Source organism: Podarcis filfolensis (assembly GCF_964270895.1).
Source record: "Podarcis filfolensis genome assembly, chromosome: 13".
Classification (NCBI taxonomy): Eukaryota; Metazoa; Chordata; class Lepidosauria; order Squamata; family Lacertidae; genus Podarcis; species Podarcis filfolensis.
The window spans coordinates 44,461,074-44,582,969 of NC_139615.1; the positions used below are offsets into that span (position 1 = coordinate 44,461,074).

A 121,896-nucleotide genomic window follows, 5' to 3' on the forward strand; every position below is an offset into this window, starting at 1 on the left:
AACATGGGCAGGATTTGAGATGTGAGGAACAGTAGAAAGACATTCAGGCTAATAGCTCATGATGTATACATGGAGTGTTGTAAGTTAAAATATTCAGCATTAAAAGATAAACATAGAACAGTGGGGGTGGAATGGGAAGTCAATGGATAAATTAAATGTAATGTTGATGGTAAAGTATGTAAATTTTGGAAAACTAAATAAACGTTGAAAGAAAGAAAGAAAGAAAGAAAGAAAGAAAGAAAGAAAGAAAGAAAGAAAGAAGTCTACTGTATAAAGATAAATTTAGGGAAGTTTTTAATGTTTGATTTTTTTTGCTTTTTTATTACATTATGGCTCAGAGTGGTTGGGGAAACCCAGCCAGATGGGGGGGTTATAAATATTAAATAATTATTATTACATTATTATTACAAATTTAAAAATTATTACTCCATCCACTTTTGTTCCCGGCCCTGCTCTCCACAGGGCTGTGGCCCTCAAAACACTACCCAGAATAGAATGTGAACTTCAGGCTGAGAAGGATTCTGCACCCATATGGTAGGAAATTGATATACTGTATATTTCCTCAAACTGATGCAGGCTTGTCGACTTGTATGAGCACGATATTTCGTGGCTGAGGAGATTCCCCTTTCCCGACAGTCGGTGTGTCTCTTCCAACTTTCACAGTCGCCTAGTGCAAAGCTCCCACGACGCTCCTAGCAAAGGACAGTCATCCCCACCACATGACAGTGTGTAATTTTAGAGAAATGTCTCCCTTCCTTTCAGTTCCTTTGGTGCCCCACCTTTCATTGTCACATTCTGTCAGCGCTTACTCAATTCCCTCCCCTCCAAGGCTCAGTGCACATCATGCATCTCCCCCTCTCCCCTACCAAAAAGAGAGAGGGGGGAAATAATTGTGTGGTCTGTAGTTTAGCCTGTTAACGGAGAAATCCGAGGGCTCCCTTGGACAATAACAAAGACACCAACCAGGATAACTTGGAGCAAAACAGCAGCCTGTAGGCTTGGCCTTTATGGGATACTGTCGCGACAGGACTCCCACCTGCAACAAGATGAAGCAAAATGGAAGCCCAGGACAAAAGAAGACCCCAACTTTTATTAGTTACTAATCCCCCAAACTACACCCCTAAGACTACATCACAAAAAGGAGGGGTTGAGGGAGGAGTTGTGGAGGTAACCCGAGTATCTTGTCACCTGGCTGGTTCCTCCTTTCCCCCCTCCCCATGATTACTTTCCAGGTGACAAAGGGGAGTTTGCAGTTTCCTGCCCCCAGAGGGAAGAGCTGACCATTGTCCTTTGTTCCAGTTAGTGCTGAATCCACTCCTATATGCAAGTTCTTTGTGACCTTGATGGTCTTCTGTCTAGGACCACCAGGGTTGGCATAGCAACTGGGCAGGGCTCCTGTGGATGTGCTGGTATGTTCAAGGGATTATGGCTGCCCTGTATCAAACCTTCCCCATTTTGTAATCCTTCCTTCATGGAGTAAAATAAAAGTGGAACGGTGCAGATCCGATGTATGGTTGATTTTCTATGAATTTATAACAGAAGCGTAGCATATGTAGTGTGTGAGTGTGAGTGAGTGAGTGAGTGAGTGAGTGAGTGAGTGTGTGTGTCAAGTTTGTACAAACTGAATGATTGGGGGGGGGGAGTTTCCTGTGACAAGCCCTCACAGAACTACAATTCCCATCACATTTAACAAGCTACAGTTCCCAGGAAGGATGCTTTAAATGTACGGTGTTTCTGTTTGCACTTTCAGGGTGCTCTTGGGAGGGAGATGAATCATGACCCGTCTCTTCTCCTCTCTCCACGGTGGTGTTTTGTTTTCTTTTTCTCGCACGGCTGATTGTGCAATTTCCCTCGGCATCCATACTGCTGGGGCGGGCAGTGAAACAAGCCAATATGATTCCATGCCCCAGCGAGGAAGGAAGGAAGGGAAACACCACCCATCCGCTGGAAAAATGAAAGACAAAGGGAGCAGAGAGCCAGAGAAGGCAGCTTCAGTGTGTGCGTTCCTCCCTCCTATTATGCACACACTGAGAGGAGCATATGAACATGGAGGCCCTGAGTGGAAACATTTGCAATATAGCTAGTGGTGATGAAGGGAGAAAACTTCCTGGTTTACTTTGTCAACTTTGTGTGTGTGTGTGTACAGATAGACAGACAGACAGATGGACACAAAGAGAGACAGACAGACAGACAGACAGACAGACAGACAGACAGACAGGTGATAAATAGAGTCCACAACATACACATATTTAATGTGTACATTCAGTTGTACACACTTGACAAAAAATAAAAAATAAAAAGAGGGTGGGCATCATGGGGAAAAAAGACTTAAGCCATCCCACCTGCCATTGAATCCAATGTGTTGTGACGATATGCGGTTTTGTGGCTTGACTTCTGCATGAAATAAGAATATCTCACAAAACCAATACAGTGGTACCTCGGGTTAAGTACTTAATTCGTTCTGGAGGTCCATTCTTAACCTGAAACTGTTCTTAACCTGAAGCACCAATTTAGCTAATGGGGCCTCCCGCTGCTGCTGCGGCTCCGGAGCACAATTTCTGTTCTTATCCTGAAGCAAAGTTCCTAACCCGAGGTACTATTTCTGGGTTAGTGGAGTCTGTAACCTGAAACGTATGTAACCTGAAGTGTATGTAACCTGAGGTACCACTGTACAACTGAAATAACTGAGGAGAGATAAAGGAAAGTGCGCAGTCGAAAATGGAATTTAGGAACCACAATGGGGTGATTGGAAGTCATGTTGGAATTAGTTATGTATGAATCTAAATCTTCTTTTTTTGTAATATGGATCGATTTCGGATTGTTTTTGTTGACTTGTTTTGTTTTTAAAATCAATAAAGCATAAAAAAGACTGTATGTGATTTTGGCTTTAGGCGCGCAAAGGCAAATTTATGGGAGCGCGACTGGTTTGGTCGCACTGAGCACAGAGCCTTGCGGCTGCCGTAGTAATGCTGCAACAGTGTCGATCTAATAAATAAGGGAGGGAGAAGAAGGACCCTGAACCCATATCTTGTATGTAAATACACAGCTTTATTGGTTTATGGCATCAATAGAAACTTCATTCACTTCGAGAGCAGCAGAGAGGGGAGGAGGCTGTATGGAGCTTTGCTACGTGAAAGGAGGAGGCCTAACTTGGTCTGCTCACATCTATTGTATAATCTTTTAACTGTCATGGTTTATCACAGAATTGTAGAGTTGGGACCCCAAGGGTCATCTAGTCCAACCCCCTGAAATGCAGAATCACAGCTAAATGGAAATCTCAGGACATACCAACAAAGGAAGAGTGGATTTGTAAATTAAGTGAGTACGGTATATAGAATTGGCAAAATTAACTTCAATTATAAGATATCAATCAAATCAGACGATAAGAATGGAGTGGAAGTATTTCGGAGATTATATGTCAAAATAGTGTTCTAAAAATGACGTGTTAATAGGCTTAGAATAAAAAATGTAAGCAATAACAAAACAAAGAAAGAAAGAAGGGGAAATCAGAATTTAACAAAAATAATTTATTACAGAATGCAAGGAAAAAAAGGTAGAAAGAAATATAAAGAAGTCGAATTGCTGTTGGGGGAAGAAGAGGGTGGGTGGGTGGTGTATAATTATGCAGCTGTTGTAATTTAGATATTATATTTTATGTGAGGGAATCATTGGGGATTTTGGTTATTATGTATATATGTTAAGTTTCAATAAAGATCTAAAGAAAAAAGGGAAAAAAAGCTGCTTAAGTTGGGCGTTTGCTTCAATGACAAAAGGTTCAGGGGTTTGCCTTTCTGTGCCTCCTCCCTTTAGTAACAACTCGTAAAACGCCCCAATACTTTCCCTGTTCAAAGTCTTCAGATTCAGCCTCCGGCACAGTGGCTCATCCCAGGGTGTGGTGTCAGAGTAGAAGGGCCCAATCCCATGGGAAGAAAGAGAGGAGGATGTGATGGCGTTGCAAGCCGCTGGACCACGTGGACCCCGGCTACTCGAAGGCCGGGGACTCAGAATTTCATTTCGCCATCCTTGCTCTTCAGAACAACCAGGGTTACCAAGAAAGGGATGAGACAGATCGGGGTGATGATCAGAGGCAGCAAAATGTCATCCGGGGGGTCCTGCAGGGCGTTGCGCACGCTGCAGTTGAGGAAGTACATCCTGTGGCCATACGTGATGTAGTTGTGAGCCAAGGTGTTGGGGTAACCGTACTTCAGGCGTTCGGCCCATTTTTCCAGGCACTCCCGCAATTCATTGTATGGCCTGTGGAGTTGATCAACAGAGGGAGAAATTCAGGATTTGGAGCATTAGATACAGTAGAAACTGGGGGAAGCTGTGCTCTTAACCCTCAGGAAGAAACCTTGCACTATAACCTTTCTAAAGGGTGGTGCTGTGGGTTAAACCACAGAGCCTAGGACTTGCCGATCAGAAGGTCAGTGGTTCAAATCCCCGCGACAGAGTGAGCTCCCGTTGCTCGGTCCCTGCTCCTGCCAACCTAGCAGTTCGAAAGCACGTCCAAGTGCAAGTAGATAAATAGGTACTGCTCCGGCGGGAAGGTAAACGGCGTTTCCTGCGCTGCTCTGGTTCGCCAGAAGCGGCTTAGTCCTGCTGGCCACATGACCCGGAAGCTGTACGCCGTCTCCCTCGGCCAGTAAAGCGAGATGAGCACCGCAACCCCAGAGTTGGTCACGACTGGACCTAATGGTCAGGGGTCCCTTTACCTTTTTATTCCATCATCATCATCATCATCATCATCATCATCATTTTATTGTTTATACCCTGCCCACCTGACTGTGCTGCCCCAACCACTCTGGGTGCCTTCCAACATATATAAAAACATAATAAAACATTAAATGTTGAAAAAACCTTTGCTATAAAAGGCTGCCTTCAGATGTCTTCTAAAGGTTGTATAGCAGGGTTGTATACCTAATGGTCAGGGGTCCCTTTACCTTTACAACCTTTCTAAGTGGCTATTAAAATGTCTACCTTCACAGGTGGAAGGACCCTGTGTGAAAGGCGGGGAAGGGGAGACCTCACAGGTGAGAGGCTGTGAGGAGGAGAACGGTCCCAGGTGAGAGCTAGGAGGGCTCACCTGTTTATGCATGGGATAAAAGTTAAGATGCCGCAGTGAGAGAGGACTGGTGTAGTTTTCTTTCTCTTTTCTTCTTCATTTAGTTCCCTTTCTATTATTTCTTGTAGATTAGTTTGTTTTTCTCTTATTCTGTCGTGAAGATCTCAATAAAAGTATACCTGAAGGAGCGTCTCCACCCCCATCGTTCAGCCCGGACACTGAGGTCCAGCTCCGAGGGCCTTCTGGCGGTTCCCTCACTGCGAGAAGCCAAGTTACAGGGCAGAGGGCCTTCTCCGTGGTGGCGCCCGCCCTGTGGAACGCCTTCCCACCAGATGTCAAAGAGAAAAACAAACTACCAAACTTTTAGAAGATATCTGAAGGCAGCCCTGTTTAAGTAAGTTTTTAATGCTTGGTGTTGTTGCTTTTTTATTACTGTTACTGGTGTTCTGTTGGGAGCCACCCAGAGTGGCTGGGGAAATACAGCCAGATGGGTGGGGTAGAAATATTAATAATAATAATAATAATAATAATAATAATAATAATAATAATTGTTAAAAACTTCATAGTAAAATGTCTGCCCACATTTCTCACCAGCTTCCCTGCTGTAGAAACCTTGCGCATTGCAGAAGGATTTTGAGCCACATTCTGCATTTGGGGTGGTCATGTGTCTGACTTTACAGGGGTCAGTCATCTATTGCCCTCTGTTTGAATGAGTTCTTTTGCTGAAGAGCTGTCATATGGCCAGCATGACTAAACCGCTTTTGGCGCAACGGGACACCGTGACGGAAACCAGAGCGCACGGAAAAGCCGTTTACCTTCCCGCCAAAGCGGTACCTATTTATCTACTTGCACTGGTGTGCTTTCGAACTCCTAGGTTGGCAGGAGCTGGGGCAGAGCAATGGGAGCTCACCCGGTTGCAGGGATTTGAACCGCCAACCTTCTGATCTGCAAGCCCAAGAGGCTCAGTGGTTTAGACTACAGTCTAAATAGCATCATCATCATCATCATCATTATTATTGCTGTTCAGATAAACAGCATGTAACATTTGATTTTGGCCTTAAGACTGTTATCGATACATCTCAAAATTTCTTTATGAATTGTGGCAGAGTCAACATCTGAGCGTCGTAACTCCAGAATTTCATATTCCTTATTTGACCCCCAAAAGAAACTGGCACAACTTTTGTTTACCATTCTCAACCACCCCTTACCCAGTGGAAAAGCTCCGTTCTTCATTACCTTCTAATGACCATCCACTCACACCAGTGCTCCTCTGTGATGTTGGCCATCTGCTTCTCAAAGTCTCTCCAGCAATCTGCCACGAGGATACTGTAAACTAGAGGGGGGGAAGCAAAGCATAATGAGTGTGTGTGACGCAGCATGGTAAGGGTAGCGGTGGAGGAAGCAGGGGTCTGGCTGTGTCGTGTGATACTGAAACCCAGCGGTGGAAAGGAGGAATTGTGAAGAAATCTGCACATGGGCCAACGAGTGAGAATATAACTAACATTCTGCCTTCTGAGGTACATGCCACAGGCAAGGAGGACACCCCCATCTCAGATCTGACCTCAAAAAAAACAGGCAGTCATTTGTTTATCTATCAAATCAAATAAAAGTAAAGGTAAAGGTAAAGGGACCCCTGACCATTAGGTCCAGTCGTGACCGGCTCTGGAGTTGCAGCGCTCATCTCGCTTTATTGGCCGAGGGAGCCGGCGTACAGCTTCTGGGCCATGTGGCCAGCATGACCAAGCTGCTTCTGGCGAACCAGAGCAGCGCACGGAAATACCGTTTACCTTCCCGCCGGAGCGGTACCTATTTATCTACTTGCACTTTGACGTGCTTTCGAACTGCTAGGTTGGCAGGAGCAGGGTCTGAGCAACGGGAGCTCACCCCGTCGCAGGGATTCGAACCGCCGACCTTCTGATCGGCAAGTCCTAGGCTCTGTGGTTTAACCCACAGCGCCACCCGCGTCCTCATCAAATCAAATAGCACAGCAATTATTCAGGACAGCACTGAGTCAACATTTTCACTTGTCTCTTCTCAAAGTGGCTCGCAATGGCAGGTGTATGGAAACAGTTATGGCTGCAGGGTTTCCCAAAGCGAATCGCAGGTTCTGAATAAAATATTTGGGGGGGGGCAGATAAGCCACACCCCGCATAATAAGTCACAAGATGCACCACGCACACACCATTTGAATGGTAATGCCCACTGACTTGGGGTCGCCCAGCCCCCTCAAATATTTTATGGGGGGGCAAAGGGACCTCAGTCTCTAGTATTTGGCTGCTATGCACAGGTTCGTTCAATGGGAACCACTGGGAAAAAAGGTGAGGTTCCAATTTTTTTACTGCAGCCTGGGACAGTTGCTTCAGGTTGGAGTAGTTCTGGGGAATGTAGGGGCCGTGAGAAAGAGTGGATCAGGGCCGGCCCAAGACATTTTTAGGCGCCTGAGGTGAACGCAAATGCCATCTCCCTCCCTGCCATGGAATCAGAGGTGAGTGAACATATGCATTAGGAGCAAAGGGGGAATAAAGATCTACATTGGGGTGTGCCGACACTGTGAATCCTGCCGCCTGAGGCGGTTGCCTCATCTTGTCTCATGTGTGGGCTGGCCCTGTTTTGGTGCACCAAACAATGTTTTCTGTTTTGAGATGCAAACGGCCAGGTTTGTATACTGGGGATACTTTTGGATTGGTGCTGAAAGCAGAGGTGACCTCAGGAGCTCATTTTCAAACTTAGGCCAGAAGTGGGGAACCTGTGGCCTTCCAGATGTTGTTAGACGCCAGTTCCTACAAGCCCCAGTTTCCCACAAGCCCCTTCAACTAGAGGGTTGGTGATGGTCATGCACCTCAGGAAAGGCCTTTCTCAGACAAGAGGACTCAAGGAGCCAATGTTCTGACCCAAAGCGTCCCCATAACAAAGTGCATGTCACGATGTGTCTAGAGGGAAGAAAAGGCGGTCTGTACATACTCAGAGGCATCAGAATTTCTGGGCTTTGCTATCATCTCACCATCGTCCAGGCTCAGCTTCATTTCGGGGCCCAGAAATGTAGCATTTGGTCTTCCTTCGAGAGAGACGCTGGCGTTGCCAGGAGCTTCTGTGGTCCCATTATGAGCATCGAGCCTGATGGCCACTGCAGGTGAGAAAGAGAGAGCAGAAGGAATGCAAGAAGAGTGGGGACAAGTGGATATTTTGGAACAGTCCCTCTGGAACATAGCTGTCAACCGTCCCTTATTTGGCGGGAAAGTCCCTTATCCCAGCGCCATGTCCCACTGCTGTCCCTTATTGATGATGTTCCTTAAATTTCCCGGGCTTCAAAGGAAGCAGCTCCTCTCCCTCCCTCCCTGCCGGCCAGGGAGGAGGGAGGCTCCAACTGTGTTGCTTGGCTGCGTTGCTCACCCAATAAGGAGTCTAACAACGACTGGGGGGGTGGAGCTTGCATGCCTTGTGCCAATCAAATCGGCCGCGTTGCCTGGGGACTCGCCTTTGCTCAGCGCTTCTTAGCGGAGAGGTGACGGTGGTTTTCCTTGCTGCATCCCCTTTGCTAGGTTGCTGCACTGTGGGAACCACCGCTTGAGGCTTCGTTTGGCTGCTGGCTGGGCTTTCTGCCTTTGGCTTGGAGGGGCTCAGAAGTTGAACATACCTGTGCTCTGAAAATCCCTTATTTTGGCTGCTGATCCCTTATTTTCAAATCTGTAAGTTGACAGCTATGCTCTGGAACCATTGAGGGAACGGAATTGGGTTCAGGACAAACATGTCTGGTATTCCAGCAAACAGGCTAGACATTTGGAGCACAGCATTGGCAAGGTGGGAAAGAGTTAAGCACTCCTTCCTGCCTTCTAAATGTCCCTTTCCTGAAGCTCTCCCCCCCCCCCCCCAATAAGCATGTACTTAGCCAATGCTTTGTAGCCTGCTAGAACAGGAAGGTTTCCTCCTTCACTTACTTCCTCTGGAGTTTAAGAAGCTGCTACAGCCAGGGACAGGGCATCGTGTACAAAAATCAATGTGAACTGTGGTGACTCTGTAAATGAGTTGTGTTTACACTGAGCCATGTCTACCGCTCTGAGATTTTTGAAATATCAATATATAGTTGTGAGTTTGGTTTTTTTGCAGGAGGTGGGTGTTAGGCTATATTTCTGAGTCCCTCAAAATTCCTGGATCCAGCAACAGAGACTCTTTATTTATATATATATATATATATATATATATATATATATATATATATATATGTAATAATCATAAATAAATGAGAATAAAAATGCGCACCCCACCACCGAGGCCATTCCATTGTAACTATCCAAACTCCCAAAATTTTAACACCTCTTGCGATGGTTTGACCCCTTTCCATTTTAACAGTACAGATTCTACAAACACCTTCCATATCTCCTCGAAATCATTTGTCCTGTATATTCCCCGTCTTACCTTAATGGCACGTGTTAATTTGTCATTAATAGCTATCTCCAACACCTCTTTATACCATTCTTCCATTTTATATTCTGCTTGCCCCTTCCACTTCCTGGCTATAATAATTCGTGCAGCTGTCAGTAAATTTGTGAGCAAGTCCTTCATAGCCTGCAAACCTTCCACTCCATCGTAAATTGTTAATAATGCAACCTCTGGACAAGAGGGGCTATTCTTACAGTTGTTGGTTCAAACCCCACGTTGGGCAAAATATTCCTGCATTGCAGGCAGTTGGACATAGATCAGGGATGTCCAACAGGTCGATCGCGATCTACTGGTAGATCCCCGCAAGGTTTTGGTAGATCGCAGCTGATCTCTGGCTCCCCTTCCTTCGCTTTGCTAAAACTGACTCCTACCCCGTCCCCTCGCCCTGCTCTCCATTGTTGTTTGATCTTTGAAAGGGAAGAAAAAGTTTTCTCTGTGCTGCTGTTTTCATCCACAGCAATCTTTTTGTGAGTGACTTTACCCCTTTGCCCCTTGCCTTTAACACCCCCAAAACGGGGTTCTCCCCTCCCTAAAAAAAGCGCAACAACCTTGAGCTGCCCCCTCCCAAAAGGGGCTTTTCTCCTCCCTAAAAAAAGTTCAACAACCGAGCTGAACCCCCCAAAACTCCCCCCCCCCACTGCCAGTTTTTAATTCTGATGGTAGATCGCAGCCTCCTGGGAGGAGGATGCGGGATAATATGAGATTGGTGATAGATGCCATAGAATATCTAGACATGAACCCAGGCAGCCTTCGTCTTAATTGATGCCAAAAAGGCTTTTGATAATGTCTCATGGAGATTTCTGGGAGTTGGCCACCCCTGACATAGATGATCCTTGTGGCCCCTTCCAACTCTACAATTCTATAATTACTTTTGATTCCATTGTTGAAGTTGCCAGGCCAGCTTCTTGGTAATGTCCCTAAGTCATTGGTATAAGAAAGGAAACTGCTCTGTGCCAGAGGGCAAATGGGTGGGCCCCCTCTTTCACCCGGCTGGTAGTGAGAAGAATAAAGGCCAGACCAGGGATGGAAGCAGGCTTCTGGCAGAAGCCGGAGAGTGAGAGCCAGGCCTGATTTCTGCTTGAATCCAAGGCTGTGGCTAAGGGGGAAGCAAGACCCTCTGGGGTGTTCATGCTGTGAGCCTATCCATCATAGGCTCAGGTTGTACAGATGTGCAAATAAACCATATATCAGAAAGACACTGCAGTCTCCGCTGTCCCTCATTCCAAGGAATCCGAGACCTGGGTAAGTGCTTCGAACCCCTGGGGTCTTGCACCTATTGGGCTGATATGCAACAATATAAATGCTTTTAAATAAACGAATTTCTAGCTGCCACATTTGAGACTGTAGCTGTGTACACACAATATCTTTATTGTGCATTCAAAGCACCTTTTTTGCCCCTTGAGGAATTCTGGGCCCTGTAGTTTGTTCAGGGGTTTCTGGGAAATGCAGCTCAGGGATTACAGTGCCCAGAATTCTTTGAGGGAAAGACTGTGGTTTGAATGCCCTTTAAAGGCATAGTACGTACGCAGCCTGGGGCGACATTTTCTTGACCGGGTTCTGTTTGGGCTGTGAGCCTACTTGCGTTTCCTTGTGGCGTATAGCTGGAATCACTTTCTTGTGCCATTCCGGGCAGATTTGCTCGATAGTCACTTTTTCTGCAAAGCACCTCTTTCTGTATTCCACCTGCTCTTGTGGCACGCTGTAGTTTAGATCATGTGAGTTGATCTCTGAGAGAAATCGGGTGGGCAGCCATACCTGGCAACAGAAGGGATCTGGCCCCTTCAGCGCTGTAATTCTAGGAATGTTCAGTGCCCACCTGAAGCTGAACTGGCTTGCAGCAGGCAGGCGAAACCCCCGTCAGGAATGCCCTCATGAAGGCACTTGAAGGAAGGCTGCATGGTGTAGTGGTTAGAGCTGTTGATTAAGGACTGGGAAAATCCAGGTCTCCACTCAATCATAATATGCACTGGGTGGCACTGGGCCACTCACAATGTTTCAGTCTAATCTACCTCACACGGTTGTTATGAGTTGGGCTGGGCGATAATCTGGTTTTCAACATCGCGATAGATCACCAGCTAAACTGCGTGATACAGTGGTACCTATGGTTAAGTACTTAATTCGTTCTGGAGGTCCATTCTTAACCTGAAACCGTTCTTAACCTGAGGTACCACTTTAGCTAATGGGGCCTCCTGCCACCGCCACACGATTTTTGTTCTCATCCTGAGGTAAAGTTCTTAACCCGAGGTACTACTTCCGGGTTTGCAGAGTCTCTAACCCAAAGTGTTCGTAACCTGAGAGGTTTGTAACCTGAGGTACCACAGTATACAGTCATACCTCATGTTACGTTTGCTTCAGGTTGCGCGTTTTCAGGTTGCATCCCACGGCGACCCAGAAGTACCGGAAAGGGTTACTTCCGGGTTTTGCCGCTCGTGCATGCGCAGACGCGCAAAATGACATCACGCGCATGCGCAGAAGTGGTGAATCGCGACCTGTGCATGCGCAGACATGGGTTGCATTCATTTCAGGTTGTGAATGGGCCTCCAGAACGGATCCCGTTCGCAACCAGAGGTACCACTGTACTGTTATATTACAATGTCTAAAATAAGGGTGGAGCTATGTAGAGGCATTGGCTGGTTTCGGGGTTTCCCCCGCATTGTGACATTTGCATGGTGCGTGCACACACACATACACACACACAAAATCATGATTCACAATATATTGCCTGGCCAAAAATTATGAAGCCAATATCATGATGTGGACTTGAAACCGATTTGGGGCGATATATCAATATATTCCCCAGTCCTAGTTATCAATATATTGGGACGCGGGTGGCGCTGTGGGTAAAACCTCAGTGCCTAGGACTTGCCTATTGTCAGGTCGGCGGTTCGAATCCCCGCGGCGGGGTGCGCTCTGTTGCGCCCCGTTGCTCGGTCCCAACCTAGCAGTTCGAAAGCACCCCCGGGTGCAAGTAGATAAATAGGGACCGCTTACTAGCGGGAAGGTAAATGGCGTTTCCGTGTGCTGCGCTGGCTCGCCACATGCAGCTTGTCATGCTGGCCACGTGACCCGGAAGTGTCTTCGGACAGCGCTGGCCCCCGGCCTCTTAAGCGAGATGGGCGCGCAACCCCCGAGTCGGACACGACTGGCCCGTACGGGCAGGGGTACCTTTACCTTTACTTTACCTTATCAATATATCCCCAAGTCCTAGTTATGAGGCTGAGATACAGGGAGAGAGGACAACCATGCACATTGCCTTCAGCTTCTTGGAGGAAAGGCAAGATATAAATGTAAGAAATGATAAATCCGTAGAGGTGAGATAGCCCTGCAAAAACAGTTCACCACAGGAGTGCTGTTTCCCTAGAGAAGTCGCTGTAAGCCTCAACTTGGAAAACGGAGGAAGTCGCCCAAATATTTAATAACACAGAAAGAAATTGCCTCTTGCCTCTTGCCTCAGAGAAGATCAGAGGGGCAAATTCTCCCAAAGCTCCTGTACCTGAAAGTGGCTGGGCTGAGTATTTGGGGAGTCAGAAATGCCAGCAAAGCTGGAGTGAGAGGGGAAGAAAATGACAGTGGGGGTTATGTAGACCCAGTGCTTTTTTTTCTTCTTTAAAAAAAATGTTTAGGGGTACTCTTATTTTCCTACTCATATTGAAATACTGCCCCTCAATGAGGCCAAACTTAGATTTACAAAATGTTTAGGGGTATGTGTACCCCTGCGTCTCCCCCAGAAAAAAAGCGCTGCCTAGATCTCTGGGACATAATATTACTTTTGACTAGCCCTACTGAGACTGCGATGAACCTGGCCAGAAAAAGCACTGGAAGACAGCATGAAAGCAGGACAAATCATGCCTGAGAAACAAGGGTGAGTCTGTGTCTACGCAGAGAGTCCAGAAGCTACCTCAGAGCCAGGACAAGAGCTAAGAAATCAAATTCAGACAAAAAGCAGGATCTGAGACAAAGACTCTGAGAACTCTAGCTGACCTGCGGAGACTCTCAGAAGGGATACCCATCTCTCTACGGCAGACAACCTGTTGAGGATGGAGATTATCTCTGTTCTCCACAGCTCTGAGAACCCAAGCCCCTCTCGGCTGCTGAGCAGAAGCTTTCTGCTTCCCACCCGACGGCCACCCTGAAGTGCTACTCACCTGTAAAGACCACCAGAAGCAGCAGCAAGGGCAGACACCGGCCATCCATCTTGGTACACCCTGCCACTCTCAGCACAGCTGCCTGTTTCCTCCTGACCAGCTTGAGATTTGAATCGAAATAACAGGAAGCGCCTCCTTTCCTCCGACAGGGCTGGTGGTTGAGAGTGCGGCCGACATGTGAAAAATGAGATCCAGGAGCAAGCCTGGCTCCCAGGGGCTTTGCTTCAGTGAGGCTCAGTTCTCCTCCCTTGCTCCCACACCCATTTGGAGGCACCGGGACCCTGTAACCTCGGGGCAGCCACCTCGGGTCACCCTGCCTGGCAGCAGAGGAACGTTCTCCTCCGCAGCCCTTCCAACTTTTACAAGGCCCAGCCGGCCTTTGGATTGGCAATTTCCGAGTCGTTTCTGTCTGCCGGGTTGTGAAATCAAAGAGGCAGCTTGAAATGGGTAGCCAGGGCAGAGGGAAGAGAGGGGAACGCCTCTGGAAGCGAGACACTGGCTCTCTCTGTGTGTCTCCCGCGTGCAAAATCAGACAGGGGACAAGCAGCCCCGGGGGCATCTCTGCACATCTGTGCAACTCATCTGACTCACGCTTGGAGGAGGGTTTGCAAGATGACAGGAACCAACGCAATGCACAAAGTTGCTTCAAAGTATAGCGACAGGGAAGATTATGGAAAAGGGAAAAGGGATACTGCAAGTTTATTTTTTTATTAAATGCTTTATTGGTTTTAAAAACAAAACAAATGCAAAACAATACACAACAATCAACAAAAGGCCATCCAATATCAACACTCGTTACAAAAAGGAGAAACGATTGAGTTCACACGCCACGAATTCTAACATAACTTCCAATCCCCCCATTGTGATTTCTAAATTACATAACAACTGCGTTCTAAGCTTTATCTCTCCTAGGTTGTTCGATTGCGTTGTTTTTGTAAAGTTATCTTATTTCATGCAGAAATCAATCCAGGCCTGCCAAAGAATTTAGATCATTACAATGTTCTTTTAAATATTCTCTGTAAATATTCCACACTCTATTAAATATTTGATCTGTGTGGTCTCGGAATCTTGTTGTCAATCTTGCTAGCTCTGCATATTCTAACATTGTATTCTGCCAGTCTAATTTTGAGGGAGTAGAATCTCCTTTCCATACCTTTGCAATTAAAATCCTTGCTGCTGCTATTGCGTACATTAAAATTTTCCTTACCCTTTTTGGAATTCCATTGCTCATTATGCCCAGCAGGAAGGCTTCAGACTTCTTAGGGAAAGAACATTTAAACATTTTTTAAAGTTCATTATATATTGTTTCCTGAAAATCCCTGATTTTTTTGCAGTTCTGCCACACGTGGCTCATAGTGCCGTCTCCAACAGATGTTTTATAGATGTATACATTTTGGCCAGTTTTATAGGTGTTAAATACCATGTGGTAAAGTAATTATGTTTGGAAGTCAGAAAGAGGGACGGGGGGAGGTCGATGATCAGTTAGAGCAATGCTTGGGCCCTGGTGGCTTTCACGGTGTTCCGTGTACACAATAGAGTAACTAGTTTGTGCGGTGTGGATGTTAATGCTCATAGACTTCACATTCATAACTTACATTTAGGGAGGTGTTTGTGACACTCATCATAGGGACTGAACTATTTTATAGATGCTGTGGTGCCACCCTTAACAAACTGCAGATGTCAAGCGCCAGTGGCCTCTCTTGGCCAACTGATTTCCCTCTCTTTGTTCACTCAGCCCAGGGGTGGAAGGTTAAGGGACACCTCACGGATGTGTAGGGAGTGGTCATCCGCTGTGGAAAGAAAAATACAGACTGCATTTAAGGGAGTCCTTTGCCGCTCACTCTGTGTCTCTGCTTTCTTTGTGCTAATATTGCCCTTATGACAACTTTGTGGGACTGGTCATGTTGTGTGTGTGCCCGATTATCGTCTTCCAAAGCAACTACTCTATTCCGAACTTAAAAATGGAAAGCGTAATGCTGGTGGTCACCAAAGAGGTTTAAAGACTCTCTCAAGGCTAATCTAAAAATATGTAGTATAAACACCAACAACTGGGAAACAGTGGCCTGCGAGTGCCCCAGTGGGAGAACAGCCTTTACCAAAGGTGCCATGGGCTTTGAAATATACTCGGAGTCGAGAGTGGATTTCATGGTCTTTATTCAGCTCCTAGTGGTGAGGAGGAATGGAAGTTCCCCCAGAATGTCTGCTTTATATACATTATTTACACAATGGGCCCCACGGGATTGGCTAATTCCGGGATTCACCTGTAGGCCAATCAGGTTGCGGATTCCCTTCCACCTGAAGCTGGATTGGGTGGCTCCTGTGGACCAGTCAGACTGCTGCATTTTGGACCCTATTGTTCTAGGACCAATCAGACTGCTGCATTCTGAATCCTATCGTTCTAGGACCAATCAGACTGCTGCATTCTGAATCCTATTGTTCTAGGACCAATCAGATTGCTGCCTTTTGGATCCTATTCAACTCAGTACATAACAGGCTGTAAAGACGCTCGAACTCAGGGTGAAAGGGAGAAACAAGCTAAGAGGAAGGCACGTTTGGCAAACCCTCACTGTGATCAACTCCTGCCCAGAAACCTATGTCCCCACTGTGGGAGGACGTATGGATCCAGAATTGGCCTCCACAGTCACTTACGAACTCTCTGTTAAAACCGTGTTTATGGAAGGCAATCTTACTCAGCTAAGAGTGATCGCCAAAGAAGAAGATTAAAAATTAGGCGTCTCTCTCAGTCCATCTAAACTTGCCTTGTGCAAACATCAGGCAGACACCAAATGCTGTCACTGTGTGACCTTATGTGACTCAAAGCACTTACACACTCTGTGCTCTCATCCCTCCTGGATCACCACATAGGGGAAGAGATTGTCCACAGAGGTTGCCTGTGTTCTGAAAGCGCACAGAATGTGGTTTGCACACTCTCAGCTTTTTACTCCTCCCCAAATCCTTGCTAGGGCAGCCCTCTGGATGCCACATTTGGACATGACGGACATGATATTTTTACAAGCGTGAAATGATGTCAGTTGCAGAAATCACTGGCGGTCCTACATCCACAATTGCAATCTCATTGCGCATGCATCATGTGCACACTGTACAAGACTGAGACACTGTTAGTAGGCAGCTCCCTCTGAAGGAGCAGGTAAGTTTTTTAGCTTATTGCAGGGGTCAGCAAACTTTTTCAGGAGGGTGCCGGTCCACTATCCCTCAGACCTTGTGGGGGGGCCGGGCTATATTTTTTTTGGGGGGGGGGACGACAAATTCCTATGCCCGACAAATAACCCAGAGATGCATTTTAAATAAAAGCACACATTCTACTCGTGTAAAAACACGCTGATTCCCGGACCGTCCGTGGGCCGGATTTAGAAGGTGATTGGGCCGGATCCAGCCCCTGGGCCTTAGTTTGCCTACCCATGGCCTATTGCATAACAGATGCCGGTAAAAGCGCCCAGTGGACCTCACTGGGGAGAGACATCACTTCTACCATTTGGACTGTCTCTCGCTTGGACTACTGCAATGCGCTCTACGTGGGACTACCTTTGAAGGTGACCCGGAAACTGCAACTAATCCAGAATGCGGCAGCTAGACTGGTGACTGGGAGCGACCGCCGAGACCACATAACACCAGTCTTGAAAGACCTACATTGGCTCCCAGTATGTTTCCGAACACAATTCAAAGTGTTGGTGCTGACCTTTAAAGCCCTAAAGGGCCTCAGTCCAGTATGCCTGAAGGAGCGTCTCCACCCCCATCATTCAGCCCGGACACTGAGTTCCAGCTCCAAGGGCCTTCTGGCAGTTCCCTCACTGCGTAAGTGAGGTTGCAGGGAATCAGGCAGAGGGCCTTCTCAGTGGTGGCGCCCGCCCTGTGGAACACCCTCCCATCAGATGTCAAGGAAATAAACAACTATCTGATTTTTAGAAGACATCTGAAGGCAGCCCTGTTTAGGGAGGTTTTTAATATTTGATGTTTTATCGTGTTTTTAATATTCTTTTGGGAGCTGTCCGGAGTGGCTTGGGAAACCCAGCCAGATGGGTAAGGTATAATAAACAAACAAACAATAACAATAAGTATTATTTTTGTTGTTATTGTTGTTGTTGTTGATGATGATGTTATTATTATACCAGCGCTTGGGAAATGCTAACTGAGGGGAAGGGGAGTAGATCGCACCAATGCACACTATTTTGTAAAGATGTCAACCTGTGTTTAACAACAGTGCAGACTGTAGCTGCCAATTTACTTAAATGCTATGGCACGAGGGTGTGTACAACTACAAAGCACTTGCTCCAAGGGAAAGTGAGCGCTCGGAGTGTGCTTCATGTGCCCACGACCCTTGCCTTTGCCCTGGCTCTCAGCGCCACCCTATAATAGGTCACTGTTATCACCAGAAGCAGCAAACTGGTGGCACTTTAAAGATTAGTAAATTTATTGCTGCATCAGGTTTGTGGAATAGGCTCCACACGCATGAAGCATGATCCAAAACAAACAAGGAAACTACAGTTTCCAGGATTATTTGGAACAGAGAGCAATGAGCTTTGGAGATACGGTGGTGGACTGCCTGAAATGCACATTCTCTAAGTTGCCCCGTCTCCCAATAGGTTTCACAAATAACTGCTTCAGGGTGAGGGGAAACTAGCTCTGTACATGCTCAGAGGCATCGTCCTCTTCAGGCAACACTGCAAGGCACCCAAGGCTGACAACCAGAACAAAAACAGGGCAGGCTTTTAGCAATCGGTGGAGTGAGGAGTCTACCTCAGGCATCAGCTGCTGGGGTAGTGCATTGGCAGACCCCTCAGTCTCCCTAAGTCTGTTGGAGGCAGTGGCGTAGCGTGGGTTGTCAGCACCCGGGGCAAGGCAAGTAATTTGCGCCCCCTAACCCATGGATTTTAGCACTCGAGTGCGAGCGCACGCCCCCCAGATGTTGCGCTCGGTGCGGCCGGCCCCCCTGCACTCCCCACGCTACGCCACTGGTTGGAGGGCAGAGCCGTATGTGCCACACAGCCTGCCCTACACCCTCCCCACTAAGCTTAGCCCCCTGTTTTCCTTGCCAGGGCTGAAGAAGCAAGATTCAGCTGCCAGTCCTGCTGGCTTCTGTAGGTAAGATTGGGGGCGTGGTTCTTGTCCTTTGCCTCAGGCAACAAAATGACTAGGGCTGACTTCGACCAGAAACCCTAGCCCTGGCCTTGGGTGCAGGGTGGCCAGCTACCAAACAGGACAGAGCTTTTGTGCTTTTCATCCTGGGTTTCCCAGCAGGTGCCTGCTGCATGGCACTTTGCCACACCTGCTAAAATCCCCTCTTTGATGCCCAGCTATGAAACTCCGTTCCCAGGCTTTCTGGGAAATGATCTATAATGAAATGAAAAAGGTATTTAAATATACCTTCCTGAAGAAACCAGAGGCTTGTCTCTTGGGCATAGTCGGCCATTTGGTGCCAAAGAAGGACAGAACTTTCTTTATGTATGCTACAACGGCAGCAAGAATACTTATAGCAAAGCACTGGAAGACGCAAGATCTACCCACTCTGGAAGAATGGCAGATGAAGTTGATTGACTGTATGGGACTGGCAGAAATGACCGGCAGAATCCGCGACCAGGGAGAAGAGTCGGCAGAAGAAGATTGGAAGAAATTTAAGGACTATTTACAGAAATACTGCAAAATTAATGAACTCTGAAAGATGCTGGATTGAACTTATGTGGTCTCTAGCTGTTATGGTAAAATGAATTGGTATAAATATTGTTTAAGTCATAAAATTTAAAAAGTTGATTGGAAAATAAGGTGTTAGTTAAAAGGAATGTTAAGAGATTAGGATTTGCTGGATTAACAATTTGAACTAGAAAACAAGAAGGGGAGGTATGAGGAAGTCAAAGAAACATGTTATTGAAAAACTGTTATCGAAATTGATTTGTTTTTAATATTTTTCTTTTTCCTTTTCTTTTTGTGTTTGTATAAAATTGGAAAATTCAATAAATATTTATATATATATAAAAAAAGAAACTCCTTTCTGGCTTCTGGACACTTCCCCATCTGCAAACAGCAACGCAGAGAAGTTATCCAGCAAAACTTTGTCAACTTTCCGTATCAAACTGGAGTCTTCCAGATGTTTTTGGACTGCAACTTCCAGCAGCCATAGTTAGCATGCTGGTTGGAGCTGATGCGAGCTGTTGTTATTATATAGTAATTTATATCCTGCTAATATGCCCAAGGACGCGGGTGGCGCTGTGGTCTAAACCACTGAGCCTCTTGGGCTTGCCGATCAAAAGGTTGGCGGTCCGAATCCCCGTGACGGGGTGAGCTCCCGTTGCTCGGTCCCAGCTCCTGCCAACCTAGCAGTTCGAAAGCATGCCCAAAAGTGCAAGTAGATTAATAGGGAAGGTAATGATGGGAAGGTAAACGGCGTTCCCATGCTCTGGTGTTGGTGTTCCGTTGCGCCAGAAGCGGCTTAGTCATGCTGGCCACATAACCTGGAAAAACTGTCTGCAGAGCGGACAAACGCAGGCTCCCTTGGCCTGTAAAGCAAGATGAGCGCCGCAACCCCAGAGTCGTTTGGGACTGGACTTGACTGTCAGGGGTTCCCTTGACCTAATATGCCTAAATATGTTCCTAAGTGGTTTACAGCTATAAAATCAAGACATAATTGAAATGCACACTAACAATTCCAAGACACAGTGGCGTAGCGTGGGGGGTGCAGGGGGGCCGGCCGCACCGGGCACAACATCTGGGGGTTAGGGTTAGGGGGCGCAAATCCACAGGTTAGGGGGCGCAAATCCACATGTTAGGGGTGCAAATTACTTGCCTTGCCCCGGGTTCTGACAACCCACGCTACGCCACTGCCAAGACATAATTGAAATGCACACTAACAATTCCACTGGGACATTAAAACAGCCTTAATTAAAATATACAATAATACAAACAACCAAAAAGCAGAATAATTAAAACATTTTTTTAAAAAACCAGGTTTCCCTTCAGGAGGCTGGTGGGGGCTCTCTTATTTTAGGAGGGAGGGCATTCCGCAACACTGGTGCCACTAGTGAAAAAGCCTGGCTCTTTGTTCCCACAAGCCCATAATAATCAGGTCACGGTAAAAGTAACTGTGTCCCTTTAGCTGATTTCTGGGCAGTTAAGAGACAGCTGTATGGTCAGGACCAGCCCAGGACTTTTGGGTACCTGAGGCAAACCACAAAATGGTGCTTCTCCCTTCTCGCCACCGGGGAAGATGAGATGAGTGAAGGTATAAATAAGGATCTTAAGGATCATAAATAGATAATGTAGATAAACATCTACATCAGGGTCTGGTGACCCTGTGGATCCTGCCGCCTGAGGCAGTCACGTCCCCTTGCCTCATGGGTGGGCTGGCCCTGAATGCAGTTTCACTGATTCCTCCCATCTCTCCCATGAAGGAAGTCATCTGTCAGGGGTTGTTGTTGTTGTTGTTTAGTCGTTTAGTCGTGTCCAACTCTTCGTGACCCCATGGGCCAGAGCACGCCAGGCACTCCTGTCTTCCACTGCCTTCCGCAGTTTGGTCAAACTCATGTTAGCAGCTTCGAGAACACTCCCCAACCACCCCGTCCTCTGTGGTCCCCTTCTCCTTGCGCCCTCCATCTTTCCCAGCATCAGGGTCTTTTCCAGGGAGTCTTCTCTTCTCATGAGGTGGCCAAAGTATTGGAGCCTCAGCTTCACCATCTGTCCTTCCAGTGAGCACTCAGGGCTGATTTCCTGAACCTGGGCTGGAATGGGTCCAGATACTCTGTTTTCCCCCCAATGGTGCCTACAGCGAGTATTAGAGGCTGGGCAGTAGTTGCCCAACTCCCCAGGGTCTGTGGAGGGTTTTTTTTTTCAATTAGCTTGGAGAAGAACCAGGGAACACAAAGAACTCTGCCGTTTCAGACCAGGTACTTTTTGAGGGTCGTGTCGATAGCTCTACTCATCTCAGAATTGCACGGTGAGGCAAGGACCACCATGGCTGGCGTCCAAAAACACTGAAAGGGTTTCAACCCGGAAAAATATCCAGCGAACACCCAGTGGATGAGAAAATTAGAATCCTGTTACTGGTGTTGCTTGCTTTTGTTTTAAGTGCTCAGAGAGTTTTGCTTACTTGTTTCTAACATTGCTACTGGATCTAAACCTTTGGGAATAGGGTGGGCACAAATTGGTGAATAATGCTGTGACTCTGGCCCTAACTCCATGTTTATTTGCCCCACTCCCACCAGATGCTGCCTTTTAAAAACACCAGTTATGGTGTTAACTCCTTTCATAGAATCATAGAGGCACCCCAGGGTCATCTAGCCCAACCCATCTAGTGCAATGCAGGAATAATAATAATAATAATAATAATAATAATAATAATAATAATAATTTATTATTTACACCCCACCCATCTGGCTGGGTTTCCCCAGCCACTCTGGGCGGCTTCCAACAAAACACTAAAATACAATAACCTATTAAACATTAAAAGCTTCCCTAAACAGGGCTGCCTTCAGATGTCGTCTAAAAGTCTGGTAGTTATTTTTCTCTTTGACATCTGATGGGAGGGCGTTCCACAGGGCGGGTGCCACTACCGAGAAGGCCCTCTGTCTGGTTCCCTGTAACTTGGCTTCTCGTAGCGAGGGAACTGCCAGAAGGCCCCCGGCGCTGGACCTCAGTGTTCTTTATTTTCCTTGACATCTGATGGGAGGGCGTTCCACAGGGCGGGCGCCACCACCGAGAAGGCCCTCTGCCTGGTTCCCTGCAACCTCACTTCTCGCAGTGAGGGAACCGCCAGAAGGCCCTCAGACGAGGACTTCAGTGTCTGGGCTGAATGATGGGGGTGGAGACGCTTCTTCAGGTATACTGGGCCGAGGCCGTTTAGGGCTTTAAAGGTCAACACCAACACTTTGAATTGTGCTCGGAAACGTACTGGGAGCCAATGTGGGTCTTTCAAGACCGGTGTCATATGGTCTCGTCAGCCGCTCCCAGTCACCAGTCTGGCTGCCGCATTCTGGATTAGTTGTAGTTTCCGGGTCACCTTCAAAGGTAGGCGCAATGTAGAACACATTGCAGTAGTCCAAGCAGGAGATAACCAGAGCATGCACCACTCTGGCGAGACAGTCTGCGGGCAGGTAGGGTGCCCCTGGGTGGGCTTGAACCGCCAACCTTCTGGTTAACAGCCAGATGCACCGAGCCATTGTGCCGTCTTCTACCTCTGAGCAACACCACCCCTCCACACGCACACACCCATTTCACAGATGAGGAACCGAGGCCAGTAGTAGGACATGCTCTGGTGTGGCACAGCAAATCTGTTGCGGAGGCAAGACTTGAACCTCAGTTTCACAGACCCAGGTAGAACTCCGTCCCCTTGACCCTTAGCTCCCAGCTGGACCCATCTCAAGCCTTTCTGAGTTAGAAGCAAATGTGGCCATTTAGGATGAAGCGGTTTTCTGGATCAACTTTGGAAGAGAAGCAGGCAGAACCGAGCTCTGCCCGGAGTACTTCCTGGCCAGAGACAGCAGCTCCATCCAAGCTTTGCTGCCAATTCCCTCTCCCTCTCTCCCCTCCTGTCCGTGTGCGATTTATGAGACAGAAACCACCCAGCAAGATGTCTCCCACCCTCATCACCCAGAGCGCTGTGCTTTCACGGAAAGAGACCCGTTTTCCTTGGACTGTATGCAAGCAGAAGTCTCCCTCCCTCCCCACATCTGGAACAGATTGTATCCTGGAGGGAGTCCAGGCCTGTCAGCACCTTTGATGCTGTTTGCTGAGGTCATGGCAGCTGGATCCAAGCCCTCGGTGAAAACAGCTTGTGCCTATTACTTGCTTGCCGCAAACACACCCACTGAAGTCAGAACATCTTTAGAGTCTGAGGAGGCCAATTAGTACCCGGAGCCGGTCATCCCTTGGCAGACACCGCCAGCTCAACAGGCAGAAGCCAAGCTCCCCATGACATAACTCTGCCGGCTTGCCATGTGCCATTCGGAGATACGAGGAAATAAATTGCGAACTGTTATGTACTGAGTTGAGTAGGATCCAAAATGCAGCAGTCTGATTGGTTCTAGAACAAAAGGATCCAAAATGCAGCAGTCTGATTGGTCCCAGAACAATAGGATTCAGAATGCAGCAGTCTGATTGGTCCTAGAACAATAGGATTCAGAATGCAGCAGTATGATTGGTCTCCAGGAGCCACCCAATCCAGCTCCAGGTGGAAGTGAATCCACAACCTGATTGGCCTACAGGAGAATTCCGGAATTAGCCAGTCATGTGCAGCCCATTGTGTAAATAATGTATATAAAGCAGATACTTTGAGGGGACTTCCATTTCTCCTCACCAGTATGAGCTGAATAAAGAGTATGAAATCCACCCTAGACTCTGAGTATATTTAACGAACAGACTTGGCACAGACGTCCTGGAGCTTTTGCTGAGGATATTTTGCTTAAAATAAAACTTAGCAGATCAACCTGAGCCCAGAGAGCACCTCACAAGGGGTCCACACAGCCTTCCTAACTTCAGAGTGGGATCATCATCATCACATCTCTGACCAGGGAACTGTAAGCTGCAGATCGGAAATACAGTGGTACCTCGGGTTACATACGCTTCAGGTTACACACTCCGTTAACCCAGAAATAGTGCTTCAGGTTAAGAACTTTGCTTCAGGATAAGAACAGAAATCGGGCTCCAGCGGCGCGGCAGCAGCAGAAGGCCCCATTAGCTAAAGTGGTGCTTCAGGTTAAGAACGGACCTCCGGAACGAATTAAGTACTTAACCCGAGGTACCACTGTAGGGGGTACGCTAATTGACAAACAAAACAACTGGAACTTCATTATAAGATGGGTTGTTATGTGCATACCCCCCAACATTTCTCCAATGAAAACAGGGACGTCCTATTCCATCATCAAGGGACGCGTGGCACTGTGGGTTGAACCACAGAGCCTAGGACTTGCCGATCAGAAGGTCGGCGGTTCGAATCCCCGTGACGGGGTGAGCTCCCATTGCTCGGTCCCTGCTCCTGCCAACCTAGCAGTTTGAAAGCACGTCAAAGTGCAAGTAGATAAATAGGTACCGCTCCGGCGGGAAGGTAAACGGCGTTTCCGTGCGCTGCTCTGGTTTGCCAGAAGCGGCTTAGTCATGCTGGCCACATGACCCGGAAGCTGTACGCCGGCTCCCTTGGCCAGTAAAGCGAGATGAGCGCCGCAACCCCAGAGTCGGCCACGACTGGACCTAATGGTCAGGGGCCCCTTTACCTTTTTATTCCATCATCATCATCATCATTTTATTATTTATACCCTGCTCATCTGACTGGGCTGCCTCGGCCACTCTGGGTGGATTCCAGCATATATAAAAACATAATAAAACATTAAACGTTAAAAAAACCTTCCCTATAAAAGGCTGCCTTCAGATGTCTTCTAAAGGCTGTATAGCAGGGGTCAGCAACCTTTTTCAGTCGTGGGCTGGTCCTCCTTCCCTCAGACCATGTGTTGGGCCAGACTGTATTTTTTTTGGGGGGGGGGAATGAACGAATTCCTATGCCCCACAAATAACCCAGAGGTGCATTTTAAATAAAAGGACACATTCTACTCATGTAAAAACACGCTGATTCCCAGACCGTTTGCGGGCCGGATTGAGAAGGCGATTGGGCCGCATCTGGCTCCTGGACCTTAGGTTGCCTACCCTTGTTGAATAGTTACTTATGTCCATAGCTTGGGGGGTTGCATGACTCTATACCCTCCAACATTTGTCTGATGAAAACAGAGGTAAAGTGGGACATTCTGGGATCAAATCAGAAACACATTGAGTCTGGAGTTGTCATCTTTCATTCATTTTTTTAAAAGCAGAGAATCTAAATAACATTGTTGCCAAACCATCGCTCTGATTTCGGTGCTACGTTACATTCTTTCCCCAGGCCTGATTTATTGTTAATCTTCTCACTTAAAATGCAGTTCCTGTCTTGTGGAATCAAGGCTTTTGAGGACTTTTGTCCCTTTAATTAGAAGCTTCCTCCTTGAGACTTCATCCAGTATTTGCTTCCTGTTCAGCATAACCATAGCATTCATAAGAAACTGCTCCTTTTATACCTAATAGACATCCATATATGTGTATGTGTATGTGTATGTGTATGTGTATGTCTATGTGTATGTGTATGTGTATATGTATATGTATATGTGTATGTATATGTATATGTAATCGATATCCATATCCATATCCATATCCATATCCATATCCATATCTCTACTGAAATCCTTGGGATTCCCTCAGTCAAACTGATAGTTTCCTCTTCTTTCTTAGTGGTCAATTTTGGTTGGCGCTCTCAGCCTGAGATTGCTAATACAGACAGTTATTGTGTAGCATACTACATGCTTGAGATTACACGCTATCAATCAAATATATAACTTTCAGGGGACACTTGAAGACAATGGAGTAACTGTGGAAGGAGCAATGGAGACCAGAATAGATTGGCCCAAGTAGCCTGTTAAGTTGTGGGTGAACATATCAGACAACACAGAGATTCTTCAGACAGCTCTTGTTTATTCACAGGCCAGAACAGAACTGAACTGAAGGGTTCAGCCAGCCTGCTTATATAGAGCTCCAGTACAACGCAACAGTAACAACTTTCTGTAACTATCCAATCACTGAACGTCACTTTCAATTCCTTATTTGCATATGTGGACCTGAGTGAAAACTATCTACAGTATTCCTCTGCTGGCCCAGGGTGAGAACTTCAGTACATAACATAGCCCTTGGTGCAACCTGAAAATTGTAAGCAACACAACACAACACAACAGAGCTGTTGTGTAGACTATGAATCCCACAGGTCATTCCACCTTACATCTTGCATGATATTCCACATACCATAGGGAAAGAATACTGCTCCTCCTGCAAGGAATATGAGAGGGGGATGTGTTTTATTAAGGGCAAAGGCTGGTGGGAGTAGTGAAGGGGCTGGCAGTTCTTCCATGGCTTGGATTTTAATCAATCACAGATGAATTTGAGGGCTTAAAAAACTCACTTCTCCTTTGAAGTGGGAGACTTTATATATATATATTTTTAAAGCAAAATGTGGAAAGACAAGCCCTGGAATTTGTTTTGCCTTTTTAAAAAGGAAATTATTTCCAAAGCCCTCAATAGAAGCCGGGGTGGGAGGATCTGCAAATCGTCATCTGGCTGTGGTGATCAAACTAATTAGGTAACTGGTACAAAATAAAGATTATGAAATGGATTGCAAGAACTCTCTGAGAATAAAGAAGGGAGTCTGTCTGCCCACTTGTACTGTTGCTTGTGGCGGAAAGTTGCGGCTGTTTTTTTTTTTGGGGGGGGGTTGCCTTAAAAGACTGCAAGTCTAGGCACACACTTAGAAGGAAGTGCCTTTGGATAAAGTGGCGTATCCTTCTGATGGGCAGAAGAAGGGAGACGTTTCGGTTAACAACCGAAGAAGGAATACAAAGATTGGTCAGCAGAGAAACTGCAGCTTTTAATGAAATGCAGAGTGGCGCTTGTGCCTAATGAGAAACACTTTACAAAGACAGGCAGCCACGATTGGCAACTTGAAAAGGAAACAGTCCAGCTGTTATGCCCTGCAATGTGGAATTTCTGCGGGGCTTATTTCCCCCCATAATTTTTTTTTATTAAGGTTTCAAAGATTTAACATCTACACTTCAATACATAATAAATTTACCATTTTCTTCCAATTTCTTGGAAGAAACTTAAGGATTATTTAGCTAGATATTCTAATATAACGTAAGTAGAACTATTTGTAAGTACCAAATCGGCCTAGGAGTTAAATATGTTGAATTGTATAACATTATGGATTGAAATTACCACGAAGAGAAAGAAAGATAGCAATTTGATTAAGTTAATTTTATTAGAAAGGGATATTGGAAAACTGCTACAGTGAAGTTTAGGGAAACTCAGTCAGGGGAGATTTGAGGAAGTCACTTAACAATGAAAATCAAATTGGGCTTCAAACAGTTAGGTGTTTATAATAATAATAATAATAATAATTTATTATTTATACCCCGCCAATCTGGCTGAGTTTCCCCAGCCACTCTGGGCGGCTTCCAATCAAGTGTTAAAAACAATACAGCATTAAATATTATTTTTAAAAAATTAAAAAATATGTATATGTTTGTTTTTTTCTTTTTAATAATGTAATGTTTTTCTTTTGTGTGTGTTTGTTGTAAATTTGGAAAACCAATAATATTTTTTTAAAAAAAATTCTATCATTTTCTGACTTCCCACCTCATTTTCCATGGTGTTTTTATTTCTCCCCCTCTGCTGTGCAATACCTTCTATCTTTTACCATAACATCAATACTGTATTCTCTAATACCTTCTGTCAGAGCTACCCTAGGTCCCAGCTCACAAAGGACCAGCTCCGCGCAGCTCCACGTCTTAAGTGTCAGACCACTGATGCTCCGTCTGAGTCTCCTTCCCCTTGACACCAATTTAAGATTCTAGCCTTGCTCCACCTTCTCCGCTGCTCCTTCCTCCTCTGGGTCCGCCTGCCCGCCGGGGTTCCGCCCTTTCTAGCCTCTTCTCCCGCTGATTCCCCTGAGCCTTCTCCCTCCCTCCGGCGGGCTTTAGGAGCTGGTTCCCCATCCGGGTCTCCTGCTGTTCCGCGCGCCTGCACATTTGAACTTGGCGCGCGCGCCCAGCCAGCAGCTTTCCTCCTGACCGTTCCACTGCTGCTGTCACTGCTTCCCCCTTCGGGGGGGCTAGCTGCAACTGACCTCCCCTCCGTTGGAGGCGTGGTCAGCCCTGACTCCCTCTCTGGAGGAGGCACTGCCCCTGACACATGTGACTCTTCCCCCCCACTACGCTCTGGTGGGGAAACTGGTCCCGATCCTCCACTGCTGCTTTGGGGTTCCCCTCTGGCTCCTTGTTTCTGGTGCGTCCCCCCTGGGACCCCCCTTGCCCTGACCATTGGCGCCCCCTTCTGGGAATCTTCTGATTCACTGGAGAAGCTCATGGAATCTCTCGGGCCACTGTCATACTCCCCTACGCTGCCCTCGGATTCTTCCCTTCGCTCTCCCAATCCTCTCTCCCCAGTGCTCCTGCTCCTGATTCCCTGACACCTTCTCTTGCTCTTATTTCAAATTCTGCTTGTGAGGCCATCAAACTGCAATATTTCCTTAAGTAGTCCGAAAAAGGGCTTCCGTTCTTCTGGGGCTTTGGGTTAACATTGCTATTGCAGAAAAGTCTCCGTATGGGCTAATGTGTAATTTCAGACAAGTAGAATATGCAATGCTTTTTCTGGGGGGACGCAGGGGTACACTTACCCCAAACATTTTGTGAATCTAAGTTTGGCCTCACTGAGGGGCAGTATTTCAATATGAGCAGGAAAATGAGAGTACCCTTAAACAAATTTTTTTAAGGGGGGGAAAGCACTACGAATATGTAATTTCAGAAATAAAATTCAAGGGACAGGGAGTAGCTACTAATGGACTATGCAGAACTGGCGAAGGAAACAGCGAAAATTAAAAAAAACCAGCATGATGGTCTATTTGTGGAAGAATAGAAGCCTTTTTTTTTGGAATCTCTGAAAAACACCATAATCAGATGAAATCGCAAGCAGAATTTGAAACATGAGCAGCGGAAGAAAGATGATAATATTTGAAATGAAAGAATATCTTTTAGGTGGAATGTTCATTAGAAGGCAGTATGTAGATGGGATGGGATTCAGAATGGTAGGGAAGAAAAGGCAGAAAGTCAAAGTTTAAAGATAGATAGATAATTTATTGACCAGCTTATAAAACACACTTGGGGGTACAACCTCAGAAGGAAAACAAACATTTAAAACAATGTGCAACAATAAATTTGAAATTTATAAACGCGATAAGCGTATAGACACTTAAAAGTTTAAGCGAAGTTTAAAGAGAAATGCAAAACTTGAAAGCCGGAATTTAAAGATATTTAATAAAAATGTGATGTCAAAACAAAACAGCAATAAAATCCGCCTCTCCTTCACACTTCAGCCCAGTCGCTCTCAGTTGTCTTCCAGGCTAGACGTCTCGCACCTCTCAGCATTTAGCAGTACCACTCCCTTTCGAATTGTTGCCCACCGCGGGGCAGTTTGCAGTGCAGTTTCGGGACCCCGTGCCTTGCGGAGGACGAGGGCGATGGAGAGGGGCACCAAACAGACCGGCAGGGAGGTCAAGATGACGACCACTCTGGTGGGTGGCCGATGCTCTGTGGTGTCACGGGGGAGGGAGCAGTTGGCGAAGTACTCCGCGTGGATTCTCACGAAGAAGGCGTCCAACGTGGGGCTGGCCACCGGGCAGCCCATCCCTTCAGCCAGCAGCCCAGTGCAGAGGACCAGCTCGCTATACATGCTGCAGAGGGACAAAATGAAAAGGTTGTGGCGGATGGAACATTATAGGCTATTTGTATGTGGAGCTCCCCAAGCCACCCCTCAAAATAATTCACAAATCACACATAATTTTAGTTTAAGGTTTTTGGCATAAAATTTTGGGCCACAACTTTATTAAAATACATAATCTGTGAGTGGTTGCTTAGGCATTGGTTATGACTATCTGTCCCCCCCACCTGGGACAGAACTGACTATCCGAACTCCCTCGGAAGCCAGTGAAAGCCTCCTCCACCAATTTTTATAACCAATGCCTAACTGCAACCTTTCAAGTTGTGATGAATTGCTTGCAGTAGGGCGGTTCATAAAAAAACTTTTTTTAAAACAAAAATGCCTATCCAAAGGTCTTATCTTACCATACTAGGGATTATATAGCTATATCTGAAATTTCATGCCTATCAGTTAATATCTTGACCCTGCGCCACTGAAAAGCATAGGGTGTTCAGTAGGGCGGTTCATAAAAAAGGTGTTGTTTGTTAAAATGCCTGCTGCAAATGTCTTATGTTACTACACTATGGATTATATAGCTATATCTGAAATTTCATGCATATCATACAACAGCAGCAAGAATACTCATTGCAAAGTATTGGAAGACACAAGATCTACCCACCGTGGAAGAATGGCAGATGAAAGTGATAGACTATATGGGACTGGCAGAAATGACCGGCAGAATCCGAGACCAGGGAAAAGAGACGGCGGAAGAAGATTGGAAGAAATTTAAGGACTATCTTAAGAAACATTGTAAAATTATTGAAGGCTAGAACGATGTTGATTCAGAAATTAAGGAGTTAAAAGCTGTAATGATTATGTGATTAAGAAAAGAAAGGTTAAAAAGTACATAGAAATTAGGGAAAGGATTTGCTGAATTGACTTAATTAGAGAATGGAGTACAGAAAGGGGAGGTATGAGGAGGTCGGGAAAGTAAGTTTTATGAATATAAGGGATGGAAACTATACCTGTTTTGTATGTGTGTTTTTCTTTTTTGGGATTGTATGTATTGTTACTGTTTTTGTTTTTATTGTTCTGTTTATTCTGTTTTATATAAATTCCTAAACTTTAATAAATATATTATATATAAAAAAAGAAATTTCATGCATATCAGTTAATATCTTGACCTTCCTCCACGAAAATAGCTGTTTACTTGGCTGTTTTCCTATGTCGTGAAGGCTGAAATTTCAATTCAGTGGAGCAGGAATGCAGATATGCATGAAATTTCAGATATAGCCATACAGTGGTACCTCGGGTTAAGTACTTAATTTGTTCCGGAGGTCCGTTCTTTTCTTTTCTTTTTAACTTTTCTTTATTCAAAATTAAAACAAAACATATTATCCAGAAACATATCATCCTTATTTTTTCCCCATTTTCCCTCCCTCCCCCCACCCCTCCCACACAAAACCCCACCCCCCGGCTTCCCTCAGTTCCAGTCTTTGATTTCTCTAAGAATGCTGTTTTCTGCATGTTACACAGTTGTATAGATCCTCAAACTATTTAGCTGATTATCATCAATAAAAAAGTTTGTGAATGTTTATTCAAAGCTAGCCAAGGAGTCCAGTTCGCTCAGTTGAGTCTTCAAATACTTTGTAAAGGGTTCCCATTCATCTTTAAAGTCACAGTTATCCTTGTCCCATAGCTTATATGTGAATTTTGCCAGTTCTGCATAGTCCATCAATTCTTCTTGCCATGATTCTTTAGTTGGGGTTTCTTCAGTCTTCCATCCTTGTGCCGTTGTCGCATACATGAAGGTTTTTTTTCAGCTTTTCTGGCAGATCTTTCCCTACAATCCCTAACAAAAATGCTTCAGGTTTTTTAACAAATGTTAAATGAAACATTTTCTTCAACCTGAAGCGTATGTAACCCGAGGTACCACTGTATAATCCCATGTGTAGTAAGATAAGACCTTTGGAGCAGGCATTTTCAAAATAAAGTTTTTTATGAACCGCCCTAATGTGGAGGTATGTGCCTGTGAAGGTGCGTCCTCTCTAGCATTTTGGTGAGGTTCCTGGGCAAATAAAAAATACGTTGGGGGGGGGAAAAGCAACCTTCCAGGCATGGACTCCCCTCCCCAAGCTCCACATCCATGTCTAAGGAGTGAAAATCCTTAAAGAGGCAACCCTTGCATTGCGATAGCTTGCCTTTACACCCTGCCTAGTGTACTCACTGCACCATCAACAAGAACAGGAAATATACAGCATGATGGCAACCAATTTCTCAAGGAGCTCAGACTCAGGATCAAATATCTCTTAGACCCTCCAAGTGTCCCCATTTTCCACGGACGGACCCGGATTTACAGAAGCCGTTCCACTTTCTGCCTTGATCCTGGAATGTCCCGCTTTCCCTTAGAACGTCCCTTTTTTCGCTGTATACGTGTTGGAGAGTATGGTTGTTGTTTTTCTTGTTTAGTCATTCAGTCATTCAGTGACCCCCTGGACCAGAGCACGCCAGGCACTCCTGTCTTCCACTGGCTCCTGCAGTTTGGTCAGACTCATGCTGGTAGCTTCGAGAACACTGTCCAACCATCTCATCCTCTGTCGTCCCCTTCTCCTTGTGCCCTCTATCTTTCCCAACATCAGGGTCTTTTCCAGGGAGTCTTCTCTTCTCATGAGGTGGCCAAAGTACTGGAGCCTCAGCTTCAGGATCTGTCCTTCCAGTGAGCACTCAGGGCTGATTTCCTTCAGAATGGAGAGGTTTGATCTTCTTGCAGTCCGTGGGACTCTCAAGAGTCTCCCCCAGCACCATAATTCAAAAGCATCAATTCTTCGGCGATCAGCCTTCTTTATGGTCCAGCTCTCACTTCCATACATCGCTACTGGGGAAAACATACCGGGTAGCTTGAACTATACGGACCTTTGTTGGCAAGGTGATGTCTCTGCTTTTTAAGAGTGGGGTAGGAGTCCCTGTTTCCATTGGAGAAATCTTGGAAGGCATGGTCTCTGCCATAGAGGGAACAACACACCAGAATGTAACCCCCACATAAATGGGGGGGGAGGCCTATATATAAAATAAATCAAGAAACCAACCCCCCTAAGTACCAGGAACCAGGTCTGCGGCTGAGAAATCTATACCTGCCAGTTGTTTCCCAGATACACCTGCTGCTCTCTGCTGCAGCCATGATGGAGGCATGAAACTTGGGCCAGCAGAACAGCGCTACCCAGTCATAGTAGGTATCTCCACAGTCACTGGCTTGGTCGTCCTCTTCTTCAAAAGGCCCTAGCCGAGAATGAGAGATCGGAAGAGAATTCTGACTGGGACTGTGGCAGGCAAAAATCCCCTGCCCCATCCCATCATACATCTCCATGCAGCTCAGTGTGTGCCCCCACCCCCTGCTATAATAATAATAATAATAATAATAATAATAATAATAATAATAATAATTTATTTATATCCCGCCCTCCCCAGCCAAAGCCGGACTCAGAGTGGCTAACAACAGTAAAATAATACAACATTCTAAAATCATTTCATTATAAAATCAGTTCATGGCATCTTGCCAGCAATTCATTTATTAAACATCAGCTACGCAAATGCAAACTACCTGACAAACATCACTTCTAGTTTGGCTCTGGGAAGAAAGCGTATCAAACATTGCAGGTGTCAGAGCTACCCTAGGTCCCAGCTCACAAAGGACCAACGCTGCTTCGTTGTTAAGTATAAAAGTCTTTATTGAAGTTCAGTTTCACTTCCAGAGCCGCAGCGCGCAGCCCCACGTCTAAAGTGTCAGACCGCTGATGCTCCGTCTGAGTCTCCTCCCCCTTGACACCAATTTAAGATTCTAGCCTTGCTCCACCTTCTCCGCTGCTCCTTCCTCCTCTGGGTCCGCCTGCCCGCCGGGGTTCCGCCCTTTCTAGCCTCTTCTCCCGCTGATTCCCCTGAGCCTTCTCCCTCCCTCCGGCGGGCTTTAGGAGCTGGTTCCCCATCCGGGTCTCCTGCTGTTCCGCGCGCCTGCACATTTGAACTTGGCGCGCGCGCCCAGCCAGCAGCTTTCCTCCTGACCGTTCCACTGCTGCTGTCACTGCTTCCCCCTTCGGGGGGGCTAGCTGCAACTGACCTCCCCTCCGTTGGAGGCGTGGTCAGCCCTGACTCCCTCTCTGGAGGAGACACTGCCCCTGACACATGTGACTCTTCCCCCCCACTACGCTCTGGTGGGGAAACTGGTCCCGATCCCCCACTGCTGCTTTGGGGTTCCCCTCTGGCTCCTTGTTTCTGGTGCGTCCCCCCTGGGACCCCCCTTGCCCTGACCATCGGCGCCCCCTTCTGGGAATCTTCTGATTTGCTGGAGAAGCTCATGGAATCTCTCAGGCCACTGTCATACTCCCCTACGCTGCCCTCGGATTCTTCCCCTTCGCTCTCCCAATCCTCTCTCCCCAGTGCTCCTGCTCCTGATTCCCTGACAGCAGGCAACAGAAAGGATGCCTGATTATACACCATGTGCAAATGGTGTTGAATTGGGAGAGAAATCAAATCACATTCCAGCCAGCTTTTTACATTCAACCCAACAGGCAAACGGTGCATGTAACTAGGGATGTGCAAATCTGTTGAATAATAATAATAATAATAATAATAATAATAATAATAATTTATTTATACCATGCCCATGTGGGAGGGTTTCCCCAGCCACTCTGGGTGGCTTCCAACAAAATATTAAAATACAACAGTCTGTGATTAAAAGCTTCCCTAAACAGGGCTGCCTTCAGATGTCTTCTAAAAGTCTGGTAGTTGTTTTTCTCTTTGACTTCTGGTGGGAGGGAGTTCCACAGGGCAGGTGCCACTACTGAGAAGACCCTCTGCCTGGTTCGCTATAACCCAGCCAGATGGGCGGGGTATAAATAAAAAATTATTATTATTATTATTATTATTATTATTATTATTATTATTTTATTATTATGCAGTGTGTGTCACATGTGAAAATGTCCAACAGAGGTCACAAAATAAAAAGTGAGATATTGGGTAAACAGACCATTTTGGGACACAGATCTCATTAAAACAGAAGCGTGTGGCTAAAAGAAGAGCAAGGACTTCTGTTTTGCAACAGAGGAGATGGGAGGAAGAGATCATTGCTTACCTTCTTCATCTGGATACAGGTAGGAGACTGGAAGGAGAAGGTAGATGTTAGTCTAGGAACAGCAGTAGGATAAATAACAGTGATAGGGCAGGCCTGGGGACTCACTAGCTCAACTATTACCTTCCTCAAGAAAGATCTATTTAAAGAAAGGGAACCTGCGAAGGCTGCTTCATCTCCCCTGTACTGTATACACAATTTCACCTTCAGTTTTGGCTCCAGAACTGACACAAACTTAAGAGGAAGACAGATGGAATCAGCCCAACTACTGATCCATAAAGGTAAAGGTAAAGGGACCCCTGACATTAGGTCCAGTCGTGACCGACTCTGGGGTTGCGGCGCTCATCTCGCTTTATTGGCCGAGGGAGCTGGCGTACAGCTTCCGGGTCATGTGGCCAGCATGACTAAGCCGCTTCTGGCGAACCAGAGCAGCGCACGGAAACGCCGTTTACCTTCCCGCCGGAGTGGTACCTATTTATCTACTTGCACTTTGACGTGCTTTTGAACTGCTAGGTTGGCAGGAGCAGGGACCGAGCGACGGGAGCTCACCCCGTCGCAGGGATTCGAACCGCCAACCTTCTGATCGGCAAGTCCTAGGCTCTGTAGATCAGATCAAAGATATATCTTTGCAGAGCACTTTTCTCTCCCCTCACCCCAGAAGTTCCCAAGCGAGGGATGATGGAGATTATTAAATCTCTGCTGGGGGGGCAAATATCTGGAGGAGGACAAAGGCTCAGCCCAGAACCCTGCTTATGTTCACGAGTGCCTCTCTGAGGATGTGCATGTTGGTTTTCCCTCCTGTCACAGCTACAAGGATCGGGAATGAGGAACTTTGAGGTGACCAGCAAGCAAGGCATCCAGGCAACCTTAAGCCCCAATGTCTGCGTTCAAATGCCGCGTTAAACCGTAGTTAAAAGACAAACTATCCGTTGTATCTGAGTTGATCACAGTCAGAGTAGACCCACTGAAACTGATGGAGTTGAAGTTAGTCCCATCTGTGCCATTCAAGGGAAGAAACTAGCCAGAGTCTCAATGTTGTGATGTGTGAACCCAGAACCATGGTTTGTTTCCTACAACCAAACCATGTACTTAGTTTACCTCGTTTGGTTTATTTGAAGATAACAAACCATGAGCACAGCTTCACACATCACAACAAGACACACTCTAGCTTGCTTGGGGCTTGTTTTCTCCTCTGCATGGCGAGGTTAAGAGCAGCAGCTGTGCAGGAGATGTGCTTGTGAACATTAAGGTGTAGTTTATTTTAAACCGTGGTAGGCAAACTAAGGCCCGGGGGCTGGATCCAGCCCAATCGCCTTCTAAATCCAGCCCAAGGACGGTCCAGGAATCAGTGTCTTTTTACATGAGTAGTATGTGCCCTTTTATTTAAAATGCATCTCTGGGTTATTTGTGGGGCATAGGAATTTGTTCATTCCCCTCCCCCCAAAAATATAGTCTGGTCCCCCACAAGGTCTGAGGGACAGTGGACCGGCCCCCTGCTGAAAAGGTTTGCTGACCCCTGTTTTAAACTATTGTTTAACTGAAATATACTCGGAGTTGAGAGTGGATTTCATGTTCTTTATTCAGCTCATAGTGATGAGGAGGAAAGGAAGTTCCCCCAGAATGTCTGCTTTAAATACATTATTTACACAATGGGCCCCACATGATTGGCCTACAGGAGAATCCCGGAATTAGCCAATCAGGTCGCGGATTCACTTCCACCTGGAGCTGGATTGGGTGGCTCCTTTGGACCAACCAGACTGCTGCATTCTGGAGCCTATTGTTCTAGGACCAATCAGACTGCTGCATTCTAAATCCTATTGTTCTAGGACCAATCAGACTGCTGAATTTTGGATCCTATTCAACTCAGTACATAACATTAACATTGCAAACCAAACCAGTATTTCTGGCAACTGGGCATCATCCTGCTTTCGAAAGTAAATCTTTTATTCTTGGCTGCAATGGTCAATGGACATGAATGAACATTCCCCAAGAAGCTAAAAGAGAAAGAAAACAATTCTTTTGAAAGCCATCTATGCATCAGAAGACCCAGGGACTATGAGTTCCGTAGATACATTACGTGTTGCACAATGCAATATCAACCAGTGGCGTAGCGTGGGGGGTGCAGGGGGGGCGGGCCACACCGGGCGCAACATCTGGGGTTAGGGCAAATCCATGGGTTAGGGGGCGCAAATCCACGGGTTAGGGGGCACAAATCCACGGGTTTGGGGGCGCAAATTACTTGCCTTGCCCCGGGTGCTGACAACCCACGCTACGCCACTGATATCAACTTCTATCTGCCCTGGTGTCGTAAAAATTCACTGGTTGACCCTAAGTGTTACTGTTTAAAAAAAAGAGAAAAGGAATCCCTGCCTTATCGGCTCCTTCCACATTGTTCCGAATAATTTTTATAAACATCCATGGTTTCCTCTCAAGAACCTCCTTGTTCAAAAGCCAAAAAGCACCGAACGCCTTCCTTCCCAAGGCAGCGGCTCCCTATTCCTGATCCAAAAATATTAGGTAGTTCTGGGATCTCTTCCAGTTTGGGGAGGAGTGGGGAGGAAAGCACAAATGAAAAGTTCCCCCTTGCCCTAACCTGATGTCCCCATTAAAGAGGGAGGGAATCTGTTACTGTCTTGGGAAGAGATTACCACATTTTTTTCTGGCAGAATTCGTGTGCCTTTAGCACCGTCTGCAGGCAGAAATTCAGCAGCTGAAATCTTTCCTCCTCAATGTGCAGAGACACCAGAAACGCTTCACCTGCCAAACTACTGCTTGTCGTACAATTTGTTTGGCCGTTCTTTCAATTTATTGGCCCACCTTTCTACAATATAGAACCCAAGGCGATCAGTTTGTAATGTTTCATTATGTTTAGGGAAGCTTTTAATGTTTAATAGACTCTTGTATTTTAATATTTTGTTGGAAGCTGCCCAGAGTGGCTGGGGAAACCCAGCCAGATGGGCGGGGTATAAATAATAAATTATAATTATAATTATTATTATTATTATTATTATGTCTTTATATATGTGGGAAGCTGCACAGAGTGACTGGGGCAACCTGGTCAGATGGCCGAGGTACAAATAATAAAATTATGATGATGATTATTAACAGCAACCATTAAAAATACATCAAAATACTTTAAAAAATATAAAAAGAGAGAAAATAGGACCAAACAGTGGTCACATTAAAACACTTTTAGATGAATTTAAAATGTATTGTCCTGACAGTGGAAAGAGAAGGGGCTAAGTCGGTGGTTCTCAAACATTTTTTCTGGGTCACCAGACCCTCCAAGTGTCCTTATTTCTCAGGGATGTCCCCAAATTAGAGAAGCTGTCCCAGTTTCTGATTTGATCCCGGAATGTACCGCTTTTCCTTAAGACATCCCTATTTTCATTGGAGAAATGTTGGAGGGTACGTAGTTATCTGACCCCCGAGCCGTCTGAAGGCAATCCAGTATAGGGAAGTTTTTTTAATATTTAATGTTTTATTATGTTTTTATATATGTTGGAAGCTGCCCAGAGTGGCTGGAGCAACCCAGTCAGATGGGTGGGATATAAATAGTAAAATTATCATTACGGAATGGGACGACCCTATTTTCATTGGAGAAATGTTGGATTCTGGGCCGCACTTCCAAAATAAAAATTTGCTCGCACCACAGCAATTTTTTCATCGATAAGAAATACATTGGGAAACAAAACAACTCCTAGCGGTGCTTGATTTATAGCACATAACACAACTACTTTGTCGTATGATCGTGAGACATCCAGAAAGTACAGTGGTACCTCAAGTTAAGAACTTAATTCGTTCTGGAGGTCCATTCTTAACCTGAAACTGTTCTTAACTTGAGGTACCACTTTAGCTAATGGGGCCTCCCGCTGCTGCCGCGCTATTTCTGTTCTCATCCTGAAGCAAAGTTCTTAACCTGAGGTACTATTTCTGGGTTAGCAGAGTCTGTAACCTGAAGCGTCTGTAACCTGAAGCGTCTGTAACCCGAGGTACCACTGTATAAAAGACTGTGGCTCCGTAACAACACAAATCATTCCCAGAATATAATATTGATTGTCCTTGAATGTTCCCACCGCACTTGTCATCCTCTCCTGCCACACCCTTTGAGGACCACTGGGCTATGTGGACGTCCCTAGGGAGGGTCTTTTAAATATAGGGTGTAGCCTCTGGGAAGGCCCTCCCGTGTCCCCATTTCTTAAAGGCTCAGTACTCTCTGTATGAGAAGTGTGGAAATGGCGACGGAAAGATAACTGGGAATGGGCAGTAGTGTGCATGCTAAGGGTTAGGGTTAGGGTCTTCTCTCCTTGTTCCCAGAGAACAAATATTTGTTTCTCTCTTACTTTCATCTTCAAAGTCATCATAGGCCAGTGCTGTGCATCCTGAAGGAGGAAAAAGAGAAAGGTCAGAGAAGGAGAATTGCAGGAGTCCCTTCTGTCTTAGCCCCACCCTAAAGCCAAACCACCCAAGTGCCCCCATTTTCCAGGGACAGTCCCAGATTTACCGAAGCTGTCCTGGTTTCTGATTTGATCCCAGAATGTTCCATTTTTCCTTAAAGGTAAAGGTAAAGGACCCCTGACAGTTAAGTCTAGTCGTGAACGACTCTGGGGTTGCGGCGCTCATTTCCCTTTACTGGCCGAGGGAGCCGGCGTTTGTCCGCAGACAGTTTTTCCAGGTCATGTGGCCAGCATGACTGAGGCGCTTCTGGTGAAACCAGAGCAGCGCATGTTAACGCCGTTTACCTTCCCGCCGGAGTGGTACCTATTTATCTACTTGCACTTTGACGTGCTTTCAAACTGCTAGGTTGGCAGGAGCAGGGACCGAGCAACGGGAGCTCACCCCATTGCGGGGATTTGAACCGCCAACCTTCTGATTGGCAAGCCCTAGGCTCTGTGGTTTAACCCACAGCGCCACCCACGTCCCTCTCTCTCAGTTACTCAGGACTTAACTTCCGAAAACATTTCACCGGCGAAATGTTGGAGGGTATGTAAACCTCTCATTGTCAAGGCCACTGCTGCACCTCACGGTGCAACAGATGGAAGAGGTGAAGGAGGAGGTAGGAAAAGAGAAATCTAGCTGGGGCTTCCCTGGACTACCCTTGTCAGTTCAGAATAACTGCTTTGGCTGCTCTTTTTTTGCATATTGTATGTTTGTGCAGCTGCTGGAAATGGAGAGGGGCTCCCTTGTTTCTCTTCGGTTGGGTTGCTTTGAAGTTCTAAGCACCGCAGGCAACTTCCTTGCCCTTCGCTCTGCCCCGCAAGTGACCCCAGGTCCACAACAAGGTCCCTCAGGTTCACCTGAAAGGACTCACCTCCAGGTGTGCACCAACACAGCGTTATCATGCTAAAGCCAGGATGACTTTGTTGCTTTATTCGGACAATGCAACTGAGCCCAAGAATGGGAAATCAAAAGCAACTTTGCTGCTGCCAACTAAAATAATCCAAGCTAAACACCAACAGATGTCCACCCACCCCCCAAAGTTAAATACAATAGCGTTATAAACCGTGAGGTAGAGCTTCTATGGAGAAGCTGGCCTCATACATTCAGGAGAGAGAGAGGGAGGCTCACCAAGGAAGGCAAATTTGTTGTAATTTGTTCCAAATGTTTGTTAAACTGGAATCAAAACAAGTCGTTTTGTGGGTTTCCAAATCACACAATTTCCACTGTGTTTTTTTTTTTTTAATGTACGTTCTTCCAAGAGAAGAACAGCCCCAAGGGATTGCAAATGTCAAAGCCCTCATTCATCGTAATTATTGCAGAGTCCTAGCCAGAAATTTGGTCAGGTTGTGGAAATCAATATGCAGTATAGAGGACCCCCTCCAGAATTGGAAACTACAGCTTAGCCCCACTGAATTGAATAGGATTTACTTCTGAGTAGGTTTGCTTAGACTTGCATTGTAGAGTTTCCAAGCAAATCAGAACAAATACTCAATAAAAGACTGGATGCAATTCTAACTTCCATGGGAGTTTTGTGCAGGATCAGTGCTCAATTACATATACAGGTTGGTCTTTTCCCCATACAATTCAGGCAAATCTTAGGGTTGGTTTTTCCCCCTCAATAGCATTATACTCACATTAGCCCAATCTACTGCCAGTATCATGGTATTTTTCATGCCATGTAGCACTGAAAGACAACTATATATTTTTTCTAATGGGACGGGTAAGAGGACACTTACCTCTGCAAAAAACCAAAAGCAGGATAGAATACTGGAGACAACGCCAGAGAGGTTGGGGCATTCTCATCACCATCTTGGGAGAGAAATTCAGCCTTTCTCCTCTCTTATCAAACGGCTGTCGGAGACCCCTATGCCCACATCGACTTGGAAGTTTGGCTGTGAAACCCTCCCATGTGAGCCTCTTGCAAACTGGACCAGTTGTTGAAAGAAAGAGTCATTCATCATAGATAACTATCAAGCAAGGGGCATGAATATCCTGAGGTTTGATGAACGGGAGATGATAGTTCCATGGGTGAGCTGGCTTTGGAGAATCCTAAACATGCTCTAAGATAATCTCATTGTTCACAGATTCCAGGGAGATCCTTGCTTCTTAATGCTGCCGTGCTGAGAAAATGTTTTCTGAACAATGGAAAATTACCGGGACATGCAGGGACCAAATCCCAACACAAGGTAAGGCATACTTAAGCATACAGTGGTACCTCGGGTTAAGTACTTAATTCGTTCCGGAGGTCCGTACTTAACCTTAAACTGTTCTTAACCTGAAGCACCACTTTAGCTAATGGGGCCTCCTGCTGCCGCCACGGCGCTGGAGCCTGATTTCTGTTCTTATCCTGAAGCAAAGTTCTTAACCTGAAGCACTATTTCTAGGTTAGTGGAGTGTGTAACCTGAAGCGTATGTAACCTGAAGCGTATGTAACCCGAGGTACCACTGTATTTGTAACTTTAAGCCTAAAGCCTGCCTTCAGGGATCACACTGTGCTCTGCCTGATCATGAATCAACTTATTTTTGTTACTTATGAATAAGACTGTTGTATCTTTATTCTTTTAAGAGGGATTCAAAGGGTATTACCAGGAGCATATCCCAATCTGGGCAATCCAGATTGAATTGCTCATTGTCTTAAGAGATTCTAACGAGTCTGCAACCAACTTCCTGCTGTCTAATAGGGGGATGCACTCTGCTATATGAAGAAACTTGCTAGCGCGAGTTAGGAAGGATCATATTAATCAGTACAGTGGTACCTCGGGCTAAGATGGCCCTGCTCTTTAGCTACGAAGCCAACAGCATGCTGAAAATGTATCAGTTACCCCTATGCTCAGGTATATGGAACCAATGAGAAGGAAAACATAGTTTTGAAGCCAGTAAGATAAGACCAATTCTATAAACACTCCGCAAAGCAGGAGAGAGAGGTATTGGCAAATGATTTCCCTTCAGCCCTATGAGAGATATACAAACTTCAAGAGAGGGGGGGGGTTGCTTGGCTGTTTTCCAGCAAAAACTCAAAATAGCCAAGTCCCAGTGCCAAAACAAATGGTGGTTCAAGTTTCTGAAGTGTCAGAGACTATGTGAAAGTTTTTCCTGTTGGGATGTGTATGCAGCAATGAGTGATATCGTTGCTCTCACCAGAGGCACATTTTGAAACCATGCGAGTTTGGTAAAGAACAATAGTGGTCTTTAAATGCATTGCATTTCAACTGTATTGTAACTTTTGAATTTTTTTATTTTTTATTTTGAAAAACAAAATCCAATCGTGGTGGCCTTCATAAGAAGGGAATGATTCACCTTACCGCTCCCCCCTTCATTAGGATAGAAAATTGCGTTCTATATTGTGTATAAGTTCTAAGGTGACCTCATGTTATGATCACCTCATGTTCCACGGGTGAGTCCAACCACAAAAGATCAGTTCTGGAGGCAGTGTAGAGGTAAGGTCGGCAAGTACAGCCATTTTCTGGGAATAAGGCAAAGTGGTTATATATAGTCATTTCCCACAGTACAGTGGTACCTCGGGTTACATACGCTTCAGGTTACACACTCCGCTAACCTAGAAATAGTGCTTCAGGTTAAGAACTTTGCTTCAGGATAAGAACAGAAACCGGGCTCCGGCGGCGCGGCAGCAGCAGGAGGCCCCATTAGCTAAAGTGGTGCTTCAGGTTAAGAACAGTTTCAGGTTAAGTACGGACCTCCGGAACAAATTAAGTACTTAACCCGAGGTACCACTGTATTTATATTTTAGACTTGCTTCTCTTCACCCTCCCTACTCCTGCCTGAAAGATTCTGCGGAACCCAAAAGCTTGCTGCACTGTGAACATGTCTCACTCTGAAAAGTCTGAGGTAGCCCCCCCCACACACACAATTAACACAAGGCCCATGCCACTGTCACCTCTCCCAGTTCCAACCCGAGGAATTGTGCTGCCTATCAGATGTTAGTTACTCAATTCTAGTCCGACACAGAAGCTGCTAAACCCTAAGGCAGACCCTCCAAGTGTCCCCAATTTCCAGGGACGGTCCCAGATTTACAGAAGCTGTACCTGTTCTGATTTGATCCCAGAATGTCCCGCTCTTCCTAAGGCTATCCATATCTTCATCAGAGAAATGTTGGAGGGTATGGAGTTATGCAACCCACGAACTAAGGAAATAAGTAACTCTACAAGCTTTAGAAGACATCTGATAATCTGATAAGAAAGTTTTGAGAATTTAAATTCTAGATTAAAATTGATTACCTAACTGAGAAGGGGATTGTAACAAAAACACTGGGGCCTAATTTGAATAGTAGAGTGCCTGGTATCTGGTGGGCAGACCAAAGCACTCATCAGGAGAGCTATGAGATTCAGGTGAGGGTCAGATGCCTTGTCAATCCCAGCAGGTATATGACAGGAAGACCTGGTCTGAAGATAGCCCTGTATAGGGGAGGGTGTGTTTTTTTAGTGTTCAATGTTTTATTATTTTTTTATAGATGTTGGAAGCTGCTCAGAGTGGCTGGGGCATCTCAGCCAGATGGGTGGGGTATAAATGATAAAATGATAGTGGTGGTGGTAGAATAGGATATCCCTATTATGGAATAGGACATCCCTATTTTCATCAGAGAAATGTTAAGGCATAACTGAAAACTGTCGAAAAAGGAGGAAAGAACTGGGAGCTGCCAATAGAAATCGGAGAAATCCAGGCTTTTATTATAGCACCAGCGTCTCCGTGCCCAAACACAAAACAGCAGGGTTGTTTATACTCTTTCCAATTTGGATTTTATTTCTTGTGATTTGTTGTTTATGGAGTAGTGTGTCTTTAAGAACAATAAAATAAAATAAAATAGCATGAGCAGGTATCGTTCACAGAGCTGTGCAAAACAACCTTGCACTATACATTCTGTTGCTAATATTGCAGAGTGCTGGGAGTGTGGACTGGTTTGCTTTTTCCAGTCGAAAATTCCTCAAAACACTCCTCATCTTGTTGCCCTCCTCTTGGCTCAAATTAGGAAGTATTCTGGCCATGCTATGAGTTAACTATGACTTTGTTGAATTGTATTGCTTGCTTGCTTTGATGGATTTCTTTTTGTTGTTTGCTTCATAGGCTGTTGCGTTTGATATTATAGCGATTGCATTTTTTTATTATTACTGTTCCTGCTCAGCAATCGCTGTTGGAAAAGTGGAGGTGCAAATATTAAAACCAACTCAGCTCCAAAACCTTGCCGCACGCAGACCTGGGAGAAGAGTTGGTGGAAGAAGACTGGAAGAAATTTAAAGACTACCTTCAGAAACACTGTAAAATTAATGAATGTTAAAATGATGTTGGACTGAAAATAAGTGGCATTAGCAACAAAGTTAATAAGAATATGCAAAAATGAATTGATAAATGGATGAAAATGTAGAGTTATGTTAAGATATAGAGTTAAGATAAACGAAAGAAGGTAAGGATTTGCTGATTTGATTATTTAAATGGGGATACAAAAAGGGGAGGTGTGAGGAGGTCAAGGAAACAAGCTAATGAGTTTAAAGTTACTAAAAACGGATTTGTTTTTTAATTCTTTTTTATCTATTTGTTTTTTGTATTTTGTATTTTTATTCCTCTTTTTTCTCTTTTATGTATTTTTCTATGTTTTCTTTTTTGTATCTTTTTCTTTTTATGTGACTTTTTTCTATTTTGTAAACTTATGTTTTTGTAAAATCACAATAAATATCTTTTTAAAAACAAAAACAAAAACAAAACCTTGCCCCACGCAGAAACCACGTGAGACGCATTGACTGGCATGTGGAGGCGTTGCCCTTTTAAACCCTTAATTCTTTCAAAACCATCCTCTCTCTAAATAACGCCTTAAATTAGAGGAGGGGATGAGAATGTCTGACTTCTTCCCAACTACTGTAAACTGATGCAATATGCGCAGCTTGCGCACCTGATGTTAAATTGTGGGTGAACATATCAGACGACACAGCGATTCTTCAAACAGCTCTTGTTTATTCACAGGCCAGAACAGAACTGAACTGTTCAGCCAGCCTGCTTATATAGAGCTCCACTACAATGCAACTGTAACCACTTTCTGTAACTATCCAACCACTGAACGTCACTTTCAATCCCTTATTTGCATATGTGGACCTGAGTGAAAACTATCTATAGTATCCCCCTGCTGGCCCAGGGTGAGAACCTCAGTACATCACACCTAACATATAGAATAAGAGAACAAGAAGAACACACGTTTAGAGAAGATTGGAAAACGTTTAATGAATATATGGGGGGGCGGAATTGTGTATACATGAAAACGTGAGCAGCATTCAGATAAATTCAACAGTGTAAACAAGTTTTGATGGATGTAATAAGGGAATACTGAATGGTATAGTTTTATGTAAAATATGCAATGATTTATGATATGCAAATTGAACTGTGGAAAGGAACGAAGCGAAGCCATTGACATTTTAAGGTTGTTTAAATGAATGTTTTAAATCGTAAAACGGAATAATATTTAATATTTAATAAATAATAAATATTTAATAAATATAAAGAATAAAAATTATGCACACATTTAAAAATGTCTTACTTCGCTGCTCTGTTTTTTTATCTGGGGGGGATTTTTAGCCCCGCTAAAAACTTTGAAAATAGATAGACAAACAAACGTGTCGCCCCCCCTTCGCTCAGTTGCCAATGTCCACTTAATTCACCGCACGAGAGGAAACGACTACGGATCCCGGAATCCGCCCCCGACGCTCCACCTCTACCCTTGAGAGTCTATGGGTCTCTGCGGCAAAGGGGGCGTGGCTTTGCGGGAAGAGGGCCGCGTCGGCGAGCCGGAGAGGAGGAAGCGGTGACGCGATTCCCCGCGCATGCGCGCATCGGAAGGCGGAGGAGGAGGAGGAGGGGGGTGTTTGCTTCTGTGGTCTCTGTAGGTCACCTGAGTGCGATGTCTGTGGAGTGAGTGACGGGGGGGGGGCCTCGAGGGGGGGGGCTCTGGGGTGGGTTGAGGAATAAAAGGGGGGGGGCCGCCACGCCTATGCAGTAAGGACCTTTGAGGGAGGGGGGAAGTACTGGCAATTTGGGGTGCCATGGCGAGCCCCCTCCTCAGAAATGGCGGGGAAGGGTGTGGGGAAAACGGTTTTCCGGGGTAGGAGGGAGCGGAGGGGAGAGGGACCCCCCTGAAAATATGTGTTGGTGGCGGGGGGGGGGTGTGCATGAAGGGGTGGGGGTTGGGCTGGGGGTAAGAGGGACATCTTCCCATAAGGGGGTGCAAAAAGGGGTGAGGGGTGTCAGGGACATTTTCCCATAAGGGGGTGCAAAAAGGGGTGAGGGGTGTCAGGGACATTTTCCCATAAGGGGGTGCAAAAAGGGGTGAGGGGTGTCAGGGACATCTTCCCATAAGGGGGTGCAAAAAGGGGTGAGGGGTGTCAGGGACATTTTCCCATAAGGGGGTGCAAAAAGGGGTGAGGGGTGTCAGGGACATTTTCCCATAAGGGGGCGCAAAAAGGGTTGAGGGGTGTCAGGGACATCTTCCCATAAGGGGGTGCAAAAGGGAGTGGGGGTTGGGCTGGGGGGTGTCATGGACCATCTTCCCATAAGGGGGTGCAAAAAGGGGTGAGGGGTGTCAGGGACATTTTCCCATAAGGGGGTGCAAAAAGGGGTGAGGGGTGTCAGGGACATCTTCCCATAAGGGGGTGCAAAAAGGGGTGAGGGGTGTCAGGGACATTTTCCCATAAGGGGGTGCAAAAAGGGGTGAGGGGTGTCAGGGACATTTTCCCATAAGGGGGTGCAAAAAGGGGTGAGGGGTGTCAGGGACATTTTCCCATAAGGGGGTGCAAAAAGGGGTGAGGGTGTCAGGGACATCTTCCCATAATGGGGTGCAAAAAGGGTTGAGGGGTGTCAGGGACATTTTCCCATAAGGGGGTGCAAAAAGGGGTGAGGGATGTCAGGGACATCTTCCCATAAGGGGGTGCAAAAGGGAGTGGGGGTTGGGCTGGGGGTGTCATGGACCATCTTCCCATAAGGGGGTGCAAAAGGGAGTGGGGGTTGGGCTGGGGGGTGTCATGGACCATCTTCCCATAAGGGGGTGCAAAAAGGGGTGGGGGTGTCAGGGACATTTTCCCATAAGGGGGTGCAAAAAGGGGTGAGGGTGTCAGGGACATTTTCCCATAAGGGGGTGCAAAAAGGGTTGAGGGGTGTCAGGGACATTTTCCCATAAGGGGGTGCAAAAAGGGGTGGGGGTGTCAGGGACATTTTCCCATAAGGGGGTGCAAAAAGGGGTGGGGGGTGTCAGGGACATTTTCCCATAAGGGGGTGCAAAAGGGAGTGGGGGTTGGGCTGGGGGTGTCATGGACCATCTTCCCATAAGGGGGTGCAAAAGGGAGTGGGGGTTGGGCTGGGGGGTGTCATGGACCATCTTCCCATAAGGGGGTGCAAAAAGGAGGTAGTGGTGTCAGGGACATTTTCCCATAAGGGGGTGCAAAAAGGGGTGGGGGTGTCAGGGACATTTTCCCATAAGGGGGTGCAAAAAGGGGTGGGGGGTGTCAGGGACATTTTCCCATAAGGGGGTGCAAAAAGGGTTGAGGGGTGTCAGGGACATTTTCCCATAAGGGGGTGCAAAAAGGGGTGAGGGGTGTCAGGGACATTTTCCCATAAGGGGGTGCAAAAAGGGGTGGGGGTGTCAGGGACATTTTCCCATAAGGGGGTCAAAAAGGGGTGAGGGGTGTCAGGGACATTTTCCCATAAGGGGGTCCAAAAAGGGGTGAGGGGTGTCAGGGACATTTTCCCATAAGGGGGTCCAAAAAGGGGTGAGGGGTGTCAGGGACATTTTCCCATAAGGGGGTGCAAAAAGGGGTGAGGGGTGTCAGGGACATTTTCCCATAAGGGGGTGCAAAAAGGGGTGAGGGGTGTCAGGGACATCTTCCCATAAGGGGGTGCAAAAAGGGGTGAGGGGTGTCAGGGACATTTTCCCATAAGGGGCTGCAAAACGGAGGTGGGGTGGGGGGTTTCAGGACATCTTTCCATAAGGTGTCAGGGTTTCATTGGGGCTGGCCGTGGTGGGGAGGGACGGCCCTTTGCATCTCCCATGCCTGTGAATGCTCCCAAAGCTTTGCACTTTTCAGCCTTCTCTCCCGGGCTTCCTGGCCTTTGGCAAAGGCATGTGTGGAAAAAGAAACGGGCGTGAAAAAGCTCAGATTTTTTTGTTTTTGTGTGGTGTTTTTCCTGCCTGCTGTGTGAGGAATTTGTGGGCAATAGGCGAGGCTTCGTTGCTTCTTCCTCCACCCCTTTATTTTCAACACTTGTTCAGGTGTTGATCTAGGCAGGTTTCTGTGCTTTCTGACATAAATGGTGCTGATGGAAGCACCTGAAAATGCCCAGGTATGGGTACAACAGCCTTCCTAAATGTGGTGCCCTCTAGGTATTTTGGTGCAGCCCCAGCCAGCACGGCTGGAGAATAATAATAATAATAATAATAATAATAATAATAATAATAATAATTTTATTTATATCCCGCCCTCCCCAGCCAAAGCCGGGCTCAGGGCAGCTAACAACAATAAAATAATACAACATTCTAAAATCATTTCATTTAAATTAATTCAACTCAAATTGATGGCAACCATTAGGCTAAAGTTCTGTGAAGATTGCCAAAGGAGGGAGTAATAATAGCTGCTCTACAAGGTTTCCTCTGTTCTGTTGAATGAGGAGAGATGAAAGGGTCTTTTGCATTTGCCCTATTCTTCCTAGTGAAAGAAAAAAGAAAAAGAGATTGTGGTTGGCTCTTCACTGGAGTAGGGAACTATGTCTAGATCTATAGCAGTTTCTGCCTTCTCTCTGCTGTGGCTTCTGCATTCTTTGAGGGTCTGAAGTCCTTACCTCCCCAATTCATAGTTCAGCTGTGTAAGAAGGAAGAGTCATGCCATCTTCTTCAACTAGTTGTTAATCACAAGCACTCATTGCCTTCAAAACTCTAATTATATCCTTTTGATTGCATCCTGAAATCCCCACATACTTCAGCCATTGAAGTTCTTAAGTTATTGCAGAAGTGTTGGTAGTGATGGTGCTGTATTAATTGAACTTCTAAGGGCCCGTCCACCTTGTGATTAGAGCTTTGCAACTGCACCAAACGAAAGCTGTTACTGGGTGCAGTTCAGCATCTTGAGAATGCAAGCTTTTATTATAAAGAGAGAGGAATGGTGTGAAGAGAAGCCAAAAAGCGGGAGCAATGTATAGTGAAATAACAAGAACCAGAGGTAATGCCGAGTGGAATATCAGCTGATCGGAATTTCCCGCTTCCTTTGCCATAGGTTTCCTACTTTCCCGGGACTAATAGCTATGTAGAACAAGTAAATATATCAATTTGCATGAATGATACAGAACAGAGGGATGCAGCTTTTCTTGAGAAAGAGATTTGTTGCCGATAATATTAGCAACCATAACAACTCTGGTTCCATTTACTGTTCACATAGCTCATATGATCCTTCTTGTCTCCCCCCCCCCCGCCCCCAGGAAAATGGAGATTCCAGCCGTACCAACGTCCAAATGCATCCATTATTGGAAAAGGAAGGTCAAGTCAGAATATATGCGCCTTAGGCAGCTCAAGAGGCTGCAAGCGAACATGGGAGCCAAGGTAAAGAGCCATGAGGGGAATGACTGCCTTTTTTTAAATCTTAAAATTATTAACTGAGGAAAACCAGAACTCACTTATTAATATGTGAGAGAGCAAGGAGGTCTCCCAGTTGATAGAAAAGATATGGTGACATATTTGAGACCAAAGGCAAGCAGGTGTCATTACAGGCTGTTATGTGGGAGAGATTGCTCTCCGCTGAACCAGCATAAAAATTGTGTGGATTTCATCTTTGAAATTCTGCCAACCTGCATAAGATCGTTAATTGTTCCTTTATCAGGGATGCAGGCTTAACAGCAACTTCCTGCTCGCTAAGTTCAAGCAGTCTCCATGGAGCACCTTCTTCCCCAGTGGCAAAAGGATTTGGAAACTTCTTAAGGGCGAGGTTGGCAATCAATCATCTTCTTTTTCTCCAGGCGCTGTTTGTGTCTAACTACGCAAAGGTTCAGGAGACGATAAACATTCTGAACGAAGACTGGAAGAAGCTTAGAGTTCAACCTATTCAATCAATGAAGCTGGTTGGAGGGCATCCTTTTCTCAAACAGGTATGTTGAGGAGCCAGCTGTTGGGTTCTGTGGTTGTGCCAGTCTGCCATGTTGTGACCCTCTGTGCCTCCTCCCCTAGGATTTGTATCCACACACCAAGATATCTCTACCTTTTTGTGTTCTGCAATGCCATATTATAAAGCAGGGTTTGTAATGTTGGCCTCCAATCCTCATCAACCCTGACCATTGGCAGTGCTGACAGGAGCTGACCAACATCTGGAGGGCCACAGGTTTCACATCCCAGGTTCACAATTTATTCATAATGAATTGGTGAAGCGCTTTTGAAAAGCTTAAGTAGTGTGGCTTAGACCAGCTCATGCAAAGTATTGTCCCATGGAGAATCCCAGTCTGAACTTTCAATAAAAAATGCTAACCTTTACAAAACCAGGGAAACATGCAGAAATGGGTTTGGATAGAATGGTTTGCTTTCAATAGTATAAAGGCTTTCCTGCTTAGTTGTACTCCAGTTCCTCCTGCTGGCTAGTTGCAGTCCCTTCTGCTCAGCTGTACCCAGTGATGATGCAAAAGGAAGTTACGACAGTCTCTTCGAGACCTAGATGATGAAAAGAGGAATATTGTTTTTAGAATGCTGTTACCTCCTGCTATGTGCCCCTCATTCCTTGCCATTGTTCCATTTTGCGTACAGATTTCTGTTAGAGAATAGAGGAGGTTGAACAAAACAACAGATGTCGAGAATTTCTGTTCAGCCTGCGTTGTTCTCTTGTCCCTTCTTGCTAGAGACTGGCCTTTCTAGGACAGAGGTAGTGAGACTGTGCTTGTGAGTTGAGCAGGTTTAATATGAGTGAGGGTTCCTCCCCAGAATCATGTCTTGATGCCCTTCCAAGGAATACAAATAGGTGCACCTGGTCATATTTAAGGGGCCTTGTTTTGGTCTGCATAGACACAACCAACTCTTGTACCACTGTTATGGCTTGGCAGCAGACAAGATCAAGCCCATTTTAATACGGCAGCACAATTCCAGGTCACAGCCCACCCTAGATCCCCATCTGAATGGAATTATCTTAATTTGTTGCCTGATTGAACGCAGAGGAATCATCAGCAGGGTCTTATAGGTCAAAAGAGAAGCACCAGCAGAGCCACACACAATGACTACAGTACAGTATGTTGGTGTTTTTCAATGTTCTGGGAGATGGGCCTTGGCATTTAAGAACCAGCACCTTCAATTGGGTTGAGCAACCATTGAGAGTCAGTGGAGTTGAGGTTACCTTGGCATTGGATGACTGAATAAATTGCTACCTGTCAGCTGTGTAACATCTATTCTCACCATTCCAGTGCACAGTCGAGAGCATTTTCCCCAGTCTGACCACCCAGACCTTGTTCATGCGGACTCTGAACACTGTGGCTTTGGTGCCTATCATGTATTCCTGGTCCCCGCTTCAGCAGAATTTCATGGTAGGTGACCAGCTGCTACCATACATACAGAATCCCTTGCTGCAAATAACAGTTTTGCGTTAGAACTTCTTACTTTGAGCAAATGTTCCTGATTCAGGTTTTAGTGTCTATTTGGGGAAAGGGAACTGCTTTGCCTATTGCCCGGCTATATTGTGGGGGTGCTGCAAGGGGTGGTATATCTCTCACACTCTGCCCCACGTGGGACTGAGGAGGTCCAGCGTGATTTGCAGAATAAAAAAAAAAAGTCCCACTAATGGTCTGCCAGTAGAAGCTTGAGTTCCACTGGATTATTGTAACTTGCTCTACGTGGGGCTGCCCTTGAGACTGACCCAGAAACTCCAGCGGGTGCAGAATGCTGTGGCGAAACTCCTTACGGGGTCCTCGCTGCGGGATCACATTCACCCGGTGCTATACCAGCTGCACTGGCTCCCAGTGGAGTACAGGATCAGGTTTAAGGCGCTGGTTTTAACATTTAAAGCCCTATACGGCCTAGGACCCTCGTACCTACGGGACCGCCTCTCCTGGTATGTCCCACAGAGGACCTTACGGTCTTCAAACAAAAACATCTTGGAGGTCCTGGGCCACAGGGAGGTTAGGCTGGTCTCAACCAGAGCCAGGGGCTTTTTTGGCTGTGGCCCCGATCTGGTGGAACGCTCTGTCACAAGAGACTAGGGCCCTGCGGGACTTGACATTTTTCTGCAGGGCCTGCAAGACAGAGCTGTTCCACCAGGCCTTTGGCCAAGGCACAGTCTGACCCCCTCCTTTGGCATTCCTCACAGAACTCTAGCCCAATGGTTGCCATTAATTTGATTTGAACTGATTTTATAATGAAATGATTTTAGAATGTTGTATCATTTTAATGTTGTTAGCCGCTCTGAGCCCGGCTTCGGCTGGGGAGGGCGGGATATAAATAAAATCTATTATTATTATTATTATTTATTATTATTATTATTATTATTATTATTATTATTATTATTATTATTTATTATTATTATTATTTCAATGTGAGGCTGTTTCCCTGCCCACCTACAGAGAGGATCAGAGCGAGAAGAGATAGATAAGGCATGCTAGCAGAGGTGCCTGGCTTCAGATTCCCATGTTATAAGAAACTTTTCGATCCTTTCACAAAAACCCAGGTGCAGAGGCTGCAGGAAACAATCCCTGGGGGCAAGTATGAGTCTCTGAAGCTCTCGGGTGGCATGCCATTCCAGCTGTTGAGCCCCCTCCATTCTTTCCCCCTGTTGCCTTCTTGCATCTGGGTTGAGATGGTAAGGTTATAAAATGCCCCCCACTCGTCATCTAGCTGCACCTATCAAGGCTGTCTCTTCTCTTTGCCTGATAGCCAGAAGAGTGAGTTGTGCACCTTGCAATGGTCGAGTGTGTGCTGGTGTATGGGGAAGTACTTTGTCTAGCCGTCTCCCCACCTCAAAACTATTTACAGTGGTACCTTGGGTTAAGTACAGTGGTACCTCTGGATACGAACTGGATCCGTTCCAGAGCCCCGTTCGCATCCAGAAGCAAACGTAACTAGCGACAGCACATCTGTGCACACACGCATCGCTCTTCGCCGCTTCTGCGCATGACAGCATTTTGAGGACCTGCGCATGCGCGAGCGGCGAAACCCGGAAGTAACACGCTCCGTTACTTCCAGGTTGCCGCGGAGCGCAACTCAAACGCACTCAACATGAAGCACATTCAACCCGAGGTATGACTGTACTTAATTCGTTCCGGAGGTCCGTTCTTAACCTGAAACTGTTCTTAACCTGAAGCACCACTTTAGCTAATGGGGCCTCCCGCTGCCGCCGCGCTGCCAGAGCACGATTTCCGTTCTCATCCTGAAGCAAAGTTCTTAACCCGAGGTACTATTTCTGGGTTAGCAGAGTTGGTAACCTGAAGCCAGGAGACCAGCAAATAATTAGAGAGCAGAAATTCTGAAAATGTCCTGCTTCCGAGTGGGTAGGATCAGAACCATGTGCGCCACATCCTACAGCAGTGTTTCCCAAACTTGGGTCTCCAGCTGTTTCTGGACTACAGTTCCCATCATCCCTGACCGCTGGTCCAGATAGCGAGGGATGATGGAAGTTGTAGTCCAAAAAAACAGCTGAGGACCCAAGTTCTACAGGAAGGGATAAATCTCTAGCAGGTGTGCATGGCCTTGCCATCAGAGGGTGGCAGAGGGGAATACTGCATTCAGAATCCCCTCTCCCACTGATGAAGGAAGATCTGCTCTCTGGTGCTAAGAGAGGGGCTATGCAGCGAGACCACCAAATACCCCTCTGGGATCTCGTTAAGGTAGCCGTGCAATCTGCCATTTGCAGGCGCTCCTGGTGAGTGGACAAGGGACAACCACCTGCTGTGTCTACTCCGTTTGCAGGTGGAGGATGAAACCGTTCTGTGCAACATCCCCTACATGGGGGACGAGGTGAAAGAGGAGGATGAAACCTTCATTGAGGAGCTCATTAACAACTACGACGGCAAAGTCCACGGAGAGGAAGGTAACGAGGGCAATAGTTTTCAACAGGGATGTAAGAGGCCATGTGGTGGTGGCTGGTGGGCAGGAGGGGGGATTCCCTGAGTTCTTAGCATTTCAATTTTGGAAGAGTCTACTCTGCTTGCACGTACAGCGGTACCTCTGGTTGCGACCAGGATCCATTCCAGAGGCCCATTCGCAACATGAAAGGAGCGCAACCCGCAGCGGTGCATCTGCGCACGCGCGGGTCGCGACTCGCCACTTCTGCGCATGCGCGTGGTGCCATTTTGCACGTCTGTGCGAGCGGCGAAACCCGGAAGTAACCCTTTCCAGTACTTCTGGGTCTCCGCAGGACGTAACCTGAAAGAACGTAACATGAAACGGACGTAACCAGAGGTACCGCTGTACTGGATTTGTGTGTCATCGTTGACATTACCATCATCGTTGTGGTGACAGAGAAGCTGCATCTTTTCCACGCTTGAGTATATGCCATCCACCTTTTGCCTGATTTTCCCATCCAGAAATGCTCTCGACGTCCGTCCTGATCAGCGATGCTGTGTTCCTGGAGCTGGTGGATGCGCTCAATCAGTACTCTGAGGAGGAAGAGGAGGGCCACGATGCTGCGGAAGGCAAACAGGAAGCGGCAAAGGACGAGCTGCCTGTCACCCGGAAGAGGAAATGGCTTTCTGTGGAAGGTAAACACCCCAGAGGACAGGGTCACACTTCAAAACGACCTTGACAGATTAGAGAACTGGGCCAAAACAAACAAGATGAATTTTAACAGTATTGCACTTGTAAAGTATTGCACTTGGGCAAAAAAAAATGAGAGGCACAAATACAAGATGGGTGACACCTGGCTTGAGAGCAGTACATGTGAAAAGGATCTAGGAGTCTTGGTTGACCGCAAACTTGACATGAGCCAACAGTGTGACGCGGCAGCTAAAAAAGCCAATGCAATTCTGGGCTGCATCAATAGGAGTATAGCATCTAGATCAAGGGAAGTAATAGTGCCACTGTATTCTGCTCTGGTCAGACCTCACCTGGAGTACTGTGTCCAGTTCTGGGCACCACAGTTCAAGAAGGACACTGACAAACTGGAACGTGTCCAGAGGAGGGCAACCAAAATGGTCAAAGGCCTGGAAACGATGCCTTATGAGGAACGGCTAAGGGAGCTGGGCATGTTTAGCCTGGAGAAGAGGAGGTTAAGGGATGATATGATAGCCATGTTCAAATATATAAAAGGATGTCACATAGAGGAGGGAGAAAGGTTGTTTTCTGCTGCTCCAGAGAAGCGGACACGGAGCAATGGCTCCAAACTACAAGAAAGAAGATTCCACCTAAACATTAGGAAGAACTTCCTGACAGTAAGAGCTGTTCGACAGTGGAATTTGCTGCCAAGGAGTGTGGTGGAATCTCCTTCTTTGGAGGTCTTTAAGCAGAGGCTTGACAACCATATGTCAGGAGTGCTCTGATGGTGTTACCTGCTTGGCAGGGGGTTGGACTCGATGGCCCTTGTGGTCTCTTCCAACTCTATGATTCTATGATTCTACCCTTCCAGCATCACCCTCCCCCCTCCTATTACGGCGCACCATGATGCTGTCAGAACCATAAGGGCCTTGCTTGTTATACAGATCGGAGTCCATTTCTGCTAAAATTCACAGCTCTTGTATCACCCCAGAAATGATGTCATCTTATGGAAGCCACCCAGCGCAAGTTTCCCTAAATTTGCTAGCATTTTTTGTCACTAGCAAGGCTGCTGCTATTGATCTGAGAAGGAGCAGGTTAAGGGCTGCTGCAAACGCTCCACAATTCCTATGCGGAAGTTCCTTTTCTTGTAGGAACTAAATTTCAACTTACATGCAGATCAAGATGGCCGTGGCGTGTGTATTTTGCTTCATGGGAAGCCTTGAGTGGCTAGCTGCACGCTACATACAATAATTCCATGCAGCCTGTTTGCTTTCTAGAATAAAATTGAGGGATTTCTCTGTCTTATACTTCAGCTCTCTATATTGGACAAACAGGCCAAACCTTACGCCAAAGAATAAACGGACATAAATCGGACATCAAGAATCACAAGACAGAGAAACCAGTAGGAGAACACTTCAATCTCCCAGGACATTCTATACAAGATCTCAAAGTAGCTGTATTACTACAAAGGAATTTCAGAAATAGACTGGAAAGAGAAGCTGCTGACTTGCAACTCATTACCAAACTTAAAACCATGGAGAGACCTGGTCTGAACAAAGACATTGGATTCTTATCTCATTATACATGACAAAGCCATTTTTCACCTTCTCACCCCTTGCTTTTTCCTGTAAGACCTATTGCAGTCGTTAAGAGTCGTCAACAGGCTCATCACAGCTATCTGCCAATCACCCATTCCCACCACCCTTCTGAGTAATACCCCTCCCCACCTTCTCACTATATAGAAGGATCTGGCAACTTCTGTTTCAGTGTATCTGAAGAAGTGTGCATGCACACGAAAGCTCATACCAAGAACTAACTTAGTTGGTCTTTAAGGTGCTACTGGAAGGAAAAAAATTTTTTTGTTTATACTTGGTGTATTATCTAATGCTTGTACGAGCATCTGCTTTACTTTTATAGGGTTTTTTCTAACTCTGCTCTAGGCCACTCCTATCTTGGAAGACTATTTCCAGGAGGGGAATAAAGTGCTTTAATTCAGAAATCACCACCCTTCCCTCCTTCCCTGTGATGCAGGCAACAAGAAATGTCTGAAGAAGCACTTTCCAAATGACATGATCTTCACTGCTCTTTCGTCAATGTTCCCAGAGAATGGCTTTCCAGAGGATATGAAGGAGAGGTAGCCGCTTTTTATTCCTGACACAGCATTTTGGCAATTCTAGTCATGGGTTATAAGAGTAGGCGGAGTTATAAATTCCCAGGATCAGTAACTGGAATACAGTGCTACCTCGGGTTACATACGCTTCAGGTTACATATGCTTCAGGTTACAGACTCCGCTAACCCAGAAATAATACCTTGGGTTAAGAACGTTGCTTCAGGATGAGAACAGAAATTGTGCTCCAGCGGCGTGGCAGCAGCAGGAGGCCCCATTAGCTAAAGTGGTGCTTCAGGTTAAGAACAGTTTCAGGTTAAGAACGGACCTCCGGAACGAATTAAGTACGTAACCAGAGGTACCACTGTACATGGTTTGCACAGCTTAACTTGTGAGTTTCAGCCATTGCTTCACAGTGTAGGTAGAGATGCTCAACTTAAATCAAGGTTTTCCCCTTAATTACTACAGTGGCCGCTCGGGTTGTGAACGTGATCCATGCGGGATGCACGTTCGCAACCCGCACCTACGCATGCGCGGGTTGCGATTTGGCACTTCTGCGCATGCACAAAGCACGATTTAGCGCTTCTGCGTATGCACGGCCACCGAAACCCGGAAGTAACCCATTCCGGTACTTCCGGATTTTGGCGGTCCGCAACCCAAAAAATGCAACCTGAAGCGGCTGTAACTCCCTCCTGGTGTGTGTGCTGCCTTATTTTGGCCTCCCGCCACTGCAGTGTGAGACTCCGCTTCCTTGTTCAACGAACCTTTGAGCAATATGCTCTGTAGGCCTATGCCCTGCCATGCACTTGGCTTCCTGTGTGCTAAAGTCTGGACCAGGTGGGCAGATCTTTGGGCACTGGGCAGCGGATGAATGTGGTTCATAAAAGGAGCTGAATTAGACGGCTTCTTGGCTCTGCTCTGACTCTGTGATCCCAGAATCTGCAGCGTAATGAAGATTGTGCAGATATCTTGAGCTCCCTTGAATGTGTTCGGTTGTATTCCTGGGCGTAGTGCTTTGTGCTTGAGTAACACCCAAAGCGGCATCTGCCTCTTAGCAAGGAAACCCTGAAGTGGCAACGCACTCCCTTTAAAAAAAGAAGAAGAATTATTTTAGAAAGTGGCAGGTGTTTTCAAGTCCGCAATCGATGCAAACTGTCCGTCCACCCAGCTGGCTCTGAGCTAAGCGTCCTATCATTTGGAGCACCTTATTGAGTGCCTTCGAGTGACTTTTCTATCCGCCTCACCCCCTCCACAGATACAGAGAACTGACAAAAGAATCTGACCCGAATGTGCTCCCTCCCCAATGCACGCCAAACATCGATGGACCGTGTGCCAAATCTGTTCAGCGTGAGCAGACCCTGCACTCTTTCCACACTCTCTTCTGCAGGCGCTGCTTCAAGTACGACTGTTTCCTCCATCGTAAGTTTCCGACACAATCCCCGCCTCTCTCACCCTGGCCTTTTCTGTTCCAGCTTTCCAATTCAGGGAGAAGCAGTGGCTATTCCAAAGCGGTTGCGTCCAAGTATTTGAGGTGGCCTAGATGCTCCCTATGACATGGGAAACGTTCCCTACAGATCTTAGCCAATCTTGTCTTGCCAGGTCCCTAGCAGGATCCAACTGCTCCTCTGTAAATGTATCCATACCCACCATTTGGAATGTGCCTCTGCAAAAAGTTGCCTGCTTATCCATTCACCCACCTGTCTACCCCAGAGTGGTTTAACAAAATCTGTAAAACGCATGTCATGATTACAAACCATAATTCATTTGCAGGCAAACATTTCAGTTAAAATTCCTATTGGTTAGCTCAGGGTTTCCCAAACCTGGGTCTCCATCTGTTTTTTGTTTTTTTGGACTACAGTTCCCATCGTCCCTGACCACTGGTCCTGCTAGCTAGGGATGATGGGAGTTGTAGTCCAAAAAAACAGCTGGAGACGCAAGTTTGGGAAACCTTGGGTTAGCTCTTGCAATGCTAACAGTAAGCTCAATAATTTGGATTATTCATCCGTAATGAAACATTGCAAGGTTAATTAACAGCACGTGAAAGACACGAGAAATTTCTCAAGTTCTTGGGGAGGATAGATTTTCGTTCTTAAATGCCCCCTAATCCACCCCAATCTTGCATTCTTAACTCTGGTGTGCTGGATATGGGAGGGGTTATTGCCAAGTTCTCCCAAACTTGTAATGGTAACTTTTATTATTTAGTGCTGGATTTGGGGTGTTCTCACAGGAAGGGGGAGGCTGGACTTCTGATGAGGACTAGAGTGACAGGTGATCTTGTCAGCTTCTCATTGTAACCCAGACAAAATGGCTTCTGTCTTCTAGCTTTTCACGCTACTCCCAACGTTTACAAGCGGAAGAACAGAGAAACCAAAATTGAAATGGAGCCTTGCGGGCCAGAGTGCTTCCTGTGGTTGGTATGTTGGGTAGAGGTTACGTTAGGGTGCGAGAGAGATGTACACTTAGGAAGAAGATATTCTGTTCAGAACACTTAGAAGTGAAGAATCTAGGGTGGTATATGTTGGAGCAAAGGGATGCGGGTGGTGCTGTGGGTTAAACCACAGAGCCTAGGACTTGCCGATCAGAAGGTTGGCGGTTCGAATCCCCGCGGCGGGGTGAGCTCCCGTTGCTTGGTCCCTGCTCCTGCCAAGCTAGCAGTTCGAAAGCACGTCAAAGTGCAAGTAGATAAATAGGTACCACTCCGGCGGGAAGGTAAATGGCGTTTCCGTGCGCTACTCTGGTTCGCCAGAAGCAGCTTAGTCATGCTGGCCACATGACCCGGAAGCTGTACACCGGCTCCCTCGGCCAATAAAGCGAGATGAGTGCCGCAACCCCAGAGTCGGTCACGACTGGACCTAATGGTCAGGGGTCCCTTTACCTTTACCTTTATGTTGGAGCAAAAAAAAAGAGAGTGTAATTCTTTAGTACCTTTTAAGGCTAGCACATTTATTGAGCCATGCCTTTTCATGGTCCGCAATCCACTTATTAGAGTTAGCGCTATCCGTTCTCTCTGTCTCATGCACACACACATTGACAGAGAGAGAGACAAATGATAGTCTGTGAGAATTTTTGTGTAAACCTTGAATGTATACAAGATAAGTGTAGCCATTCACAGCAGCAACAAGTGACGATAACACAGTCATCCTTGGTTTGTTGTGCTGGTTAACACCTGTAAGTGGGAAATGAAACCGTTGCCTCCATTCTGACCGGAATGAATAGGATCGAATTTCCTGATCGGTTCCAAGTAAGTAACTGCATGCCAGAGTCTCCCTTATTCTTTTGTTGAAGAATGGCAACTCATAAGGCCAGCGCCAGAATGTCTTGGGAGAGTGTTAAGTTCTCCAGGTGGTTTCCAAATGTTTGTTTTATTTACTTTTATTTAAAAGCTTTGTTCTTTAGCTACAAAAGGCTCACAATGTGGCTAACAAAAATCACTAGTAAGCAAGCCCTTTTTATGTCAGATTGGCATCCTTTTATTATTTTAACTTTGAGAATGACCTGTTTGTTCTGTGCGTAGAATATAGAAGCATTACCGGCAAATAATTGCTAATGGAAGAATGTTTCAAATTCCCCACCCCCAGCACTCTGATACTGACCTGAAACCCACCGTTCTTCTTCAACAACAGAAACTTCAAAGGCAGGTGCTAGCCGGGTCCTGCTAGCAAGGGATGATGGGAGTTGTAGTCCAACAACAGCTGGGGGCCCAAATTTGAGATACGCAGCACTAGGGAATCCCCATGTCTCTGTATGGGCTCTTCTAATGAAGATTTGCTTATAGGAGGGAGCCAAGGAGTTTGCTGTGCTGCACAACCCGCGCTCCAAGTGCTCTGGACGACGTCGCCGCAGGCATCTGACACTCAGTAACACTTCCAGCGCTTCCGCCTCCACGAGCAACGAAGCGAAAGAAGGCGATAGCGACAGAGACACGGGCAATGACTGGGCCTCCAGTTCCTCTGGTACTTGAAAGATCCTCTCATTGCCCTGTGGGAAGGGTGTGTGTATGTGTGTGCAGGAGCTGCAGGAATCGTGGCCCCAGCAGTTCCTGCTGAGCAAGGTCTTGCTGTGCTTCTTGGGGTTGCTAGTGAAACTAGATTGAAGGAGATGCGCAGCCTGCTGTTTTCAAGGCAGAGTTCCTCCAGAATTTGCCGTATTTTTCGCTCCATAACATGCACCTGACCATAAAATGCACCTAGTTTTTAAAGGGGGAATGCAAGTGAAAAAATATTCTTTAAAGGGAGCGCAGAGCAGAGCCTGTATGCATCCCAGGCTCTGCTCAGCGCTCCCTTTCACGAGTCGCGTGGAGCGTGTGTGCGGCTCTTCGGGGCTTTTCCCCGAGGAGGGAGAAGGAGCTGATGGGCTGCTCCCGCCTCCCACCTGCATTTGCTCCAAAAAACGCGCACACATTTCCCCTTACTTTTTAGGAGAGGAAAAGTGCATCTTATAGAGCAAAAAATAAGGTACTTCCAAACAGCTTAATCCCAGAACCTATTTTTTGCATCCAGGTTCAAGCCTGGAGTGGGGTTAGGGATAAAAGCATCTGATAAAAGCCTACTTTTTTTTTTGAGGATTGTCCCACAGCAAAAGGGACCAGCAGCTCCTTTGCCGCTTGCTTTTTTAGGCGGGTTCTCTTCCAACCTTTTGTGTTTGTTCTCATGTTGCTCTAGAGGCAAACTCACGTTGCCAGACCCCAACTAAGCCGAAGCTGAGCCCTGCCTCTTCACAGCCCTTCGTGGCTGACATGCCGCTGGAGCCTGTCGAGTGGACCGGAGCCGAGGAGTCCCTCTTCCGCGTCTTCCACGGGACTTACTTCAACAACTTCTGCTCAATCTCTCGGCTCCTGGGAACCAAGACCTGCAAGCAGGTATGGTGGACCTCTGGGTGGCTGGGAAAACCAGGCCAGCAGCCGCACCAGGCATCGCATGTGCAAAGTTCCTGACACTGAAAGTCCCTTGAACGAGCTGCATTTCTCTCCCGGCAGGTCTTTCAGTTTGCTGTAAAGGAGTCCTTGATCATGAAGCTGCCCATGAATGAGCTTTTGAATCCCTCCCAGAAGAAGAAGAGGAAGCACAGGTGTGTGGCCAGGACAGCCTGTCCAGTAGGAAGCTCACGAGGAAGTCCCGCGTAAAAATAGTTCCATTGGGCTACAGAATATAGTTGCCCCTTGATGAAGCCTGGGGGGGGGCAGGGATTGCGCAGGACAAATGAATTCCTAGCTGTTGTTTCTGCTTTTCCACACATATTGAGGAAAGGGGTCAAAGATCTAAGATGTGGCTGCTTCATGTCCATTCCCCTCTCTGAATGTTGTTTGGCTGGAAAGCCCCCTGCCGCCCATATTGCTGTTCCCCCAGCTCCCAGTTCCCCTGGGAAGGATGTGTCAGGGAAGATCAGGATAGAAGCTACTGAGCCTTGGGGATTCAGCATGGTGTGTCGTCAGGATTAAAACTGGGTGTGGCGATCACACAGGGTCCCTGGACGTTTCACCGTCTATTGATCCCTGTGCCACCACTTTATTTCCCGCTGCCACCACCCAGGCCCTACCTGGTACAATACTGAGTCCAGTTAAATTGGAACATAAACTTTTGTTTATTTATTGCAGTTTAACAAGCGTGTGGTTTCATAAACAGTATCGGTCAATTACATTCACGGGCTGCCTATCCAGACCTATAACTTCCGCTACCTGCTCTCACTCACTAAACCACCTCTCCGATATTTACTTGTCTGCCTAGCCCCTAACTGTTCCTGACTCAGCCTATTTTGTTACACTAACTCAACCTACCCACAGACTCTATCCCAATTCACTCCCACTCCAACCAACCACCCAACTTCCAACAAAACTCCCCTGTTGCCCCTCCCAGAGCTGGTTTTATAGTCCCTCTGACTCCACCCCCCTGGGTTCTGATAGGGTAACTTGTTTAACTATTTCACCTCCAGCACTCATATGGTAACATCACACTGGGGCATTCTTTTCTCTCTCCTCTCTCCCCCTGCCCCTGTCTCCAACAAAGGCTCTGGGCTGCTCACTGTCGGAAGATCCAACTTAAAAAAGGTACTGTGCATTCTCCCCCAACAATGTCCCCGTGTGATTTTCTGCCCAACTGGAAATTTGCGGGGGGGGGGGGGTCCAGAATGTCAGCAGGCACCCGGTTTTGCCATGCCTGTAGTCTTTCCTGTTTGAGTCTCGAACAGAATCCCCTGGTCGCTTCCCCTAAGGCAGTGCCATTCAAGTCAGAGCAGGTATTCCCTCATTGCCCTTAGTGTTCTTTAAAGAAAAACCCTTAACAGGGAAGCTATGCTTGCCAAGGTCTCAAAAGGGTAGCCTCTTGTCGTTCAAGCCCTATTCTAGCACCAGGTGAAGCTGAGCATGGCCCCAACACTGTCTGTTGGGGGTCTCCTGTCTGTCTGACCCTCAAACTTCTACGGGGCTCAGCTCACAGCTTTCCCCCCTTTCTCTTTGTGCAGACAGCTCCTCCACTCAGGTGTACAACTACCAGCCCTGCGACCACCCGGACCACCCTTGCGACAGCTCCTGCCCGTGCATCATGACCCAGAATTTCTGCGAGAAGTTTTGCCAGTGCAATCCCGACTGTAAGGGGCGAGGCACTAGGCCGGGCTGGAAAATCCTGGCGCCTGGCGTTCCAGGAAGAGTGGGCAGGCACTCGACCTCACGTGGGTTTGTTTTCCGTCTTTCTCGTGGCGCGCGAGTCCCTTTGAAATGTGTCTCTGTTGTTTTCTCCCGCAAGGCCAGAACCGTTTCCCAGGCTGCCGGTGCAAAACGCAGTGCAACACCAAGCAGTGCCCGTGCTACCTGGCGGTCCGAGAGTGTGACCCGGACCTCTGCCTGACCTGCGGCGCCTCGGAGCACTGGGAATCCAAGGTGGTCTCCTGCAAGAACTGCAGCATCCAGCGGGGTCTTAAGAAGGTATATCTCTGTTCAGAGAGTGGGGAGGAGAGAGAAGGTTAGTCGAGATTGCATGCTGTGGGTTGGTGCTAATGAAAAGGTGTGGATATTTGAATTTGCTGTGGAAGGGGTGGGGGGCGGAACGGGGAAAGCCTGCATAGGAATTCTGTGCAACTGATGTATTTTGCATAACTCCTTTTGCTTCTGCTAGCCATCGGGAGGAGCAAGAAGTAATGACCAATGCTCAACCCCAAGTATTTCTCATTATTTCTCGCTCCTCCCCATCGCTAGCGGAAGCAAACTGAGCTACGCAAAATAGATCAGTTGCACAGACTGATGTGTTTTGCGTAACTCGTTTGCTTCCGCTAGCCATGGGGAGGAGCAAGTGGAAGCAAACAGACCACTGTAAACACTTTGGCAGGTCTTAAATAGCTCTCGTAATGTTACATAGACTTCGGATACGATGGAGGAATGGAAAAACGGGAGGATTTATAATAATGCAGCTGGAAAAGTTAACCAAAGAACCCACAGAAGGGAGGAGGGAAGCCTTGAGATTCAGGGGAATCCTGTGTAATTCTTATTATTTGCGATTTTGAGCGTGAATGAATTTGTAAAAACCACTTAAAAACGAAGAAGAGAAATGCTCAACCCCAATGCCATTCTTTATTGGGAATGCTGAGTAAGTTTCCCAGCTTTGACAAGCGTCGCTGGGCTTATTTCCACAGCCGTAAGGGCTAAGCAGCTTGCTTTTCCAAAGGGGCTCCTCTGAGCATTGCTGCTCTGGGCTCAGAGCACCAACGGATTGGGAGCTTTGTGTTAGAGCAGGCTTCCCCAACCCCGGCCCTCCAGATGTTTTGAGACTACAGTTCCCATCGTCCCTGCTAGCTAGGGATGATGGGAATCGTAGTCCGAAACATCTGGAGGGCCGAGGTTGAGGAAGCCTGAGTTAGAGCATCAACAGATTGGGGGGCTTTGAAGGACAGGCATCTTCCAGAACGGATGTGGGTAGTGGATAACGGATGTGTTGAAGGGGGCCTGGAGTACCTATTTGGTCCCTCCCAGCCCTCTGAGTCCCTGGGTCAGTGTGGTCTGCCGCCACTTTCCCAGGGACCCGGCAGGGCAGGCTGAGGCACCTTCCATCTCTCCTCCTCTTAGCACCTGCTGCTCGCCCCATCGGATGTTGCCGGGTGGGGAACCTTCATCAAGGAGGCGGTGCAGAAGAATGAATTTATCTCTGAGTACTGCGGGGAGGTGAGTTGGGAGGCAGGATGTGGCACGGGAGCTCCAAATTCCTCTCTGGCGCGGCCTTCCTCTGCTCTGTTGGTGTCAAAGCGGGTGGGTGGAGGGGGTGGGGCAGCAAATCAAAGATTTCTTGGCATCCCACCTCCATGATCTCATAAGGCGGGAAAGGGACTTTGTGGAGGAAGCGCAGCTTTCTTTGGTCAGGTCTGGCATTGGATGGGAAACCTGTGCAATTGTCAAATCCTTCCCCAAAGTGCGTTTTGTGGCTAGCTCTGGTTTTGCCGTCCCCCCATAGCCCAAAGGCTAAGATGAGGCAGCTGGAAATTGCCTTCCATTGGATTTTGGGGGCGCTTCCTGGGTCAGCAGTCCTTCTAAGTAATGGCACCTGGGGCTTGAAGATCCAGGCAGACAGCCTCTGCGTTTGTGATCATTTGTGGCCAGCTGACGTGGGCTGTGGTTGGGGGAAACTTTCTAGGCAGTCATGATGCTATTCTCTTGGGGGAGGGGGGCGCATTGTAGCGCATAGCCAGTGGTCTTTGCTGTTCTACGGGAAAGTGAGGCTGAGCTAGGGTTAGGTGCTCTCTTCTCCTCCATGACTATACAGTGGTACCTTGGAAGTCGAACGGAATCCTTTTGACTTCCAAAACGTTTGGGAACCAAGTCGCGGCTTCCGATTGGCCGCAGGAAGCTCCTGCAGCCAATCGGAAGCTGCGTCAGACGCTCGACTTCCGAGAAACATTTGCAAACCGGAACACTCACTTCTGGGTTTGCAGTGTTTGGGAGCCAAAACATTTGACTCGCAAGGCGTTCGGGATCCAAGGTACGACTGTATTAGCTCCCCCGCTGTGCTGTTTCTTGCAGGGAATGTGTGCTGGTCTTTTTCCGCTTTGGGGGGGCTCTTGTCTGCCCGATCTAGGGGTTCTTTGAGGGAGGTTGATCCCTGTAACAACCCTATCTGCTTGCTTGACAGGATCTGACTTGGTCTCCTTTTGCCCACTCACTGGCTTTTATCTATTGTCCTTCCTTCCTTGCTTGCTTCAGCTCATCTCTCAAGATGAGGCTGACCGACGTGGGAAGGTCTATGACAAGTACATGTCCAGCTTCCTCTTCAACCTCAATAACGGTAACTGACCACGTCGGATCAGTGACACAATCCTGGGTAACGGAAGGGGATGGGGGGAAGCAGTTCGCATGGTAGTGGCAATGCGGGAACCCCTCCCCCAAAAAAATCCAGCCCCTCTGCTTAGTTTGGAGAGAGGCAGTTCAGCTTTTTCAACAGGGCCCAGTAGCATCTGTGGTCTCTTTAGCTCTGCTTTTCTTCCCCGGACAGATTTCGTTGTTGACGCCACCCGGAAAGGAAACAAAATCCGGTTTGCAAACCACTCTGTCAACCCCAACTGTTATGCCAAAGGTAAGATGGGGGGGCTCAGCGACTGTTCTGTGGGAGCAGAACAGCCCCTTGGTGTCTTTCTCATCCCCCCACCCCCATAAATAAATAAAGCAGACATGGTAGGGAATGCATTTTTAAATAATCAGGTCAGATAAAGAGGACCACAGCAAAGCGGTTCTGTAGTCAAAACCCCCGGAAATGTGGCTGCAGGTTTTTGAAAGTAGAAATCTTCAGTAGAATCGGTTTTCCTGGAAGGGGAGGCTTTGAGCACGGATAATAATAATAATAATAATAATAATAATAATAATAAATTTTTATTTATACCCCGCCCTTCCCTGTTCAAAAACCGGGCTCAGGGTGGCTAATGACAAATTTAAAACACTTAATTATAAAAGCAACATAAAATACAGTATAAAAACATGAATAACAATAAAATTCAAAAATCAGTTTAGGGGTAATAAGCATTAGGTAACCCCCAGGGCTAGCTGGCTGAATTGGTCCTACTTGGGCCAGCGAGGAGGCCAGGGGAGAATTAGCTGTGGGGTCTCAGAGCAGGTGATCTTCATAAAAGGGGAGGAGGAGGGAAGGGAAGGGAAATAAAAGATCAGGCTGAATTCAAATTAAAGTCCAGGTGGAATAGCTCTCTCTTACAGGCCCAACGGAAGGAGGTTAAATCCTGAAGGGCCCTAGTCTCATTGGACAGAGCATTCCATCAGGTCAGAGCCATCACTGAAAAGGCCCTGGTGGAGGATAGTCTGACTTCCTTAGGGCCCGGGACCTCTAAACTATGGTTGTTCATGGACCTTAAGGTCCTCTGCGGGGTATACCAGGAGAGGCGGTCCCGTAGATACGAGGGCCCTATCAGGGGTTCTGGGGGAAAAGGGAGTAACATCCTGCAGCTGTGGGGGAGAAACAAGAAGTTTAGATGGGGTGAAGGCTCAGTGTCTCAAAGCCCTAATCCAGAAACTGCTGGAAGCCAGACTCACTGAGTGCCTCTTGCAAAATCCAGAATGGCAAAAAGAGAATGATAGCTGTTGGCCGTCTAATGAATATAAGAAATAGATCCTAGCGTTCAGTAAAAGCTTTTGGGTTTCTAGTCTTCGTAAATAAAATGGGGGGGGGGGTTGGATTAACCAGTTACTGTTGTCTATGCCAGTTTGATGCTTATGTGCAAAAGTAGATTCTGGCTGTGAAGATACCATCTGGAACCTTCTTCCCGAGTTTTGCTGTGTCTTAGCAAGTACCTTGAACTCGGGACCACGTACGTGGATGGTTGGTGGGCGGCCGGGACCCTGAGGAGTTGGTGGGGGAGGGAGGGAGGAGCGATTGTCCTACATTGATGTGGCCGAGCAACTGATGCACTCTCTCTCTTGCTCTGACTCAGTGGTGATGGTGAACGGGGACCACCGCATTGGGATCTTTGCCAAGAGAGCCATCCAGGCCGGTGAAGAGCTGTTTTTCGATTACAGGTGAGAGTGCATGCGACAGGGAAGGCGCACAAGCTTTTTAGCTCTGGGTGGTGCTGAGAAGTTGTGGAGGAACCTCCACGTTGCTTTCTCTTCTCTGCAGGTACAGCCAGGCAGACGCGCTCAAATACGTTGGCATAGAAAGAGAAGGCGAAATAATCTAGCCGTGCTCTCAGCAAGCATCGCCGCACCCTATCCATGCTGCTTCCCTTGTTGCTGTGTGTGTCGTGAGCGCTTCATTCCATCCAAGTCCCTCTTCAGAGAAGGAAAGGAGGAGCAGGAGAGGCCCACAAACGTCCTACAGAAGTGAGATTCTGACTTCCAAGGCCTGAGCTGGGGAGCACTTCTCAGTTACTGTCGGAGGAAAATTCAGAGGTGCTGAAAAGGCGTTTGAGCCCTGCCCCGTGCAGAATGAGCCTGGGCTTTGTGGGCTCTGTTGGTCTTTTGCGGGGAAGCCTGGTTTGAGCTGCAGGAAGTATTATTTTCCTCTGGCTGCCCCCTCCCTTCTCTGCAGGCAAGAGCAACACAAGCGAGAACCCCACCTGCAGGGAAGGATGGGCCGTGAAGTGCTAAGCACAGGAGGTCATGGGAGCAAGGAATTCGTATAGGCTAAGGAGCTGTAGTTAAAAGCAAGGAGCATGGGCACATAGAGATGTGGGCAGAAAGGTGAGGAGGAGTGTTTGGGGCAGGTAAAGTGGGTTGATAAGATGGGGCAGAGGGCTGTAGGAAGCGTCAGGGCATGGGAGACAAGGCGCAGATGCCATCGGCTCTGGTTTGGTGATTTGACCCCTTCTGTTGGTTGCATTAGGGCGTAATGGGGCTTCTCCTCCCTGGCCATAATCGGGTCTCTCCCATCCCGTCAGTATGTGGTAGATATTGGGAGATGGGGAGTACAAAGCGTTTTCGGAGTCCGGAGGAAGCCCCGGTTGTTTTCAGTCCTCTTGGTCTGAACCAAGAGTCCCTGCTGGTAGCGACAAAGCGACTGCGCAGAATGGTGCTGCCCAAGACCCGCTGTTTTTGAGAAATGACTCTGTGGCTACAATCCTGCAGGAATAATTCCCCCAGAGTCTCGTGAGCAATTCTCCCGTCGCCTCTGAAGCAAGGAAGTTGCTTATTCATCATCTGTCCTCTCCCAAGCCCTCCGGCAGAATCTCAGGCCCTGCAGCACTGGCAACACTCCTCCTCACTTGCTGAGTTCACGTTTTTGGTCAGATTCTACCCCTTTAAGCTATTTTAAATAAATAAGTGAATGAATGAATAAATCAGCACCTTTGAAGCTGCAGGAGGTTTCATGCAAGGGATGTTTGGGGGTACGTGTCCCGGCTAAAATGAAACCTTACGAAATGCTGTTTCAGGGATGGTGTTTTGTGACAACAACTCCCATCTGCCCCTGCCAGCGTGGCCAGGGATGATGGGATGTGTAGTCTGTTCCTGACCAAATTCCTCTCCCTCAGAAATCAGGATTTCCCCCTGCCTATCGATGTATTCAAAACAAACAAGTTAGCATGCACTTTAGAATAATTTGCTCCACCAAGGGTAGGCCGCGGAGAGCTGGACACTCCGTGAGCTGTAGAGGGTGGAAAGCTGAGTCGATGGGTGAATTACTGTAAGGGCTGGATCCTCATCAGCTCCGGCGGTAATAATAGCCAGCTTTTCCTACTGTTGAGGTTATTTGCAGGCACCAGCAGAAGACGAGACGTTCTTCTCAAAGTTTGGCATAGCAGCTGCTGCGTGTGACAGTCTTGTCCATTTAGAGGTGGCGAAAGAAGTTTTACACTATGGGGCTGGGTTTCGTATTAGTAGTATGCAGAGCTTTTGAATTCTATTATCTCCTGCATCATCAGGGAGCGGTTTCTTACTACCGGCAGAGAGCAACATTTAGGCCTAGTCTGAAGGATTTTCAGCCATTTCAGATCAAGATAGCTGCCTAATTGTAGAAGCTCCCGCATTTATCCCAAGTAGAACACTCTTTGAAAGGGTTTATTGGCCAAATCCCTTCCCCTGCCTGTCCCTTGGCCTACATTTGACATGTAGAGTAATACCATGGATAGTGTCTAAACATGCGTAGAGTGCGTTTTCTCCTGTATAGCTATAACCTTCCCTCTTGTCATCTGGGATCAGGGCTTTCCAGGCAGTGGGGCTGCGATTGCTGGACAGCCTAGACTTCCCAAATCTTTCTCGGAAATTAAACACAGAAAGAACTAAGCAGCAGTTCATCTTTTCCCAGCACCTGAATACGCGTGGTGGTGGGGAAACAAGGACATCTATCACACAGTCGCTCAAACCATTTTACTCTGCTTCCCAACACGGATATTGATTCTGTTGTGAGAAAAGGAGGCCCAGCAGCTGCCAGATTGCAGTCCCCCTCCTCTCCCTGGCTGTCGCTCATACAGGGCCCTCCACAGCAGCCCTTACCTGTAAAAATGCAAAGAAACAGACTAGCCCAATTGTGATGGGAGCTTTCTAGGGCAGCAGCCTGCTTCCGAGATTACGTGTGTGCGTGCTTGGTGCCGAAGTTAATAAAATAACTCCCACTCTTCGATGCATTAAATCAGAAGGTTTCCCAAGCTTGGGTCTCCAGCTGTTTTTGGACTACAACTCCCATCATCCCTAGCCAGCAGGACCAGTGGTCAGGAATGATGGGAATTGTAGTCCGAAAACAGCTGGAGGGCCAGGTTTGGGAAACACTGCGTTAAATGCTGCCTAAAGCCATGAAGGAGGCTAATGTTCGGATTGCTATCTGCATAGCAGCAAATTATTTTTGGTAGCAGGGAAGTTGGAATTGGAGTGTGAGATTAGCTATGGGGTTGTAGCTAAATAAAATAGATGCAAATGCACTTTCCCCCCTCAGCTACCTCTGCACCCAACTTTAGATTAAGGAGAATATGGTTCCTGGGGCAGACTGCAGTGGGAAGGTCCTCAACTCTCTGATTTGACCAATGGCTTGAAGTGCCAAACTGAGCTGCTGCCTTTCAGAAAGGAGCTATCCAGTGCTGAACCTGCCACTGGTTTTAAGGTGATGCAAGTTTTAATACTTTGCTAGGGGCTGGCTGGGCCTATAGTAATAGGCGCTTCATCTGCTCATCTCCGTTGCAAAAGTACCTTAACCCATAAAAAGGCATTGTTTGTGCAGCTGTTTGGGTGTTTGGACCTCACATCCATAGTGCATTCTGTTCCCTCTTATAATGCAAGCCTGTATCGCTTGACACTTTTGAGGCACGGCGCAGAGGTTGGCCTGGGCAGAGGCCTCCAGTCCCTTCCCAGAACATTTATAGAGTGGTAACGAGAGCAGGTTTAGCATGCAGCATTGTGAACTTGTATGCTTACTTCCACCCCCCACAACACAACACAACACAACACGCACCAAAAGGAAGTTTAATGGAACTGCTCTTGTATTGGAGAAATGGTGGGGGGGGGGCAGAGCAATTTCTCTCAAAGCCACTCTTGTCTTGGCCTCTTCAACTCCTCTGGCTGCTTGTGTCTCTGTGCTTTGCTGCTGGCAACTTATGTGCACTTTATATATTATGGCTTGTAAGAGTTTTGTCTTAATAAAGTTGTAGTGACTGCTGAGTTAAGTCTGTGTCTTTTCCTGCTTGCCTGGGGACAGTAAGCTGGAGTGACCGTTCATCTGACCCCGGGGGGTCGGGGCCTTTGTTCAGCCTGCGGGAAAAAGTTGATAGAGCAGTCATTGGGATACTTACCTCTCTGTGCAGCATGGTGTCCTTTCCACCCATCCAAGCAAGGAGGCAGTATTAGCACAGGCCAAGGGCAGGCAAAAACACTTGAGGAGGGCGAAGAGCAGGGGTGTTTGGGGCCCAAATAGAGAGATCTGGTCTAACCCCCTCCCCCTGGCACTTCCCACACCCTCAGGAGACCGAGGGACAGGACAGTACATGCATGTTTCGAGATGACAGCACTATAATTGAGTAATGCATAAACAGCTTAAGATACACATGCATAGAATTGAAGAGTTGGAAGGGACCCCGAGAATCACCCCCATGACATTTGCGTAGGGCAGCGCTCCCCAAACTTGGGTCTCAGCAGCTTTTTAGACTACGCCTCCCATCACCCCGATCATCTTGCTAGCTAGGGATGATGGGAGTTGTAGTTCAAAAACAGCTGGAGACCCAAGTATGGGAAACACTGGTATATAGAGTCTCACAGCAGAGGGGGAAAGACAAAAAAAAAAGTGGGGGTGATGATGTGCCTTCTACTTTGTTTTGTATCGCGCGTGTGGTTTGTGTCTCTGAAAATGCTTGCCTCACGAAGTCGGAGGTACCCAAAGGAATGTTTCATCTCAGTCAGCCTACAAATAAAGGCCCATAAGGGGGGCGGGCGCCCATATTAAGACAGTGCCTTTATTAAGCAGACTGAAATGTCATGAACTGGTGTGCAAGCTTTTGATTTCCCTAGGCTAGATGGCAATGAAAAGCAATGACAAACCTAGACAGCATCTTAAAAAGCAGAGACATCACCTTGCCGACAAAGGTCCGTAGAGTTAAAGCTCTGGTTTTCCCAGTAGTGATGTATGGAAGTGAGAACTGGACCATAAAGAAGGCTGATCGCCGAAGAATTGATGCTTTTGAATTCTGGTGCTGGAGGAGACTCTTGAGAGTCCCATGGACTGCAAGAAGATCAAACCTCTCCGTTCTGAAGGAAATCAGCCCTGAGTGCTCACTGGAAGGACAGATCCTGAAGCTGAGGCTCCAATACTTTGGCCACCTCATGAGAAGAGAAGACTCCCTGATGTTGGGAAAGATGGAGGGCACAAGGAGAAGGGGACGACAGAGGACGAGATGGTTGGACAGTGTTCTCGAAGCTACCAGCATGAGTTTGACCAAACTGCGGGAGGCAGTGGAAGACAGGAGTGCCTGGCGTGCTCTGGTCCATGAAGAGTCGGACACGACTGGACCTAATGGTCAGGGGTTCCTTTACCTTTAAGGAGTTCTAAGGATACACTCTTGAGAGTCCCATGGACTGCAAGAAGATCAAACCTCTCCATTCTGAAGGAAATCAGCCCTGAGTGCTCATTGGAAGGACAGATCCTGAAGCTGAGGCTCCAATACTTTGGCCACCTCACGAGAAGAGAAGACTCCCTGGAAAAGACCCTGATGTTGGGAAAGATGGAGGGCACAAGGAGAAGGGGACGACAGAGGACGAGATGGTTGGACAGTGTTCTCGAAGCTACCAGCATGAGTTTGACCAAACTGCGGGAGGCTGTGGAAGACAGGAGTGCCTGGCGTGCTCTGGTCCATGGGGTCACGAAGAGTCGGACACAACTAAACAACAACAACGCTAGATGGTAAGAAAAAAATCCAATGAGAGAGAAAGGAGGGAAAGAGAAAAGTGGAAGGTGTGGGCATTTGATAAGAGTCTTGAGATGGCGTGACGGAGTGGCACCATTAGAAACTGAGATATGAAAGCTAGGAGCTAAATGGTACCTTCAACCTAGGTTATGGACACAACAACGGAATGTCTAGGTGCGCTTTTTCTTTATAACAATACAAAGCTGAGAATGAACGAACTGCAGCTAAAATATTATGTTCATATTTCACATGGTCTAGTCCCTTCCCCTGCCCACCCCCCTAATATTCTTAAGAGGGTCTCTCTTCCAGTCTGGAGAAGTAGCTGGATGTGGGGAGGCAGAAAAAGGTCCTCCTTTCCTTCCACTCTGCAGTTTTAATCTGAAATCTTAGGCTCAGTACTGCGCCCGGAGCTCAGAAACTGCTCACGCTAACAAAATTCCCTGTCGCAAAACACGCCTAGAACAATGGGAGTTTTGACCGTTGGGGAGAAGTAGCAGACATTTTGCGCAATTGAGGATGCATCCAGGCTGCCCAGGAAGAGGAAACACATTTAATAATAATAATAATAATAATAATAATAATAATAATAATAATAATAATAATAAACAATTTATTATTTATACCCCGCCCATCTGGCTGAGTTTCCCCAGCCACTCTGAGCGGCTATTTACGACGGGTGATTCCATCCTCTCTTCAACACCTGATGAATTTTCATGGGGACCTTTTTTTAAATAAAAAAAAGTACAAGTTGCAGCAGAAAAGGGAAGAACAGACTTTGAAGACTGGGGGGAAAAGAAACTGAAATGTAGACACCCTCCCCCCCTCACCTGCTTATGGGTTGCTGGGGTTTTTTTTAACTATCTAACTCGATGAAGCGTTCTGGGGAAACCGAGCACTTGCATGCTATTTTGTGACAGTCGGCTTAAGAAAGCTGTTGCCTTAATGCAGAGTTCGGGGCAAGGGGTGCCCATCATTCTAGTGTTATTTGTAGGAGCCAAGGTCTCTTCACCCTGTTATTCACCATAGGAGCCACACATTTTGTGCTGGCCTTTGCAACAAACAATGTCCGGGTTTTCAGCTTTTATGTGTTGAGAGATCCAATTGCCTTGCATAACTAGGGCAGCTCTAGCCGGTTTTGCTGCTGCTGTTCTCACCCCAGCACGTCGATTCTCTATGTGCAAAAAGAACGTGAGTCTAGAGCAGGAACTTTGCAGAGGTGGGGATTTTGAATCATCCTAACACACCCTCGGGACGCGGGTGGCGCTGTGGGTTAAGACACAGAGCCTAGGACTTGCCGATCAGAAGGTCGGTGGTTCGAATCCCCGCAACAGGGTGAGCTCCCGTTGCTCGGTCCCAGCTCCTGACAACCTAGCAGTTCGAAAGCACATCAAAGTGCAAGTAGATAAATAGGTAATGCTGCAGTGGGAAGGTAAACGGCCAGAAGTCATGAAGCGGCTTAGTCATGCTGGCCACATGACCCGGAAGCTGTACGCCAGCTCCCTCGGCCAATAAAGCGAGATGAGCGCCGCAACCCCAGAGTCGGTCATGACTGGACCTAATGGTCAGGGGTCCCTTTACCTTTACCGTCACTGATGGCACCGCATGGCTGTACAGTGGTACCTCAGGTTACATACACTTCAGGTTACATACACTTCAGGTTACGGACTCCAGTAACCCAGAAATAGTACCTCGGGTTAAGAACTTTGCTTCAGGATGAGAACAGAAGTCGTGCTCCAGCGGCGCAGCAGCAGGAGGCCCCATTAGCTAAAGTGGTGCTTCAGCTTAAGAACAGTTTCAGGTTAAGAATGGACCTCCGGAATGAATTAAGTACTTAACCCGAGGTACCACTGTATATCAACAGCATCACAGACTTGAAGGCTGAGCAGAGTTGTGTAAAGAGGAACAGGTGCCCAGGCCACAAACGAATAACAGATACTATTAAACTTGAGCAAACAGTAAATCAATATAATTTCCAGCCACAGCAGAGATAGTTATCGAACAACATAGGTTGAACCCGAGGTACCACTGTAGTTACAATGCTGGTGGTTGCTTGGCCTAAGCCTGCAGCCTTTCTCAACCTGTGGGCCCCCAGATGTTATTGAACTACAACTCCCATCACCCCTAGCTAGCAAGGCCAGAGCTCAGGGATGATGGGAGTTGTAGTCCAACAACATCTGGGGACCCACAGGTTGAGAACTGCTGGAGGGCTGCCTGTTAAAACTCAATTTATAATTTAGATACTTTTGAACAACAGCCTTCGCACCATCACCTCCCCACAAAATGACACAGGCTCACGTCGTCATCGCCCTGACTTAACTTTCTTTACATTTATTTATTTAGGTAACCTTCACGTTTTGTCCAGACAAACAGCTCCTTAGAAAAAATAAACCGCTCAGGAATAGCCCCGGGCTTTTGGATAAAATAAATCCATTTTGCATCTGCTACACAGTTTTATCTTCTTAACATTTCACGAGTGAACTTAGCTTTTCAAAAGGTAGGGGGAGGAAGAGGGTCGGAAGAGTTACCCAAGAGCAAAACCTCCTTCCCTGAAGTAGCAAACTACAGACCACACAGACGACATCACTTCACTTGAAAAAACAGAACATCAGACTTCTGCTTTTGTGTTTTTTATACAAACCGATAGAATAAAAAAACTAGTCTGTCTAATAACCCACAACTAAAAGGGAAGAAGGGAAGGTAGAAAGAATCTTAAAATTCTCAAAACCCTGATTTACGAAAGCAGCAAAGTGGTAGCAAAGTGCGAGTGATCCTTCCATGCGCTGCAGCTGCACACAGAAATATATTTATATTTATATATATTTTTATATATACTTGCAGGCAGGTACCTACATTGCACATTGGATTTCTCTCAGGGCACAATATAACGTGCCGAGATCTAAAATATGCTATACTGCATGGCTCGACTAATGGCTTTTTTTTGTTTTTTAATTAAATGCTAAGCAATTAAGCAAGGAAGACTATGTGCTAGTGAGTCACGCGTGAAAAGGCCAGAATGGATATTGCGTTGCATTTTCCCTTGTTCCGTAAAAACAAAATAAAAAGAAGAAAGTGCAATATTGACCGTCCAGTGTCTCTCTTCAAATGGCAAGGATCTGTGGAGTTTGGCTTGGAGGAAGTCCAGGCACGGGCTGCTTGCCACAGCCTGTCATGCGTCACCTCTGCCACCCCAATTTTACTCCAAAGGAGACTTTGCGCGGTCCAGAAACAGGAGTGCAGAGAGACTTAATAGCTCTGGGGGTCAGGGAACAACCACCCTCAGGTATCATTTGGGCATCTTCTTAGGCACCAACCTGATCAAGAGATGAGAAACGGGACTGGGGAGAATCAGGCTATTAAAGAAAACAAAACTCGGGCTGGAGACCTTTGATTGACACCTGCCCATCGGTTATTGGATCCAACCGGAAGATGCAGCAACACTCCACAGGATGTGCAGGTGAAACAAGGCAGAGGCAACAGGAGGGCCGTCGTCTCGCAGTGGGGCTGTTGCGGGGGAGAAGGTCGGCTTCCCAGAAAGTGGCACAGTTGGCAGTTCGGGGTTGGTCTTGCCAAAAGGCTGCAGCCAGCACCAGCGGAGGGAGGAATCGGCGCTCCTGGCTCCGGTCGGCTATTCGGTTTTGGACTCCTCCAGGATTTGGGGCAAGTTTTGATCCTTCCGCGAGGCGGCAGGCTTCGCCGGCGGGACGGGAGGTGCTCCGCCGCCGCCACTGCTGCTGCCACCGCCGCCGCCACCGCTGCTGCTACTACTGTTGTAGTCCTGGATGGCCTTAGGCTCGTTGGTGTGGTACGAGCCCTTGTAGCGGTGATGGTGCAGGTACATCAAGAGGAGAGCGGCCGCCAGCAGCAGGAGCAGGAAAAAGATCACTGAGGGAGAAAGGCGAGAGTGAAGGGGGAGGACGAAAATAACCCAGAAGCAAGGCTACACATGGGCCGGGCCATAGCTCCTTGGTAGACCATATGGGTTGCCTGCAGGTGCCAGGTTCAACACCCAGCTTCTCCAGTTATAACAACAACAATAATAATTGGTAATAATTCATAATTCATAATAATTCATAAATCATAATAATTAATAAATACTACTACTACTACTACTACTAATAATAATAATAATAATAATAGCACTGGGACAGTGCTGGGAATGGCTGAGTTCTCCACATCATCATCATCATCATCAAAATAATAATAAATATTATTGTTTGTATTATTTATAGCCCACCCAACTGGCTGGGTTTCCCCAGCCACTCTGGGCGGCTTCCAACACAATATTAAAATACAGTAGTGCATCAAACGGGGACGCGGCTGGCGCTGTGGGTTAAACCACAGAGCCTAGGACTTGCTGATCAGAAGGTCGGCGGTTTGAATCCCCGCGACGCGGTGAGCTCCTGTTGTTCGGTCCCTGCTCCTGCCAACCTAGCAGTTTGAAAGCACATCAAAGTGCAAGTAGATAAACAGGTACCGCTCCGGCGGGAAGGCAAACGGCGCTTCTGTGCGCTGCTCTGGTTCGCCAGAAGCGGCTTAGTCCTGCTGGCCACATGACCCGGGAGTTGTACGCCGGCTCCCTCGGCCAATAAAGCGAGATGAGTGCCGCAACCCCAGAGTCGGCCACGACTGGACCTAATGGTCAGGGGTCCCTTTACCTTTAATGCATCAAACATTAAAAGCTTCCCTAAACAGGGCTGCCTTCAGATGTCATCTAAAAGTCTGGTAGTTCTTTTTCTCTGTGACATCTGATGGGAGGGCGTTCCACAGGGCAGGCGTCACTACTGAGAAGGCCCTCTGCCGGGTTCCCTGTAACCTCGCTTCTCTCAGGGAGGGAACCGACAGAAGGCCCTCAGCGCTGGACCTCAGTGTCCGGGAAGAATGATGGGGGTGGAGACGCTCCTTCAGATATACTGGACCGAGGCTGTTTAGGGTTTTAAAGGTTAAGGCTGGGAATGCCCCCCTCTGCATCTGAAACCCTGGGGAGCTACTGCTAACCGACGCGGGCAGTGCTGAGGCCTTAGGTGGACCCATGGTCGGACATGGCATCCTGTGTTTTCCTCCGTTCTTAGGTGTGGCTGCTGCACGGTAGGCCACAGTCAGCATCTAAATCTGAGCTCTCAAAGCTCCCATGGGCCAAGCTCCCATGGTGCAGCTCTTGGGCCAAAGTTCCTAGCAACCCTCTTGGTCTCACACTCACCTCCAATGATGATCGCGATCCAGCCGTCGTCGTGGATGTACAGGAAGTCAACTAGAAGGACACAGAGGACCAGGATGAATAAAAATAAATGATTTTTTTGAAAAAAAATGGATAAAAAAAAAATTAAATTGGATTTTTTATTTAAATCAGATTTTTTTTAATTTAAATCGGATTTTTAAAATAAAATGCTTTTGGAGGAAAAATCTTTCTAAAGATAGTTTTCTATTTAAGTTACATTATAGTCCAAAGGAAATAAGTCCATCAGGAAATAAGGATTTGTTTTAAGTTTTTCATGTGTGCTAAAACGCGAGTCTAAGTTTTTTAAAAAAATGTTTAACCACATCAGTTAACAAACATGGATACATTTGCTATAATGTTATTGTTTTAGTTAAATAAATTGTTTAAATTGTTATTAAGGAAATTATTATCTCCTTCCAATAAAGGACAGCAGAAAAGTTGTCCAAATATAAAGTTAACTTATTAAACCTCACAATAATTTCATACTTATCTGTCTATGTAGTTCTAATAGTATAACCAAATCAGTAATTTTTGATATAACTGTAAAAACTACTCTGAAAATTTATTATTACAAAAATAAAACCTTTCTCTGGTTGTAAATATTAAGATGATACCAGCAACAATGAGTCTTTCTGTAAAAAAATTAAATGATTTAAATCAAATCTTATTGACTAGTGATTTAAATTGTGATTGTAAAAACGCTCAAAATAAAACAACATATAGCTCTCAGTGCAATTTTACATTGACGACAGCGCCCTCTGGTGTCACATGTTGATAACGCATTTGCAGTGGTACCTTGGTTCTCAAAATTAATCCATTCTGGAAGTCCGTTCGACTCCCGAAACGGTTCAAAAACCAAGGCACAGCTTCCGATTGGCTGCAGGAGCTTCCTGCCCTCAAGCAGAAGCCACGTCGGACATTCAGCTTCCGAAAAATGTTCACAAACCGGAACAAACGCAAACAAAGCTGTTTGCGGCGTTCGGGAGCCAATTTGTTCATCAGCTAAGCAGTTCAAGAACCAAGGTACCACTGTATAATGTTTTAACTCACTAGTGTAGATTAGTCCAAGGGTTCTGGCCCAAACATCACCTGGGACACATGAAGGCAGGCTAGGGCTGCTCCGGCGGGTGCAGAATGCCGCAGCGAGGCTCCTTACGGGGTCCTGCCGCAGGATTACATTCATCCAATGCTTTACCAACTGCACTGGCTCCCGGTAGAGTACAGGATCAGGTTTAAGGTGCTGGCTTTCACCTTTAAAGCCCTATGCGGCCTAGGACCCTCGTACCTGTGGGACCGCCTCTCCTGGTATGCCCCGCGGAGGCCCTTAAGGTCCACAAATAACACTTTGGAGGTCCCAGGTCGCAAGGTGGTTAGATTGGTCTCAACTAAGGCCAGGGCCTTTTCAGTACTGGCCCCGACTTGGTGGAACGCTCTGTCCCAAGAGACTAGGGCCCTGTGGGGCTTGACATCTTTCCGCAGGGCCTGCAAGACAGAGCTGTTCCGCCTGGCCTTTGGTTTGGACTCAGCCTGACCCTTCTGTTTCCCTCACCTTATAGTCTTGATCTATGGGCTACTTTTAAAATGAGGCTGCATTTTAAATTGCATTTTAACCTGTATTTTAAATTGCTTGTGTCCCCCCCCCCGCCATGTTATTACTGTGATTTTATTGGTGTTAGCCACTCTGAGCCCAGCTCTGGCCAGGGAGGGCGGGGTGTAAATAACATTTTTTATTATTATTAAATTTATTAAGAGGCACCCTCGCCCCCAGGTAAGCACAGTCTTGCCCCCAACCCTTCCTCCCCCATAAATGCTACCATACCTGGGTCTATGTACCAGGGGTCAAGTTCCGGTGGCGTTTCAACGTAAGAGTTGGGCATAGAGGCACAGCTGGACTCCACCAGCCGCCCTTTGATGCTGTAGGGGCGGATGGGATTTTTGCCACTGGCCCGGAAGATGGTTTTCAGAGGCACAATGCTGTTGAATTTCACTCCTGAGAGACAACCTGTGAAACCCGGTGTGTTGTATCTTTGGATATCCGGGTGAATCAGGCCCGTCTCTGTGGACCATGGAAGACAAGAGGAGCAGGACAGGGTTAAACAGATGCCAGCTTCTTCCTCAGCTCCCCCTCAAACCTTAACCCCCCTCAAAACTACCCCAAATCAGGGAAATGATATATAATGAATTGAAAAAAAATTTTTAAAAGTACATTCCTCCCTCAAAAAACCCCCAGAGTCCTTTTTGTTGGGGATAATTCAGAGGGAAATTCCCAGGTGTCAAAAAAGACTATTTATGTATGCCACTACCACGGCCAGTGTCTTGGAAAATGAGCGAGGCCCCAGCCAAAGAAGAATGGCAACTTAAACTGATGGAATACAAGCAGCTTGCAGACTTAACATATAGAATATAAAAGAACAAGAAGAATGCACGTTTAAAGAAGACTGGAAAATGTTTACCTGAATATCTGGGTGAAATTTGTGTTCATTTAAAAACGCTGGTAGTGTTAAGATAAATTCAATAGTGTAAATAAGTTTTGAGGGATGTAAAAATGGATTACTGAATGGTTTAGTTCATGTAAAATATGCAGGGATGTGTAGTATGCAAAAGGGACGCAGGTGGCGCTGTGGGTTAAACCACAGAGCCTAGGACTTGCTGATCAGAAGGCTGGCAGTTCGAATCCCCGCGATGGGGTGAGCTCCCATTGCTTGGTCCCTGCTCCTGCCAACCTAGCAGTTCGAAAGCACGTCAAAGTGCAAGTAGATAAATAGGTACCGCTCCGGCGGGAAGGTAAACAGTGTTTCCGTGCGCTGCTCTGATTCGCCAGAAGCGGCTTAAGTCCTGCTGGCCACATGACCCGGAAGCTGTACGGAGGCTCCCTCAGCCAATAAAGCAAGATGAGCGCCGCAACCCCAGAGTCGGTCACGACTGGACCTAATGGTCAGGGGTCCCTTTACCTTTTTATAGTATGCAAAATGAACCACCCAAAGAGAAGGAGGGGTCATTGATTTGTGGTTGTTGAAATGAATATTTTGAAATGTAATTTAGAAAAAAATAAATAAGTGTGTGTGTGTGTCAATGGGTTTAAATGTATGTAATAAAACAGGTTTTTCAATGAGATAATATAAAAACTACCTCAAATCAGAAACACTGACAATGGCCAGCCGTATCAGTTTTTGAAAAAGCCTTGAGATCTGTAAGGACAGGCTTAGGAGTCAATGTCTGGCAGGAAGTAAGGCAGCACTCCAGGGGGAGACGGGCTCTTTGTTCCTTTCCCCTCCTAGCAACAGAAGGGCATGCTATGCAAATTAAGGACGCGCATGCAAAATTCATATGATCTGCATAATTTATTCAGCCCAGAACCTGCAAAATCATTTTCAGACCCGTTACAGAATGTTCATACAGAGAGGTCTGCATTTGAAGGATGCAACAAGGGGGAAAGGGAAGGGAAAGTGGGGGGCAAGAGCTTGCAGAAAGTGGGGTGGAAGGAAAAGACGTGAAAAGGGGGAGCAGGAGGGCAGTGGAAGAGCAGAGGCGCTCGGGCGATGGCGGCTCTTTGAAGAAACGAGTTCCCCATTTGCCTTAGAGGAGGCCCCAGGGTGCCGGCCTCTGCGTCAGACTCTTCTCCTCCTCTCACAGACTTGGCTGCCACCAAATTCTATTAAGTATTGAAGCTCACAGTTCCCTACCGGGCATATGCCGTATTTTTCGCTCTATAGGACGCACCCGACCATAGGACGCACCTTGTTTTAGAGGGGGAGAACAAGAAAAAAAATTCTCCCCCTCTCTGCTCCAGCGCCCCTTCAGCGAAGTGGCAGGAGAAACGGAGCCCCTTCCATTTCTCCTCCCGCCTCGCTGAAGGGGCGCTGCGCAGCTCTCCCTCTCTGCTGAAGCTAAAGGAACCCGAATCCTTTGGAGCGCAGCGCGAGGTCCCACACCGACCCCTGAAGCCTCGGTGCGCACCGACCCCTCTCGCTCTCCAGCGAAAGCAACGTGAAGCCTCCGGAGCGCGGAGGGAGCGCTCCCAGTGCGCTTCGGAGACTTCGCGTTGCTATCACTGAAGCCAAGGAGCCTGCATTCCCTCCATAGGACGCACACACATTTCCCCTTAATTTTTGGAGGGGGAAAAGTGCATCCTATAGAGCAAAAAATACGGTAAGTATCGAAGCTCACAGTTCCCTATCGGGCATCTATATAAAACAACAAACTTCCATATACCGAAGGGAGGCCCCTGAGAATGCAGAGACCATCGCCTCATTTTGGGGTGGCCACATTTTGCTTCGGAACTGATAGGCACTCCCAAGTTGGCGATTAGAAGGAATGGGGGGTCTCCAGGAACACAGGGGAAAGAGGGCAACAGAGGCTGTTTTGAGGGACAGGGCAGAATCCAGAAATGTGGAAGTGGAAGGAGGAGAGAACTATGTTTGTGAGCCTAAAAGCAAAGCAGAGTTGGATGTCAGGGTGAGCTTACGTGCAGCAGGCATCCCCCTCAATCTGGAGCTTTCCAGATGTTGGCCACTGGCCATGGGTTGGGAATCCAAAGTAACTGGAAGGAACCAGGGCAGCTGAAGGCTGACTGGCCCATCCAAGGAGCTGGGCATGGGACAATCAATGTCAAGAATGGGCAGGACCCACGACTCTCACTCACCCATGAAACGACCGAGATAGAGCGCCTTGGGCGAGTCAAGTCTGCCATCCACAAAGAGGGAGAGCTGGTACACCTGGACTGGGTAATAATCCAACTAAAGGAAGGAAGAAGAGAGAAGATATACTATAAGGCTGATCAGGATACCCTCACAGAGAACAGTGGACTGGTGACCTGGAAACTACAACTAATCCAGAATGCGGCAGCCAGGCTGGTGACTGGGAGCGGCCGCCAAGACCTTATAACACCTACACTGGCTCCCAGTACGTTTCCGAGCACAATTCAAAGTGTTGGTGCTGACCTTTAAAGACCTAAACGGCCTCAGTCCAGTATGCCTGAAGGAGCGTCTCCACCCCCGTTGTTCAGCCCGGACACTGAGGTCCAGCTCCGAGGGCCTTCTGGTGGTTCCCTCACTGCAAGAAGTGAGGCTACAGGGAACCAGGCAGAGGGCCTTCTCGGTGGTGGCACCCGCCCTGTGGAACGCCCTCCCATCAGATGTCAAGGAAATAAACAACCTTCTGACTTTTAGAAGACCTCTGAAGGCAGCCCTGTTTAGGGAAGCTTTTAATGTTTGAAGTTTTATTCTGTTTAATATTCTGTTGGGAGCTGCCCAGAGTGGCTGGGGAAACCCAGCCAGTTGGGTGGACTATAAATAATACTAACATCATCATCATCATCATTATTAGTATTATTATTATTAGTAGTATTATTATTTTACAGTGGATAACTCAGCCATTCCCAGTGCTGTCCCAGGCTCTGTGGGCTACTTGTGGAAGGTTGTGTTCCCCACACCTCAACAACCAGTTTGATATATCAGCAGAGTACGTGGAGCCCCAGCTATATACTATATAGAGTTCTTCTGGTCTCTGAAGTAAGGATACATATGTACAGAGAGATCTGGTAACACTATCTCCCTGCTAGGTAACGCTGCTGCGTAAAACGCAGAGCCTCTTCCTCACATGCAGAGTCAGACACTCCCATGGAAACAGGGTAGTATCCAGACAGGACAGAACAATATGGCATACATCATAAAAACAATGCCTGTTATACCTGTTTCTACACCTAGGCATTCTTGGACTAACGGAAGGGTAAATGACTCAGCAAGACATACACTTGGCCTTGCTAGTGTTGCTATGGCAACCCAGCGCACCTGGCACCTTATCTCAGAACTTCCAGACGCTGGGAATGTGTGCCTGGAGACACGAAGCCAAGCACTGCATTATTTAACCATTTGTCCGCATGACACCAACGGGCCCACACTCCGCAGAGCAGAAAGCTGCTGGGCTACTCTCCCGAGAGTCCCTCCCTCCCTCCAGACAGTGAGAGAGCCACAGGGCCAGAGGTGAAGACCATGTGTAGTCCTCTAGGCATTGCTGAACTGCGGCCTCCATCACTCAACTGAGACTGATGGGAGGTGGGAGCCAAGCAACATCAGGGGGGCTCCAGGTCCCTTCCACCGCACAACGCCTTTCTGCAGGCCCCTCCCCATTTGTGCAGCAAGAGGGGCCCCCTTACCTGTGTGTACAATGTTCGATTGACGCGTGTGACATTGATACTGTGTGGCTGTCCGTCGGCCACAGAGCGTGTGCTCAGGGGGTAGATGGCAGGGAGAGCGCCCAGTTGGTAGTGCAGCTGCAGGATGCCTGCAAGGGAAACGGCAACAGGTAGAAGGGGACGGCAAGGAGGAGATGGTATTACTTTGAAACCGCAGCTCTCAAAGGCTTGCCACGCAGGTGCGACGGCAAGCGTGGCCAGAACAACCAAATAAACATTTGAACATTTCAGTGTTGAGTCCTGAAAGACCTACATTGGCTCCCAGTACGTTTCCGAGCACAATTCAAAGTGTTGGTGCTGAACTTTAAAGCCCTAAATAGCCTCGGCCCAGTAGACTTGAAGGAGCGTCTCCACCCCTATCATCCAGCCCCGACACTGGGGTCCAGCTCCAAGGACCTTCTGTGAGAAGTGAAGCTACAGGGAACCAGGCAGAGGGCCTTCTCAATAGTGGCACCCGCCCTGTGAAACACCCTCCCATCAGATGTCAAGGAAATAAACAACTATCTGGTGTTTAGAAGACATCTGAAGGCAGCCCTGTTTAGGGAAGTTTTTAATGTTTGGTGTTTTATCGCATTTTAATACAGTGGTACCTTGGGTTACATATGCTTCAGGTTACATACGCTTCAGGTTACAGACTCTGCTAACCCAGAAGTAGTACCTCAGGTTAAGAACTTTGCTTCAGGATGAGAACAGAAATCGTGCTCCGGCGGTGCAGCAGCAGGAGGAGGCCCCATTAGCTAAAGTGATGCTTCAGGTTAAGAACAGTTTCAGTTAAGAACGGACCTCCGGAATGAATTAAGTACTTAACCCGAGGTGCCACTGTATTCAGGTGGCAGGGGAAACCCAGCCAGATGGGCAGGGTATAAATAATATATTATTAATATTAATATTATTATTAGGCCATCTGCTGTGGATGCTGTAGTTAAGATTCAGGCATTGCAGGGGGGCTGGACTCGATGACCCCTGGGGAGAATCCCTTCCAACTCTACAATTCTATGAACTATCCTGACGCCATGGCAAGATGCGTTGTCAACAAGAAAGAGGCCAGATTCGGAGGGCCCTGAGCTAGCTCCCATGGCGCTCACCATCCTCGCGGATCAAAATAGTCATGTAATCGTGCACAAAGGTGCTGACGTAGATCAGGACGGCGGGGGCCGAAGTGGTGCGGAAACTGAGCCACACGTCCTCCCTGGTCAGGTTGTAGCCGGGGAGCGGCTGAATCGGCTGGTGGAGAATGTTGGAGAACTCCCGGACCACGTGCAACGGCATCGTCATGATGTCGTAGCGCACCCAGGTGCCTTGCTCGAAGTAGGCGCCGATGTCTGCAAAAGGGGATAGATGGGGGAACACGGCAACGGTTAGGCGGAGAGTCAAAGGCCTAAGCAAAATAATAATAAAAAATAATAATAATTTTTATTTATACCCCGCCCTCCCCAGCCAAGGCCGGGCTCAGGGCGGCTAACAAGCAATAATAAAAACAGGTTGAATGAATACAACTTAAAAACAAGATTAAAACACAACATCAAAACATTGAAACATTAAAATGCAGCCTCATCACAGGGGAGAAAGGAAAAAGAAAGAGGGGGAGGGAATCAAATTGGCTCCAAGCCAAAGGCCAGGTGGAACAACTCTGTCTTACAGGCTCTGCGGAAAGAAATCAGATCCTGCAGGGCCCTGGTCTCATGAGGCAGAGCGTTCCACCAGACCGGAGCCAGAGTTGAAAAGGCCCTGGCTCTGGTTGAGGCTAATCTAACAACCTTAGGGCCCGGGACCTCTAGGGTGTTGCTATTTATGGACCTTGAGGCTCTCCGTGGGGCATACCGGGTGAGGCGGTCCCGTAAGTACGAGGGTCCTAGGCTGTGAAGGGCTTTAAAGATCAAAAGCAGCACCTTAAATCTGACCCTGTACTCCACTGGGAGCCAGTGCAGCTGGAAAAGCACTGGGTGAATATGCTCCCGTGGCATAGACCCCGTGAGGAGCCTCGCTGCAGCATTCTGCACCCGCTGGAGTTTCTGGGTCAGCTTCAAGGGCAGCCCCGCGTAGAGTGAATTACAGTAGTCAAGCCTGGAGGTGACCGTCGCATGGATCGCTGTGGCCAGGTCGGGGCGGGAAAGGTAAGGGACCAACTGCTTGATGCGGCGAAGGTGGGGGAAAATCAGCCGTGCCTTCTCCGTCCTGCCCCACTTCATCCCAACCCTCCGGACTTGTTTAGGGCTCTCACCCAGGTTGCAGAAAGGTCCTTCAAAGGCAGAGACTGAGCAGTTGCAGGTGTAGTGGCTGTAGGCCTCCAGGCAGGTGCCGTAGTTCCGGCACGGCACCAGAGGGTTCCGGCAATGCCCGGTGCAGTTCACAAGCACTCCTTCCGTCTCGTTGGCTTTCCCCTCCAAGTTGAGGGTGACCCCGTTCATGCGCAGGCCCCGCAAGCAGCCCAAGAAGGGGCGCAGGTAGTATTCAGCAGCGCCTAAGAAAGGGGAACAGGAAACGAAAACGTCAACAGCTGCCTTGCTGGATCTAGGCAAGCTTGTTTTAAGTGTTCCGGTTCCAGTGGAAAACAGCAAGGTGTTTTTGTAATGTCCGTTGCCTTTGAAGCTGGACAAGAACTTTTTAAAAGAACGGTGGGAAATTGTAATTTATTTAGGAGACCGCTGTCGGCAGATGGAAACATTAGCAGGATTTTAATCACACTTGTAATGTAACAAACACTATGGATACAAAATCATGGAATAATATACAGTTATAAATGTTGACAACAGGACCCATGGAGGGAATGGGGGGGGGGAGTTTCGAGATTCAGAGAAATCTCTATATATGGTGATGCATTTGGTAATGTGATAGCTTTTTACATGTAAAATCAAATAAAAAATGTTTTTTTTTAAAAAATGAACCTAGAAGTTTTTAGCTATGGAAATAAAGTTTTTAACAAATAAAATGAAGAGGGTGGTGAAGATGATAAAGCTAGATTCCCCCCCCCCACACGCACACAAAAATGAGATTTTGCCTGTTACAAAACTGAGCTCGCTGAGCTTTTTCATATTGATGAGTAAGCTGTATTGAGCCTGGTTCTAGTTTGAGGTTCATCAACAATGAAAGAACCTCTAACGGTGTCGTCCAATAGGGTCTCTCTCCCTCTTTCTTTCTTTCTTTCTTTCTTTCATTCATTCACACCACCCTGCCCATCCTCACTCACCCACATAGAGAGGCTTTGTAAGGTTCATGTGAATGAAGGTCTGGGGAGGGGCCGCTCGCACAACCCAGGGCATCCGGTCAACCCGCATCCGAGCGAGCTTCACGTTGATCTCTGCCCTGACCTCGTGCCACTCGTTGTCGTTGTAGGGCATGTCCCGGTGAACTGTCAGGTTCTCATCCCCGTTGCCAATGTCGTATATGAATACCAGATCTCGGGTAGCTAGAAAACGGCAGCAGGAGAGAAGTGTCACACCACAGCTGCCTTCCAGGAGCATTGGGCGTAGTGGCGCGGCGAGCCAGGGCACCAAGCGGAGAGGGGAGAGCGGGGAGGTAAGCGAGGCGGAGCGGGGGCTTGGTGCCTGCGCGCCTCCAGCGCCTGTCAGAGACGGGAAGGTTCTCCGCTGGCTCCGTGACACACCACCTCCTCGGCTGCGTGGTGTGTGCTTGCATCCCAAGCTCTGCGCATCATAAACATGACTCTACCACTGCTCTCCTCGTCTAGGTAAAGGTAAAGGGACCCCTGACCATTAGGTCCAGTCATAAACGGCTCTGGGGTTGCGGCGCTCATCTCGCTTTACTGGCCGAGGGAGCCGGCGTTTGTCCGCAGACAGTTTTTCCAGGTCATGTGGCCAGCATGACTAAGCCGCTTCTGGCAAACCAGAGCAGCGCACGGAAACGGCGTTTACCTTCCCACCTGAGCAGTACCTATTTATCCACTTGCACTTTGACGTGCTTTTGAACTGCTAGGTTGGCAGAAGCTGGGACAGAGCAACAGGAGCTCACCCCGTCGCGGGGATTCGAACCGCCGACCTTCTGATCGGCAAGTCCTAGGCTCTGTGGTTTAACCCACAGCGCCAGCAACGTCCCGCTCCCCTCGTCTACTCTACCTCAAAAGATCCCTGCGCTTGAGGCTGCACGCTGCAACTGCTGCCCCCAGCGCCCTTCCCTCCTTCCCCTGCTTCTCCACCGCCTTGCACGGGAGTCTGCCTCCTCCCACTGCCCCCATCACCTCTGCACCCCTTCACATGAACCGCATTTCCTTCCCCTGCCCGATCCCCTCCAGCCATGCTCTCTCTTCCCACCCCCTTCCTCTCCAAGCAAGGACAGCGAGACTGCGGCTGAGTGAGCGCTCTTCTCTGCTGCGGCGATGTGGGCGGCCCCGCTCACTTTGCCTGTCCCTGCCCGGACAAGACCCCCACCTGCTGCCTCCATCACGCCCGGCTGCCCAGACCCACACTATGATCCCGTCGCGGGAGCCAATGCCCAGCCGCGCTTGAGCAGCAGCGTGAGGGTGGGAGCAGCTTTTCCTTAAAAAGGTCAACAACTTTGGGGTCCCCCCCCCTTAAAAGGGTCGACAACTCTGGGAAACGGGGGGCGGCAGTGCCGGAGGGATGTTTGCACCATGGCACTGGATATGCGTAAGACGGCCCTGACCAGTTTTATTGGAAAATTAATAAACGCTTAAAAAGAAAAAAGAAAAAAGACAGCCCTGACCAGGAGGGAGACAGCTATGCTTTGGGGGGGCCTATATAATGCTACCTCCCTGTCCCTGGGTCCACTGCCTGCTGAGTGTAAGTGCAAAAGGAAGTTTTGTTGTTTTTTTGGAGACTGTAGCCCTGATAATTTCCTACAGCCACTGTAACTCCAGTCCTAAAGGATCTACACTGGCTCCCAGTATGTTTCGGAACACAATTCAAAGTGTTGGTGCTGATCTATAAAGTCCTAAATGACCTTGGTCTTATATACCTGAAGGAGTGTCTCAAACCCCATTGTTCAGCCCGGATACTGAGGTCCAGCTCTGAGGGCCTTCTGGCGGTTCCCTCACTGAGAGAAGTGAAGCTACAGGGAACCAGGCAGAGGGCCTTCTCGGTGGTGGCACCCGCCCTGTGGAACGCCCTCCCATCAGATGTCAAGGAAATAAACAACCTTCTGACTTTTAGAAGACCTCTGAAGGCAGCCCTGTTTAGGGAAGCTTTTAATGTTTGATGTTTTACTGTGTTTTTAATATTTTGTTAGTAAAAGCGAGATGAGCGCCGCAACCCCAGAGTCGGTCACGACTGGACCTAATGGTCAGGGTTCCCTTTACCTTTTTACCCAGAGTGGTACAAATAATAGAATTAATATTATTATTAATAATATTACTTAGATGACTCAAGATTCAGTTTCCAAGCAATACAGCCTTAGTTCTCCATCTCGTTCACATTTCTAACAGGGCCCACCTTAGGGCCACTGTTAGGGCCCACCTGCACCGCACATTTAAAGCAGTATCATACTACTTTTAGCAGACATGACTTCCCTCAGAGAATCCTGGGAACTATAGTTTGCTAAGGGTGCTGAGAGTTTGTTAGGACACCCCTATTCCCCTCACAGAGCTACAATTCTCAAGAGTGGTTTAACAGTCGATCCCTCTCTCAAAGAAACTCTGGGGACTGCAGTTCTGTGACGGGAGAACCACCAGCACCCTTAACAAACGCCAGCTCCCATAATTCTTTGGGGGAATCCATGCCTATTTAAAGTTACTTGATACCACTTCAAATGTACCATGTGGACAGAGCCCTACATGGGATTGGGCAAAGTGCCAATATATTCAATATCTGTCTAAGAAGGCCTCTCGGACTACTCCCACTGCCTCAAGCCCCCAATTCCTGTCAGTTTGCATTTCTTAGAACAGAAAGTATTGATCTGATGTGTAGAGATCTTTCCTATTTTACTTAATTTAAGAGGGTTCTGGAAGCTTCTGGAAGCTTCTCTGTGTGAAAGAAACTTCATGATGTTTGGGTTATTCCTTCCGAGAAGCTGAATACAGCTGGTTTAAACTGGTTCTCTTATCTCTTCTGACTATAATAAGAGGCCAGAAGGAGCCTGAGTTTCACTTTCTCTCTTCCTTCTGGTGTGGTGTTCTGTACATAGTATATATAGTATTAAGGTTTAGTCTTATTATAAGTTATTGTAAGTCTTCTGCAACTGGTTTTCTTATGGACAGGGCCAATCCTGAATGTATTGGATTTGTGACCATTATGCTCATTTGCCTTCAGTAGCAGTAAAGCAGTAAAGCCTCTTGTCTATTTTTTTGGGAATCCTCCAATGTGTTTAAGTTCTTACTCTGCTAACTATACATTGGGATCTACTCTGGATCAATACTGAGTGGCATTTCAATGACGATTCCGTACTGTTAAGCTCCACACGGATGTAGTTCTTCGGCCCGATGTTCTCCAGGAAAGTGCCAGAGGGGGCAGAAGTCTTGAAGAAGAAGCTGATATCCAGGCTGTAGTTGACTTGGAAAGTGGGGAAGATCAAAGCCATTCCCCGGACGAAAGAAACGGTATTCCAAGAGTTGCCTGCAAATCGTAGGAAGTCCGTTATTAGCGCCTGTAAAATGGGTGTGAGCCCCATCCCGTCCTCCCTCAGGGGCCCTCCATCCATTCCGATAGACACATGAGGGAACGGCATCCGTATCCTCAGGCCGCTACTCACGGTCGCCATAGCAACGCAACGGGCCCACATAGAATTGGGCCTCCGACCCTGTGCGGTTCGTGTCGCTGATCACCACCTGCGTGACAGGAAGATGGTCGACAAAATTCAGCAGCCCTTTATCCGCCCGCCTGGAAGAGAGAGAGAGCAATGTGTTAAGTTGTGGGGGAACATATCAGACGACACAGCGATTCTTCAAACAGCTCTTGTTTATTCACAGGCCCAGAACAGAACTGAACTGAAGGGTTCAGCCAGCCTGCTTATATAGAGCTCCACTACAACGCAACTGTAACCAATTTCTGTAACTATCCAATCACTGAACGTCACTTTCGATCCCTTATTTGCATGTGGACCTGAACTATTTACAGTATCCCCCTGCTGGCCCAGGGTGAGAACTTCAGTACATAACACCATGGTTGTGGGAAACTGGGCCCGCTATCAGTTAGGGATATACGTTTCGCACCCGCCACCATGACCACCCAAGGCCCTCCTTGGAGGGACGAGGGCCGCCTTCTCTCTCACCACATGGCATGGTCCGCATCGCAGTTGCAGTAGAAACGGGGGTCGGCGCAGTTCTTATCCATGCCGCAAGCGCAGCGCCCCAGCCCTGGGGGAGAGCCCCCCCAGTAGTAATGGCGCTCTTCGTTTCGGCCCATCCAGAAGCTCAACGGCATCCCAGCTAAGGAAGAACGAGAGAGCCTGTCAGGGGGAGATCTCACAGAGCCTGCTAGTGAATCATCTGAAGGCTCAAGAGAGGTGCTGGAACAGGTGGCATTCCAGGGCTTGGCTCAGCCCTTGGACCCAACTGAAAGAAACAGGTGGTTTACCTGGAACTACTGTCCTTCTGGGAGGGATGCCGGTAGCACTGTGGGTTAAACAACAAAGCCTAGGACTTGCCGATCAGAAGGTCGGCAGTTCAAATCCCCGCGACGGAGTGAGCTCCCGTTGCTTGGTCCCTGCTCCTGCCCACCTAGCAGTTCGAAAGCACTTCCGGCGGGAAGGATCTGGTTCGCCAGAAGCGGCTTAGTCATGCTGGCCACATGACCCGGAAGCTGTACGCCGGCTCCCTCGGCCAATAAAGCGAGATGAGCGCCGCAACCCCAGAGTCGGCCACGTCTGGACCTAATGGTCAGGGGTCGCTATACCTTTACCTTTACAGTCCTTCTGAGTGGCTGCCTGCACACAGAGCCCCATCTCCGATGCCCATCACCCCCATCTAGCATGGCCAATGGCCAGGGATGATGGGAGTTGTAGTTCAGCACCAGCTGGAAGGTACCAGCTTGGGGAACGATGGCACAGAAGGTAGGGCAAGGTACCCACCGAAAACATGAGCCTAACTTTAGAAGTTTCCCACTTGAGAAAAACACAGGTCCTGCACAGGGACCATGGAGAAGAGGCAGAACAAAAACAAGCCACCTGGAATGGTTGGATTTTAGCAAATTTCGAATTTTAGCAGGTGCTAAAAGCGAAACCCACACAGCACCCGAGGGTGCAGCCGTGCAGCTCCATCCACCTGGTCACTCACTCTGGGTGTTGAGCAGGCGAGAGAAGTAACAGCGGAACTCAATTTGCTGCTCGCAGTATTCAGAGGCATTGGCCAGAGCTGAAACCTCGCTCCACGAGGCGTTCCAGTAGTCCACAGTGCCCAGGAAAGGCCTTTCAGGGCTGTAACCGGTCACTCGTGTGACCCAGTATCGATTGTGCCAGACGATGGTCCAAGCCCGGTCCTCTGGAAGGCAGAAAGGGTGCAAAACGAGTGTGCGACAGGAAAAACAACTGCCCCCTCCCCATGCAATGGAGACAGTGGCCTGCAGGGCTGGCTGTGGAAACCCTACGAGGGCAGGCAGAGAGGCCTTTCTGTAGCCAGTCTACAGAGCCAGCCTCCAGCAGAAGACCTTATAAAAGCTGAATGATCAATCAGCCTATCCCAGTGCTGTCTACACTGGCTGGCAGGATTTCAGGCTGGGTAACTCTGGCCCTACTTAGAGATGCTAGGAATCGCACCGGGTGCCACAACTCGTCAAGGTTCGAGTTGATGTAGCTCAGTACAGAGAGGTAGAGGCAATTGCCCGTGAAGCTAACTCCTTATTCAAGGATACGGCATACAACTCAGCAACAATTCCCAGTAGGTCTTGCCAGAGCAGTTGCCAGGACTGAAGGCCCCTGCCCTCCACCCCGTCTAAGGCTCCTCCTCTCCCAGATGTTTCCCAAGCAGTCTCAAACTGCGTCTGTGCACCTCTGGCCTCCATTCTGCTCTCATTATCCTGCACGTTCTTGGAGACCAGCAGGGAGGGGAGCTTGTCACAGCTGAAGAGGGAGACGCCCTGGATTCTTCAGCAGCCTCTTGAACCCCCGTCCTCTGCTTCATCCTCTGAGTCTGAACTGCTCCCTGTCACCGGCTCTCCCTGCTCACTAAACCCTGTTTCCCCTTCAGCATCCAGTTCTCTCTCTGACCTCTCCTCAGTGTCCCACCACCAATCCCCGGGCTCTGATCCTTCCTCCTCTGGGGTTTCTCTTGGGGCTCCCACCACTCCTCTTCGGTCCAGCCAGTCCCTGACACCTCTCACCTCCATTATGCTTCTTTTGCCATTTTCCATTTGCCATTTTTTAAAAGCGCTCTGCGGCGCAACACTTGTTGCTATTTAGACGAGCAGCAAAATACAACCGGTAATGTTTTTTCATGCGATGCCACATTCCATAAATCAGCAACAATACTGAAAAGCAGCGTTCCAGGAAAGGAAAGGGCGTTGCTTGCCGATATTCAGCACATAAAAATGATACACTACCCCTCTGCAAAATTTAGATTACAAGCTGAAGATTTCTGTTGTAAAGCTTTCGGGTTCTAGCATGTTCTCTTTCAACAGTTTTTGCACAATGCCTGGCTGCTTGGGCATCTAAATAATATATTGGTAGAGTCTGGCTTGTTTTGCTCAGCGATGATGGCTCTGCTCTCTGCATATACTCCAAGGCTTCCTTTTCTTTTCGCTGCTGTGCCCATTCCACCCTGCACTGGACGCCCCCTGATAAAGACCTGTATCCCACACATTTCCCCCATACCTCGAATATCACAGTAGACGTAAAAAGGTTTCAGGGGCCCGCTGCCGTCCGGGTCAATGGTGTAGTTTCCAGACACTTTGCCGCTGAGTCGGTAGGCCTCACAGCTTTCCTTGTAAACGGCTGCAAGGTTTAAGAAGGAAGTGAGGGGTCAGCGCTCGTGTGGTCAGCACCTGAAGCTCTCCCTTCCGCTCCCCATCCTCAGGGCCTTACGTGTGTGGCAAGTCTCCCCCTTGTATCCCGTCAAGTCGCAGATGCAGGTGAAGTCATCCCAGGACTGGATGCAGCGGCTTCCATGTTCGCACATGTTGGGAGTGCACCTGGGATGACATGAGAAGCAAGCTGGCACCAGAGGAAGGGACTCCCCATCGCAGCAGGGATCCAAGCCTCCTCCTCAAGAGGTGCAGAGGGTGGCAACACGAGAACGGGGCCTTCTCTGCAGCGGCTCCCTGTCTGTGGAATGCTCTCCCCAGGGAAGTTCGCCTGGCGCCTTCCTTATACACCTTTAGGTGCCCGGCAAAAGCATTCCTTTTTAACCAGGCCTTTGGTGGATTTGATTGGCATCCGATGCCCTTTTAAAACGTGGTTGGGGGTGGTAATTGGGTTGTTGTTTTTATTTTGTATATATATTTTGTGGTTTTGTGTTCTGTGAGCTGTCCTGAGATCTCCGGATATAGGGCAGAATATAAATTCAATCAATCAATCAATCAATCAGTCAGTTAGTCAAGCTTCCTGGTACACTATCTCTTTTCTAGTTTGTTGGCAAGACAACTGCCACTCCTGAAACATTGAAAACTACCCCTCTAGCCTGGCGCTTTTGACTTCACCTTTGGCAAAGCCAGTACCCACAGTAAGCTCATAGGCACGGCATGACTGTGATCATGAATATTATTTATTAAATTTACGTACCGCCCTTTGTTGAAAGATCACAGGGCAGTTTGCAACATTAAAGCATGATGGCACTGCCAGCCTCCTGCAGTGGGACCTGCAACATAACATGGCAGTGTGGCACACTTCTGCCAGTCTGCCCTCCTTCCAGGAGACCCTATTCCATCTCCATTCAAGATTTTAAATTCTCCCACCCCCAGATACTGGCTACTGAACACCCTGGGCTAGTTTTCTTCAGGGGCATTTGTCCCATTTGTGGTATGTAACACAAGCAGTCAAGTACAACACTTCCTGTTTGCCCAGAGTGGACACACAGAGGGGTGTTACTCCACAGCCAGGAGGACTTCTTGTCACACCTGGTCTGGAGCATCCTCCCCCTGCGTGTGACCAGGTTGGTGGGTGTGATCCTGGGAGACCCCATAAAAGGGGCTGGTCACGCAGCCACCTCCCTTCTTCTTCTGCTTGATACTGATCTATTTTGCTGTCTGCTGGCTCTCAGCCAGCAGCACATGAGCTCATTCACATATGAGATGAACTCAAACGCTCTTCTGTAACTCTAAGCTAAAGCTTAGAGGGATCCAACCGTGAACTGAATGTGAGTAAACGTCCTATTACTTTTAAAAGAAGACTGTTGTGTCTTTATTCTTTTTTGGGAGGGGTAAAAGGGGACTTACCAGGAACCAAACCCAAGCTGAACAAAGCCACACTGGATTGCCTAAGGAAAGAGATTCAAACAAATCTACCAACTAGCATCCTGCTATATATATTGGGGGATGCACTCTGCTGCTGACTCACAAGCGTGCGTTAGGAAGGATACTATTAAATCAATATATCCTCTCCATTTTTTAATTAAGAATCTGTGTGTTTCCCCCAAGTTCCTTAACCTTTTCCTCCACTTTGATGATAATTTTAGAAGGTCCTTTCCCCACTCTCGAAGGTTCTTTGAGAAGGAGGCAATCAAAAAATAACTGTGTTGATATTTCAACTCCGAGCAAAAGCTCTGATCTCTATAAACTGGTGCTATGACATCTGGTAGGTTATTTTCAAGCCCTTTCCTGAGGAACAGGAGTAGGCATAGCAGACAAGATGCACCTTCCGAGTCCAGCATGAACCATTTTTTCCAAGCATCCCCCAAAGCTTGCCAAGACCAGATTGAAGGATGCAAAAACATTTCTCCACCATCTGGACAAGGAAGTGCACATCTTGCCTGCCTTCAAGAAAACGTAGTGAGGGAGCTGACAAGAGAGAAGAGGAAGGAACCTATTATGAGAGGCAGGCCAGAGTGGTTTTTCTCAGAGTGGGAGACTCAAGAAGGAGAAGTTCTCCCAGGTGGGAGGCAGGAAGATTCAACTCTCTGAGGCCTACATAGATATATTTATAATTTTATGAGGATCATATAAGGGTTATTATTAATGTATCTTTCTTTTTCTCTAGTTTTTTTCTGTTCGTTTTTTTATTATTCTTTTCAGTTTAGTTTGAATTTAATGGTCTATTAAATTTGATGGTCTATGTTTAGCGAAGTTTTTAATGTCTGATGTTTCAACGTGTTTTTAATCTTTTGTTGGAAGCTGCCCAGAGTGGCTGGGGAAACCCAGCCAGATGGGCGGGGTATGTATAAATAATACACTACAATACAATACAATACAATAATATAATATAATATAATATAGTTGAAAACCTTCAATAAAATTAAAAGAATTAAAAATTAAATGTAGCCTGAGTGAGCTTTCCGGACATCTCCCATTCAAGCACTGACCTGGACCCAGACCCTGCAGCATCCCCTGGGTTCCTACCACGCTATTTCTATAGGCTTGGCCCAAACACACAGCAGGGAGAACCAGCTAGATCTCATCCCCTGCTCTTGCCAGCCAAAGCCACCATCTTCTGCCCAGGCCAGAATCGCCACTCCGGCAAGCGTACCTGTCTGTGATGCCACACACGTTGAAGTACACCTCAAAGTACTTGCCGAGCCGGTGCAGACGGACCATGTCTAACTCGATGGGCTGCCGGTCTACGCTGACCATCTGCATGCACCCATGGAAGGCCGTTTGGTTGGAGGCACAGCCCGTCCGAGAGGCTGGCTTGGGGCAGCCTAGGAAAGACGCAGCAACCATCAACCGAAAGGAAGGGGGAAAGTCCTCCATTACATTTCACGAAACAGAAACAAAAAAGTGAGTGGATGAGGGAATAGCGTGATGCCCTGTGTATTATATGTGGGGTGTGGGTGGCGCTGTGGTCTAAACCACAGAGCCTAGGACTTGCCTATCAGAAGGTTGGGAGTGAGCTCCCATTGCTCGGTCCCTGCTCCTGCCAACCTAGCAGTTCGAAAGCACATCAAAGTGCAAGTAGATAAATAGGTACTGCTCCGGCGGGAAGGTAAACGGCGTTTCCGTGCGCTGCTCTGGTTCGCCAGAAGCAGCGTAGTCATGCTGGCCACATGACTTGGAAGCTGTATGCTGGCTCCCTCGGCCAATAAAGCGAGATGAGTGCCGCAACCCCAGAGTCGTCCGTGCCTGGACCTAATGGTCAGGGGTCCCTTTACCATTACTATTGTACATTTAGTTTGCAATGCATTTTGCTTTTGGGCTTCTTCCGCCCTGTTCTTTTTACTTTTGAGGTGATAGCACTGATGACTAGCCCCCATTTCTAGAACAGTCCTCCTTAGTCTACGCTCCGTGACCGTGAGATTTAGCTAGGCCTTTTTCCAACACCTTCAAACTTCAGTTTGCACCTCGATTAAAATGGCTTAAAACAACTGAGCCGTTTGTTCCTCTTTTCATTTTTATTATTTATTAAATGCATGTGTAAAGGGAATTGGGGGTTGCTCGTGCGTAAGGGGGCTGCTGCTCTAGGCAACGTTGTCCTGCTAGACCTTTCCCTGGCTGGACAGCCCTTTCTCCGTGGCTGTGTCAGTCACTGGCAGAATCCGTCAGTGGGTGTTTCCTAAACTTCTTCCAACATAAAAGCTGCTTGACGCCAAGTCTCCGCCTAGCTTCCCTGCGTGGAAGTCTTCTGCGCAGAGTGGGCGTGGCCAGCGGAGGTCCTGGGCTCTCCCCGCTGGTCTCTGTGGAAGAGTCTTGGAGCCATCTCTCCGAAGTCCTTCCCTGCTCCCCTTTCTTCCTGGTGTCACGCCGATTTCCTTCCCCAAAGGAAGTGTTCTCTCTCTCCCTGCTGGTCCCTTCTCTTGCATCATTGGGGAGTCTTACCTCCACTCTTGGCTCCGATGGCAGTTCCCTGACAGTATGGTTCACTCTTTTCCCAAGGTAACTCAGAGCAGCTTACAATACATGTGCCTGGCTGCCTCCCCATCTCTTCTCAGGTGCCCTTAATAGTTGTTCTCAAAACCAGTACATCAGCAGGCAGCTCCCATGGACCCATAGAGCTTGCTGCTGTCAGGGGCTGGACTGAGGAGGAATGGTGGGGGTCACTGCCCCTTCTCCCAAACCTTCCCGAGAAGAAGAGGACATTATAGATTTAGAACAGTGGTTTGCAGAAGGTCATAGTTCAGGGGCTGCAGAGGGGAGAAGCTGGGAAATATTGGGGGAGCAGCAGGAAGAAGCAGCACCAGGGGAGAGACAGCTGACAGACTCAGTGCCCTTGGAAAGCATTCCTGACCCCCCTCTCCCAGGACCAGACGAGCATTGAGGGTAGTAGAACAAAAAGGCTCAGACGCAGAAAGCTCAGATTAGCCAGCGCAGGGGTGACATAGAATAGGAGAGACGTAGGGGGTGAGACTTTACTTGGAGCAACGCCACTATCTAGGGGAGACTGCATTCCTTCATGTCTCTCTGTGACTATTGAATAAATTACTTGGGGGGGCTGCTAGGGGCGCCTTGGAAGATGGCAGGCAATACCATCTCTCCGGCTCTCACGAGGTAATTAAGGGGCTGATGATGGGAGTAAATCAGCCTCCCGGGGTCTCCCTAGGGGATAGGGAGACACAGCCTTGTCCGCAGTTGCCAATATATCACCCCCGAGTTCAAAAGAAGGAGGGGGGGCACTGGACAGAAAGCCCTCGAGTGAGATTCTGGATCTCCCTGACGCTGCTTCCGAGAGCGACCTGGTTGCATTGCTTAAGATAATATAATTGGATGTAAGTAAATGCACATGCTTCGAGCGAAGGAAAGGGTGTTTTATCTGCTAATTAAATCTACTGATGAGAAGTTAAGAGTGATGGGATGGAACGAACAGAAGACTGCAGCAAAGAATCACAGCTATGTCGGTATGTGAAAACGGAATGGAAGGGGGAGGGGGGGAAAACTTCTTTCTTTTTCAATATGCTTTACTTAACAACCCCTCCCCTAGAAGAACCGTCACATGATTGATCGATAGCAAGTGAGATTGGAAAACAAACTGTGTGGAAATGAAAATATTAACTAAGGATTTTGTTTTGTGGAAGATCTGGAAAGAGAAAGGCTTTCCTGTTGCGCAGTTATGAGATCCGCCATTATGAGACAAACTTTGTTGTGATATCTATATTCAAAGGGGGAGTTGGGCCACTGTTTTGCTACTATGTGAGGATTGTAAATCTGAATGGGCGAAAACTCCCCTGGAAAGACTAATTTATGGTGCAACTGGTCTGGGAAAATTAAGGAGCAGACGCTAGACTGTATTTCATCAGAACTGTCGAAAATGGTGCCTGCTGCTCGAACAGGACTTTTGGATCACCGTGTCAGATGAATTACGGGAGAGCGTTACAAAGTTCACATAGAAACATAAATAATGCTTGATTCAACTTGCTTGTGGAAACACTCGGAGGTTATTAAGAAGAAAAAGGATAACAGCAAGGAGATGGGAAGATGGGACTTGTGAATATCAAAGCAGCAGAAATATGAGATGATTAGACCCTTACTGAACTCGAAGCATGCGTACCCCCAACAAAAATTTAAAATTTGGCTAATTATTTGGCGTGTATTATGCATTGGTATAATTTGGTATAACTAATGTGATAAGATTGGTTTGTTAATTGGAAACTTAATAAAATTTTTTTTTTTAAAAAAAAAGAATAAATTACTTGGTAAGAACTATTATTGTTTCTCTTCTTCTTGGCTGCTACATGGGAGGGATAGGATTCCACGAAGCCTGACGGCTGCCTATTAGTTAACCAACCATCAGCCCACCCTCTTGGGGAAAAAATGACCAGTTCCCCCTTTAACCAACCCAGAACCCACCTCCAAAGAAGTACTGGTTCCCCGTGCGCAGCTGAATGTCTCTGTCAACGCGGAAGCTGGCGTCATTCTGGTCATCGATGGTGATGACGGCCATGGTTTCGCGCACCATCAAGGCCACTGAATGCCAGAAGCCATCATTCAGGCGATATCCTGTGGGTGGAGGGACACGAGGGGATAAGACTCCTCAGACTCCTCATGTTAGAGCCACGGGTCCCCACATCTAGGGCCACCAAAGCCCTCAATGAAATATCTGCTACCTTGAGTGATTCCGATGCAACAGAATGCATAATTTTTAAAAGAAAAACAAACCCAAATGGCATGCCAGGTTGCATTCCTCTGTTTTGCCTCCAGGGCAGGCATTTTAAAGTTTCACCTCAAAACAATTACAGTGGTACCTTGGTTCTCAAACTTAATCCATTCCGGAATTCCGTTCCAAAACCAAAGCGTTCCAAAACCAAGGCGCACTTTCCCATAGCAAGTAATGCAAAAGGGACTAATCCGTTCCAGTCTTTTAAAAACAACCCCTAAAACAGCAATTTAACATGAATTTTACTATCTAAGGAGACCACTGATTCATAAAACGAAAGCAATAAACAATGTACTGCAGTCACACAATCAATCCATCAGTAACTGAACTGGGTTCCACACAGTCAAGAAAACAAAAGAAAGCCACAAAAACAAAAATGCAAAATAAATAGCAAAAACAGACAGATCTCAGCGTAACACTCGGATTGGAAGTGTGGCACTCAAAACGGAGCACGTTCGGCTTCCGAAAAAGGTTCGCAAACTGGAACACTTACTTCCGGGTTTGCAGTGCTCGGGTTCCAAGTTGTTCAACTACTAAGCCGTTCGAGAACCAAGGTACCACTGTAGAAGAAAACCGTCCCTCCTCCGTCCCCTCCTCATACCTGCCGCAAACTCCAGCTTCTTGGTCTTTGTTTTGGTTTTCGGCTGAGCGATGGTCACGTTGATCTGCCCGTCGCTCAGCACCATCTCGAGCCAGCCCAGGTCGTCTGCAAAGGACGTGTACATGAGCAGCCCCACAACATCCCAGGTGCGGAAGCTGAAGCTGACAGCCAGCTGATTGCGCCGCGGGTACCCGGGCACCTGCAAGAAGTTGTTGACCCCGGCAAAGGTGAAGGGGAACAAGAGGTTGTCTCGACAGTAGTCGCCCAAGTGGCCCTGAAACAAAGGAGGAGACAGCTAAGGAGGTGGCTTGGTTGCTGTTCCATCACAGCAGGGCCATATGCTCCTGTGACTGCACTGTGCAGCAGATGGACTTATTAACAGCCACGCAACTCTGCAGGTTGCAAATCTCTGGCTTCTTTTGGAATAAAATTAATGTTATCATGTTTTTGGTGCTAAGAACAGGACAGTGCCAGAAGTAGCCTCAGAAGTAGGTAGAAACAGAGGCGTAACTCCACTCGGTGTTCTCATTGCATTTACTCCTTTGACTTTCTTTCCTTTTTTTAATATGATTTTTATTAAATTTTATGTTTTACAATTTCAGATAAACATTTTACATACTTAAGGTATCCATGACTTCCCCTCTTCTCTTTCTGTGGTTCATTTTACGTATCTTATATCCCTGCATGTTTTACAAAAACTATACCAATCGGTTTTCCACTATTGCATCCACCAAAACCTAGTTACACTGTTGAATTTATCTTAATGCTACCAGCATTTTCAGCTGTGCACAATTATTTTCCATATATTCAAGAACCGTTTTCCAATCTTCTTTAAATGTTCTTCTTGTTCTCATATTATATATATGTTAAGTCTACAAGTTGTGCATATTTTGTCAATTTAAGTTGCCAATCTTCTTTGGTTGGGACCTCCCTTATTTTCCATTTTGGGGCTAACAAAACACAAGCTGGGAAAATGTCAATAAGGTCAACTGCAAGCCCTACTTCTCAGCTGTTCAGAACCTCAAACTTCAAGATGCAATGGCATCACCCAAAATTGCAAATGTGCAATCGCAAAATACATGCAACATTCAGCAAGGAATAAGGGTCCACCTTTCTGTTCAGGCATTATCCCTGCTATTTTTATCTTCCTGAAGCAGCTCTTCTTACAGAAAAATGAGCTGCAGCCATACACTTTATACAACATTGTCCTTTTCTCTCTCAGTTGCTCCCCACTGATGGGTAGCAGACCCAGAGGAAAATATGTCTGGGTGCTGAATATGCAGGCATCTCTATAAAAGTCTACTTGCTTCTGAATTTACTAGAGAGAGAAAATAACAGAAGTGCAGAGGGCTGCATGGTCAATGTGAGCCTCATAATAGAATAAGTGTAAGCCGAAGAGCCCTACATTTGGACTATTATGGTGCTAGAGAAGACTCTTGAGAGTCCCATGGACTGCAAGAAGATCAAACCTATCCATTCTTAAGAAAATCAGCCCTGAGTGCTCACTGGAAGGACAGATCCTGAAGCTGAGGCTCCAATACTTTGGCCATCTCATGAGAAGAGAAGACTCCCTGGAAAAGACCCTGATGTTGGGAAAGATGGAGGGCACAAGGAGAAGGGGACGACAGAGGACGAGATGGTTGAACAGTGTTCTCAAAGCTACCAGCATGAGTTTGACCAAACTGCGGAAGGCAGTGGAAGACAGGAGTGCCTGGTGTGCTCTGGTCCGGGGGATCACGAAGAGTCGGACACGACTAAACGACTAAACAACAACAAAGCTGCTTCCGCAGTCTCAGCAAACATCTGCAACAGAGTCAGGGGCAACTAAACAAAGTTATCTCTCTCTGTTTTTGCAGACCCCAGCAACACGTTCATCCTCACCTCGATCCTAATAGACGGTTTACGGCGTCTTGCCAAGTTGCTGATATAGACCAAATTGTAGGCAATGTTTTCCATGCAGCCACGGAAGTTTGGACGATAGACAAGGCGCTGCTTCTCATAGTTCATTATTCCCCCAAAGAAGATCTGCAGAAGTCAAGGAAACCCAGAAGGGATCAAATTATGTAAGGCTGGGAAACACTGAAAGGTACCACTGCCACGGAGAAAGGGAGAAGAGCAGGGTTCAATTTGGGGCTTCAATTTAAAATCTCCAATCAGGGCATCGCAAGTGTAAACCCCTAGCAGAGCTGTGAGCAGCTGCCCACCATGCCATCCCAATCACCTCTTTGTCCAGGTCAAGCTGATCAAACTCTCCGTTAAGGCGGTACTGCAAGACCTCCCCGTCCAAGCTGAAATTGACAAATCGCCTGTAGCGGTCGATGCGAACTTGGTGCCAGTGTTGGTCATCCAAGAGGCTTCCCAGTTTCATAATCGTCTCCCCTCCGCTCATGTTTAGTGAGCTGTTGCCTGGGGAGCAGAAAAACAGCATGTCAACAGGATGCGGGAGATATTGTCTGCAGAAGAGCAGAGCCAAGTCATTCAAGTTCTTTCCGTGCCCCTCTAAAATCCAACTTTTGGCCTTGGTTATTTGGTGAGCCAGTACAGTGGTACCTTGGGTTAAGTACTTAATTCGTTCCGGAGGTCCGTTCTTAACCTGAAACTGTTCTTAATCTGAAGCACCACTTTAGCTAATGGGGCCTCCCGCTGCCGCCGGAGCATGATTTCTGTTCTCATCCTGAAGCAAAGTTCTTAACCTGAGGTATACTATTTCTGGGTTAGCGGAGTCTGTAACCTGAAGCGTATATAACCCAAAGAATATGTAATCCGAGGTACCACTGTATATACCCATGGGCAGAAGACAGGCAAAGAATGCTGTTTTTTTGTACTGGGAGTTCCCAGAAAACTGAGGAAAAGGTCAATTTTGAAACTGCAACTCAGGACTTTGGGTGGCCGAAGAACAATGTTCCAGGAATCCTGCAGATCACTGAATCAAAGAACTTTTTAAACAGCTCTAACAGCTTTTAGGGACGTTTTAAACTGATTGTTGATGCTTTTAATTGTTTCTGTTTCCTTTTAAACAGCATTATTTGTTTGCCACTCTGGGCTTTTTGGGAAGGAAGGGCAGGACACAAAATCAAATCAATCAGTGAACTAAGTTAATACAATAATAGACCATTCATATAACAATATATTATTCTATTATTTATTTAATATCTGCAGGTGTGGCAGTGGATGTGTGATGGACTGCAGTCTTGCCTTGGTAATGGCCTGGATGAAAGCTGAACAGAAGTTCAATCCAGCTAAGACTGTTAGTGGGTGGTTTCCTACACATCATCTGAAGGAGCAGATAAGATAGCTTGGGGGTCCTCCTGGATCCTTTGCTGTTGCTTGAGGCTCTGGCGGCCTCAGTGATGTAGAGTGCCTTCCATCAGCTTTGGCTGGTGGCTCAGCTGTGCCTCTATCTGAATAGGGATAGCCTAACTTCTGTTGTCTATGCTCTGGTGGCCTCTAGGGTGGATTACTGCCAACAGTCTTCTCTTGTACATTATTTACTACAAAGCTCGATGACTAGGCTCTTTAGCGACGAAATGCCAGGTTACCGGAACAACGTCCGAGCACTGAACCACTGATACATTACAAGTGGACCATTTATTACCAAGTTTGCCATTGTTCAAGATAAAATCTATTTTGGAAAGAGAAGAAATGAGCACTGAACCACTGACATATTACAAGGGAACTCTTTATTTACTGCGTTTGCTATTGTTTAAGATAAAACCTATTTGGGAAAGAAATTACTTCTGCCATTTTTGGGGACGTTTATTGTTTGTTTACAGAAAAAGAGGTTCCCTGGTTGTCAAACATAATCCGTTCCGGGGTTAGGGTTAGGGTTAGGGTTAGGGTTAGGGTTAGGGTTAGGGTTAGGGTTAGCTCATCTCGCTTTATTGGCCGAGGGAGCCGGCGTACAGCTTCCGGTTCATGTGGCCAGCATGACTAAGCCGCTTCTGGTGAACCAGAGCAGCGCATGGAAACGCCGTTTACCTTCCCGCCAGAGCGGTACCTATTTATCTACTTGCATTTTGACGTGCTTTCGAACTGCTAGGTTGGCAGGAGCAGGGACCGAGCAACGGGAGCTCACCCCCTCGCGGGGATTTGAACCACCGACCTTCTGATCGGGAAGTCCTAGGCTCTGTGGTTTAACCCACAGCGCCACCCGCGTCCCTTTACCATTTTACCACAGATGTTATCTTGTGTCTATTCACAGGTGTGGCAGATGTGGGTTGCAATTTCGAAGGGTCAAAGAAGTGTGGGGCCCTTACTCCAGCCAGTTTTATCCTCCACAGACGCTTTCTCCCAGCTAAGATCGCTTTCGGTATCAAGAGTTTAGCTGAGATAAAAGTACCTGGGGAGATGGAAGCATGGGGATGAAGGACAGCAGAAAGGTTTGGCGTGCACCTATCCACCCATTCGCATGCCCTTTAAAACTCTCTCACAAATACACCCATTTCACATGCAAATGCGGTGCTCACATTTAAAGATGAAAGTCTATCAACTTTATGTCATTTGAGCTCAAGATCATCTCTGCTTAGCCTGAGCTGCTTAGTGAGCTCAGCTGCCAAAGTCTTGCATGCAGACGTTGCAAACTGCACCACCTCTGCCAGAGAGCTTCACAGGAGAGGTCTGCTAAATGAAATCTCAAATCTTAGCACCCTGAAACATCTACATGCATTGCTATGAGTTTGACTGCCTTGATTAATGTTATGCTTTCATTGTGCTTCTGTAGTAGTAGCAGCAGTAATAATAATAATAATAATAATAATAATAATAATAATAATAATAATAATTTATTATCTATACCCTGCCCATCTGGCTGGGTTTCCCCAGCCACTCTGGGCGTCTCCCAACAGAATATTAAAAACATGATAAAACATCAAACATTAAAAGCTTACCTAAACAGGGCTGCCTTCAGATGTCTTCTAAAAGTCAGATAATTGTTTATTTCCTTGACATCTAATGGGAGGGCGTTCCACAGGGAGGGCGCCACTACCAAGAAGGCCCTCTGCCTGGTTTCCCGTAACCTCTCTTCTCGCAGTGAGGGAACCGCCAGAAGGCCCTCGGAGCTGGACCTCAGTGTCTGGGCTGAACGATGGGCGTGAAGACGCTCCTTCAGGTATACTGGAATGCCCACCCATTAGATGTCAAGGAGTTAAAGAACTACACAACTTTTAGAAGACACCTGAAGACAGCCCTTTATGGGGAAGTTTTTAATAGTTGATGTTATATTATGTTTTTATATGTGTTGGAAGGTGGAGCAACCCAGCCAGATGGGCAGGGTATAAATAATAAAATTGTTGTTGTTGTTATCAGTTGTTTACTCTCACGCCAATCAAGGATATTCACAAATGAGTTATGTCACAACTGCAGATCTCCACCCAGGTACCCAATCACTGCCTTAGCAGCTTGTCACCAACTCCCACCAGCGTGGTCAACAGTCAGGGATGATGGACTTGGAGCCCAACGACAGCTGGAGGGCACCACGTCGCCTATCTCTGAGTTGGGACTTGCATGCTTTCCCCCCCTCCAAACTCACCAAGGCTTATGCTGAAGACCAGTTGGGCCTGTTGCAGTTCCAGGCTGATGTAGTCGCCCTGGGCCCCCGCCGCGTACATTAAGATCCCCTCGCGTTCCATCGTCTTGAAGTTGAACCCAAGCATGTCTTGGACGGTACGGACTGTTCTGGTGCGGAACTTGTAGGCAATAGCATCGTCGCCATCAAAATATAAGACGTCAGACTCTGCGGGGAAGAGGAGCAAAGCAGTTTCACAGCTGCTTCTGGTCAAGTCTCCTTTCTAAGTAAAGGTAAAGGGACCCCTGACCATTAGGTCCAGTCGTGGCCGACTCTGAGGTTGCGGCGTTCATCTCGCTTTACTGGCTGAGGGAACTGGCGTACAGCTTCCAGGTCATGTGGCCAGCATGACTAAGCCACTTCTGGCGAACCAGAGCAGCGCATGGAAACGCCGTTTACCTTCCCGCCGGAGTGGTACCTATTTATCTACTTGCACTTTGACGTGCTTTCAAACTGCTAGGTGGGCAGGAGCAGGGACTGAGGAACGGGAACTCACCCCGTCGCGGGGATTCGAACCGCCGACCTTCTTATCGACAAGCCCTAGGCTCTGTGGTTTAACCCACAGCGCCCCCCGCGTCCCCCCTTTCCAAGTATGACAGTACAATAGTAGCCAGTCCGTTGCCAATGTCCCAAATTAGACAAACAGGACCTTGGCCGATGCAAAGTTTGCTTGCATGTGACTCCTGATCAATACTAAGAGTCAGCGCCTCAGTTACTAAGCTATATTTTCATCTCAGGTTCCATTAATTTCCCGAATACCTTCCGCTCCCCCATTTTATCCCCATATTATCTAGCTCTGTCTCCTCAGCCCTAAATATGTCACACCTTGAAGACATCTGGAAAATCACCCTCTTCCCCCTCCCCGCCCAGTTTGCTAGGAAAAAACAAACCAACCAATACATGCACCATATTTTCCTCTTTTAACCAATGATTGTGGGGGCCAATCAATTTCCAAACTGCTTCTCCACAAATACAAGTTTTTATTTTGAGTATGTGCTATGATTATGGATTTTTTTGTTAATGTAAAAAAGCAAAAGGGAGTCATGTTGGTCCGTAATCTCAAACACTGTTTTTTGTGAGAGTACTCACTGGTACACAATACTGTCTCTGCTGTCTTTGCTGCTACTGGTAACTATTTTGTGATGATAATCAGCTAAATAGTTTGAGGATCTATACAACTGTGTAACATGCAGAAAACAGCATTCTTAGAGAAATCAGAGACTGGAACTGAGGGAAGCTGGGGGGGGTTGTATGGGAGGGTGGGGGGAGGGAGGGAAAATGGGGGGGGGAATAAGGATGATAGGTTTCCGGATAATATGTTTTGTTTTAATTTTGAATTAAAAAAAAGTTTATAAAAAATAAATAAATATTTTGTGCTGGCACCCACAACACAAGGATTAAGATATGAACACCAGTACCTCATTCATTTTTTTAAAATGAAAAGCACTGCCTATTAAGAAAACATATTGATCAAGGCAAATAAAAACACTGGGCATGTTCAAAATGTATTAACAAATGTATTGCCCCAATGTAAACTTCAGAATTTCAGAGCCCAAAGTAAAATAATCTGACTAGATAGATAACACACTTCAGATATTTTCAGGGTGTCCACCACAAATCATCTTTTACTTGGAAGGTATAAATAGCATCCAAGTATTTCACGTTTCTGTGAAGCAGTTGTTTTTAGAATGCCGTGGAATGTTAGCATGTGTTTTAATCTGGTTTTTGGCTTATTATTGATACAGTGGTACCTCGGGTTAAGAACTTAATTTGTTCTGGAGGTCCATTCTTAACCTGAAACTGTTCTTAACCTGAGGTACCACTTTAGCTAATGGGGCCTCCCACTGCCACCGCACGATTTCTGTTCTCATCCTGAGGTAAAGTTCTTAACCTGAGGTACTATTTCTGGGTTAGCAGAGTCTGTAACCTGAAGCATCTGTAACCTGAGGTACCACTGTATTTTTAAATATTGCAAACAGGGTTTGTTAAACTATTTTTTTACTGATAATGCTACTGCTTTATCCTTTCCGTAAACCGCTTTGGGGTTTTTATCCCAAGAGAGCAGCGCTGCACATAAATCTCGGAGTGGGGAAATAAAAATGAAATGAAATGAATGAAAGAGAAGTCGACATTCCCAGTTTGAATCACTTACGGTAGTAGCAGCCGTAAAGGCCCACACGTAAGCCAATGGAACCATGTGGATTCCAGGCCACAGGTATGATACGGAGGTACCGAGCCAGGATGGGGTGATGGAGGTTGTGAAGGGCCACGCCGCTTGCGTTCACATTGCCAAAAAAGGTCTGCACAAGGGAAAACAAAGTGGTGATGGGAAGAGAAACTTCTCAAGGGCAGCAGCACAATCAGCAATGGGGGGCTGTCTTCCTAGGCACACAAACACTTCGTGGATTTCAGAACTAAGAGCCAAAAGGAGGGATGAGAAATTAAGGCAATAGAATGCAAAATCTCCAGGCAAGGGCATTTTTTCCTTCCCATGTAAGAAGTCCCAGGTTCGTTCTTTGCCATTTGCCATGGAAAGGAACTTGGAAAAAGTCTCTGCCCAAGACCTTGAAGGCCCACAGTCAGTTGGGAAAAGACATATTTATTTTCGATGTTTACGAGCCACTTTTCACGGTAATGGCACAAGGCAAATTCTGTACAGTATTAAGATGCAGTACAATGCAAACACGTAAGAGCAAGCCAACTTACCAAGTCGTCCTACTACATCATAATAATATGACTATAATAATAATTTATTATTTCTACTCCGCCCATCGGGCTGGGTTTCCCCAGCCACTCTGGGCAGCTGCCAGCAAAATATTAAAATACAATAATTCATCAAATATTAAAAGCTTCCCTAAAAAGGGCTGCCTTCAGATGTCTTCTAAAAGTCAAATAGTTGTTTATTTATTTGACAGCTGGTGGGAGGGCATTCCACAGTGCGGGCGCCACCACCGAGAAGGCCCTCTGCCTAGTTCCCTGTAACTTCACTTCTCGCCATGAGGGAACCACCAGAAGGCCCTTGGAGCTGGACCTCAGTGTCTGGGCTGAACGATGCGGGTGGAGACGTTCCTTCAGGTACACTGGGCTGAGGCCGTTTAGGGCTTTAAAGGTCAGCACCAACACTTTGAATTGTGCCAGGAAACATACTGGGAGCCAATGTACGTAGGTCTTTCAGGACATAAAAACAAGCCATATTAGCAAAAGACTCCCTCAAGCCCTGTATAGGGGCACATCAAAAAAAATTTTAATAGGCACCTGTAATTGACAAGTCTTGAATGTCTGCTTAAGGGCCTGCAAAGAAAGAGCCACCCACATCTCACCTGGGAGGCAATTTCATTTTGGCGGGTGGGGCTACTGGTGAAAAGGCCATGCCCACTCCAGCCAAACTGATGCACTGACAGGTATACAAGGAGGACCTTCAAGGCTGATGTTAAAGAAGGAATAGCCAATATGGCAGCCTCCAAATGTTGTGGACTGCAATCCCCATCGGGCCCAGTCAGCACAGCCATATTGTGGGATAACCAACCTCATATAACCAACATGCTTAAGTCTAATTAATGCATGAAGGGGTTAATACCATAGAGTAAGCTGTCCTGCCAGGCTTAGCTATGTCCACTTCCCCTTACCTTGGGAAGGACTATGTAAACAAGCCTTTGTTCAACCTTAGTCTACCTGAGAAGCTCTGTGCGTCAAGAGGTTTGAGCTAGTTGCTCCAGCTCAACCGCATGGCTCCCACAAGCCACTGTTGACTTCCTACTCCAATAATTTAGGAACTTTCACTACTCTGTAGCTAAGCCAAGCTATAACGCCTGTGCAACTTTCTAGAGCACATGAATCTGACCTTTGGAGAGTTGATAAGTAAACCACTTTTTAACTTATCAAACGTGTGGTCTTTTTGTATGCTAGTGGAAGTGAGAAACTTTGGAAGGAATTTGGAGGGGCATATTTTAAAGTTTGTATTTCCATGCTTTACTTCATGACTTCAAATCTCTGCTGGGGTTTTCTCACCAAAGAGTACTGGCCCCAGATCTGGATCTTGGCATCCAGGGAATTCTCCTTTCTATATATGTATTTTGAACCAACACATATATTAGGGGTGGTGGGAACTGGTGGCTGAGCAAAATGTGTGTGTTCCTTTTTTGCACCATATAAAGATATGGGCGCAGAATCTACAACAGGCGATTCTAGAGGATAAGTCTGGGAATTTCTACATAGCAAAGGATTGTTGTTTTCGGTACCCACAAATCATGAAGAAAACTGCGTAGATCCCGTGCAAATCCACAACAGGAAGTTGAAAAGGCTGGTTTTCACCACCTGTGGTGCCCAAGTAGGAAAACACAGCAGTTCTGGAGCCAAGAAGCAGAATAAACAAGAGGGACTTTTCAGATGGAATTATCTAATGACCCTTCTGTATAGGCGTGGGGAACTATTATTTCCTCAAACCCCTTATAGGCCAGGTTTTGGCAGGAAGGTGCCCACCTGCCAATCACCTGATGTCACAATGCTGCCCCTCCCTGTTGGAGAGTAGGGACAGAAATTCTTCTCTCACCCAATTGCTCCCTTGTTGAAAATAAGGCTTCCAGTTGCTGGGGTGGTCCCCATAGAGCACAATGTAGCGTGTCACCCAGTTGTAGCTGTTGAAGGTCCCCTGAGTGGCGATGGCGTTGATACGGCATTTCTTGGTCAGGTCAATCTGCAGCCACGGTTGCTTGTCTTGCGGGTCAGGAGACCAGCCTCCGGCACCTGAAAGAGGGTGGGGAGGACAAGATACGGGAAACGGTTGCTTTTGTGAAATCCTAGAATTGTAGAGTCGGAAGGGACTGTGACGTTAACATATGAGAGTGCTGGAGGTGAAACAGTTAAACAAGTTACCCAATCAGAACCCGGGGGGTGGAGTCAGAGGGACTATAAAACCAGCTCTGGGAGGGGCGAAAGGGGAGTTCGTTGGGAGTTGGGTGGTTGGTTGGAGTGGGAGTGAATTGGGATAGAGTCTGTGGGTAGGTTGGGACACGGGTGGCGCTGTGGGTTAAACCACAGAGCCTAGGGCTTGCTGATCAGAAGGTTGGCAGTTCGAATCCCCGTGACGGGGTGAGCTCCCGTTGCTCGGTCCCTGCTCCTGCCAACCTAGCAGTTTGAAAGCACCTCGAAGTGCAAGTAGATAAATAGGTACCGCTCCGGCGGGAAGGTAAACGGCGTTTCCGTGCGCTGTTCTGGTTCGCCAGAAGAGGCTTAGTCATGCTGGCCACATGACCCAGAAGCTGTACGCTGCCTCCCTCAACCAATAAAGCGAGATGAGCGCTGCAACCCCAGAGGTCAGGGGTCCCTTTACCTTTACCTTTTACTGTGGGTAGGTTGAGTTCGTGTAGCGAAATAAGCTGAGTCAGGAACATTTAGGGCTAGGAAGACAAGTAAATATCTGAGAGGTGGTTTAGCGAGTGAGAGCAGGTAGCGGAAGTTATAGGTCTGGATAGGCACCCCATTAATGTGATTGACCAATATCGTTTATGAAACCACACGCTTGTTAAACTGCAATAAATAAACAGAAGTTTATGTTCCAATTTAACCCTGACTGGACTCAGTTTTGCACCAAGTAGGGACTGGGTGGTGGCAGCAAGAAATAAAGTGGTGGCACAGGGATCAATAGACGGTGAAACGCCAGGGGGCCCTGTGTGATCGCCACAGGGACACAGATGGTTATCTAGTCCGACCCCCTGCAATGAAGGAATTCTACCCATGAACCTCCCTGGCTGGGCTCGAACCACCAAACTTCTGCTTAAGAGCCAGATTTTCTGCACTTTCTGGAGCAGAACTACAGACACGCAACACCACACGTAGCTCGGCAGGGCATGTCCTGGGGCTCTAATCGCAGCCAAATGGCTCAGGTAGGGACCCCCTGACCCCACCAAACGTGGTTGAACTCCAGCTCCCAGCAGCCCCAACCAACATGGTCAAGGGTCAAGGATGATGGGCACAGTATAATAACACAGTAGTACCTCATGTTACGTAACTCTCTGGTTACATAAATTTCAGGATGTGAACGCAGCAAACCTGGAAGTTTTTTTTCCAGGTTTCGCCACGAGCGCATGCACAGAAGCGCTCTACCACGCCGCTTGCATGCGCAGAACAAGCACTGCCGGTAGAGAAAACTTCAGGATCCGACTGAACCATCCGCAACCAGAGTAACCAACCACTGTAGTAATAATAATAATAATAATAATAATAATAATAATAATAATAATAATAATAATATATTTATAGCCCACCCATCTGGCTGGGTTTCCCCAGCCACTCTGGGCGGCTCCCAACAGAACACTAAAATACAATAACCTATTAAACATTAAAAGCTTCCCTAAACAGGGCTGCCTTCAGATGTCTTCTAAAAGTCAGATAGTTTTTTATCTCCTTGACATCTGAAGGGAGGGTGTTCCATAGGGCGGGGGCCACCACCGAGAAGGCCCTCTGCCTGGTTCCCTGTAACTTCACTTCTTGCAGTGAGGGAACTGCCAGAAGGCCCTCAGAGCTGGACCTCAGTGTCCGGGCAGAACGATGGGGGTGGAGACGCTCCTTTACATATACTGGACCGAGGCCATTTAGGGCTTTAAAGGTCAGCATCAACACTTTCAATTGTGCCCAGAAATGTACTGGGAGCCAAATTAATAGATTTAACATACTTATTAAACAAATGTAATACACAAACAGATATATGTGCTTTCATAAACAACACATAACACACACAAAAATAAATTTATAAAGCTTTAAAGTTGTTTCCCCCCCGAATGTTGCTAAGGGCCACCAAAGAAAGGCTTTGTGGGCCACACCCTGATTTAGTGTGACAACCAAAAGGACAAATCCAGCATTTAGAGACCATGTGCTTCTCCGGTGGCTGGATCCTGTATAGCAGTTGTCACCTACAAGCAACACATTCCACTGCCATGCATTGCTTGTGAACCACCTTGGGACAGCCGGCCAATTCTGGAAGACAGTCAACAAAACTCAGTGGGCCACTGGCTTAGTCTTGCATCTGTTAATGCTACTGAGCTGGAGAGAGCGTGAAGTCTGTCCCTCCATGATGAACTCACCATAAATCCGAGCGAACGTGGCAGCGCGGAAGATGTTGGATCGGGAAGATGCTGCGAGATTCCAGGTGTAGAGGGGGCCAACCAGTTCATGGTCACAAGTCCCTGCAGGGCAGAAGGAAGAATAGGAGGAATGGAGTCTTTTGATGGGGGCACCTGTCCAAGGTGCGGCAACCTTGGGGCGGGGTTTTATTGCAATGTACGTATGGAAGTGAGAGCTGGACCATAAAGAAGGCTGATCGCTGAAGAATGGATGCTTTTGAATTATGGTGCTGGAGGAAACTCTTGAGAGTCTCATGGACTGCAAGAAGATCAAACCTCTCCATTCTTAAGGAAATCAGCCCTGAGGGCTCACTGGAAGGACAGATCCTGAAGCTTAGGCTCCAATACTTTGGCCATCTCATGAGAAGAGAAGACTCCCTGGAAAAGACCCTGATGTTGGGAAAGATGGAGGGCACAAGGAGAAGGGGACGACAGAGGACGAGATGGTTGGACAGTGTTCTCAAAGCTACCAGCATGAGTTTGACCAAAGTGCGGGAGGCAGTGGAAGACAGGAGTGCTTGGCGTGCTCTGGTCCATGGGGTCACGAAGAGTCAGACACGACTAAATGACTAAACAACAACAACATATTTTCTTTTTTACATTACGCTTAATGCTCTTAAAAATCTGTAAGTCGCTTGGATGCTCCTTATGCTGAGAGTGACTTATAAACTGAAATCATCATCATAATCAGGGCCGCCAACTTGAATTAAACATTGGAGGGGCCAGGTAAGCCCTGCATAACTGGTCACACAAAGCAGCACACATCCCCCCATTTGAATGACAATGCCCGTCTACTTGGGGTTGGTGGGTGGCCCCCTCAAATATTTTATGGGGGGTGGGGCGAAGGGACCTCAGCCCCTAGGAGTTGGCTCCTATGGTGAGCTTGATGGACTAATGGCAAAACTCTGCTTGAGGCAACTTTCTATGTTTTTAAAGCCATCTAAAGTTGCAGTCCTCAACATAGCAGAGGGTTAAGTTCCACAGCGGGACTTACTTCTGAGTAAGCATCCAAAGCATGTCTACTCAGAAAGGCTTGATGGGCAGCAGCTAGTAAGCTTACCTCCACACGTATGTGTAATAGCTGTTGTTAATTATTTAATTTAATTTTATTGATTTATAAAATTTACCAGTGGTCTCAGGGTGGGTTTCAACAAATCAAATTATCACCATCCTCAATTGTTCACTTGTCAAATGCCAGCCATAAAGTATCTACACAATTCTCTGATTCCTCATTTCAAATTAGCCATACCCATTCATTCCACTGATAACATTCCAAATTATAGACAGGTGCAATTCCTCATAGGCTTGGGAAAAGAAAAACATATTTACTTAGTGCCAAAATCCAGCCAGTGCTGACAACCGCCTCAGGACAGGGGAGGACTCCATGGTGCCACCACTGAGAAGGCCCTGTTCCAGGCTCTGGCCAACCAGACTTTGTTTACTGCTGGCATGGCCAACAGGACCTCCGTGGCGGATTTCAATTCACAGGCAGAACAGTTTAGGGAGCACCACTCTTTGAGACAGCAGAGTCCCATCCTCTTCAGGGCTTTACAGTTTTAAGCCAGCGCCTTGAATTGGGCTCAGTGATGAAGTGAGCAACCAGAACTAGCAGCATATCACCACAGGTGGCCCAACGAATTTGAACTCATGCCATGGCGCTTTGCGCTAGCTGCTGTCTGCACACCATCATCAAGGGATGCCCTACACAAAGCGCACTGTGGTAGCGAAGGAAAGGCACTCCAGACATGCTCAGATGATAAGCTATCACAGGGGTCAGCAACCTTTTTCAGCCATGGGCCGGTCCACCGTCCCTCAGACCATGTGGTGGACCAGACTATATTTTGAAGGGGGGGGAATGACTGAATTCCTATGCCCCACAAACAACCCAGAGATGCATTTTAAATAAAAAGCACACATTCTACTCATGTAAAAACACCAGGCAGGCCCCACAAATAACCCAGAGGTGCATTTTAAATAAAAGGACACATTCTACTCATGTTAAAAAAATGCTGATTCGCGGGCCGGATCAATAAGGCGATTGGGCCGCATCCGGCCCACGGGCCTTAGGTTGCCTACCACTGCACTATCACTACCTCCCGTGTAAAACAGGTTCCAGGGCAGAACCCCAGCCGGATTAAACTGCATGCCTTTAAAGTTCAGTTTTCTTGGACGCCAGCGGCCAAGACCAAGCGACAAAGTGAGCAGCTCCTGTTTTCCTTCCAGAGATGGCAAGGCACACGCAGATCAGGCAGGCAGCACACTGAGCCTGTCACTGCTGCAAAATTGGAAGACCGTTTAACAACAGCAGCAGAGCTATCCACCGGCTCCCTCCCTCCAGGTTTATTATTTTTTTTCCCCTTCCACTGCAGAGAGTGGCTGGCACGCCCTTGCAGGCTCAGCTCCTGCCTGCCTCTATCTGCTAAAGAGCAAAATGGGGAACCCCTCTCTCCTCAGCACCACCAGGCCAGCTATGAGACAGCAGAACAAGGCTACGAGAAACAAATGGCCAGGGGTGCAAGGAAGTGGGATGCACTCGAGTTCCCTGAGCCGGTTCGAAAAGAGATGCACATTACATCAAGGACAGATGAAGGAAGCCATTGACCTGCCCAAGGGAGGAAAACAAATAACATGCATCGCAACCCCCAACCTCAGGCAACCTTCCAGCAAACCCACTAGTGCAGAGCTCTCTGGTGGAGAGGAACCCCAAACTCCCCCCCAACCCTGTTAAAAAATGAAGAGGGAAGCCATAGATAAGTGTAGAAGTCTGCAGAATCATCACACACACACCCCCAAAAAAGCAGATGCAGAAGAATCGACCCAGACCTGTAACCTATTTTTGCAAGGCCCTGCATGGTGGGGTGGATGTGGGGAGCAGGGGGCTGGCTTTGTCCTGCCCTCCCAGAGCACCAGTGTATGGAACAGGTTCCAGGCTCTCATCCATCCCCACAAACAAACTGTGCAGCCTAAGAAAAAGTGTGTATGTTTGTGTATGTGTGTGTTCAGATGGAAGAAATGACCATTCCCTGGGCCTCTGTCTTGAGAGGGCCCAAGACACACACTCGCCAAAGAGCAAAGCCGGGATGGGGTGCTGTCAGGAAGCAGCCGATGAGGCCCAAATCTTTGCTTCTGAGCCCCAGATCCCTTGCCCCTATTTTGGAAAAGGCAGCAACAACTTCGAATGCTTTACCAAAAAACAAAAACAAACTTTGCCACCGCAAAGGGCACTGCTACCAGCCCCCAGCCCCCTTAATTTGCTCAGCGACCTAAATGTGCATCCACACATGCCGATCCGCAGGCGCAAAGGTTACGCCAAATGAGCGCCTGTGTCCCGGGTCTCCGGGAGACCTAGTAGCCGGGAAGCGCAGGATGGAAAGCCGCTTTCTCGACAGCTGGCCAGGATACCAACCAACCTCCAGACCCAGCCCCGCCCGGCAGCTCCCCAAGTCAGGATTCCTTGCTAACACGGGATAAACACTCTGACCTGGGTGGCGGGGCAGGGGGGATGGGGGAAGAGACGGGGAAGGGGACCCAGGCGTCCTGTGCCAAAAGACCCCGACGCAGAAGCCTCTCCCGAGCGGCTTTCGAGGGATGGGGTGGTGATGTCTCTCCAACAAGCGCGCGGCGCAAACCCCGCCCGCTCCCGAGGTCCCCAGGGAGCCGCTCCCCGCACCCAAGACGCCGCAGCCCGCGCGCAAACCCCGCGCCTTGCCGCAAGCCCCTCTCCCCAAACGTTGCGCGCTGCGCCGCGCGCCCCGGAGCGCAGTCCGCCTTGTCCCCGCCCCGTGACCTTTTTCCCCCTCTCCCCTGCCGGCCCGATCCGGGCTGCTTCTTCTTCTGCCGCAATGCAGGTGCCGCCACCGCCGCGCCAAGTCCCGGGACACTCACGCCAGAACCAGCCTCCGTGGCTGGGCTGCAGGAGAGCGGCGACGGCGAACACAAAGAGCATGGCGCGGCCGCCCATGCTGCAGCCGCGGCGCGGGCTGCTTCAGTGCGCTCCCGAGTCCAGCCGCCTGGCCATCGCCGCCGCACGTGCGCCCCTGCCCGCCTCCGCCTGCCGCTGGCCGGAGCAAGCCCGTTGCGCGCGCCTCCGACGCGGGGAGCGAGCGCCGGCGCGCCTCCGCCCGGGACCAGCCGGCAGCCTCTTTCTCTCTCTCTCCACCGGGCTGATCGTTCCCGCCCCTTAGCGGGGAGAGCGCTCTGCACAGGGTCAGAGGTAGGGTGGACACCTTTGTTTTTGGCCAAATAGAAGACAGGCGGACGCTTTCCCTTTTCATCTGGTGGTGCTGAAGTGACTTCAACGCGATCCATTACAAGCTCTTGCAGCCTTACAAGGGTGGCCCCTCTGGAATTTGTCACACACATATGAATTTGTAAATCTGTCTGTGCTGGCAACCCAGAGCTTAAAGACAGATCTTTCAGAGTCCTTTTTGTTGGGGATAATTCAGACGGAAATTCCCAGGTGTCAAAAAAGGTTATTTATGCATGCCACTACTGCGGCCTGTGTTTTGTTAGCCCAAAAAATGGAAAACTAGTGGTCCCAACTAAAGAAGAATGGCAACTAAAATTGATGGAATATGTGCAGCTTGCGGACCTAACATATAGAATAAGAGAACAAGAAGAACATACATTTAGAGAAGATTGGAAAACGTTTATTGAATATATGGGAAATAATTGTGCGCAGCTGGAAACGCTGTTTTCCTTTCCAGCAGATTTTTATATTTCTCCCAAATGCTATACAGATTCTTCCTAAGAATATGCTTCATAAAACTCTTATAAATTTTTGTCTTCCCATACGAAAGAGACGCATGCCAGCTGAGTTTTAAGTCATGACCACCTAAGTCCAGGATGTCTGCGTTATCCAGTGTAATCCATTCTTTTAACCAACACAAACCAAAGCAGTCTTTCTTCTCCAGGAATGGCCAGAGGAGCGAGAGGCTTCGGCTCAGTCACAGCAATCGCTTCACAACCGGCGTTTTCGTGGCATCGAGCTAAAAGTCACCGGCGATCCGCGCTGGAGAATCTGTGCGTCCCCTCTCCCCATGTTGTTGGACTCCATCTCCCGGCAGCCTCCGCTACCACAGTCATGTCAAGGCTAATAGGAGTTGTAGTCCAAGCTGAGCTGCTGCAGGGCCTCCCTCAGCCATGGTATGTAGCGGGGTAAAGAAAGCATTTTGGACATGCCTCGCGGTACCCTGCCTCTTAAATTAGCCCAGGACTGAAAGCTGCCACAGAAGCCTTTAGGGCAGGAGTAGCCAACGTGGTGCTCTCCAGACAGTGCTGGACTGTACAACCAGAGCTGGCCCATCCACTAGGCAGGGTGAGACAGCTGCCTCAGGCGGCAGAGGCCCCCCCTTGGGGGCCCTGCCCGCCCTACCGCCTCAAGCAGTGGTGGAGAATTAAGGTTGTTGAATATATTTCTAATATAAAAAATTAGAAATTACTTGAAAGAGACAAATAGGCCTAGGATTAAACTAAGTTATAATTAAATAAATGGGATTTAGAACGTTAAGAAAAGTGAATAAGATGGACCATAATTGGAAATTGTTTTAGTTTAATAATAATATTGGAAAGCTGTTACTTTTAACTATAAGGAAACTCAGAAGGGAGGGACTTGAGGAAGTCAACCAAGATGTTTAAAAGGTTGGATTTTTGAAGAATTAAGTTTGCTGTTATTGTTTATCTGTTTATTGTTCCTTTCTCTCTCTCTCTTTTTCTGTTTTTGTGCATCACTCTGCTTTGTAGTTTGTGTTATCATTGTGGAAAATCTAATAAATAATAAAAAAGTTTGTTGAATATATTTCAAGACAGCCATCTGGATTTACATAATAGCGAATTAATAAGCCATTCATTACAAGCGGCGAGACACAACATAACCAGACACTAGAAATAACCTTTTTTGGCACAGCAATGGACAATTGGTACAACTGAGCTCTTCTCGAGAGATTAACATATAAATTATGGTTGACACGTGGACAGATAAAGAAATATGGCTTTACCCCGGTGTGACGTAATTTCAAAACATATGCCAGTATTCCAAGAAACGACCAAGTCCCCACGTCAACATTTGCCTCAGTCTGGTTGATCTACAATTAAATTTAAGCATAAATCATTATCTTCACTTTGAACCCTGCTCCCATGTTCATCGATAGACAAGCATTTTACATTGTTTCATTGGTAACATAAGGGGGGGGGGAGGACTTATTACTCATATTTAAGCACAAACTGAAGGGCTCCTGATTAGGCATTTAGCTACGCAATGCCGAGTGTTATCTGTTAACTCTGTTCTATTCTGTTTCCCCTTAGATTAGATTTTATTTAAACCAATTCATGAACCAAGAACTTCTACCAGGGGTAGGCAACCTAAGGCTCATGGACCATAAATGGCCCACAGGGGTCGTTTAACTGGCCCACGAGCCACCCCTGAACCGAGCCGCCTATTTGGCGAGTCCCCATGCGCTACGCTAAACTGGTGCAGCCTGGGATGGGGACTTGCTTCCGCGGTGCAGGAAATAATAATAATTATTATTATTTTTCATCTTTGTTGGGCGGCTTCCAACAAAGATGAAAAATACACTAAAATGTCACATATTAAAAACTTCCCTGAACAGGGCTGCCTTCAGATGTCTTCTGAATGTCAGGTAGTTGTTTATCGCTTTGACATCTGATGGGAGGGCGTTCCACAGGGCGGGTGTCACTACCGAGAAGGCCCTCTGCCTGGTTCCCTGTAGCTTTGCTTCTCGCAGCAAGGGAACCACCAGAAGGCCCTCCGCGCTGGACCTCGGTGTCTGGGCAGAATGATGGGGGTGGAGATGCTCCTTCAGATATACTGGACCGAGGCCGTTTAGGGCTTTAAAGGTCAGCACCAACACTTTGAATTGTGCTCGGAAACGTACTGGGAGCCAATGAAGGTCTTTCAAGACCGGTGTTATATGGTCTCGGCGGCCGCTCCCAGTCACCAGTCTAGCTGCCGCATTCTGGATTAGTTGTAGTTTCCGGGAAATCACATCTGTGCATGCTCAGACACCAAAAATCACGTCTGCGCAGACACAGACGCCGAAAATCATGTCTGCGTAGACACCGGAAATCGTGGCCACACACACGATCCGGCCCAAGGAGGGATCTCCGCTGGAGTGAACCGGCCCAGGCGAGGTAAACCTTGCCAACCCCTGACTTATACATTAACCACCAATAATGAACCGTGATATGCTGTAGGTATTACTGCAAATTTATTTTTGCTATTTTTGTGGCGGACAAATGACGTGAGAAGGCTTGATCTATTTACAGTGGTACCTCAGGTTAAGAACTTAATTCGTTCTGGAGGTCCTTTCTTAACCTGAAACTGTTCTTAACCTGAGGTACCACTTTAGCCAATGGGGCTTCCCGCTGCCGGAGCACGATTTCTGCTCTCATCCTGAAGCAAAGTTCTTAACCTGAGGTACTATTTCTGGGTTAGTGGAGTCTGTAACTTGAAGTGTCTGTAACCTGGAGCGTCTGTAACCCGAGGTACCACTGTATTTGTACCATTTGTTATTCCTACGGCCCTTGTTTAGAAAATCCAATAA

At 47.4% G+C, this 121,896-nt stretch overlaps 3 protein-coding genes and 1 long non-coding RNA gene across 11 annotated transcripts; 1 reads left to right on the forward strand and 3 right to left on the reverse strand.

Moving 5' to 3' along the window:
- Window positions 1–3,745: 3,745 nt before the first annotated feature.
- On the reverse strand, window positions 3,746–14,086 carry RAMP2 (receptor activity modifying protein 2). Its single transcript, XM_083583451.1, has 4 exons — window positions 13,645–14,086; window positions 8,064–8,186; window positions 6,299–6,395; window positions 3,746–4,254 (listed from the first exon to the last, which is right to left on the reverse strand). The coding sequence occupies exons 1-4, from the start codon at window positions 13,691–13,693 to the stop codon at window positions 4,002–4,004; spliced, it is 522 nt and encodes a 173-aa protein (XP_083439577.1). The 5' UTR covers window positions 13,694–14,086; the 3' UTR covers window positions 3,746–4,001.
- A 20,945-nt stretch (window positions 14,087–35,031) lies between these two features.
- Window positions 35,032–41,317, reverse strand: LOC310748250. Its single transcript, XR_014541248.1, has 3 exons — window positions 41,206–41,317; window positions 39,373–39,411; window positions 35,032–35,059 (listed from the first exon to the last, which is right to left on the reverse strand). It is a non-coding gene; the product is annotated as an uncharacterized lncRNA (long non-coding RNA).
- A 4,929-nt stretch (window positions 41,318–46,246) lies between these two features.
- Window positions 46,247–71,831, forward strand: EZH1 (enhancer of zeste 1 polycomb repressive complex 2 subunit). 8 transcript variants are annotated; one of them, XR_014541003.1, is made up of 20 exons: window positions 46,247–46,378; window positions 49,928–50,048; window positions 50,462–50,590; window positions 51,884–52,003; window positions 54,378–54,498; window positions 54,995–55,168; window positions 57,192–57,294; window positions 58,524–58,687; window positions 59,591–59,682; window positions 61,044–61,221; window positions 61,930–62,126; window positions 62,244–62,335; window positions 63,271–63,311; window positions 63,725–63,850; window positions 64,006–64,184; window positions 65,319–65,414; window positions 66,376–66,528; window positions 66,736–66,816; window positions 68,180–68,264; window positions 68,365–71,831. XR_014541003.1 is itself a non-coding variant. In XM_083582841.1 (20 exons), exons 1-20 carry the CDS (start codon window positions 46,368–46,370, stop codon window positions 68,423–68,425), a joined length of 2,253 nt encoding a protein of 750 aa, XP_083438967.1. In that variant the 5' UTR covers window positions 46,247–46,367; the 3' UTR covers window positions 68,426–71,831. The 8 variants fall into 8 exon arrangements, 6 of the variants coding, with proteins under 6 accessions (XP_083438967.1, XP_083438966.1, XP_083438965.1 ...); XM_083582841.1 differs by having other exon boundaries at window positions 66,447–66,528; XR_014541004.1 differs by having other exon boundaries at window positions 46,259–46,349.
- Window positions 71,832–75,879: 4,048 nt separating this feature from the next.
- Window positions 75,880–118,509, reverse strand: CNTNAP1 (contactin associated protein 1). The gene is made up of 24 exons (XM_083582446.1): window positions 118,220–118,509; window positions 114,296–114,397; window positions 111,766–111,959; window positions 109,369–109,516; window positions 107,181–107,384; window positions 103,875–104,059; window positions 103,535–103,678; window positions 101,654–101,927; window positions 100,746–100,895; window positions 97,495–97,666; window positions 94,900–95,006; window positions 94,690–94,809; window positions 93,158–93,361; window positions 92,155–92,311; window positions 91,636–91,763; window positions 91,332–91,499; window positions 88,163–88,381; window positions 87,197–87,436; window positions 86,061–86,297; window positions 84,937–85,064; window positions 83,425–83,518; window positions 80,602–80,838; window positions 78,765–78,815; window positions 75,880–77,449 (listed from the first exon to the last, which is right to left on the reverse strand). Exons 1-24 carry the CDS (start codon window positions 118,293–118,295, stop codon window positions 77,193–77,195), a joined length of 3,996 nt encoding a protein of 1,331 aa, XP_083438572.1. The 5' UTR covers window positions 118,296–118,509; the 3' UTR covers window positions 75,880–77,192.
- Window positions 118,510–121,896: the final 3,387 nt, after the last annotated feature.

Bases quoted from the DNA above. Each gene is read 5' to 3' on its own strand.
- CNTNAP1 (XM_083582446.1), bottom strand. From the start codon at position 118,295: ATGGGCGGCCGCGCCATGCTCTTTGTGTTCGCCGTCGCCGCTCTCCTG. The intron at 94,810-94,899 runs GTAAGGCCCTGA...TAAACCTTGCAG, and splicing joins GGGGGAGACTTGCCACACAC to CCGTTTACAAGGAAAGCTGT. The intron at 77,450-78,764 runs GTGAGTGTGAGA...TTTCTCCCTCAG, and splicing joins GATCGCGATCATCATTGGAG to TGATCTTTTTCCTGCTCCTG.
- RAMP2 (XM_083583451.1), bottom strand. From the start codon at position 13,693: ATGGATGGCCGGTGTCTGCCCTTGCTGCTGCTTCTGGTGGTCTTTACA. The intron at 8,187-13,644 runs GTGAGTAGCACT...TCTCACCTGCAG, and splicing joins GCTTCTGGTGGTCTTTACAG to TGGCCATCAGGCTCGATGCT. The intron at 6,396-8,063 runs GTGAGATGATAG...CCCCCCCTCTAG, and splicing joins GAAGCTGAGCCTGGACGATG to TTTACAGTATCCTCGTGGCA.
- EZH1 (XM_083582838.1), top strand. From the start codon at position 46,291: ATGCGCGCATCGGAAGGCGGAGGAGGAGGAGGAGGGGGGTGTTTGCTT. The intron at 54,499-54,994 runs GTAACGAGGGCA...TTTCCCATCCAG, and splicing joins CAAAGTCCACGGAGAGGAAG to AAATGCTCTCGACGTCCGTC. The intron at 57,295-58,523 runs GTAGCCGCTTTT...CCCCCTCCACAG, and splicing joins CCAGAGGATATGAAGGAGAG to ATACAGAGAACTGACAAAAG.